Here is a 144,179-nt window from a genome sequence, read left to right as displayed (position 1 = left end):
CATGTTTTTTTTATTATCTGATCTTGCATATTTAGAGACTTTTCAGGCATTTTTAAGCATTTGTCATGCATTTTGTTAAGTTTTTCATGATGCATATAATCCGGCCTCTAGAGATGATAAAACTCATGGGCTAGCGATATGCACATAGATAATACACATGGCGGTAGTATCACGTACACGAGGTACAAAAGAGAAGTGGTGTGGCGGAGTTGTCATTTGTACTTAGGTGATTGGTTCAATTGGCTCTGAGCACTATGGGACTTAAACTGCTGTGGTCATCAGTCCCCTAGAACTTACAGCTACTTAAGCCTAAATAACCTAAGGACATCACACACATCCATGCCCGAAACAGGATTCGAACCTGCGACCGTAGCGGTCGCGCGGTTCCAGACTGTAGCGCCTAGAACCGCTCGGCCACTCCAGCCGGCTTCTTATGTGATTCATGTGAAAAGGTTTACGACGTGATTATAGTCCTTCGACGGGAATTAAACAGGGTTTGACCGCCGAATGGTAGTTGGACCTATAATCCGCTCATCATAAGAACAAACCTGATGTAAATAAAAATAAATGCGAAGATTGGTCAGAAGCCGTAGCACACGTACACTGGTGTTGTTACGCTCTTGGAAGTAGGTCCTAGTTATGTATTAGATATCTTATTTCTAAGTTACGTTAAATGAAACTTAAAGATATTCAGATGTATTAACAGGCATCAAAGTTTTTCTTGATCACGTTTTAGTTACGTAGTTTTTATTTTAAAAATCGTGTACAGTCACAACCTCGGCAGCGTTGTGCTCTGATTGCCGCGCTGTTAAAACGCAGTACAAAAATGGCTGAGGCTACTTTTGTTCCGTACTGAAACACGCGTGCGTAACACGGTTAAAAAGTGCGGAGAAATATGCTGTTCTTAATGTTTTTCCTAAATTTATGGAAATAATCGGCTTTTATGTTTTCCCATCGGCGTATATGATGCAGCTGATAAAGTATTCGTCATTGAACGTGCGGCGCAGTCGGTAGCGAAAAGGAATGTGATCCAAATTCGATTGTACGTGCGTGGGATCAGTTTTTTTTCTTTTCTCGTTCAGTTTGAAATACCTACATCTCGTAATTATAAAAACTCATCATCATTTTTTATTAATAATGCACGTCTTCTTGTTTCTGATTACATATTGGATACGAAATTCCTGTTTCCATTTCTAATACAAATTCTTAATTATGGAAGACAGTCCATAAAAGTTGTTTAAGTTAAGAAACCAAACAGTTTATTTTTAAGGTAAAAATTAAAAACCAAATCCTCTTTATTTGGACTATATCCATCGCTTTATACCACAGAGGTAGATAAGTATCGCAGAAACATGAAAAACAATCGTTTTCACAGCATCGAGTACATCATACAAATGCTGCATTTTTACGTTTGCTACTGTACCTCTACAATGTGAACCCAATATAACTGATGTGACGCCAAGCTGCAGAATTTGGCCTGAGAAGTAACAAGACTGTTAAGCTGCCAGACGTACTGGAACTAACGCAAGCAATTTTTTCACACGTCACTGCCGAACGCTGGCGGGATATAGAACGGCTCGTCATAAAAGAAGAGAATATGCTGCGCCTGGTTGGCTGTACTGTATTAGGTGACACTTCCAGAACTGAATCATATTTTTGGATTGGGATAAGGAAGGAGCCAAGAGATTACCAGACGACTGATTGTGATACCTTCAGTGGCTTCAACATTTAAGTGTACGGTGAAATCCTTCAATACTCTCTTACGTTAGACACAGCTTATGCAGAAACATTACTCTGTGGGTGAGTCAGGAATTTTCATCATTCTTGTTTTTAATGACAATAGTACGTTAGCAAAAACGACAATGTGCTGCGGTTTTGGTGTAGTCGTCGAAGGACCGTATTGTGGGAGATTTGCAGTGTATTATTTCATTCTGCTTAAAAATTAAATGACATTCGAAGCTTTATTGCTCCTCTGCTCGTCTCTTTGTACGTGTGAACTGCAGCTGGCCACGTCACAGCAGGCTAGCTATACCAGCTGACCGGCCAGTACTGTCGAAGTTAAATGCGCCGGTAAAAACTGTTGTAGCATGTTATGGCTAAGTCTATGTGCGCGTAACGCACAGCGCAGAACGTACACTCATTGCCATATTTGACAGTAGAGTTGGGCAACACAATTCTTTTTCACGATTCGATTCCTACGATTCAATATCACATTGCGAATCGATTCGTTCACGATTCTTTCACGATTCATTCTTGTCTGCGATGACACGATTCTTACTGAATGCAAAAAGTTCTACATCTTACTCACAGATGGCAGGACATGTCTGAAATTGTCAATGGGGGTTAAAATCGAACTGTGTCATGATAAGATAGGCCAGAAATAGTTTATTTATGAGTAAACATGCATATGACGTTACAAGTGTGATTCTCGATTTATAAGTGTAATGCCTTAACTGATGAAAGGTCACGTTTGATTTCAATGCATCTATTGTTTTATTTCAGTATGCCAGGAAAGAGGAGTCGATTAGTGCGAAAGGTGGTGCAAAATTACGTGGTATGCCGGTTTGGTTGTGTGGCTTGAACGTATCTAACTGCAGACGTCTGTTTTATAGTAACAAAATCTAGCAGTGAGGCAGACGTGGTTTGGCTCATATCATCCTATGTTTTTTTGTGCTAAGGTGTCTTTCCAAGTCCACTCACCCTTGTAATTCATAACGCAGCTGACAGCCCTTCCACAAGGCAAATTTAGCTTAACTTTCATTTCTTCTAAATACAAAGCATAGGTATTTTGCTTTTAATTTGTCTGAGAACATGCAGCTGTCACAACTATGTGAGAAGACGACACCGCTAAGTGTCAGCTTGGTTTTCACGAGTAATATTACGGCCCACGAACTTCGTTTCTTCGTTCCGAGCTTCCCTTGTTCACAAGCATCCTCCACTTGACTGCCATCTGGCGGTCGTAATCATTCGGCACGACTCGGCATGATTCGGAAGTTTCCTTCGAAGCATAGCGTACTAAGATTTGCTGAATCGTTGGAACTTGGAATCGTCCGTATCACGATTCGATTCCTACGATTCTTTATTTAGAGTCGTTCAAATGAACGACTCATTCACGAATTGAAACAACTCTACTTGACAGTACTCCAGACAGCTTGGCTGTAGTCCCACGTGAAACGGAAATCCAATGAGGTTCCAGCAAACGCGGAAGAATACATAGTGCAATGTTTACCTCAGGTTTATTTTTATGATGAACGGATTATAGACGCAATGAACATTCCATTTCTGAAATCGCTAGGCAATTCAATATTCCCCAATCCACAGTGTCAGGAGTGTATCGAGAATACCAAATTTCAGGCGGTACCTCTCACTACGGACAACGCAGTGACCGACGACCAGGTAACGACCGAAGCAGGGCGCTTGCGTAGATTAGTCAGTGCTAACAGACAAGCAACACTGCGTGAAATAACTTCAGAAATCAATGTGGTACGTACGCCAAGGGAATCAGTTAGGAAAGTGCTGCGAAATTTGGCGTAAATTTGCTACAGCAGCAGACGACCGACGCGAGTGCCTTCGCTAAACCACAAAATCACCTGCAGTGCCTCTGCTGGTCTAGTGACCATACGGGTTGGACACAAGAAGACTGGAAAACCGTGGCCTGGTCGCATGGGTCCCAATTTCTGTTGGTAAGAGCTGATGACACGTTTCGAGTGTGACGCAGAGGCACAGAGCTGTACAAGTTGGCGGTGGCTCCTCTGTGGTGTAGGCTGGTTTACATGGAATTGACTGGGTTCTCCGTTCCAACTGAACCGATCATTGACTTGAGATGGTTATGTTCCGCTACTTGGAGATCATTTGCAACAAACAACAATGGAATTTTTATGGATAACAATTTGCCATATCACCGGGCTACAATTGTTCGCGATTGGTTTGAAGAACATTCCGGACAGTTCGAGCAACATGGATTCTATCGAACGTTTATGGGACACAATCGAGATGTTAGATGCGCAAAATCCTGCACACACACTTTCCCATTTGCACACAGGTCTAGAGGGCATGGCTCAGTATTTCTACATGGGACTTGCAAGGACTTGTTGAGTCAGTGGCATATCGAGTTGTTGCACTTCACCGGGAAAAAGGAGGTCGCTGCGGTATTAGAAGGTATCCCATGACTTCTGTCAGTTGAATGTAAATACACTCCTGGAAATTGAAATAAGAACACCGTGAATTCATTGTCCCAGGAAGGGAAAACTTTATTGACACATTCCTGGGGTCAGATACATCACATGATCACACTGACAGAACCACAGGCACATAGACACAGGCAACAGAGCATGCACAATGTCGGCACTAGTACAGTGTATATCCACCTTTCGCAGCAATGCAGGCTGCTATTCTCCTATGGAGACGATCGTAGAGATGCTGGATGTATTTCTGTGGAACGGCTTGCCATGCCATTTCCACTTGACGCCTCAGTTGGACCAGCGTTCGTGCTGGACGTGCAGACCGCGTGAGACGACGCTTCATCCAGTCCCAAACATGCTCAATGGGGGACAGATCCGGAGATCTTGCTGGCCATGGTAGTTGACTTACACCTTCTAGAGCACGTTGGGTGGCACGGGATACATGCGGACGTGCATTGTCCTGTTGGAACAGCAAGTTCCCTTGCCGGTCTAGGAATGGTAGAACGATGGGTTCGATGACGGTTTGGATGTACCGTGCACTATTCAGTGTCCCCTCGACGATCACCAGAGGTGTACGGCCAGTGTAGGAGATCGCTCCCCACACCATGATGTCAGGTGTTGGCCCTGTGTGAGTCGGTCGTATGCAGTCCTGATTGTGGCGCTCACCTGCACGGCGCCAAACACGCATACGACCATCATTGGCACCAAGGCAGAAGCGAATCTCATCGCTGAAGACGACACGTCTCCATTCGTCCCTCCATTCACGCCTGTCGCGACACCACTGGAGGCGGGCTGCACGATGTTGGGGCGTGAGCGGAAGACGGCCTAACGGTGTGCGGGACCGTAGCCCAGCTTATGGAGACGGTTGCGAATGGTCCTCGCCGATACCCCAGGAGCAACAGTGTCCCTAATTTGCTGGGAAGTGGCGGTGCGGTCCCCTACGGCACTGCGTAGGATCCTACGGTCTTGGCATGCATCCGTGTGTCGCTGCGGTCCGGTCCCAGGTCGACGGGCACGTGCACCTTCCGCCGACCACTGGCGACAACATCGATGTACTGTGGAGACCTCACGCCCCACGTGTTGAGGAATTCGGCGGTACGTCCACCCGGCCTCCCGCATGCCCACTATACGCCCTCGCTCAAAGTCCGTCAACTGCATATACGGTTCACGTCCACGCTGTCGCGGCATGCTACCAGTGTTAAAGACTGCAATGGAGCTCCGTATGCCACGGCAAACTGGCTGACACTGACGGCGGCGGTGCACAAATGCTGCGCAGCTAGCGCCATTCGACGGCCAACACCACGGTTCCTGGTGTGTCCGCTGTGCCGTGCGTGTGATCATTGCTTGTACAGCCCTCTCGCAGTGTCCGGAGCAAGTATGGTGGGTCTGACACACCGGTGTCAATGTGTTCTTTTTTCCATTTCCAGGAGTGTATGTCCGCGGCTTGTGGTCTTGCGGTAGCGTTCTCGCTTCCCGCGCGCGGGATCCCGAGTCCGATTCCCGGTGGGGTCAGGGATTTTCTCTGCCTCGAGATGACTGGGTGTTGTGTGTCTTTCATCATCATTTGATCCTCATTCACTCGCAAGTCGCCGTAGTGGCGTTAAAAAACTTGTGGATCGGCGACCGAACCGCCCCGCGAGGGGTCTCCCGCCCACCAATGCCATACGCTCATTTGTGTAAATATGCCTGCAAAACTGTGGGGTGCTTGGTTGGCTGGATGGTTGATTTACGGGAAAGGACGAAACAGCGAGGTCATCGGCCCCATAGGATTAGCGAAGAATGGCAAAGGAAGTCGGCCGTGGCCTTTTAAAGGAACTACCCCGGCATTTCCCTGAAGCGATTTAGGAAAATCACGGAGAACCTAAATGTGGATGGCCGGTCGCGAGTTTGAACCGTCATCCTCTAGCATGCGAGTCCTGTGTGCCAACGATGCGTCGGGTGCGATCGACGATGATGTCATGAATACTGCATTTGCTAAAGCACACTAAATTCACATAGTAATGTCGTTTAGGTGGGAGGTGGCATACAGCCGAAGTTCGCCTTGTGAAGATATCATCTTTAACCGTTTTCCTGTGTCTGTAACCAAAAGCGGGCCGCTCTGGCCGAGCGGTTCTAGGCGCTTCAGTCTGGAACCGCGCAACCCCTAAGGTGGCACTTTCGAATCCTGCCTCGGGCATGGATATGTGTGTGATGTCCTTACGTTAGTTAGGTTTAAGTAGTTCTAAGTTCTAAGGAACTGCTCCCTGAAAACGAAATTTGGACTATCCGACAGACCTGTCTGGAAGAAGTAAGGGAGGTTAGAGTTACCGTCCCGTTGACAGCTAGATCATTAGAGACGGAGCACTAGCTCGGATTACGAAAGGATGGGTAAGGAAATCGGCCGAGGACTTTTCAAAGGAACCACCCTGTCATTTACGTAGAGCGATTTAGGGGAATCATGGAAACCTTAAACATTGTGACCAGAAGTTGATCTGAACCGTCGTCCTCCCAAATGCAAGTCAAATGTGTTAACCGGCGCGCTGCCTCGCTCGGTCTGTCTGGAAGCGGTATTTTTTGTGGCAACCATGACTGTACAAAATTGCTGTTGAGAACTTTCTAGAACAGTTTGAACAGTGTATGACTGCTCATCAGACATATATTGACAAGTAAATTTGTAGCGTGTTTCTTCGCAAATAGCTAATTTTTCTGTTGATCGACCATATTGGCTTTACTTTCTTTTTTTTCATGGTACTTAAAATCAGTAGCCAATATTTCGAGTGTGCAAGCAAAGCTGCTTGCTTGCCTAACTTGTCCACCTTTTTGTTGTATAGAATGTCATAAAGACTCTTTCTCCCTTATCATGTACATTGAACGATTCTTTGGAGCGTCAACGCAGAGCTTGACATCTGACGCCCCTTCCTGTAGTTAAACTACTGCTTGCTTGCAAGCTAGGTGTGCAACTAAACGCTTAGTCGATTTTTAAAAGTCTTTGGTGCATCTGTCTGTTAGTCTACACACGACTGAATATTGCTCGAAGTAGTCACAATAAATATATAGTACACATGTTTGCAAAACTTAAGACGAAAGTAAATTTAGCATGATTTGACGCTGCCAAGCAACATAGCTTAGTGAAGATTGGACTACACATTAAAAGAACTACTGCAGTATAGTACGCAAGAAACACGAAGTGAGACGAACATAAATTACACTTTTATTCAAAAACAATAATTACACTGAAGTCATCGCGATTTATGATGGTCCCCTTATGACATCTCCCTTACTTTATGAATGCATATGATTTATTTACCGGTGCGTTAATATAATTACTTATATATTTGCACCTGGAGTTTTCGTAAGTAAGGACGATGCATAACAAAGCATTTTTCCAAAGTCATTGCAGAATACATCAAACTCCACATATAGTCTCTTTGACAATACAACAGCTGACAGACTGACTAACTGACCGAAAAGGCTTGACTACAAAGTGAACCTCTCGGCGAAATGAAGCACATCATCGTGAAATTAATAGTTACAATTAAAAGTTACAAATATACAAAAGGTTGACAATCAAATTACTTACAGCATAAAATATTAGTTCATTACAGATGAGTTTTAGGTTAGAAATTGTACAATTTAAGATTGAAAATTAAATATGACTTTTTTATCATAATGTGTGTCATTAATTTAATAAATACAAATCAATTATCGATCGGAAAATATTGCTAACCTTTACGTAATATATACACAAGTAGTTTAACCTCTTTAATGGCTCATAACTGTGAAATATGCATCCAGAGGTAAGTAAGGGAGTTAATTACATGTGCTAACAATGATCAGTTAATTATTTTAGTAATAGTATTAATTCTGGTTTGGAAATTTGGGTTGGAAATTACATATCACTTGAAATTACGTGAATTTAAATTTGCTTCTTAGTTTTTGATCGATTTACAATAACATTTTCCAAACTGAACTTTCGAGATCTAATTGCAGTTAATTAACGAAAGTAATAACGATGCCAACATTTATAACTAACTACTTCTAATCAAATGAATTACATACTGATTATTAAAGTTCTGAGTAAATGTTGATGGTTCATACTGATTATTATGTTATATAGTTACATATTATTTAATTATTCCTAAATTTTGTTTAAGTATTATTCATAGTATTATATAGTACATAACAGGAAAAGGTGCCATAGTGGCATGATTTTTATTCTTTGTGTAACAGAAAGTACCGATACCCGGCTACAAATTCCGGGTATCGAATATTATAGTAATGCGGGGGGGGGGGGGGGGGGTTATGTTACACCCTAGAGATTACAAAAGGTGTGACATAATACGTAACAGGGTGTGTGATAACCACAGACAGCAGTGCATACCCCGTAACGTGCTCTCAGGCTGGCTACAGCGTTGCTAAGCAGTTCTCGTCGTAGGGTGTTCTACTTCTCTAAAAGCGCCCGTGACTAGTGCCGCATGTTTAAAATAATTCTCGTTTATCTTAAATATCAGCACAGTTCCTGATTCTCACAAGACGAATACGTCGGCTAAAGTGAAACTCCGGGAGTGGGTTTGATACATGTGGCCGTGTACAGGAAGGCCACTCATTCGCCGAATGTCCTCTGATTCGAAGAGTTGCTCCACCTGCGCAGTTCGATGCGTTCACGCACTCATACATAAAAATTCACGGACGAATACATCCTGTAAGGTGTCAGGCAAATCCAGCATCTTCCATGAAAACCCTGACATGATAAGCAAGTACAGTAGTATGTCACATAGCTCCGAATAAATCGTGACATTAAATTAACCAAAGTAATACGAGTAATGAGTGAGCAAATGGAATACCACAGACTAACACAAGAATGCCTAAATGCATGTCATACCTTCCCACTGTGAGACAGACGCAGTTCCGAGGGAAGAAATGAGACCCTCCAGAAGAACAGTATACATCTTACGATAACGCTAAAAGGACCACACCAGCTGCAAGTTATAGCGTGAGACTTTTTCGCGTCTCTGTTACGTTGCAAACTTTAAAAGCATTGCCCCACCACGAAAAGTATGACGTTTCTCATTGGATAGACAGAATTTTTGTAGGCGGAGCTTAAGGTTAACATTGAGACCCTGATTGGTCAGATGAAAACACAGCCAGATAGTTTTTTTAAAACCAACTTCGGTAAATTGTAGTAAGGAGAAGTTCGGCGAGAGTTGCTTCCGAGATGGCGAGGTGAGCGGAGCTGTGCTGCGCCGGCCGCGCCCTGACGCTGCCTAAACACCGAGAAGGTAATGAACGCACGCGATGCCGCATTTTTGAGCGCATAAGGCTTCACTCAGAACTGCAGAAGTCTCACCTGTTACACCCCTTTTCGCGTAATACTAGTGTCGATCGTCAATTAAAGCTCATGGTGTTCACTTTTGCCACTTGAAGTAAAAATCTGAAACGCGATGATTTTTCTGTTATATAGTTATTGAGAAGCCACATCAGCCATTGTAATTTCAGACACGTTAGATAAGTAATTAAAGATAATTGAGGGTCACTGTAGACCATTTTGATAGTTTTCTCTTTTGTGAAACTTAATTTAAACCTAGATTATAGATGTGATATGGCATAGGTCATCCTTCGATCCATTGTAGAACTTGGAAACCCACTCAGGGAATATTCGTTCACATTTTTGTTGAACGCAGTTGGTTCTTACCATCCTGTATTAAAACATTTCCTTTTATCAATAGTGCAACTTATAAACGATGTTTTGTGAGCAGAATAAAATTTCCAATGGTAAACTTAATTGCTTTTTCGACGTTATTTACTAACTAAAGCCTTGAACCCCTTCCACTAAATTTAGTTAGTATTAAGATTCTTTTACAGGGGGTGCAGTGGAGCTGACGCTGAAATCATTAAGTATTTGGTTATATCATCGTTAGTCTCACTGAACTCTTCTGAATTCTACATGTCATGTGTGGTCTGGCGTCTCCTTACCAGCAACAGGTCCCAGGTTTAAACTAGTCAATTCCCTAAAAAACACGCTCAGAGCGTCATTGGGCGAAAGTGGTAGGGAGACACGATATAGAACAAACAGTCACCACCATGAATGTTAGAATCCCTGAATAGATGTACATTGGGAAGAAGTACGGTATTATAATAACCTTGCCCGTTGAGTCTACCGAGTTCGAAGACTTGGAGGTTAGTACACACACGCAACATTACGCCTCTCCACACCAGGACCATCAAAACGATCACGCTTGACAAGGCAGGACGTATCCTCATATGGCACCCAGGAACATTGTCGAGCGTACATTGAAGATAGTCTTTGAACACAATATTGAGAACTGAGTTTAATAGCGATCACAAACAAGTACCACGTCACAGACGTTCTCTGGGGTTCCATCCAAACAGCTTCTTCCGTCGCTCACTCCTGTGTCATATCAGGTTGTAGACGCGGCGTAAGTCATGTACAAGTAATACTTAGTTACACATTAGATATCACCGAAGTGAAACACAGCATTAAACAGTGACAACTATAGTATCAGACATACAGCGATCGTTGTCACTCGACTGCCAAAGTTGGCAACGAGAAAAATCAATAAATTAGCAGCTCTCATTCCAGCTATCTCTGACGGTTCAGTACTATGGAGACGAAAAGCCAAGGAAATATGCGGTATTCTCGCATTCGTGACACGAAATACACTGGCACAAAGACGTAAGCAGAAATAACAATTTCAAGCCGGCCGCGGTGGTCTCGCGGTTCTAGGCGCGCAGTCCGGAACCGTGCGACTGCTACGTCGCAGGTTCGAATCCTGCCTCCGGCATGGATGTGTGTGATGTCCTTAGGTTAGTTAGGTTTAAGTAGTTCTAAGTTCTAGGGGACTGATGACCACAGCAGTTGAGTCCCATAGTGCTCAGAGCCATTTGAACAATTTCAAATCCCATTTCGTTCCATTTATAATATATCCATGGCTTAAAAAGTAATTTAGCTTTCAAACAAAAATACAGCTTAATATTTGTAAAGCCTCTACAGTCGTTAGAAATTCTTGCAAAATGTCTTATTGCTTATGACATATGAATGGAAAGCTTGTGTTTCAAACCAGTACGGTGACACACGAGACCTTTCAATCAATACGAGTGAATACAGAGATCACTTGGCACGGAAACTTCGAAGGACGGTAAACAATTTCTAGTATTCCTATTTCCGTGCAATTATAAAATTTATGCAATTCATGTTTTCCCAAAGAGAAATCCTTGACAAGCGAATTGGATGACTGCTATGCAAAATCAAATTATGCTGAATATAGCTTTAGTGCCGAACATCTCGGGATTACCGAAGAATGATATACAACCAGTCAGCGACGTCAGATGTCACCAGAGGTGATGTATAGCAAAGTTGTAACAGAAAAGACGAATGTAGAGAAACAAGGGAATGCAGAACGGAGAAAACAGTTGATAGACATATATCACATCCATTCTTATTTCGAAAGTAATGTTAGGTATATTACTCCTTTGAGTCCTAGTATCCTGTTCTTCAGTTGACCTATATAGCTCAATTGAAGAATGGGATACTAGTGAACAAAGAAAAAAAAGGGACAGAAGTAACATAAGCATGGACATATGCAGGTCAACTGAAGTAGGGATACAAATTTTGCAGTTGTTGCTTTTTTTGCCTGCGCTACTAATAGCATCGTAATCTTCAATTGATACTAGTACTACCGAAGGCGAAAAGACCGTCATAGGTAAAACTTGTATCCCCATACTTAAGTTGACCTATAATAAGGTACTAATGCTCCGAAGACGAAAAAATTTACGTACTTAACATTGGCATCCTGTACTTCTGCCGGCCGTTCTGGCCGAGCGGTTCTAGGCGTTTCAGTCTGGAACCGCGCAACCGCTACGGTCGCAGGTTCGAATCCTGCCTCGGGCATGGATGTGTGTGATGTCCTTAGGTTAGTTAGGTTTAAGTAGTTCTAAGTTCTAGGAGACCGACGACCTGAGATGTTAAGTCCCATAGTGCCCAGAGCCATTTGAACCATTTGAACCTGTACTTCACTGAACTGCGCAAAGGCCAAAAAAAGCGACTTTGTACAACATTTTTATCCTGTACTTAAGTTTACCTATATAGATCGACTGAAGAATAGGATACATGTTTTTTTTTCACCTTAGTATCGACTGAAAAGTATCTTAGTAGACGGTTAAAAAGCCGACAGCAGCAAAATTTGTATCCCGTAGACTGCTAGCGAGGACGAAAAAAGGAACATACGCACATTGGCATCCCACACAACAGTTGAACTACGAAGGTTCCTGTTTTTCAGTTGAGCTAGAAAAGTCAATTGAAGAAGAAGATGCTGGTGCTAACGAAGTCTAAAAAGAGCGACATATGAAAAATTTGTATCCTATTCTTCAGTTGACCTATATATGAGGGTTGTCTGAAAAGTAATGCCTCCACCTTCGTAACTCTTCAACAGCTGGCAGCATTGGTATGCGGCAGGTACTGGTTTGTTCCGTAGCCTCCTCTTTACAGCTCCATTTGGCGGGAAGCCTTAGTAGCACTGAACGTTTGTGTTGTTACAGTGTAAAGTATGGAAACCTACGCATACGGTCGGTCAGAGCAATTTAAGAAACGTTTGGTCATTGAATTCTTGACATCAGAAGGTGTCACCCCAAAGGAGATTCATCAGAGAATGAAAGCAGTTTATGGTGATTGTGTTGATGTGAGTACTATGTGTCGTTGGGCGAGAAAGTTTAAATATGTTGAGGCGGGAACATCTGACCTGACAAACAAAGAGTTGTACAACCTGTGACAGCAACCACCGAGTTTCACAAGCAAACTGTTGAGAAATTGATTTAGGTCGATCATCGTACCACTCAGAGAGAAATTGCAAGCACAGTCGGCATTTCACAAGAATGAGTGGGTCACATTATTTCTTTGCTTGGCTGTCGGAAGATCTGTGCACGATGGGTACCCCGCAACTTCAGAGACTGAATCTCACGGCATCCTCCATTACGTCATGAGCCGGCCGCAGTGGTCTCGCGGTTCTAGGCGCTCAGCCCGGAACCGCACGACTGCTACGGTCGCAGGTTCGAATCCTGCCTCGGCCATGGATGTGTGTGATGTCTTTAGGTTAGTTAGGTTTAAGTAGTTCTAAGTTCTAGGGGACTGATGACCTAAGATGTTAAGTCCCATAGTGCTCAGAGCCATTTGAACCATACAGTCATGATATAGCACCGTCTGGCTTTCATCTGTTCCCGATAATGGAAGATGATCTGCAGGGACATCATTATGCTTCTGATGAAGACGATGAGAGATCTGTTGGACTGTGGTTGCGGAAACAGAGTGTCGACTTCTTCCGTGATCGCTTCAGAAAACGTGTTCATCGTTGGAAGAAATGTATCCAATTGGCTGCTGATTGTGTGGAAAACTGAATACTGATAATTAAAGATCACATTCTAAGTATTATTTCTGCGTTTGATTTGTTAAAGCATTCCAATCCACCTCCAATAAACGAAGGTGGAGGCATCACTTTTCACTTAACCCCCGTAAGTCAGCTGAGGTACGGGGTACAAGTGTTACCCGTGTCGCTATGTTTTTGCCTTCAGTAGTATTAGTACCGACTGAAAAATATCGTAGTAATACTAGTGCAAGCGAAGAAAAAGAAAGCGACAACTGTAATTCAAATGGTTCAAATGGCTCTGAGCACTATGGGACTTAGCATCTCTGGTCATCAGTCCCCTAGAACTTAGAACTACTTAAACCTAACTAACCTAAGGACATCACACACATCCATGCCCGAGGCAGGATTCGAACCTGCGACCGTAGCAGTCACGCGGTTCCGAACTGAGCGCCTAGAACCGCGAGACCACCGCGGCCGGCGCGACAACTGTAAAATTTGTATCCCGTACTGTAGATAAGGTAGATAAATACATACCTACAAACGAAAATCAAAAAATAAAAACTGTCCAGAATGAAAAACAATTCTTCCAAAATATCTCAAACCCACTAAAAACGAAAATAAGTACCGAATGAATTGGAACGAGCAAATCATTTAAATTAATACAAGTGACAAAAATCGCACACAATGTCCAGCCATATGTTTTAAAAACGCATTCATTTATTTCATTTTACAATGATGATGCCTCGCCACAGAAGATAACTGATTTAATATGTATGGCTAGAAAATAAAGATATTAATATCTATGCGTAAACTATTACGTCATAGGTCAAAGCCGATGGGTTGTATCCCATTCTTAAATTGACCCAAAATCTCTATACTCGTTAAACATGCAAGCCTCTGAGAATTTGTGTTACGCGTCCTCAGAAAGGTGCTACCGATTTGACGCCTGTGGTTTATGTGCCACAAACTGGCACTTTTTGGTGGCTTACCTTCTGTCTGCTATCTTTGCTCCATGCTCTTCCTCCGTTTCAAGGCCTTCTTAAGATTTTCCCTTCCCGAGATGGACACATTCATGTCGCTCGGCAGCCGTCTCGTCTCAGACTGTTGCTAAGTAACGGCGCGGGCCTCTGCAGAGATCCCTTTATTGTTGAGAACTGCGCCACGTCTCGTTTACTCTAAGAGAGTATAAGGAAAATAATAACTGCGCTGTTAAGGAAGTCATACAGCGATAATAGCTGGGATAACTGGGGCGAAGCTCCTAAAGATAAGGTGCTCCGGAAAGGAAATTTTAAAATGGTGAGGTAAAGTGGGAAAAAAAAATAAAATAGGGGAGTCTAGAGAAGTCTTTCGCTATGTCAAAATAATGAACCATTCTGACGTACAAATGTGAGAAATATCTACGCCCTTTATCTAGATCAAGGACCACTTCTCGTTAGATATGAACATCATTTAATGGAATGACTAGATCAAAAGAGAATGGCTATGAGTTAGTGTTCCCGCTAAGGCTTTGATGGAGAGTCCGCGAGGAGTGGCGCATAAAAAGTCGAGTAATAACTTAAATTTACTGCTTCAAGCTGGTGTGGGGAAAATAATAGACTAACCAAGAAAGGACCCAGCACTTCAAAAAAGTTGAGAACATCTACAAGTTGTTCGGTCACAGAATGTTACGGTGGTAGCGATGAACAACTTATTCGTGAACACTTTCCAAGGCTCAGAAAACTATAATTCTTAGAAGTAAGAAATATGACGAACGAAGTTTAGCAATATGTCTTAAAACCATAACCTTTCTCTTTTCTGCCTCAGTATAAACCGCGCGAAAGAATTAAAACAATCCCCTGAGGCTTGTGAGTGCAAAGGTCGCAGAGCATATGACTTGTCAGAAACATAGGTGGAAGACCAGAGGGTTCAACGTACCCTCAATATGAGGTCATTAGAGGCGGTGAACAAACTTGGGTGAAGGAATGACGAATAGAGAAATCGGCGGTCTCCTTTTCGAGGTAACTATCCCTACATTTTCTTCAGCCGATCTCGGGGAGGAGGAAGGGGAAAGGGAGGGGGGGAGGGAAGGTGAATAACGGAAAACGTCAATCTGGATGGTCGGGCGAGGATATGAAACTGCTGTCTTCCCGAAAGCAAGTCCCGTGTCTTACTGCTGCGACATATCTGTCGACTGCCCTCAAAACAAGCCGTCATCATCAAAGCATCATGTAACAAACTAGTTGGCGAAACTGTAAACATCTACAAAAGATGGGTCATTGCTGTAAATGGCCTAATAAATAAATTAAAGCAGCACAGAATCGCATCGAGGAGCTTGGCGAGGAGGGGAGCTGACAGAACCCCTAACTTAAAGTAACATTTTTAATGTAATGACTGACAGTTAAATACCTGGATTTAAGGAATTACATACGTTGAAGACCCATACGTATGAATACAACGCTTTCTCGTATCTACCACTCGTGATGAAGGCCTTAAAAATAAGGCACTGAAATTCTTCAGTGACATTTTCTCGTGGCATTACTTTTCTGTTTCTAACACAGCTAATGTTGACGTGACCTAAGCTGAAGTATTTGCAGCCACCCACACGTATGAAACAAAAGCTAAGGGTGCTGCAAACACTGAGCGGCCTTTTTCCAAGCAAAAAATATTTTTTTTTTAAATATTTACGTTCTGCAATGTGTTAGGCATGATTTTTCGGTTTGGCAGTGCTACCCGTAGGAGACGGTTTCCGCAAAAGGTCACGCGCTTGTTTGAGTGGTGAGAGAGCGCAATATATACGGTGAAAAATATTAACTGGCAGAACTCGAAGCAGGAAGGCGTATATCTCTCAAGGACGTGTTCGACAAACTCCTAGACCCATTTCCACTGCAGAAACCACGAATGTTCAGCCTCCTGCATAACAGTCCCGTAGAAATTATGCAGATACAATTAGATTCGCACAGAGACGTAGAACAGAGTTGCCTTAATTCTCTTCCACGAAAAATGAAAAATCTTTATTAGAAACTGAATATAGCACATTGTCGATGAAATAAGTTATAGAGATGCGTGGGGAAAGTTTTAATGTGAAATGCTTTATAATATATTAACAGTTTATCTTTTATTAAGCCGATTCCACTTTTATGATGACTATAAAAACTCAAGGTAGCTCAACATTTTGTCACTGGAGAGTATTGTACAGACTTCAGATAACATTTATAATATTACATTTGATGTCAGGAATGCTCCGCTCCCCCCCCCCCCCCACCCCCCCCCCCCTCTCCCCGCCCACGAGCGATCAAAAGAGAGCAACTGTAAAGAAAAATATTTCTAAAATTACTGTGATTTCGGGGAAAGGAAACGCTCTCTTATTTGTTATATTTCTTATTTTTAAAAAAATGAAAAGCAACTTACTTGCAGCGTTTACAGCCCGCTTCATGATCACTTCGACTTAGTTTCACTGAAGAAAATTCTCTGGTGTACTCATCTTCAAATGTTGTTTTCTGTTTTGTTGCCATGGCCTTCAAAATGTTAAGTACCTCACATTCGATAACAATGATCACTTGTCAGAACACTGGACTGAACTTAATGGATTCCAGCTGATTTTTCTTGTTAAAACAAGATTCTTTCCAGTATTCCAGTTGATAAGGACGCGGTGACACCGGAAGTGCGCAGAAAGGGGCGACAATTCGATAGTTTACTTACTTCATCGATGAGGTAAAATGCAGTCGATAATATCTGCTTTGAAAAAAAAACCATATTTGTACCATCACTTGTGCAATTGTATGTTTATATGAATAAATTAATAAGTTATCTATCAGCCGTAGACAGTCACCGACGAAAACATGTTTCAGGCTCGACCATTCATATTAATCAGTTTGAAGAGATTGGGCGTTGATATATACAGGTATGTAGGTGGATTATCTTTTAAAATTCCAGGACTTTCACTCAGTCGGACGGTACATTATTTGCACGACTCAAATATGGGACGATCCTGGTTTTCCGGGACGTATGGTAACCCTCAAAAATGCTGTCCGGAACCGCGGGACTGCTACGGTCGCAGGTTCCAATCCCGCCTCGGGCATGGATGTGTGTAGTGTCCTTAGGTTAGTTAGGTTTAAGTAGTTCTAAGTTCTAGGGGACTCATGACCTAAGATGTTAATTCCCATAGTGCTCAGAGCCATTTGAACCATTTTCTTATGCACTTTCGTGCTGATGCACCGACTTCTTAAGATCAAAACCTTGAACCTCTGGCGAAGAAATGCGGTCGTGTGTCTTTCATGGACGTCAAAAAATTCATTCACTTCGATTAAATGTGACAGATGTAGTAACTTCGCTTGTAAACAGCACACTAAGAAACAAACGCACTGTGAAAGCTGTTAGGCAAGTGAACGTATGTCAGAATAACTGGCTAAACTTTTACCTATGGAAATAAGATACCTAAAGTTTTGTTATAATATCTGATGATAGTGAATGTGAACTGTTTTCTTCGATATAATTAATAGTTTATTGAACAGAGGGTTGCTTTTCATTAAAATGTAACGCGGTAAATTTTACAACGCGCTTGCTCATGTGACAACATTAGGCGTGTCTGACGGAAGGTTTAGAAATGCCTGTTCATAAACATGGATCAAAAAATAGGCTCAAAGCTACATATTGGCATTAATTAAAAAACAAATATCGGGATGCCATTAACAGTGACGGTATGGTATAACAGTGTGCAGTCAACAATAATGAATTAAGAACGGGAAAAGGATCGAATGTTTCCGCTCAGAACTAAATGTATTATACTGCATCGACTGTTTCATTCGGTCGCTCCCACACGTAGGCGCCCGCTGTAGATAACGACAGGGAACAATAGTTTTATTTTATGGCCGTGTTCGGCTAATGATAGGTTTTTAACATTCAATAGGTACTAAAAGCACACTGTAGCAACTAATAGGAGAAAATGTTAAGCAAATGACAATTACCTTAAAATTTGTGAATCATGTGAGGGAAAATGATTGCCTTTACTAACACGAAGACTTTCGGGAGCCCCTGATCCCACAGACTGATTTCATTCGAAAGATATGAATTAATGTTATTCCTGGAGATATGTAAAACTACAACCGACAAAATCGACTGTTTTCATTCGGTTGCGCCCACAGACAAGTTTCACTCAGAAGAACGAATGAGTAACTGAAACGATACGCAAAACTACAATCAGTGATCCACTGTTTTCCAACCACTGGCTGAATCGATTCTTTTCATTCGGTTGGCCCCGCTCCTTACCAAAACGTTATGTTGACATTCCCTGTCTCCTGCATCAACGTATGGAGACATTACTGCACGAGTCTTGGAGAAAGGGACTGCATAGTTGGCAGAAGTGTTTCCTTGTCAAGCTCTTAACGAGCATTCTCTACCAGCCTTGGAATGTTTGAACGGCCGTTAGCAGGAATGATAACGTAGACCGTCAGCATAGCGGGACCGGTGCGTTTCGCTCTCAATATCCGCTCTACAGTCCCAAGCCTTCCTCCGCAACTGGCAGTGTGTAATACTCTGTCAAATAGCAGCAGCAGATCTAAGGATATCCAGGCCATGTGTGCGGTGCATTTTTATTAAACAAAGACTTGCATTTGTAGCCATATAAAATGTAAACCTCGTGGGTAGCTTCCGCAATGGGCTCGCTCGGAATTGCTTCATCGAACACTTTGAAATAAAAAAGCCCAACAGCGCAACATTGCATTCACAACCTAATGATTGGAGTTAACTTGATCGTTATTGCTTTTCGGCCTCTAGAGCCATTTTCCGCGTACACATTAAACAGAAAATATACATTGAGACTAAAAAGGTTTATTAAGGAAATTAAAAGGTCACGTAATAGCAATGGGCATTTATGCCCAAGCATTGTGATAACAAGAGAATAGTTATTACAAATATATAACACATCATAAACAATAATAATTTTTGATTAAGTTAGCTGCACTAAATGTACTCGTTGTACGACAAATTACAGCTAAAACAGACATGAGCTATGGTGTCCTGTAGTAGAAACAATTTTCTAGTAAGCTCGGGTCGCCAAATGAGCCATTTGCGAGGTAATCGCTAATGTGTGGTAGTACTTTTTTTGGAGCTATATGAAGTTCTGTCATCTCATTTGCTGTCTTCGTTTTTCGACCCTCTGGCGACCACGCGTCAATTTAAATTCTTCTTATCCTCTGGTTTTCCTTTTCCCCAGTATCCATATTTTCACTGCTTTTCTTTTCTCCCACCTCGGTCTACTTTGAAGCTATTTTTATTTCGTTCCTGTCTTGCAAATCATCCATCTGTGCCGGCCGCGGTGGCCGTGCGGTTCTAGCGCTGCAGTCCGGAACCGCGGGGCTGCTACGGTCGCAGGTTCGACTCATGCCTCGGGCATGGGTGTGTGTGATGTCCTTAGGTTAGTTAGGTTTAAGCAGTTCTAAGTTCTAGGGGACTTATGACCTAAGATGTTGAGTCCCATATGCTCAGAGCCATTTGAACCATCCATCTGTTTTATTCAAAAGCTTTCCTTGTTTTCTTTTGTTTCTTGTATTTCTATGACACAGTGCCGTAATCGGTTTCGATCAGCCAGAGGTTATTTTCAGACTAGGCACGTGCAGCAAGCAGTTTCTGTTTTTTTCCCTTGTTTTCTTTTTCTTCATTTTGGTCTGAAGGTGCCTTCGTTTTTCGCATTCCGGGCTGGATTTAGCGATGACTCAATACTTTCATAAATAGTGGAATTGTAGAGTTACCTCTCTTTGAACAGGCAGAAAACAGCGAGTGAGCTCCGGAAAGTTTTGGTAATAATTAATGTCCATGGTTCTTGTTAAATGGATGCGGTTTTAAAATGAGTAATTTCTATAAAACCGTGTCAGACTGGATACTTCTGGTGTTGTTTATAAAGTTTGACATGGAACGCCTAATGCATAATATACATTAAGGTATGTCCATCCATAAAATGTTCAGGAAAACGGTTTCAAATAGATTATAGCCGATTTCTTGAATAACTTTAAGAATAGGATGTCCTGTTTTGAGGCCTTCGTGGATTTGTTTTTATTTCGGTATTTCTGAATGAAAATGCTTCCCTTACAAAACCACATGCAGTTATGGAACGGTCAACGCTAATCGTTTTGATCTCTAGTGAGATAACAAACTATATGTGTCGTTAAATCATAAATATCATTGATAATCATGGAAGTCATTCCTGGAGAAATTGGTGTCGCATCGAACTTGTGACTCGCTGGACATAATCCTTCAGTTAACTAGCAAACGTATTTTACATTTCTGTAATGTATTGAAATAAACCGCCTCGAACACAACAGGTTACAAAAAATAAATAAAATAAAACGATAGAATCGCCTTGGGTGGAATGATCCACCCAAAGCTCACCTCTCCCCATCGAAACGCCCTTATGAGGCTTGTTTTAATGTTAGAGGGTTTTTAACGACTGTATAACTTCCTGGCAGTTGAATGAAACCGCTTTTTCTGTTATCTTCAGAGAGCGTTTTGGTAAATAATGTTTCCTTCACGTATCTGTAATGCCGTCCACGTATTTTCAGTTGGCCCATTTCATCTAGCGAAATGACTTTTGTTTTGCTCATCCCAATTTCTATATACAGGGTGCTTGTTTCATCTGGAAACAACTAAATATTTGGAAAAGACGCACTGTACGAAAAAAAATGTAGCTGAAAAGTTAATATTACTAACGGGGACATCTATCTGTCTGTGCTACAGCTGGCCATCTCCTAATAACCTCTTCTACGTAAGCGGTTTCAACAATATATTTCCGAATGGGAAACCTCCATTTCATTGCATATTCGGATTCGAAGCCAAAAAAATGTTCTGTTTACTCGAACCATTGTTTACCATTCGAGGCAGACGACGCAGTAATCGACAAATACCAAGTGTCTTTAGAATGAGATTTTAACTCTGCAGCGGAGTGTGCGCTGATATGAAACTTCCTGTCAGATTAAAACTGTGTGCCGGACCGAGTGTCGAACTCAGGACCTTTGCCTTTCACTGCCATGTGCTCTACCAACTGAGCTACCCAAGTACGATTCACACCCCGTCCTCACAGCATTACTTCTGCCAGTACCTCGTCTCCTACCTTCCAAACTTTACAGAAGCTCTCCTGCGAATCTTGCAGAAGTAGCACTCCTGGAAGAAAGGATATTGCGGAGACATGGCTTAGCCACAGCCTGGGGGATGTTTCCTGAATGAGATTTCCACTATGCAGCTGAGTGTGCGCTGATATGAAACTTCCTGGCAGATTAGAACTGTGTGCCAGACCGAGACTCGAACTCTGGACCTTTGCCTTTCGCGGGCAAGTGCTCTACCATCTGAGCTACCCAAGTACGACTCACGCACTCCGCTGCAGAGTGAAAATCTCATTCTGGAAACATCCCTCAGGCTGTGGCTAAGCCATGTCTCTGCAATATCCTTTCTTTCAAGAGTGCTATTACTGCAAGGTTCGCAGGAGAGCTTCTGTTAAGTTCGGGAGGTAGGAGACGAGGTACTGGCAGAAGTAAACCTTTGAGGACGGGGCGTGAGTCGTACTTGGTTAGCTCAAACGGCGGGGTCACAATGAAATTTTCATACCGGTGTTGTCACAAATTTGCCGGCACGGTAGCTCAGCGTGTTCTGTCAGAGGGCTGCGTGCTCTCTGTAATAAACAAAACGGAGTCAATTTGAACGGATGTCTTGTGACATTCGCCCAGACCAAACGCAGGTAGAGCACTTGCCTGCGAAAGGAAAAGGTCCCGAGTTCGAGTCTCGGTCTGGCACACAGTTTTAAACTGCCAGGCTGCATGGCAGGGTTCGATGGCAGCCACCAAAATCAGACATTCTGATTGTTTGAGGACTCATCACAAACCACCCAGTAATGAACAGACAACTGCGTTACCATATTAATGTCAGTGTCTAGTCATATTATTTGTACTTTACAATCGCATTTCAGACACTCAAGTATCACGTCAACATCAGTGTCAACCATGAGCTCACAAAGACATTTACGTACCAGATGTGTCGGTTCTCAATTGCAAAAACGGGCACACTTGATATTTGTCGACTAGAGCGCCATAAACCACGATTGGAAAACATTGATTTGCGTAAAACCTACGTATTTTTTAGCATAAAATCCGAATATGCAAAAAAATATATCCCGTTTGAAAATTCAAAGTTGACGCCACTCACGCGCGAGGGGTTGTTAAGAAGTGGCCAGCTGTAGCACAGGTGGATGTCCCTTTATTAATTATTAACTTTACATCTAGAACATATTTTTCGTACGATTAGTCGTTTTAGAGACGTTTAGTTCTCTCAAGTTAAAACACACACTCTGCATGTGTTTACTTTTGATTAACTGTGTTAGAGTCTTAGCAGTATTTTACAAATTGAAAAAACCATTTGTAAAATGATATTAAGAAAGGTAATCATCTTTCATATTGAATAATAGGAGGACAGAGTATGCAGGTCGAATGCAGTGTGATTAAACATGCATCACAGCAGAGTTTAAGCTCTTTTTGTACAGAAAATTAAAGTCAGCACCTAGTTTCAGGGCATGGCAGGGGCATGGCTGTAATTCTGTACCTTCACTTTTAAAGGTAAGACAGTTTTTGCGAAGTAACAATTTGCGGCGGAGAAAGGAGCTTTCTTTGGCAATACCAATATTGTGCACCTTTCTTCGTGCCATAAACAATATGATCTTATAAGAAAACCTATTTAAGATATTATCTTCCATTCATTTCATGCAGACGTATCAACAAGGTTATGAAACTGATATCACATTCGGAAAGAAGCCCATCTCTGCTACAGTAACTGTTTTGAAAATCTACATGATTAAATAACCCGCATCATCAGAATAGGTTTAACGTTATTAGATACTAACATTAAAAACTGCATCACATTTTTGTTCGTGCTTCCAATATAATGTTGTAATTTAATTTTCGTACTGTGGTCTTCAGATGTTCAACATCTGAAACGCATAGATAAACCTCAAGTGGTATTAGTTGTAGAATTTTGGAACACGTATTATGTTCGAGTATAATGTCTTTTCTGGAGACTAGAAATCTACTCTGTAGGAATCAGCATGGGTTTCGAAAAAGACGATCGTGTGAAACCCAGCTCGCGCTATTCGTCCACGAGACTCAGAGGGCCTTAGACACGGGTTCACAGGTGGATGCCGTGTTTCTTGACTTCCGCAAGGCGTTTGACACAGTTCCCCACAGTCGTTTAATGAACAAAGTAAGAGCATACGGACTATCAGATCAATTGTGTGATTGGATTGAGGAGTTCCTAGATAACAGAACGCAGCACGTCATTCTCAATGGAGAGAAGTCTTCCGAAGTAAGAGTGATTTCAGGTGTGCCGCAGGGGAGTGTCATAGGACCGTTGCTGTTCACAATATACATAAATGACCTGGTGGATGACATCGGAAGTTCACTGAGGCTTTTTGCAGATGATGCTGTGGTGTATCGAGAGGTTGCAACAATGGAAAATTGTACTGAAATGCAGGAGGATCTGCAGCGAATTGACGCATGGTGCACGGAATGGCAATTGAATCTCAATGTAGCGAAGTGTAATGTGATGCGAATACATAGAAAGATAGGTCCCTTATCATTTAGCTACAAAATAGCAGGTCAGCAACTGGAGTCAGTTAATTCCATAAATTATCTGGGAGTACGCATTAGGAGTGATTTAAAATGGAATGATCATATAAAGTTGATCGTCGGTAAAGCAGATGCCAGACTGAGATTCATTGGAAGAATCCTAAGGAAATGCAATCCGACAACAAAGGAAGTAGGTTACAGTACACTTGTTCGCCCAATGCTTGAATACTGCTCAGCAGTGTGTGATCCGCACCAGGTAGGGTTGATAGAAGAGATAGAGAAGATCCAACGGAGAGCAGCGCGCTTCGTTACAGGATCATTTAGTAATTGCGAAAGCGTTACGGAGATGATAGATAAACTCCAGTGGAAGACTCTGCAGGAGAGACGCTCAGTAGCTCGGTACGGGCTTTTGTTAAAGTTTCGAGAACATACCTTCACCGAATAGTCAAGCAGTATATTGCTCCCTCCTACGTATATCTCGCGAAGAGACCATGAGGATAAAATCAGAGAGATTAGAGCCCACACAGAAGCATACCGACAATCCTTCTTTCCACGTACAATACGAGACTGGAATAGAAGGGAGAACCGATAGAGGTACTCAGGGTACCCTCCGCCACACACCGTCAGGTGGCTTGCGGAGTACGGATGTAGATGTAGATGTAGATATTGAAAAAAATGAATTTTCTGGATTGACGTTTCATCTCATTCACCCCACTATGCAATAAAAACAATCCGAATACGATAATTAAAGCTCCAAGTGAGCATAATTGGCGTCAGAAAATGTAAGATTTTTTAGTACAACGTTGGTATGTGATGAATACAATAATTATCGGTGGACTAAACAGTCTCACGCTCACGCTCAGTGCGAAGATTAACTGTGAACTAGAAATTAATAAATCATTTTTCTTTATTTATTTTGACTGAATTACAAAAACGCGTAATACTCAACATCGTACAGGCGACTTCGTAGAAGCTGTTGCGTCATAATGGTATTAATTCCTAATAAGAACTAGGCAATAATAACGAGGTAATAAACGGGCAAAAGATATTAAAATATTCATCAGTATTTACAATACAAAGAAAACATTACTTTTTTGAGTTATTTCTTCGTCAACCAAAAGGACTGAAATATTTTTCTTACGTAATAATGAGTGTGCTTTTCATGGCTACCAACTTTAGAATTGAAGAATCAGTGGATGTGCCTTCGCGTGGCACGGTACTCGCCTGTGTGCGCTTTAGCGCGACGTAGTTGGTAGCCCTGCTAGCAGGTTGACTGCTGCACGAGGAACTGCCTTATCTGCGCGGAGTGAAGTGAGCAGTAGCCTGAAATTAGTTTGCATTGCTGTGTGATTATTTCGTATCTCCGTTTCACGATTGGTCGAGTTTATTGTGATGGTTTCACCTGTGTTAATGACGTGTTCAAGAGGAAGTGTGCAGAGTTGTGTATACGTTTAATGTTCGGACATTAGTTAATACAGCTGTTGTATATTTTGTGATTCATGACTTGACTTCGTACCGCTGTCTGCTTTGCTTTGAGATTACGCCGTGCTGCCAAGAATTGAGACCTAAAGAAGGTAAGCTGTAGAATCTGATTTCTGTAGCAATGTTTTGCACATCGGAGCAAATGATATAAACGTCGTAGCTGTTTGTATTTGGTTAAGAAAATGTGTCCGGAAAAGAAGATATGCGGATGCGATGTTTTTATATCTACTAAATTGTTTCCAAGATATTTGAAGAAGACTTTACTTTGGTATCTTTATTTGTGATGGAAGGACATGCTTAACTAAGCTTCCTTGATACGCGGATATCATCCAAGTTTGAAGGATTATTTACGACGTGATACCATCAGTTCTTCATACTTTTTGATGTGTTACGACTGTGCAAATCAAAGCACGACTGAAAACGTTTTCAGTATATTACTTCAGTACTTGATTTGTGCTTCATTAAGATGTATGTAGGCCTAGTAATATTTAGGAAAATGGGCAGTCGTTGAGTCACTTTCTAGCTTTAAATGTCCGTACTGCTAAAGAACAAATAAAACTACACAGGCCTACACAACACTGTAGGGAATGTCATATTTAATGTTCAAACAGTCTTTCGGATGTTTGTCTGCAGGTTTCTTGTAGTTATTGACATGTCGGATGGGGTCGGAGGCATATTTATTAACTGGTGAACTCTTTTTCTAACTGCTAGGAAAGTACACGTAAAATAAAGTAGTAATTAGCTACTTCTGATTCGTTTTAAATGTTAGAACAGGATGCTTTTGATATAATGCAACGTGTATAGCACTCAAAACAGGACGATTTTACTTTATTTCTGTAGAATTTCTTTTTAAAGACGGCTGACGATACAGTGATAGTGGGGCGTGTTAAAAGCAATGTGACATGCAGTAGACTTGTTATTAGCAGAATAATAGTTTCCCTTCTGAAACTCCCCAACGATGGTAGTTCCCCTTCTGAAACTCCCTAACGATTTTAACAGAACAGTCTTCAATGAAGGGAGTATTGTGAAGGCTACGTTATGCGTTCTATTGAAGCACGCAGCAGTAGAAACAAAAAACTGCGCTATAACTGGCGATATATTTCTACCTCGATTAAGTTAAGTTTTCATTTTAATCATTAACTAACATCTGGTACGATATGATGCCGAGGACTTTTTTCGGACATATGGTACGCTTACGATGTTTTGAGGCTGAAATTTAAAGAAATCCTATTAGGACAGTTCTCTACAACTACAAATTTTCATTTTTCCCAAACCTAAGATAGATTTATAGGCTAATGTTGTTTACCAGTTCCAACGTTAGAGCTAAATTTTAACAACTTCAGATAGTAATAACGAGTGAACTATTGTTTGGAAAAGAAAGGGCACGCCATTAATGCAAAGCAGCTAAGTAACATAATTTACGCAATTGTTACATTTTAATATTTTCAAATAAATATTTTGTCTAAAACAGTATTTTTCTAAGGCGGTTTGATTTTGTACGGAATACAGTGTATCCGAACGGTTACAGTGATAGAGTGAACGTTTCTTGTAATTTAAAAAATCGCGTCTTGCTTCTTACTGTAGTTTGCCATGTTAGTGGCATAGGCCATAGACCGTATGTCAAGTTACAGAAATTGTCGGGTGAGAAGTTGTTGTTATCTGCAGAATTTTTTAACCGCGATAATAGGAGGAGTTAATAAGTTCGAATGAAATAAAATTAGTTCTCTACAACAGTACTGAAGAGGAGCTTTAAGAGGTAATTCGTATGGAAAGTGATACAAAAATGGACCAGAAGATAGATACTTTAGCAACAACAGGATGGTTGTAATAGTGTTGCAGCTAGGTTTGACTCCAAGTATCAAAACTTAGTAGTTTTTTGGTATTTTGTGATACTACCGGCGCACAAGCGCAACCGAATGAAATGCCATGTAATGAATCGCAACTAATCATACTTGCCGTGATTGCTTAGACGAAATAACTTGCAAATCAGCGTTTTTGTCTTCGAAGTAAGATAACAGATGTTACACAAAACTAGGAGATATTTACTGGATCACTCAGTTTCTGGCTGCCGCTGTTTTTAGCTGAAGCAGTGACGTCTCAGACAAGAGAAAAGCTGGGACGGGCACTGCTTGCGAAGCCGGCTGTCTTTGGTTTGGGATGGGGAGAGGGGAGGTCTGCACTGATGACGCTGTCGCCTGTAGACGGAAGTGGGAGGCCTGACCTTCAATGCAGCTGCTACGTCGAGGGTCTAGGACCACAGCTTGCTGTATCTTCTTCGTGCATTAATACTCGCTGGTACTGTGTCGCTGTAAGAGCTGGTGTCCACCACACCTGGCAACAGTATTTAGTCAACCACAATGTCATTGCACCTGGGAGAGAATGCGCTAATTTTGAGTCAGCGCGTAATCTATGTTGATAGTATGTGCATAGCTGACTTGAAAGCATTGACAGTACAATGTGTTTTCCTTGGTCACCGCTATACTTGTTGACCGTAACGTCACCGTGTGTTTTCTATAGCGGCCAAGTGCAATAATACCGTGGCGGAGCGGTGTTACAGTATGAATAACCCTCGTCTCTAGAACTGCAGAAGCTATTACTAAACGGCTTACCCGAGTTACGGTCTCCCAGTCCCAATTGCAGGTTGCCTATTTACGGCTTCCAGGGGTAACAGTTGATTTTCAGTACTTGGTATAATTTTTAACTGAAATTATGAATCTTATGTTTAAGGTGTAACAGCAAGAGCAATATTACCGTTAGAAATTTTGTATGTGGGGCGTTTCACAGTTTAACACACTTCTCGATGTTGTAAAGGAGACTTAATAGATAAAATTTTACAAGGGAACCTATGTCCAAAAATATCATTCAAAGACGCTACAGAGCGCCAAAATTACAGGCGCCTGTAAATGACTACACAATTTGATTTCGTGATGATAAAATCTTTCTAGGATGACGGAGAAGGTTAAATGTATCAATTTCAGGGAAGAGTCCCTGTAAAGGCAACAGGTCGAAAGTTAAAAGCTAAAACCGTTGTGACTCCTTTGGCAGAGGAATAAATGCACGGGTACTGTTGTTGCTAAGATTATAGGGAGACAACTTTCAGGGGTGATAATATGAACCAAAACAAGGAGGAAATGTCTGGTAAACATGGGCTCTAAAATGCGTACCTGAGGAGCTGTGAGCACGTGTACATCCTCGCTTCTGTGAAACACATTTGCTCTATTGAACAGGTATTCACCGCTCTTAAGGCATGCATTTTAGAGCCTTTATTTACCAGACATTTTTTCTTGTTTTGGTCTGTATTGTCACTTCTGAAAATGATCTAACCTACAGTCTTAGCAACACCAGTACCAGCACATGTGTGTGTTGTGAGAGGTATCAGAATGGTTTTTGCCCATAACTTTCGACAGGTCTGTTTCAAGTACAAGAACCCTTGCCACAAATTTATACATTTATTCTTCTCCTTCATCTTTTAAAGGCTGTAACATCACGGAGTCAACGTGTACATACACAGACATTTACATAGGCCGGCGCCTACAGCCATAACGCTCTGTAGCATCGTTGGACGTTTCCAGACTTGAGTTTTTATGTGTGTTGTGAAACACCATGCATATTTGAGTCGGCGTAATTCAGTGTGCGCGCAAATACCCAGATTACAGTCACCCAGTATCTCAGTATGAGAGCATTTAGCGACTTCCAACAAACTTTGCATAAATAGTGTAAAACTTCTACGAAACGGTTTTTCGCAACCGGTTTCCCCCCCACCCCCCGTCAACACACACACACAGAATTAAGGAAGTTCATCGCATAATAAATTTACGCAGTTCTTGCAGTAAAACTTATCAGGCATGACGTTTTAATTTATTACATCTTTATTAACAACTCAATTCGAATCGTATTTTGCAGGCAGTGTCCACATAGACCATTCACTGTATCTGAAAAATTATAACATTGAACGTCAAGTAAGTCAGGAGATGCGACGCCATTGTCATTGAGATGAGTGAAGAGCAAGCTTTTGCTTAAAACGGAGCGCGAGTGGCCCAGACTATCCCCACCCAGTATTTGAGAAACGAGAGCACTTAGGATCTTCCAATGAGCTGTGAACCTAATTACAAACCTTTTGTTAAGTTGTAAGCTTACATGTTTAACGTCCAATACTTAACATGAACTCACGCGCAGAGTAGTATTCAAACCTTAAAAACTGTTTTCTACAGAGGAGTGAGATTCTGTAAAGAACGTTATATGACGAATGTAATCACCTGGAATCGTTGTCAGTTTTTACTAACTGAATAACATTTCAAATACAGCAGCAGAACACAGCGTTAGGTGCAGTTTGTTATACTTTGGATCAGTTTCCTGCAAGTTGTCCTATTGTTGCTGTGGTCTTCAGTCCTGAGACTGGTTGATGCAGCTCCCCATGCTAATCTATCCTGTGCAAGCTCCTTCATCTCCCAGTACCTACTGTAACCTACATCCTTCTGAATCTGCTTAGTGTATTCATCTCTTGGTCTTCATCTACGATTTTTACCTTCCACACTGCCCTCCAATGCTAAATTTGTGATCCCTTGGTGCCTGAGGACCTGTCCTACCAACCGTTCCCTTCTTGTAGTCAAGTTGTGCCACAAACTTTTCTTCTCCCCAATTCCATTCAATATCTCCTCATTAGTTACGTGATCTACCCACCTAATCTTCAACATTCTTCTGTAGCACCACATTTCGAAAGCTTCTATTCTCTTCTTGTCCAAGCTATTTATTGTCCATGTTTCACTTCCATACATGGCTACACTCCATACAAATACTTTCAGAAACAATTTCCTGACACTTAAATTTATACTCGATGTTAACAAATTTCTCTTCTTCAGAAAAGCTTTCCTTGCCATTGCCAGTCTACATTTTATATCCTCTCTACTTCGACCATCATCAGTTATTTTGCTCCCCAAATAGCAAAACTCCTTTACTACTTTGTGTCTCATTTCCTAATCTAATTCCCTCAGCAACGCCCGACTTAATTCGACTACATTCCATTATTCTCGTTTTGCTTTTGTTGATGTTCACCTTATACCCTCCTTTCAAGACACTGTCCATTCCGTTCAACTGCTCTTCCAAGTCCTTTGCTGTCTGTGACAGAATTACAAAGTCATCGGCAAACCTCAAAGTTTTTATTTCTTCTCCCTGGATTTTAATGCTTACTCCAAATTTTTCTTTTGTTTCCTTTACTGCTTGCTCAATATACAGATTGAATAACATCGGGGAGAGGCTACAACCCTGTCTCACTCCCTTCCCAACCCCTGATTCCCTTTCATGTCCCTCGACTCTTATAACTGCCATCTGGTTTCTGTACAAATTGTAAATAGCCTTTCGCTCCCTGTATTTTACCCCTGCCACCTTTAGAATTTGAAAGAGAGTATTCCAGTCCCAAGGTGTTAGATATTCGTGGGGTGTCATTTGCTTACAGATGCCTTCGACGTATACAGATACAATTCTTGGTAAGGATACTAGGAGCACTTGTATACGTAACACGAATAATGCGATATGAATTTATCTACATGGACATGGTGGATGAAAATTTCTTTCTAAAGGCAAAGAAAAATATATGATTTGTGCAGATTTTCTCTGATTTTGCTCTTGATACAGACCAGTGTCAAAGATTGCGTTTAAAAGCATGATTATGTCTACAAAATGCTTCTGATATACAGTTGTGGCCTTTGTGCATATTTCTATGAACTGTAAAATACATATGTGGCGATTAATAGACATCACTAAGGACCGTGATTGACGTATTCAAGCCGAAACTACTTCTACAAATCATTTAATAATACAATAAACTCGTTTCAGACAGTGAAAACTGTAATTACAAATTAAATTTGACGGAAGTTTACCGGCGTGTCTCTTGTCAATAAGTGTTTCTTTACTTGTTAACTGACGCTGTAATTATTATTACACGAAAGTTTTAAGAATGGCAGCATCCCCCAGATCATTTTGTATTTCGGTAAACCCGCTTGCATCTTTATCTCTCATACATGGAATGTTGGGTCATTTATTAGTCTGCAACGAAAGCTTTCATGGCGGTATTGGCGACACACAGTTTGAGCAGAATTCCTTAGCGATCGACTATCACTGAGGAAGATTCAGACAAAAGTCCTTTCACTATAAGTAATGGAAATTCATGAGTGAATCCCACAATAATGCAGAGGACCATAGGTGCATAATTAGGCTTTTATTTAATTACTGAATGACGTACGGCTTTCAGCATTGTTATGAATATTAATGCATATGTTTAAGAACTATCGTTGGCTAGGCTAGATTACTAATTTAGTGTCTTCGACATTTTATTCAAGTACGTGACACTAATTTCATGTCAGGTAATGTAAAAAATTCCTGGTTGTGTAGAGGCATCAACATATTTTTCACCAGCCACCCGAATTTGCGCCAGAAAATCTGAACCGGTCGGGGCTCAAACATTTTGAAAAGGGTCGAAGTTTTCGCACTGTGGCACTTCCCATTTATCCGATTTGGAAATCACGTCTGATACCAATTTAAGTCAAATGTACGTCGATCAACGTATTATTTTTTATTCAAGTGACGTAGATTACGATAGTGATTGTATAGGTCAAGCCCTAGTTATTCATTCTATTTTCAATTTTTTATGGTAACTGCGAATCGATGCACGAATGTTGTATTCTCGGTTACAAACTGATGCCGATAACAGCCAGAGATGACAGGAAGCGAGTAACAGTGATCGGCTCTTTAACGTATTGCACCCTCAGTCCCCTTGGGGCAGCTTAAAAGCCGAGACACCGACCGGACGCTGCTGGGCGGCCAATGCAGGTACGTATTCGGACGAGCATTGCCCCTCTGGCGCTGCATTGGCGGACGCAGCAGTCTTCTTCGGAGAAATTTGGAAGGCCAAGAACAACGCGTGGACAGAAGTGAATACGCCAAAAAGGTAGCAGTGGGGACACTCCTTCCGCTATAATGGACGTTTTGCAATGTGTCCATTCCGGCACTGCACTTTCTGCAAAAGGCGTTGTGCGTTGACCGGAAAGTTCGCGGAAGGAACGAGGGCAGTGCCTGCTTATATAGATAACACAGCGGATTGACAGGTAAGACATGATGCTCTGACGTGGGCCCGCTATCTCGGAATGGTGCGAGCGGGAGAATGAATGGCCACAGGACAATTTTTACGCATTCCATAGTGGGAGAGTTTGACAGTGTAAAAACCAGGCGATCTTTGTGCTCATTCGTGGGCGAGACTGAGCAAAGGAAGCACATGCGATGCGTGTTTTTCTAACTCGCTTATCAGCATTCTGGTGGTGGTAGTAGTTGTAGTAGACTTCAGTATGGTAGGAGAATTCTTTGAAGGCACTCTAGTTGCAGACGGCTTTCTGTAGACATCTCTAGTTGTAGAACTAGGACTAGGACAGATGGCGTTCACCTGCAGGGCAGGATGGGTTGGCCCATCACCTTGCCAGTCTACTTGTCCAAATGCACATAGTGATGATATTAATACTAGTGGCAACGGCTGGCTGGGACGGAACAGTTAAGTGTATGTTACTAATTCAGTAAAATTCACATTGGTTTTTCGCGATAAGGCGGACAGGCAGTTGCATGTAATCTCATTTCCTCTTTCCGGCACGGTGATTCCTCACATACGTACAAGTAATACAAAAATATCTTACAAAATTTCGCCCTGTGTATGTTTCAGTTAGTAAATGAATGTTAAAGGTGCAGTCTTCCTCAGATTTCCACTCGACTATCCCTCAGCTTCACTTTAGAAGCAGTTACCATTTTTGCGCACATACACTACATAACTATATCCTCGGCGAGATCTGTCAGCGTCCTGTTTCATAATGGGCACTTGTTGAGAAACCTCGCCACCGCGTGTTTTGTTGATTGTATTAAATCATGGCTGCCATGACCGTTGAAGGTGGTGCAGGCACTTCATTACTGCTGCGAGGTAGTTCTCACAGGGAACTTATCCACGATGTGTAGGTTTGTTTCTGTTTGATTCAACGAACTGATGACGTGGGGAAAGTAAAATTCATTGTAAGCTGTGCGAGAGGTTGTTAATTTACTTTTATCATTACAGTGGCCACTAGATAAGATACGTTGGAAACTTATGTTCTGCAGTCCTGCTGTTTCAATTTTACACGGAGGGTTTTGGAATATAAACAGTATCCGTTGTTTATTAACCCATTTACTGCAGTGATACCCATTTTGAGGACGTGTCTTTACATCGAAAATTTTGTGTTTGTAATTGTGTTGGCAGCGGTTATTACTATATTGCGTCGTTGTCTAGACCTTTGTCAACCTTTCTGCTTCGCCTTCTACATGTTCGTGTTGAGTATTTGCACGCTGCTCTTTCACTGCACTTACCACATTTAAACTTCAGTGCACTGACCTTTCGTCACCTTGCGTGTTTTGTCTTGCGATTGCGGGATACGTTCGTTTTCTGTTTATTTCGATAGTGGCGCACGCGTCTGCTATCGCTATGCTAGTGTTTATATTTTCCGGTGAGGAAGAGAGAGTGAGAGTGTTTTTCCCGTAGGGCGGTTTTTTGCTTATGTAAAGTATTTTGCTATTTTTATTCATATATTTTCCCTTCCGTAAAGTACTTCTTGCTATTTTCTTTGCTTATCTCTTTATTTCTTTTTTGTTATAATTCTAGTTACTGAGTGTGTCGTGTGTCGTGTGTCGTGTGTCGTGTGTGTGTGTGTGTGTGTGTGTGTGTGTGTGTGTGTGTGTGTGTCAGGAGCTAACGTGTGCTAGCTAATGTGTGTGTAAATTATTGATTTGTTATGTTAAGAATGGTGGGTGACCTGGAGTTGGGAAAATTGCCTAGTTTGATATTATTTTGTGTTGCCTGGTTCCATAATTTCCATGCTCCTTCGTATTCCTTCTGTCTGCACTAGGTATAGAGCACCGCAGCTGTTACACTGTACTTGGTAAATGACAGATTTTTGGTACATGTCCATGTGATCTTTCTTTTTTTGGTCAGTTCTGTATAGAGTTGTTGCTTTGCTGTGCTATTTTTATTCTTGTTTCTTGAGGATTTTCCCATTTCTGTGTGTTGCTTTATATCTGTGTAACTGTGTAGCAGCTTTGCTGCTGAGTTTCTATGGTGTTCTCTTGTTGTGTAGTGGTGGTGGTAATAATGGTTTGTGTGTGTGTGTGTGTGTGTGTGTGTTTTATATGTTGGGTGACGTGGGTATGTGGATTTGTATGGTGTTTTTTTTATTTATGTGTTTCTTTTCTGGATTTCTTGTTCAGTTTTGTTACTAGGGATTCTTGGTATCAATTATTTTTTGCAATCTTAATAATTATGTCCAGCTCAAGGAATTGCATAAGTGCTGTGAACATAGGCCTAACAAGAGTACTGAAGGCAAATAAATTAAAAACATCACAGATACAAGACATGAACACAATAAGATAAGGGAAATAACCACAGAAGCCAAAACTCGGAAAACTCTTAGAGAAAAGCTACACAGAGACATCATCATCATCCTAGCAGACAGACAAGGAATACAGTTGTCCTTATGGATAAACAAGAATACAAGACCCAAAAATTCATTTCACAAAACCAAAGACAGACCCAACAAACAGGTTCCACAAAAAATTAAAAATTATGGTAGACAACTGAATGCACTACATGAAAAGTCAAAAGGTCATATGACACATATGAAACCTAATTCCCCAAAACCCAAAGCAAACCAAAACTTAACAAGGAAAATACCGCTGTGAGGCCCATAGTAAACTACAGAGAAGCACCTTATCACCCTCACCAGGCATATGCTAAACATACAAAACAGTATAAAATACAAAATGACAGAAGTAAAAATCACAGAAGAAATAACAAATCAAATAAGACACATCCCAGACACAGCTATGTTGATCTCATTTACAATCAGTTACCACAAGAACGTGTAACAGAGATACCTCATTACTGCCCAAAGTTACTTTGAATTGAACAAAGAATTCTACCTAAAAGGAGCAGGGTTGCCAATGGGGTCCTCAATTTCAGGAAAGTTTGCAAATATGTTCATGAACAAAATAAGAGAGATAGTTTTGAGCATGTAGTTCCAGGAAAATACAATATATTGTATTGGCGGAGGTACATGGCTGACATACTCTGCTTGGTAGATGAAGCAGAGATACATTATAGAAAAACACAGTGAGCCATAGAGACAGAACAAAGAATCCAGAAAATTGTGATCACTGCCCACTGCGATGCTGGATGTTGCCTGGTGGCGTTGCAGGCACATGATGTGGTAACAGTGTGTGTAAGCAGTGCAGACACGGGCGGGGGATCACCCTAGCAAAAATATGGACTTAAGTGCGAATGTCTATTGAGACAAGTGACTTTCACAAAAGACAGGATATTATTATGCAGAGCTAATGAAGGAATATCTTGAAAATGGCGATGCTGGTTGAATGTTCACGTGCTGCTGTCATGAGCATCTATGGAAAGAGGTAGGTGTTATTCCATGTTAAATCATCCAGGCCATGTCACCCATTATCTAGTTGTGAACTGAGATTTTGTGTACTGCTTTTGTATCTGATGTCATGAACTGTTGCCAATTTTTATTGCTTTCTGTACATTCTGTTGGTAGCAATTGCTGAGAGTTTGTTGGAATGAGTTACTTCAAAGCAAACTAAAAATTTAAAAATTGGCTGCAGTTCTTAAACAAAAAATGGCAGGTTTTTCCTGAATATCATTTCGGATATGTAGTTCTGAAAACATGTTAAAATTGTCCAATTTTTTGTAATTCAATTTTATTGTTAAATTAGAAGAATACTTTGCACATTTTCCCCCTCTGGAAAACACTGAAATAATTAGAAAGTGATGTACAGATAATAAAGTTTCATCACAAAAAAATCAGTTTTGAGAAAATAATGGCACTGGGGAAAAATTATATATATGTGTGTCCTGGGGAAAAATACAATTACTACCCTATAGACATTAACAACATAGGTACACAACAGTATCCAAATTGAGCAAAAATTGCAATACAGTATATGAAACAAAATTACACGTTATAAAATATAGGGCAAATTGTACATTACATGACATTTGAACACTTTCTTACCTGTGCCATAACCAAATTTACTCAATGTAAAAATACATAGCATTTTGTTTATAATATCTTAAGCATTTTGTCAAAAGCCAATATTGTCAACACTACACAAAGTGCTGGTGCTGCAATCTGCATTGAAGTTGATTCGGAACTACACACGTGACATGACACTTCGATGCTTTGATAATATTTTTTTGAATGAGAACCACTTATCTTCCACCAACTTTGAGGACTCTTAGCTCAGAGAATAAGTATGGTCTGTTGCTGTGGTGATATAAACTTCAGACAGAAAATGAGAAAACAACTATCACAAACATTATTATCAGGGCAACAGGAGGATAGGGATGGTCCATGAGGATGCATGAACCTTACTATAACATCTTCACAATTCACCTTCTCAACAATTCCCAAATACCAAGAAGAGTCATATGCACGTGCAACATAGCATTTGGATTGCACAGTGCATTCTGGCAGAATTGCATCTGAGAAATCATGCACAATACTAAAATATGTATTACAGTTCAGCCTTTTTGCCCCAATCTTGTTTGGTGATATTGGTACAATGTGAAGCATAGATCATTTTCCAGGAATTGTTTTTGTATTTGTGAAGTGCTGAGAAAGATAATCTCTGACTTAAACCATTTCAGCTTTTGAAGCAGAGGGAACTGAAATGCCTTACAGGTTCTTGTGACAGAATTCAAATATCTGTGAAGCTGTTAGTATTTGATCTTTATAAACTCTTTGCAAACGTGTTTTTCTGACAAATCTTTTAACAGTGCCACCAAAGCCATCGTAGGAAGGTTTGCCATGGCTGGTAGCAAAAAAGGACCAGCTGCACTTTATGTTGAAGTAATGTGCATGGTGGCAGATATTTCTGAAATTCTTAAAATTTTTTATTGTTCAGCACAGTGAAATATTCAACATAGAAATATTCAACATATGCAAGATGAATTCTGGAAATTCACATAAAAAAACAGTACAGTCTTCTGAATTTGGTACACCATGGCAACATGTTCTAGATCATCAGAAACAATACATATATATTTGCATGCAACTGTTTGTCCATTTTGTAATATATAGGGACAGAGCAAAAAGTGCAGCTGCCATTGTTCCAATGGTACACCTGTACTTCATCTTCAACAACAAAATTGAGATTTTCACTGAAATACATTATAATTAACACTGATTCTTCATCAAGTGTTTCCTTCTTCAGTTTCAGGTAATCAGATTGTGATTGAGAAATAAGAGTGTGGAGTAAGTTTTTAATTAGTGTGCCACAGAATTCTGATAGAGAAGTGATTTGAACACGTAGCTATTCTATCAGTTGATACCCATTGACTGTACTGAACCATTCATCAGGATCATAGTCTTCTATTTCATTTTCTAAGTGGGTTTGAAGCTATGAACTGGTGGGGCATTTTTCATACAGACGAAGCATACGGCTCAGTTATTTGTATCACAAGTTATTATTTTAATTAGATCTTGGTATGTTTCTGTAATAGAAATGGAATTTAGAAGCAGTTTATCATTTTGGTGGTAAATGAACACACATGCAATATGTGTTCCTGATGATCCTGCAAGTATACGCTGTTTTGGTCGGAGAGAAGCAAATTTTGAGAATCCTACTTCTTCAGGATACTAATTTTTTTGTCATCCAAATGAAAACTCTTTACTTTTTGCACTATATCATGTGGAATGTCTTTCCTCTTCTCTGCTCAGCCGTTGTTAAATACCCTTCTCCATTAAAAGAGCTCTGATTTTGTCCACGAGTTCATCATGATGTTTTGCCTTTCCTTCTAATTTTGTTGAACGGCAGTCGGGGATAGTGCTTGTATCAGAAGCCAGCTCAACTTGATATGTATGTGAAATTTTAGTTTTCAGAGCCCCATCTACTGATTTCAGTTTCCGTTGGCTGCTGCATACAGACTATGCTGAACAACTGAATGCAGCTTTGCAGGAGATACTCCTAAGCTAGTTAAGCTACTATTGAGCACAGATTTTTCAAGAGTCTGCACCTTCACATTACTGTCATTTATATAGTCTGGTGATGAGTTGTCACTTGTTTGTTTTTTATTAATAAGTTGATTAAGGTGGGGAACATTTTTTTTCTTATGTAAAGAGAATCTGCACAAGTACCTGTCTTTGTGTTTAACACATACACACGAAACACTTAAATCACAGTATGAATGAGTGTTGCTTCGCAATAATAAAAATTCTTGTTCTTCACTGGTCAGTTCATTCACACAAGTCAGGCATTATCACATATATCTTGCAGATACTGTCCAAGAAAATACTGTCTACTTGTATGTTCCATACTGCTTCAGTCATAAAACCACTATTTGTCATAAATAATTCAAAAGATGATTCCTAAAAAGTAATTAAATAATGAAAAATCATTCTTTTCCATTGTTTCATTACAAAAGTATTTCACATTAATATTGTAACATTAGGGGACTTACTTTTATTATGGAATGAATAGTTAAAACTGCAACAATTGAATTGTTAACCAGTAATTGACTCTGGGTACATCTTAGTACAAGAGCTCAGAACTGCATCCTCAGTGAACATATGACTCAAAACAAAGGAACAGGATGATGAAATACATGTAATGGCAATAAAACAGTGTTCTCAGTTCCTCTTAGTGAAATCCAATGTAGCCAACTTCAGCAATTTAGTGGTGACATAGTACTCATGAATTAGCAACTTTAGTGTTTCTTTCACAATGATGTTGTTTTTCACACTTCCCATTATGTCTACAAACTGATTCTTTTTGTGTGACATAATGGAATATTTATAATAATATTGTAAATTTTTCAAAGGTATCTATGAGGGGGCAATACCTTTAAAGACTTATGATGTCCATGCATGGATTTTGTTTAGTAGAAATTATATACAATTTTTTCTGAGATGTAGATGATGGATATTCACTGCAAGAAACCTGACTAAAAAAATAAACCTTCTGCTTTAACTAAAAAACAAATTCAAGTTTCCACTACAAAAACTGTAGGAACTGTTGCATTTTTAAATTATAAACGACCTTGTCTATGAAAGCTTGCATTCCTGAATCTATACAACTTCTTTTTATCATAAGTGAAAAAGTAATTGACCTGCAACATTTACATTTTGGAAATGTGAATATATCTAGGTAAACTTCCACACCCCCCGCAAAATTTCAAAGATTCGTATGATGATGGGTGTTATTTCCTAAAATTTCTGGATGATTTGATGTGGAATGACCTGTACGACGGTGAAACTATCACAGGACACTAAATGGTTGGATGTCACGACACTTCCGTACCTGTGGTTCTGAGGCTTGTCTACTCTGTAAAGTAGGATAGATGGTGATCTTTGACATCTCTGCTGAAAGAGTGCAATTCTGGTGCACGCATAAGTGTTTTAAAGCACACTGTTCATTGTACATTATTGAACATGGAGCTCCTCAGCAGACCACTCCTAAGTGTTCACATGTTAACCCAACGACATTGTCAACGGTTATTGCAGTGGGCACAGGACCTTCGGAATTCCACTGTTGGTCAATGAAAATGTGTCGACTCTTCGTGTGAATGATATTTTTGCTACACTAGGTCACTGGTCATTACCACAAACGACAGTATCGAGGTGAACAGTGGCTCAAAACGTGCACTGCACCATGGTCACAGGCTAGAGGAACAGCATTATGTTACGGGAGACATTCTCCTGTGGTTGCATGGGACCTAGTAGTAATCGAAGACATGCTGACAGCTGCGAACCACCTGCATCCCTTCATGCTTGATGCCTTCCCCGACGGTGATGTCATCTTTCAGCATTATAATTGTCCATGTCTCGAAGCCTTAACTGTGCTACAGTGGTGTGAAGAACATTATCGTGGACTAACATTAACGTCTCGGCGAGCAAATTAGCCTGATGTAAATTCTATGGAATCCATGTAGGTTGCTATTGGGTGCCATAACCACCGCGTACACAAGTCAGCAACCATTATTTATGTGAATACCAGGCCTGTGCATAGTCTCCTAATGCCACAAACCTAACAAGTAACTGTCGGGTTGCTGATCAGCAGACTGAGTGATGTATTTCATTCCAAATATGGACGTTGAAGCTATTAAGCAAGTGTTCATAATGTTTTAGCTATCAGTGTATACACCAAGATAACTTTAAAGGATCCTTTTTCTCTAATTGGCCAACATTTTGACAGAAAGATCACACCCTTACTTTTACATGTACTCTTGTCATTTAATTTTCAAATTAATGTTGAATTTTAAGAGCAGATCGATGGAGTCACTATTGGAAGCCCCCTCCACCCTCTGGTATCTAAGTAATGTATGTAAGGCTTCTCGAGGGCAAGGCACTAGACTCTGCAAGCTTTAAACTAACAGTCTTTTGGAGGTACATGGACGACACATTCGTATTATGGCGTTACAGGAAGGATAAATTAGATTTTGTGAGCATCTGAATTCTATCCACGATAGTATTAAATTTAGAATAGAAAGAAAGGTGTAAAACAAGATGACTGCCTCATAAAGATAGTGGCATATTGGGATATGCTGTACGTTGATGAGCCAGATTACTATGCCCACCGACCTCCTATCGATATAAACCCTCCGGGCAATAAAAGCGTCACCTGGCTAGTAATGACTGCTAGACACACACACACACAAACACACACACACACACACACACACACACACACACACACACACACACACTCACTCACTGTGTATGTAGTATCAGGGCTCGGAGGCCTGAATGAGTGTTTCGGAAACAGCACGACTTGTCGGGTTTTGGAGTGCTGTGGTGACTGTCTGCGACGTGACTGACTGTTGGACGTCGTAGTAGGCTGGGCAGATTGATAAATTAAGACAGGCAGCGAACTGGGGTGGAGCTAACGTCAGACTTCAATGCTGGGCAAAGTACGAGTACTGAACACACAGTGCACCGAATACACCTATCGATGGGCCTCCGCAGCTCAGCTGATGACACATGCATATGCTCATGTTAATGCCACAACTTCAGCACGTACAACTGAAATGGGCATGTGAGCATTGGTCGTGCACATTGGCACAGTGTTGCATGGTCTGATGAAACCTGATACTTTCTTCGTCATGGTGATCGAAGGGGCAGCGGATCCGCTGTACTGTGGGGAACATTCACATAGGCATCCTTGGGTCCAGAGGAGCTCATGCAAGGCCGCATTTACTTAATTAGGTCTTTAATTAGGTCTTTATTCATATTGTCACTAGAGTAAGCTAACATTCTCATTTAAACTATTGTCATGATGTAACTCTGATGTGTGAAATGCTGCATGTGTGGAACACTGGTCCGATGTAAGAGAGGGCCTGATGGCCCTAATCTGATCAGGTTAAATAAATAAATAAATAAATAAATAAATGATGGCCAAGGAGTATCGTGCACTGGTTGGAGACCTCATTCATTCTTTCCTGACTATTACATTTCCCGACAGTAGTGGCATTTATCAACAAGATAATGGGCAATGTCACAAGGCAAGGAGTGTAATGGAGTTGTTCGAGGAACAGAGTTGTTGGAGGAACATTGTGGCAAGTTCCCTTCGATGTGCCGGCTTCCCAACTCGCTAGATCAGAAACTGATCAAACACCTCTGGGATGTGAATGAACGTGGTGCACCTCAAGAGTTTTTTTATGTGGATGGATATTCCCAGCAACAATTTCGCAGAGGATTCAATGTGAACCCTAGAATGCACGTACGTGATCTGGAAGAAGAAAGTAATACCTACAGATCAAGACCACTGTTCTTTCTTTTTACATGGTACTCTTACCTCGAAGACAAGTCATATTGTGTAGAAACACTGTGTTAAGATCTTCTGGTATGAAGATTGCAGACTTACTTGGTTCTGTGACGGATGATCTGTTGCTTTTTCCTTGTGGAAATTGTGATAAGTCATGTGTAGATCAGGCAGCAGGCACTGTTCATAAGAGGTGTGTGGAACACTGAAGGTATGCTTATTGCAGCCAAAGAAGACAGCTGTGGCAGAACATCGTATAGATATGGGTCATTCGATGAACTACTGTGACATGAAGATTACAGCATGTACCTCTTCCTTTTGGGATTCTATTTTCAAAGAAACCATAGGAAATAGAGTGGCTGATAACGTAATGAATAGAGATAATGGTTATAAGTGGGATAAGGCAAGGAATCCTACTCTTGGTGTATTAAATTGAAGAGAAGTCGTCTAGGTGTTAAGGATGCTGAATATTTATAAACGAATCGGTTTCACCACAGGTGGCATGTGTGTAAGTGTGTGTCTTTGCCACAGACCAGCATCTGTGGCCCAATGTGCAGTACTACTGCGGTGGAGCATATAAGGCCGCACTTGGCACCTCGTTATGTTTGTGACTTTGAGGATGGCCAGACAATATGCAGCTGAAACATCCGTTGAAGTAGTAGTATTTGTGCGGCTGCATGCACAAAATTTAATGGAAGTTATGTTAACATCGTCCCATATAAAATGGTAGTCAGCAATTGAAAACGTACGAAACACCGAGGTCTTAATAGAGTAATTGTCTGTTCCCTTGTTACCCATGTCATTTCAACGTGGAAAAACAAGTCACCTGCGTCAGACACCAGACCACAGCGCACCATGTATTTAATGCTGAGTAGAAGTCAGGAACACTGTCTTCATGTTTTAGCACATACTTCACAACTTAGAGAGCAGTTGAGGTAGTCCACCATGAGTAGTCTCTTCATAGTGATTCATATTCCATAGTAAGAACTGCACAGATTCACCTCATTCGAACGCTTATTTACTTCAGACACACATTTACTTTCTCGCATTACTCTATCTGCTGGTGGAATAGCGAAATAGCAATTACATCTTGATAACCTCCACACTATCTACCTCTAATTCCCGATGAATTGTAAGGCAGATTGTACAGGGTAACGGACTGTAATGGTTCATAGAGACCTGTGGGTCACTTTGGCTCAGTTGATATAGTACCACACTAGCATTTGTAGCAGCAGTAGTAGTAGATGATGACGATTCAATAGATTCAAAGACCAGGCTTCGTGGCGAATTCAGATTGCAATAGGTTCCCAGCGAACTGAAAGTTTCTTAACCAGTTGTTCCACAGCGACCCAGACATTCTTTTGATGGGTGTCAGTATAACATTTTAACTGACGCCGATCGATCTTCGTTATAGGCACGCTTTGGTGTAACGGAAAATTGACGCCAATGTAGACAAAACGTTGAACGCCAACCATCCTTCCTACAAACAGAATTTGATCAAATGTAATAGTCACTTTCTTATGTCTGGAGCCTGTAGCTTTCTGGTGGTGGTGGACAACCTCTCATTACGGAGAATGGAACACAACTGCTGGGTTCACTTCTTGGACAGTTGGCCTGCGTTGAGGATGAGCGGGGGGATGTCAGATTATGACTTCATCGAAGCTGTCATGGTTAGTACTTGTACGGCGATGGGATGTTAAAAACCAATCTCCTCCTCCTCCTCCTCAAGCACCACTCTGGCATTAGATGAGAAGTAATACTGCCACCCATCAAGAGAATGTGTGCGTTGGTTTGGTATAGCTGACTGAGAATCCTACAGTTAGTTGGGAATGTATTGTTATCTGAGTTTGCCATGGGGCCTACTGTTAAAATCTACCGAATAATAATAATCTTCTACTACTATTACTGCTGCTGCTGCAGATGCTAGAGTGGTGCTACACCAACTAAACCAAAGTGACTCACATATGTGTAAGAATTATCAGAAGTGAGAGACGTGTGTTATGTGTGATTCTAAATACTTTGCTGCTGCCTTGCTCCTGTACATTCTAGATGGGCACTAAGGCTGCATACAAAGTATTGTGGAGGTTAACTTACATAACTGTTGGTAGTTTTACATCGCTATTCCACAGTCAGATGGAGCAGTGGGTGAAAGATGTGTGTATCTGAGAAGTAACTTCAAGTGTTCGAGTTTTGTAAACCTGTACGATCTATGCTCTGCAATATGCGTCACTATGCAGAGACTACCTATGGTAGACATATCTTAACTGCTCTTTAATTTAATTTTGAAGTATTTGTTGGAACACAGACGTCATGTTCCTGACTTAAGGTTGGTGTTAAATACATAGTGTACTGTGGTCTGGTGTCTGACACTGGTGACTATTTTTCATGTTGAAGTGGCATGGATAAGAAGGAAACAAACAATTACTCTCATTCGATACTCCGTCACTTACGTTGACCATCGCTGACAATGATTTTTTAGGGGATGGTCTGAACATACGTTAATTTCCGAACCATTATTGGACGTGAATTTCGTTACAGTTGACGTTACGTGCTTACGGGAACCTATAAATGGTTTGTGACAGACAAAATCGATATTGTATTTGATGTACAAAGTGGTCGGTTCACCTTTTTATAGTTTGCCACCATTGTTTGGAGCTCCGTACTCACATTGTCAACTCCACAAAGTAGAAAGTAAAAATGGTTTGCAACCTTGACACCGTCTCTCTCACTCCCAAATTCATGCGTTGACAGTAAACCTCACATGTCTTCAGTTCGACTTAGGAGTCCAAGAGACGTCAGATATCAATGTATTTTGCGTAAAATATACCAAATCAATTGCCTTCGTAACACACAAGAGATGATGGAAGACTTCGATTTCTTGGGAACGTTAACAAGGCACTATATTTATAGCACCAGTATTCGTCAAAATGTCTGTGGAACTGTTTCATAGTTCAAGCAATCTTGTTGGAGGAACATTCGCAACTGATAATTTTACCAGAGGTGAAAAATATTGCTAAAGTTGTAAAGCTCTTTTTATTATAACACGACCTGTTTCGGGCTCTTATAAGTCCATCTTCGGGTGTCTTGGAGCTGTGACACCCAAGCGCCACAGTGGACGTGCACAAGGCGCGGTGTGCTACCTACGAGCGCTCGTAGAGATCTTTAAAACTGTAGCGGTATTTTCAACCTCTGTTGCATAGTTGTTGTGGTTTTGGATATGTAGCGGAAATGGAATCACTGTAACGTGATAATTCAGTGAATAGCGTTGCCCTATGTCAACGAGACACCTGTTTAACGAGTTCGAAGTTAGTGTGGAAATGTTGGAAAACTTTCTGGAGGAACAATAACAACAACATGTATTCCTTCCCTTTCAGCCCATCAAGAGCTTGTTCAATCCCCAAAGAATCAAGACACTGAAGGGAAGTAAACCACCACAGCGAAATTTTGTGTTGTCGTTACACTATTAATTTTAAAAGCAGAAGTGAAATCTGGAGAGGGAAGATACGGAATGTTTATGAATGAATTATTGATTTTCTAGCAAATAGTATGTTGTTCACAGGGGGGGGGGATTTTACTATCACTACGTTCATTCACGACCCTGGATAGCATAACGTTTCATCCATATAGATACAGAATAGTCCACCACACCGAGGCATATCTACGGCGAAAATCATTGTGTCTAAGGAACATGTGAAATTACCGTATTATTCAAAGTGGTCTCGGTAATGACAGCTGTCCGCCTGGGGAGATGGTATGCTGACAGCGGTGCTCGCATGGATGAATGCCGTGGCTGTAGCTTTCACAGGTCGTTCCCGTTAGCCTCTGCCGCTCTCTTCTTAAATAGTTGAGAAATAGCGCTCATATTCCTTAGCAGATGGATGTAGCGATCTCTGCTGTGTCGCCAGATGATGGTACAGTCACCTGAAAAAGTATATGTTCTAATCATAGCGTGTAGTCTAGTGTAGTCTCAATTTATTTATTTTGCCGACTTGCTTCAGTACCCAGTACCATCTTCAGGCCATTCAGCGATCAAAAAAATTCGGTTACATACTCTAAACAGTAGTGTAAGACCACTTTACAAAAATGTTACACAGCAAATGTGTGGTATATAGTGAAGCTTAAAATATGCAGAAAGCCTCTTATTACTCATGGCACGCAATCATCACGCTGGCGCCTCAGGGAGGTGTCAGGCGTTAAAAGATGTGAGCATTGAGCTTCAAATAAATGTAGATTGTGGCCGCAGATAAGTGTTCTCTATGAACAGAGTTTATTTCATTTACTTTCTCCCCTTTTTACCTTAAAAAAAAAGTCACATTGTTAAAGATATTGAAAAAAAGCATAGAATTTGAAATTAAGAAATTACGTAACGAGTTAAATCCCACTGTAATGAAACATTAGAAACAAAATCGCAAACGTGTTCAGTCAAGAGTGCAGTTTGCCGTTATATAACTGCAGGTTTCGTACATGGGGTATTGCGCGATATATAAATGTGCCAGGAAATTTAATTGGTTGACAAGAAGTTGCGTGAATTTTTAATCTCGATGCGTCAGTGTTTGTTTATTGCTGATGTGATGTTAGGATCTGATTTGATGTATATTGACTACACAATCAGGATTGAAGTGCGGAATTACAGCAGATGTTTGATGTTGAAATGTCTCTGCTGTTTGCAGTAATTCTTGGACATGTCGCTACCGAGTCCTGTGCTTTCCCTTGAAGATGTCACACCAGGTCTGCGAAGCTGTAAAGTCAGTATCTTCAGATTGCAATGAAACCGCTGCTGCCATCGCCCATTGGTTTTAACTTCTCGGATATAACTAGCCAGATGTGTGCTATTTCTGGACTCTCCGAAACGATTCAACCCACAAATCGACATGGTGATATCGAATGCATTCCCGTACCCCACCTGACGGGTTCTGGAGGCTTGGCAGCAGCTCACGCCTTCTGCCAGAAATGTCCATTCATTTCAGCTACCCCCGCCACCCACCCGCAAGGCAGGCAGAATCGTTCTAGGAAACCAACCATATACTTATCAGTGTAATTATAATTAAATATTATGATCGTAATGCCAATCTGGTGACCTTCGCCAGTGAGCGAAGTATCTGAAATACTTTTTTCTGATGACTTTGGCTCTGGAAATATCAGTTTTCCACGTAAATCTGTATAATTCTTATGACTGCACATAATTTTCCAGATAAAATCTTTCGTTCTCCTTACCAGCTATGGATATGTTGAAGTTCCAGTTTCCCACGCCAGATCCATACCTCCCTTACGACTGGACATAGTCATTTTCTTTGCGCATGTCGGAATGCTGACATTCCTTTGCACATGTCGGAACTCTGTCACACACTCCAACACTTACACATTTCCGATTGTCGTTTATATGTTTATAGCGTCCGAAGAAATTATGGGAACACACACGCACACGCGCACACGTATCTGGGATTCTCCTCACTTCTAGGAAATTACTTGACATTTAATTCCTCCAGCTAATCAGATTTCAGAATAGTCTTGCAGGTATTTTCAAGCATTTCCGGAAGCTGCATCCCTCCAAGACACTCTCAGGTAAAGCACAGGCATCCGGCGATGATCAACAGCGCTCCAACGGATGAAAAGCTTAGAAAGACATTACTGATGTGGATTGGTGTTCTGTAATAAACATTTCTGTCGTTAGTGCGACAAATAACATGTGTGAGGACCTGCTTACAGGAGCTGATAAGAGGACATTCTTGGTATCCTTTTGGATACAGCCGTATTGCCCACACCGTGTGTAAACCAGAGCGATCCAATTGAACCCTTGCATTGGTATAGTGTGCAGGTGTTTATGAATGAATCTAACGCCTCTTACGGTCGGATATATTCTTCAATGTGTTGAAATCACTAACCCCCACATCAAATATATGCAATCCTGATGACTAAACATACGCAATTTTTTACATGGCTACTAGTCTCATCTCTTCCTACACACGTCTGGTGAGACGTCAGAGCAGTAACCACAGTAACTTTGCATTCCAACAGCATAACATTCCCGACAAGTAGTGTGATTATCATTTATAGATGTATAGTACCTGAAAAATTGTGCTATGTCTACACTCACACCAGATGGGTATTGTTTCACACGACCGATCATAGCTTCCCAGCAGCAAAATTCTCCCACCACATCGTTGTTATCACATATTTGTCAAGAAATAAAGGGCGTAATTATAATTAAAAAACCCTTGCGTCTGTTATTTATATAACGTGTGATCTTGCATGATAGCCAGCGTTTGCTAGAGTAGGAAGAACTGATATCCCAGCTAAGTTCCAAGTCACATACACATACACCTGCTAATTCCCATGAAATCCCTTCACATTCTAACAGCATTGTTCCAAAGTTAGAAGGCTATCTAGTTGTCCATTCATCACTGACCAGGAAGAGGTATATAACAACGAGAAAATGTCGGCAGCTCGTGGTCGTGCGGTAGCGTTCTCGCTTCCCACGCCCGGTTCCCTGGTTCGATTCCCGGCGAGGTCAGGTATTTTCTCTGCCTCGTGATGACTGGGTGTTGTGTGCTGTCCTTAGGTTAGTTATGTTTAAGTAGTTCTAAGTTCTAGGGGACTGATGACCATAGATGTTAAGTCTCATAGTGCTCAGAGCCATTTGAACCATTTTTGAACAACGAGAAAAAAGCACATAAACTTACAGTGCACAACGAAATTCAGAAGCATAACACTACAGTGCATTGATACCGAATGACAGTTTATAAATATCTCCTTATCGTATGCCTATAATTAGCAGGCTAGAAATAAGACAGTGCAATGGAGTAAGAGGCTTCATTGACTGCAATCTCTCTCTCTCTCTCTCTCTCTCTCTCTCTCTCTCTCTCTCTCTCTCTCTCTCTCTCTCTGCCCCCCCATTATTTTTGTAACATCAAAGGGAGTAAAACGATGACCAATAAAAACTTTGCTAATGTCACCTTGGGAAAGAAAAGGGTTTAGAAACCAGGCAGTTGCGGGATAGAATCTCGCAATTCGCCGCCACATATGCCAGTCCTAGTATCCACCAATAGTATGCTAGGAAAAACTGTCTCAAACAGATGGTATCGAATTAATTAGCCAATCTGATAGAGTGGGGTCGTATTTCCAATAGGGGTGGGGGTTTTCCAAGTATTTGCTATTTTGTTCAGAACAAGGGAGTTTTCAAGGTGGTTTCTGGAATGCTTTTCTTCCTTCTGCCATTGGTTTCCAAAGCAATCAAAGTGTGAGAACAAAGGGATATGTCTACTACCAGCACCTGGTCTGCATGATGGGTTGTGATTGTAGGAGTCACATCGTGGTCTGTGTGTTGTACACATTAATTCAATCACAGATATAAAGTAGCCACTTGAGAGAGAGAGAGAGAGAGAGAGAGAGAGAGAGAGAGAGAGAGAGAGCGGTGGTGGTTTCATAGTCTCCAAGATCAAATGGTTGCCAACACCTGTTGCTTTGACAGGAAGTAGCCACTTGAGAGTGGTTCATGCATGTGATGACTTACAGTCCTGTCCCAGCTAGAGGTGATAGCGCATGGTACAGTCACAGTGAAGCAAAGTGTTGTGTGGACGTGCAAAGATGGGATCTCGTGGCCCTTGTGGCCCCCGTCACATTTGCTCTGCGGTAGGTGCGAAGATGCGATCGGAAAGGTTTTAACAATGTAATTATGTACCGTGAGTTAAGCTGACGTCGATTTCATAGTGGTATTTCTTTCATGATCGAAAAAAAGATCTATTTACGTATTTAATTAGTTATTTTCGATTTTTTTACAATACCTGCATTTTAGAAAATTAAAGAAACTGCAGAGATCGATGAGCTTTTCCCATCAGATCCAACCCTACAACTTGAATTTTAGAAATAAACTGTGTATCTTTTGCTATGTCATTGGCATTGATTTCAATTTCATGTTGTGAGATCCTTCCTCTCTGCGCAGACAGTCTTTTTCCTGCCAATTTCCAAGTGGGGGAGACGACGCCCCTAGGGGATTTCCCAGAAGGGGAGGGGTTAGTTAATCTACTGATTTAATTAATTACTCAATTTGATATTAATTTTTTTTCTTACATTGGTGTAGGGGATAGGGAAAGGTTGGAGATTTCGCAGAGGGGTGGGGGATTGGTGACAGGTTTCTCAGAATAGCGGATTATCTCCAGGGGGGTCACAAATAAATCGTGTTTGCTAAAGATGGGCAAACTCGTTCATCCTTGGGAACTAGTTCACTGCTGATCGTTCTTTTATGGGAACGTTCATTTTTACTCGTTCACCGTTCATTTGTGCTTGTTATATGGTTCTTATGAAAAACTGAAAACTAGTAGTGTAGGTGACTGAAGGATGGAGGGCACCAAGAGGGGCACTTGCTTCCCCCCTGGAGTATAGAGTTTTTACTCATTACAGAATTCTTACACACTTTTAGAAGTAATTTCTGTGATTCTGCAGAACCTCTCGTTTAGCCAACCGTAGCCTTGTTTGGCTGATCGCAGGGAAATAATATAGGGTGGCGCACGGAAAACCGGCCCCGAGTACAGACTGTCCGCCAATTACGGACGATGTGTTGCCCGTTACGAGCAGATACAATAAACAGACAAACATGTAATAATTAGGCAGTGAAGAAATAACAAGCCAATGCAAGCAACAATTGCGAAACAATCGATGACGATGTGTAGAGAGCTGGAGAAGAGAACATGAAAATCTCACTCGACGCGCATGAGCTATAGCTCATGTAGTCTTGTAAACCTGTTGGTGGCTGTTTCCCAACTTAACAGACCACAAGTGTCTTGTATAAAATTCTTCGTTTCGACTTCCACTACATAGCTATGCTACGTTGTAAACAATCGTTTACACCCTATATGTACTTCACGTTGTCTCTCAGTTCGTAGGCGAAGTAGAGACTTTATGGAAGCATAAAATAAATTGTGGTTTTCTCATACTTGCGTAAGACGCTTAGTAAAAATTAGATTTTTATGTTGCATTATTAAGGTCAATGCAGCAATACTAATAATAATGAAGTTCGCAGTAATGAAGTTTTGCTTTGAAAGCTCCTTCTGAACAAATGTTTTTGAGATAATAAGTAAATACGATTTTTGGCAGTCTGTCTTTACAAATGGAGACGCACCGCTTTTCCTACTGAGCCAAAATGACCCACAACCCACTTTTTTTTTCTCAAAGAAACCAAACTAGCAGGTAATGCAAATAGGAAATAACCCAACTTAAAAATAATTAGAGCCTTCCTAAATGTGATGTTTTGTATGTGAAAGATACACGAAAATCGTTTTATATGAATTTTTGTTTCACTGAAAATTAGCTGCTAAATCAAGTGGATGAAACCAAAAAATATATGAATAACAAAAAAAAACTTGCCTTGTTATGTCTTCTCCTGTTCATCGATATAATGAAGTGAGCTGATATGCCCTTTTGTTACCTGAAAAGACGTACCCATTACATACAACGTAATTTTTATGTAGTTTACGTAACTATAAAATACTTTCTGATTATGGTCGTGGACGCTGAATAGTCAGGCCCAAGTGCAAGAACAGTCTGGAACACATGTAAAACAGGCGAGCGCAATGAACGAAACGAACAACTGGATGCTGAACTAACTAGGAGCAGTCGGCAGTGGAACTGAGACAGGTGGTCATGCAAAGAACGAGTGCGGCCGAGGGAGACAGAGACTGAGACGAGCAGGCGACCGAGGCTGGAACGAGAACTGCCGCAGTGACCGCCGCGACCGAAGTGAACTAGTGAACTATGAACCGATCGTTTCTCGTTCCCGGGAACTATAAGTAGACGGCCGCGACCGAAGTGCACTATGAACCGATCGTTCCTTGGAATTCGTTCCTCGGTCCTTTCGTTCATCTTAGTGAACCGTTCCTGTGCACCCGTTCGGTCGCGAACTACCCATTTCTAGTGTTTGCCCCTTAATGTATGCAACGCGCACAAACAAGGTGGCGATGAACATACTTCGCCCTACTGTTCATGGGGCATGAGCCATTCACACTGATTAGTCTACTCTGAAAATGAAAATTACCCTTAATGCAATATTAACTTGGGTGTGATTGTAACTGACTTCACAAACCACATACTAAACAGAAACACCAGCTACAGCCATGCACAGTGCGCGGCTATAACGTATACTGTTCATGCGCCATACCTCGTCGCAGGCAAACACCAAAGTACTCACTTACTAACTGGGGACAGGAAACAGGTATTGGTCTTCTTCCACCGTTAGAAATAATTTTGGTGTGTCAGCTATACTTCGTACACAGCAAATTATTTCTTAAAACCTATCAAATGTAAACTGGTCACCGATTATATACTTAACTGCAAGTTTTTCAGAATGTGCCTGGTGGTTTACTTATATGGGAAGCATCACAATAACTGTGGGGAACAACGAAAATAAAACCAGTTTATCATAAAGCTGTGATGTCGGTCTATACGATAACGGATCATCATCATCATTTAAGACTGATTATGCCTTTATGCGTTCAGTCTGGAGCATAGCCCCCTCATAAAATTCCACCATGATCCCCTATTCAGTGCTAACATTGGTGCCTCTTCTGATGTTAAACCTATTACTTCAAAATCATTCTTAACCTAATCCAGGTACTTTCTCCTTGGTCTGCCCCTACTACTCCTACCCTCTACTGCTGAACCCATGAGTCTCTTGGGTAACCTTGCTTTCCCATGCGTGTAACATGACCCCACCATCTAAGCCTGTTTGCCCTGACTGCTACATCTATAGAGTTCATTCCCAGTTTTTCTTTGATTTCCTCATTGTGGACACCCTCCTGCCATTGTTCCCATCTGCTAGTACCTGCAATCATCCTAGCTTCTTTCATATCGGTAACCTCAACCTTGTTGATAAGGTAACCTGAATCCACCCAGCTTTCACTCCCATACAACAAAGTTGGTCGAAAGATTGAACGGTGCACATATAACTTAGTCTTGGTACTGACTTCCTTCTTGCAGAAGAGAGTAGATCGTAGCTGAGCGCTCACTACATTAGCTTTGCTACACCTCGCTTCCAGTTCTTCACTATGTTGCCATCCTGTGAGAATATGCATCCTAAGTACTTGAAACTGTCCACCTGTTCTTTGTTCCTCCTATTTGGCACTCAATCCGTTTATATTTCTTTCCCACTGACATTACTTTCGTTTTGGAGATGCTAATCTTCATACCATAGTCCTTACATTTCTGATCTAGCTCTGAAATATTACTTTGCAAACTTTCATGGTTCAGAGTAGTTTCAGGGGTAAGACAAGGCTGCAACCTGTCTCCACTGTTGTTCATATTATTTATGGATCATATGTTGAAAACAATAGACTGGCTGGGTGAGATTAAGATATGTGATGGATGAGACTCTACCTCTACCGTTGTCTAGGCAAGGATGGTTCAAAACATCTCCCACCTCAAAGTGACACATTATTTGTTTGCACATTAGCATTGGTGTCTGCAGAAATGTATCCCAGAGGGGCAAGACTCTAAAATTGCCATTTTCTTTTTTTAAATACGTATCAAAAATCGTGAAGTTTAATGTGTAGGAGACACGGAAAGTAGTGAGAGAGGTAAAACTCAACCCTTTGGGGGCACAGGTTTCGTTCTTTGGCGACAACGCTGCAGTAGCGCCCAACAAACAGCGCAAAAATGCTGTTCTTTGGGCTGTGCTGGCTTACATTATTTCTTCTCTGACATACTCTTCTCAAGTTGTTTGCGAGGCGTAGCCTGACTGTTTGGGTAATCAAATTCCTCATACTGTACATCACCAATTCATGTTATGGAATATGATGTATGACCTACTGTCTATTTGCTTTCCTGAAGTGTTGTTTCGTGTGCATGTAATATAGTGGCCCGATATAACAACTCACGGCAAGTTGGTTGGCAGAACTGTTTGAATCTGTGGGATCGATCGATACTTGGCGATTTATGCCTGCTGCTAACATGAACTAGTAGGCACTATCAAATTGAGCAGTAATTAGGTGCGGTGTTAACGTTTACTGAAGTATTATGAGTAACTTATTTTGGAACCAGTTGTAGACTTGTTAGTCCCACGAATCACAGTATTGTCCGCTGTCTCAAGTTGGTAGCAATATTGACAAATGTGGGGTGTTTACTGCGGAATTGATGGCCATCTATCGAGCCCTCTGCTTTATTAAAAGGTCCTCCTTCACCCAAATTTAGTTACTAACAACTCAATGAGTGGCCTTCAGGCTACCGCTCGGTGTTTACCCGCCACGCTTGATCTCAGCCCTCCACGACTTTCTAGCTGATGGCGCTCTGCTTATTTGGTAGATCCCATTCTCAGTGACCCCCCTCTGGGGCCATATTTGCAGCTTTACATCCGATCCCTTTTTGCTTATCCGTGGGCCGACTCTTTGAGGAGGCTACACTCATTTCTAATAAATATAGTGCAATCATGGAGACTCCCACCACACATTTTTCCCTCCGCCTCTCGCGGTGTGAATCTGAAGGTCATTCAATTAGTAATGTCCCACATTTTTTCTCAAAACATATTTATTCTTAGGAGTCGGAGTTTGGTGACAATACAGATCAACATGTCTTGTCCATGCCCTATTTTTCTACGTTCTATAGCCGTACGCCAACGTTGTGGAAGAGCATGTATTTCCTGATGGTAAAACCTCTTGTCCTGTAGACGTAGCCATGTTTTCACTGCGTGACTTGTGACCTCTTGCCATCTTCCAAATGTTTTGCCTGCTGAGAATCTCTAAGCGGCCCAAAGAGACGAAAGTCCGTGAGTGCCAGGTTTGGACTGTAGGGCGGATGAGGAACTGATACCCAACCCAATTGGGCGATGCATTCCCGGGTTCTCAGACTTGGGTATGGGTATGTATTATCGTGTTGGAGCAAGATTTCTGCTGGATTCTTGCCCGATGGAACACGTCGGAAACGGTTCTCTAGTTTATTCAGAGTCGTCTCGTGTGCCACTGAGTTGATGGTTGACCCTATTGGCATCACATCCTCGAGAATGACAATCCTAGAAGACTGTTGCCATGACTTTTTCAGCAGAAGGCGTTGTCTTGAATTTCTTCTTTGGTGATGGATGAGGATGATGTCTCTCGATGGACAGCCCTTTCGTTTCCGGCGCAGAGCGGTGCACCCAGTTTTCGTCCCCCGTAACGATCCGTGACAGATAGGCCTCTCCGTCGCTCTCAAAACGCTCGAACAACTCAGGTGAAATGACCTTTCTTTGAATCTTGTCATCCACTGTGAGCATTCTTGGAACCCATCGCGAGCATCTCTTTGAATATCCGAGAGTATCGATAATTGTAGAAGCACTGACATAACTGCAGCGACTTGTATTTGTATTGGAGTATATTCCTCTTGGGGTAACATTTCATAAGTGTGTTGAAAATTCCTGGATTGGACAATAATTGGGCTAGGTGCAACGCAGTACGTCTGTCAGCTCAAGCTGGAGGTGAAGTATCAACAGCCAAAAGCGAGAACGGTCTGACAAATGAATCCAAGTCATTCTTTAACGTGCAAAGTCTTAGAATCTATTTGAGAACTGTCCATGAAGTGTTTGAATAATTGAAACATATTCAGTCATGTATGGTCCACAAATGACTGCCTTGAGTCCCGGGAAATGTTTTGTATCATGAGCAACCAGTCCGTTTTTCCATAGGATTAATGTTTGTTTGATAGCATCAGTGGTGTCCGTCATATGTTACCAAATGATTCTCCCCTTGCACTGAAAAACTAATGGAATGAAATAATCTGCGAGTTTGCTCCAGTTGTCCTTACCTCAGTTTGTTGCCTAATGGACACGTTTATTTCAGCCACCATTCTCTCTCGTTCGTTAGAAGACAAGTGTATCATAACTTGTTTGTGGCTATTGCTGTAATAATAGTGCAGTCACGTATGACGTTCAAACTATATGAAAAGGAAAGCAATTTTAATTCAGTCTTTGATGATGTGGGTTCTACATTTCTGTCTAGTTTTGACCAAATGCGTAGACTGAATGGTATTCCAAGTGCAGAACGTAAATCTGATTTAATACAATTAGTCCTGTTAGGAAACTGACAAGTCGACTGCCTTGCTCTATCGGCGTCCGGCTGTAGTGTTTTTCTTTGCTTCCCAGCCCCTCAACTCTACTAGTCGCTGCTCTAGGCAAGAGCAAGGCCGGAGCGCTTGCACTCTGAGGAGTGCTATTTGGCCAGACCTGTGCATATAGTATTGTTAGGCCGGCCGCGGTGGGCTCGCGGTTAAGGCGCTCAGTCCGGAACCGCGTGACTGCTACGGTCGCAGGTTCGAATCCTGCCTCGGGCATGGATGTGTGTGATGTCCTGAGGTTAGTTAGGTTTAAGTAGTTCTAACTTCTAGGGGACTGATGACCACAGATATTAAGTCCCATAGTGCTCAGAGCCATTTGAACCATTTTTTAATAGTATTGTTATATTCAAATACCATGTAACTGAAAACAGAGCTTTTGCTGGAATTATTATTTCAAGCCCCCTAACAGGCTACTTGAAAAGACTAACGAAGGTGCGTACTTTTTGTAAACAGTCATAGGACATTATGGGACTTGACACAGAGCCTGTCTTGGCTCCCACTCAAACTTAGAAGTGACGGTATAAAGCGCAAAAACTGATTACGCTACACGTGAAAAAATCTTGATGATAATATAGTACACTATTTATAGCAAGTTGTAGACATGGGGTTTTTCTGACAGTGTAAAAAAAAATTAAAGCTTTCTTTAAAAAGAGCCAAATGACCCGTATACTGTGGACTAAGAAATACAACCAAAAACAGTTTTGAATCAGCCCGGTTCCCAGAACTCCTGAAGATAGACGTTGACTGTGGATTTTGTGTCACAGACACAGTCCCTTTGACTGTTCAGAGATGTCACTAAACCCACCCAAAGATGTAAACAACCATGAACGAGCATTGCCTATTAGACGGAGGGGCTCCGACAGTTACAGTCATTGCACCAGAAAAGAGGTACACGGCTCGTGTTGTCTTGTAGTTCAACCATGCCTAGACGGTCAATACCGCGGTTTGATCGCGTCCGCATTGTTACTTTGTGAGGGTAAGGGCTCTCAAGAAGAGAAGTGTCTAGGCGTGTCTAAATGAACCACAGCGATGTTGTTCGGACGTGGAGGAGGTACAGAGAGACAGGAACAGTCGATGACATGCCTCTCTCAGGCCCCCAAGGGTTACTACTGCAGTGGATGACCGCTACCTACGGATTGTGGCTCGGAGGAAGCCTGACGACAACTTCACCATGTTGAATAATGTCTTTCGTGCAGGCACAGGACGTCGTGTTACGACTCAAACTGCGCGCAGTACGCTGCATGATGCGCAACTTCACTCCTGACGTCCATGACGAGGTCCATCTTTGTAACTACGACACCATGCAGTGCGGTAGAGATGGGCCCAACAACATGCCGAATAGGCCTCTCAGGATTGGCATCACATTCTCTTCACTGAGTGTCGCAGTCCGCCCTCTGTAGCTGAGTGGTCAGCGCGATGAACTGTCAATCCTAAGGGCCCGGGTTCGATTCCCGGCTGGGTCGGAGATTTTCTCCACTCATGGACTAGGTGTTGTCCTAATCATCATTTCATCCCGATCGTCGCGCAAGTCGCCACAGTGGCGTCAAATCGAAAGACTTGCACCAGGCGAGCGGTCTAGCCGACGGGAGGCCCTCGTCACACGCCATTATTATTATTATTATTATTATTATTATTATTACTGAGTGTCGCATATGCCTTCAATCAGACAGTCGTCGGAGACGTGTTTGGAGGCAACCCGGTCGAGCTGAATGCCTTAGACACACTGTCCAACGAGTGCAGCAAGATGGAGGTTCCCTGATGTTTTGGGGTGGCATTATGAGGGGACGACGTACGCCGCTGGTGGTCACGGTGGGCGCCGTGACGGCTGCACGATATGCGAATTCCATCCTCTGACCGCTAGTGCAACCATATCGGCAGCATACTGGCGAGGTATTCGTCTTCATGAACGACAGTTCGCGCCCTCATCTTGCACATCTTGTCAATGACTTCCTTCAGGATAACGCCATCGCTCGGCTAGAGTGGCCAGCATGTTCTCCAGACATGAACCTTATACAACATGCCTGGGATAGACTGAAAAGGGCTGTTTATGGATGTCGTGAACCACCAACCACTCTGAGGGATCTACGCTGAATTGACGTTGAGACGTGGGACAATTTGGACAAACAGCGCCTTGATGAACTTGTGGATAGTATGCCACGACGAATACAGGCATGCATTAGTACAAGAGGATGTGCTACTGGGCATTAGAGGTACCGGTGTGCACAGCAACCTGGACCACCACCTCTGACGGTCTCGCTGCATGGTAGTACAACATGCAATGTGTGGTTTTCATGAGCAATAAAAAGGGCGAAAATTATGTTTATGTTGATCTCTATTTCAATTTTCTGTACAGATTCCGGAACTCTCGGAACCGAGGTGGTACAGAACTTTTTTGATGTGTGTTGATAAAATACACCTATTGTAAAGAGTATGTCAGAAATAACTGTACACAACTTTTGAATGATACAAAAAATGATGAAAATAACTTACACAATCGGTAGATGTCATTTTGTCGCGACAGTCTCAAAAACAAGTTTGATCCACGTAGTGCATCAGTACGCTATTCCGCCACGAACTTTGTAACAGCTGTTCGGCGACCAGCAAGACTATTCACTGCCTCACGGAAGTTCGAGCTTTCCTCGGCAATCGCTTCCGAGGTCGGCGGACTAGCCGTGAAGAGGCAGTCACATTGGCACCTCGTCTCTGGACTTGACACCAATGGACCACCTTCTCTGGGGTTTGATTAAAGACCGTGTGTATGTATCGCCTCTAAAAAACAGTTTAACCGACCTGAGAAATCGAATCTAAGTTGCTGTTGCAAAAGTTACGCCCAGTTGCTGTAATGGGTGTGGGAAGAAATTGACAACGGGTGGGATGTTTGACGCATCACAAATGGTAGTTACATCGAACCAAAATGACACTTGACACTTACTGTAATTTTAGGTTGTTTGCTACAAAATGAAACCTCTACCGATCCTGTTTTTCTTCATTAAACTTCTGTATGAAAGCAAAGCTGTAAAGTCCTTTTTGACTCAACCTGTAGTACACGACCGCATTTTTCGGATAACGATCTGACCTGAAAAACTGAATAGACTCTACGCGAAGTGTCTGTACTTAACAGTAGACAGTACGAGAGAATCGACATGAAAATATTCGCGGCTCTATTTTAGCACTTTCCTGTATACCTTTGCGTCTACCACGAGTTTTGCTGGGTGCAAAGAGGCAGCTGCGGCGAAGGAAACGGTGAAGTGTGACGCTCAAAGAAACATCGTTCATGAAGCGATTGCTGAAGACATACAGGGTGATTCAAAAAGAATACCACAACTTTAAAAATGTGTATTTAATGAAAGAAACATAATATAACCTTCTGTTATACATCATTACAAAGAGTATTTAAAAAGGTTTTTTTTCACTCAAAAACAAGTTCAGAGATGTTCAATATGGCCCCCTCCAGACACTCGAGCAATATCAACCCGATACTCCAACTCGTTCCACACTCTCTGTAGCATATCAGGCGTAACAGTTTGGATAGCTGCTGTTATTTCTCGTTCCAAATCATCAGTGGTGGCTGGGAGAGGTTGCCGAAACACCATATCCTTAACATACCCCCATAAGAAAAAATCGCAGGGGGTAAGATCAGGGCTTCTTGGAGGCCAGTGATGAAGTGCTCTGTCACCGGCTGCCTGGCGGCCGGTCCATCGCCTCGGGTAGTTGACGTTCAGGTAGTTACGGACAGATAAGTGCCAATGTGGTGGCGCTCCATCCTGCTGAAATATGAATTGTTGTGCTTCTTGTTCGAGCTGAGGGAACAGCCAATTCTCTAACATCTCCAGATACTGTAGTCCAGTTACAGTAGCACCTTAGAAGAAAAAGGGACCAATAACTTTATTGGCTGAAATGGCACAGTCAACAGCGCCTCAAGCGAACAAATGTACAACTAAATGAAACTTTATAGCTCCCTTAATTCGCCGACAGATAGTGCTTAGCTCTGCCTTTTATCGTTGCAGAGTTTTATATTCCTAAAGTTGAGGTATTTTTGAATCACCCTGTATTTCAAAAATCGTGGTCGTCCACACTATACTACAATTAACTAAGATGCGGCTTAGCGCCATAATCGACAGTAATTTCTTCACTTCTAGAAGTGTATTAGTTTTTCTGCAGTGATTAAGACGCCTGTTCTCGAGGCTCATGGAAATGGATGGAGGGGTGGGGGGGGGGGGGGGGGGAGAGGGTTGCAGCAGCGAGTAGCCCCTCATGCGGGCGCCCATAGTTATATAAGTAGTGTAAAGGATATCTTTCGGTCTTTTAAATTATCGTCGCAATCACATCTGGAGACATTGCCGCCGTAAAACATTTTAAGTGAAGGATATCCTGCCTGTGCTGTTGAAGTAGCAGTTTGGCAAGTTTCTTTTTAGCTAGTGATCGTGCTACCTGGAGAGCGGTGCTGAGATACTGGACTCGTATCAGGGAGGACGGTAGCTCATGTGGCCATTCAGATTGAGGTAGTCCATAGTGTCCTTAAAAGGATTAATGCAAATGCTGGGATAGTTCCTTTGGAAAGGATATAGCTGCTTTCCTTCATCTCCAATGACCACGTCGTCTCCGGGGCGTTAAATTCTCCTCTCTTTCGTAAACGGAAACGCGCGTCGCGGATCACGCCTTAAGCCAATACCGACTGACCGACAGCTGCTCGAAAGGCAGTGCGACGAGCGAACTGTTATCGTGGGACATTTCGATCAACATGTCGCCAGTCCTTCCAGTCTTTATTGCCAGTCGATGAATCCCCTTTATGTCGCTGTTGTTTTATTCAAGGTCCTCATTTGGCCTCACAAAGGATGAGTGGACCCCGCACCAAACCTCTCTGTCTCACAAAAAGTCCGAGGACATACTGGGAATACAACCCGGGTGATTCCACACCGAAGGTAGAGACGCTTTTTCGTGTGCCGTGCCTCGGGGATCGCTTAGTTGTTCGTCTGTCTCCCTGCCTGCTGTCCGACGATTAAAAATTCTTTTTCTCAGGATTAGATAGACGTGTAAGGTTCATGTTTCTCATGTACTAAGGTCTAAAGTCCCTTCGCGGTGTAATAAACATAAGCTTCGAAGCAAATGCAAACATAACGGCCATTTACAGGGTGTTTCAAAAATGACCGGTATATTTGAAACGGCAATACAAACTAAACGAGCAGCGATAGAAATACACCGTTTGTTGCAATATGCTTGGGACAACAGTACATTTTCAGGCAGACAAACTTTCGAAATTACAGTAGTTACAATTGTCAACAACAGATGGCGTGCTGGATCCCAACGGCCTCGTATCACTAGCACGAGATGACAGGCATCTTATCCGCGTAGCTGTAACGGATCGTGGAGTCACGTCTCGATCCCTGAGTCAACAGACGGGGACGTTTGCAAGACAACAACCATCTGCACGAACAGTTCGACGAAGCTTGCGGCACCACGGACTATCAGCTCGGAGACCGTGGCTGTGGTTACCCTTGACGCTTCATCACAGACAGGAGCGCCTGTGATGGTGTACTCAACGACGAACCTGGGTGCACGAATGGCAGAACGTCATTTTTTCTGCTGAATCCAGGTTCTGTATACAGCATCATGATGGTCACATCCGCGTTTGACGACATCGCGGAGAACTCACATTGGAAGCGTGTATTCGTCATCGCCATACTGGCGTATCGCCCGGCATGATGGTATGGAGCGCCATTGGTTACACGTCTCGATCACCTCTTGTTCACATTGACGGCACTTTGAACAGTGGACATTACATTTCAGACGTGTTACGAGCCATGGCTCTACCCTTTATTCGATCCCTGCGAAGCCCTACATTTGAGCAAGATAATGCACGACCGCATGTTGCAGGTCCTGTACGGGCCTTTCTGGATACAGAAAATGTGAGACTGCTGCCCTGGCCAGCACATTCTCCAGATCTCTCACCAATTGAAAACGTCTGGACAATGGTGGCCGAGCAACTGGCTCATCACAACTCTTGATGGACTGTGGTATTGTGTTGAAGCTGCAATGGCCTGTACACGCCATCCAAGCTCTGTTTGACTCAATGCCCTGGCGTATCAAGGCCGTTATTACGGCCAGAGGTACAGATTTCTCAGGACCTATACATCCAGATTGCGTGAAAATATAATCACATGTCAATTCTAGTATATTTGTCCAATGAATACCCGTTTATCATCTGCATTTCTTCTTGGTGTAGCAATTTTAATGACGAGTAGTGTTTATGTACTCCTTGTACTTTACGAGTGCTAAAAACTTGTAACAGGAATTTCAGAACACCCTGTATTTTGATACTTGCAAACTCACTCATCAAAACCAATAGCGCACTCTCCATTGACCTAGAATCATGAAACTTGGCAAGAAGTGAGGTTTTAATAGCACTAGTGAAAGGAAAAATCGGATAGTTGTTGATTTGTAGGTTTATGAAACGAAAAAAAATCTTTTTTGTCTTTCTCGACTGTTATGGAACTCTCGCTACCAATGTCTTGCCAATATCGATATAGATAAAAGGACGAAATCGTCGATATTCTTGATTCTCGAGACAGATGAACTATCTGTATATATAATTTAATTTGTTCGGGACCCACGGTGTGTGTGTCACACTCGCACTTCGATTTTTTTGTCATGTATCGTTTGATCTGTGTCTTCGTCGTTTTTCGTCAGTGCCTCTATACCAATGTCGAAGACATCTTAAATCCCATCCATGGGAACATCAGTCAATTTCTGTTTATTATTATAATAAAATTATTACATGGGGTGGTCACTCCTCTGACAGAACGCGCTGAGCTACCGTGCCGGCTGCCGTTAGGGTAAGGCTGCGGTCTCTTCTTTCTTTCCTTCCTTTTGTGACATTGCTACGCCAACGTTGAACAAAATAAGACAAGCGCTGACCTTATCTATTTTGTCGGTGCATTCTCATCGGCTGAACGGGAATATCTTGCAGCTATCTACGTATCACTCGTTTGGCTATCTCGAAGGTAAGATTAGATTGCATGATACTCACTGAAAATCGACCAATTCCGAATGGTGCTGGAAAGAAACTTAAATGTGCCGATACTACAAGACCTGTATAATTGCAGGGTTAGTGACAAGATCTGACAAGCGTCTGCGAACTCCTGCAGTGCGTCATGACCGTATTTGAACTGCAATCTCTCCGTCGTTGTTCCGTGTTGTACAGAAGTGACGTTATTTGTAGACAGTGGTAAAAAGCAGTTGTCACGTGTGAGACTCGCAACGAACAATTCGTAAAACGTTGATCCAGCAGGAGTTTTTCGAAATCAGATTTTAACGATAGAGCCAGTCGTTTGAAGAACCGTAGTAACTCTTGAAATCAAAGCTGGTTAGTATTAAAACTATTATCTATGTAGATTTCGCATTACCATGATTAAATTTTTTTTTCTTTACACATTTTAGTGTGTCTTTAGCATAGTTTAGTAATTTAAATGGCTTACGGTAAATCATACTTAGCAAGATTCAGAACTACTTACGTAGTTGTTGCTTCCACGAAATGCTTTCAATTAATTAACGAGAAAATTTAGGATACAAGAATACTTCGTTGCAATGAAAGTATTACGCATTTCATTCCAAGTGCCAGTGATTGGAAATCTATGTAGATACGTTTATTGTCGATTTCGGTGTTTACAGGGATGCAAATCAATTAGCATGACATACATTTCCAACTGTGTCCCCCCCCCCTCCCAATTCTAATAATGAATGCACCAATTTCGAAATGTTATTTGAAGTAAAACATACTAAACATGGCTACAGGTAACATTGTTTTCACTTTTCGTCCAAGAGAGCAGTAAAGCAAAACAAAGAATGCTCCAAAGGAAAGCGAGACTAGTGGCGGAAGACTATATGAAGAAAACGAGCAGATAAGTTACGTGAGATGAAGAAAGGTAGTATGAAAGGAGGAAGATCAAGCAGTTGGACGAAATGAATGATAATAATGACCGATATAGAAATGACAGATCTAGAGAAATTAGAGGATTCATACGGATAAATACGGAAACCTAAATGGAGATAAAAGCAAAGGTTTTGAGAGGATAGTAAGAGTATTTTGACAAGTTACTTGGTGGAAATTGGGGAGGGAATAGAGAGAAAACCTTCAATGAGGAAGAGAAGGAACCGAATTTGGAACTGGAGTGAGATAAAGAAGTGAACAAGCCGGAATTCGAACGATCAGACTTGGAGGATTGAAGAACTCAATTAAAAACATAGATAATGATGAAGCAGTAGGAGAGGGTGGCATAGAGGCCGTATTCCTGAAATTAGTGAATTACTAAAATTTGGGAGAAGAGGATGCAGATCGCTGTTAATGAATTAACAGAGGAAATATGGATAAAGAACAAACGCCTAAGCCATGGAACATAGAATAATCTGTCCATTCCTAAGAAAGGTGATAGGGCAGAGTGCAGAATTACTGCGGGATCGGTCTCTTAGAGGAAACTTACGTGTAAGGCGTTTAATAAGTCTTAGGCTCTCAGATAGAATACCGGTTGCAAACGATACTGAGATATTAACAGACTAGGTTTAGGAGAAATTGATCTACAGTGGACCAGATAGTTGTATTGTGGCAAGTGCTAGAGAAATTTTACGATTACGACAAGCAATTGTATCAGTTGTTAGTTGATTTTGTACAAGCATACGAATGTCGAGAGAAGAATAAGATTGTTAAAAGTATGAAAGACTTTAGATTTTCGCGAAAATTAGAGCGGTTGACCGAAATGACAATGAAAGCGCCTGTTTATCAGGTCAGAAGAGAGCAAGAGTTGTCAGGAGAATTCCGTGTGGGAAGGGGGCTGCGGCAGGATGGTGTGGTATCTGCACTTCTCGTGATGATAGAAGGGTGATATCAAAAATAAACGGGAAATAGTACCAAACAGTGGAAAAGCTTTAACTATCTAGGTTCGATAATAACAGAAGACAATAGTACAGCAGCAGAAATTCAGGAAAGGATGGCTAGTGGAAACCGAAGCTATTATTTCTTGCAGGTGTTTGTCTATATTAAGACCTTTAGTAATACATTGATCGGAAGGCCAGATGAAGATTACAAAGGTAGGGGGTTTCTTATTGAGATGGGAAAGGAAGATTTTGAGAAAGATATTTGGGACAGTGGGAGAGGAAGAAAGCTGGAGAATTAGGACAAACGCAGAACTGCAGACATTTTTTGTATAGACGAATATTTTGGTGAAAGTAAAACAAAAGAAGAATGTGGACTGGCCATGTACAGAGTATACCAGAAACTCCGAAGTGTTGAGAAGATGCTTATAGTGTGTACTTCAATGATACTTAGCTTTTTTTCGAAGATTTTTGTGAGACCAGTGATTACTAAAATAAAAGGACAGTGATATGTCTGTGCCATCATTATGGTCGTCTTAATGTCCGTCGTAAGGACTAATATATTCTTTAGCCAAATATATGATGGTATTTGATCTTCTTCTCCGACCGGCTGCAGTACAGATTTTTTTCGTTCTGTCGCTGAAGTTTTGTAACCTCACGCTTGTGGCATGGTTAGCGGCGATCTGCATGACGGAATTTCAGATGCAGTTTGTTGTGTAAGCTACCATCTTCTTTCTTTATAACTGACATAGCTAGCCAGAGAACAGTGTTCGTTCGCGGTGCGAGAGATGGGTGTCGCACGTATGCCGTCTTCCCTCACACCTCCCTCCCCCCCGCAAGCTACCTAACGGTGTGTGGACAGTACTTCCGATACCACTATCTGATCCCTTCAGCCCTCTTCCACTCGCGAATAGTGCGTAGGAAGAATGATTGTGGGTAAGCCTCTCCTCTCTATTGGCTCTAATTTCTCGAATTTTCTCCTCGTGGTCCATACGCGAGATGTATGTGGGGAAAGTAATACTCCTGAAAAGTTCTGCCCCGAAATTCCAATAGTAAATCTCTACGTGATGCACAACGTCTCTCTTGTAACGTCTGCCAGTGGAGTTTGTTTAGCATCTCCGTAACGCTCTCTCTCCAGCTGAACGATCCCGTGACGAAACGCGCCGCTCTTCGTTGGATCTTCTCTATCTCCTCTTATCAACCCTATCTGATAGAGATCCCAGATAGATGAACAATACTCAAGAATCGGGCGAACAAGCGCGTTATAAGCCACTTCCTTCGTGGGTGAGTTACATTTCCTTAAGATTCTTCCGATGAATCTGAGTCTGGTGTCTGCTTTTCCCTCTATCTGTTTTATGTGGTCATTCCATTTAAGGTCGCTCTGGGCAGTTACGCCTAGATATTTTACAGCAGACGCTGTCTCGAGCTGTTTGTCGTCAATAGCTGTACAGTAGTGGATTTCTTTTCCTATGTAGGCGCAGTATATTACATTTATTTACGTTCATTGACACCTGACAGAGCCTGCAGCATTCATCAAGTCTCTGCAGGTCGTTCTGCAAATTCTTACTATCTTCTGGCGTTTATACTTGGGTGTAGACAAATTCATCATCTGTGGATAGCCTTAAAGAGCATCCGGCGCTTTCTACTAGACATTTATATGTACTGTAAACAGCAACGGTCCTATCAAACTTCCCTGTGGTACTCCGGATGTTACCTTTACATCTGTCGATTTAGTTTCGTTAAGAGCGCCTGTTTAGTTCTATCTGCAAGAAAGTCTTAAATCCGATCGCAAGTCTCCTCCGGTATTTTTTTCATTAAAGAGCATTGCGGGACGGTGTCATATACCTTACTGAAACCAAGGAACACGGCATCAAACTGAACGCCGTTATCCACTGCACTGTGGATCTCATGGAGGAACAGATCGAGCTGAGTTTCGCAGGGTCTCTGTTTGCGGAATCCATGTTGATTTTTATAGAGGAGATGTTCATTTTTCAAAAATATCATATTCTTGAGCATGAAACATGTTCCATAATTCTACAACAGATTGACGTCAACGGTATAGGTCTATAATTGTGAGGATCTGTCTTATGGCCTTTCTTAAAAAACGGGTACTTTTCGTTGGTCAAGCGATTTACGATAAATTACTGCTAGAAGGGAAGCATGTTCTTTCGCATAATCTTTATAGAATCTTACAGGTATCTCATCTCGTCCTGACGTCTTTCCACTACTGAGAGATTATAGCAGCTTTTCAATTCCGCGTTCGGTTATGTCAATATCGACCACTTCGACGTTCGTACGATGATTGAAAGGAGGAACAGTGTTTACGATCTTCCGCGGTGAAACAACTTCGGAAGACCGAATTCAGTAATTTGACCTTCTGTTACCTTCCCTTTCGGTGCCGATGTGGTTGCTGAGAGAGTGAATGGATGATTTTGACCCACTTACTGATCCTACATACGACCAAAATCTCTTTAAGGTTTTTACTCAGGTTGATTGACAACGTCTTGCTTTCAAAATCATCGAACGCTTGTCTCATTGCTCACTATCAATATTTCAATTACCACTACGATTGTAAACACACATCTACCACGCTCTGTGCTAACGCATAAATAAGGAGGATTCTGCTTCTTTCAGTCACTCCCAACTATTCTGGTTGTGCTTCGCCAGTTCCGCCCTGTATTCTTGGATTGCGTCTGATGTGCGGGCGGCTGACCGGCTGGAACGCTGTTTACAGCCGATCAGTCAGTCCGCGCGTCCATCCATGAGCGCCAGCGTATATCAGGAAAGGAGTGAGCGTGAGTCCTGTGTTTGGATTACTACACACATCAAGGCGCCGCTTTTACATCAGTGCTAACGGGCTTCCTGTAGGAGTATGACGAGTCTGAGAACCTTGGCGCTGCGGTCGCTCCATACTCGTCGATGCGTACCCTCTTACTGAAGCAAGCAGGAGTGTGAGGCTAGTCGTGATTGATTATGTGTACGGAAGATGAGTACATGATGTTGCTGGCTGCAAAGTAGCACTGAAAAGGCGCAGTGGCCGATTTCAGGATCAGGTGACCTTTAGCGAAACTTTTCTTTTGAGATGTGGAGCCTGTAAGAAGAAAATTACTTCGATGCAAATTACGGAATATCAAATGTGTTCCATTTGTGGGGGAATGCTATCGTCCACGCTTTAGACCCAAACCATATCAATTTCGCCCAGTTCAAACAAAATGGTTGTATTCTTCTTTAGTCTGCCTCCACCATATCAAAACATGTGCGTCAAACGAAACCTGGGCACAGACAAATGTCACTTCTATAGCAATGTAACAGAAGAGGTCGGGGTCTCTGTATTCGTTTGGTGACCACAACTAGCGTTTGTGGACTTCCAGCGAGTTGTATAGCGTATCATTCATTATTGTAATTTACTTTGATAAGTAACGACCATTTAGAGATCGCTCTTCATCCTAGTCTCATGTTGTCCGTTATTGTCCTTACAGACTAGGTAACACTACAAAGTGTACACATGTCAGCGTAATATTTTTGGACAATCTCTGAGTAGATATTAAAGATTAAAATAAATTTATAGCATCTCCCAAAAAGCTTCATCTATATACATGTGTGCACAAACAGAACGATATTAACTGCTAACCAACCAGTCATTTTAGGGGTATATAATAATCGTCATGCCCAATGGCTTTTGTCATTTAGGCAGGTCGGACTTTTTGTGACATTTCAACTTAGTCTTGAGAGTGACTATAAAGCCGAAATCATGATTGTATGAAATAAATGAATAGTAATTTCCAGTTTTATGGAACTTTCCCTTAAAACTGTTGAGTCAACGTTATATTTGCGAACTCGTATACTCGCACTAGACTCTGGTGACGAGTAGATTGCAGCGAAGACTCGAAAGTGCCTCAAAGAGACGGCTGCTTCGGAGATACATCACAGGACTCGCTGGAAAGCTTAAAGCGAGTAGACGAAATTGCTTTCTGATATCAATGGACCAGTCATCATGGTGGTAACTGAAATGTGTCCGATGTCGAACATAGTTTGTAATGTTTTATAATTTCTTGCCATTTTAGACAGTTTACACGCTGCTTTGTTTCCCGAAAATTGAGATCCTTACTCAGATGTTAGTGAAACACCTGTAATTTACTTTTTTTCGTCGTGTCTTCGCAGTGCGAACGAATAGTCTAGATAAGGGAATTAGATACGTGGTGTTGCAGTGACTGTTACGAGCGTGTCCTCAAAGTTTTCTATAAAGAAGTTTGCAACCACGAGGTTTTCTGACATGCGCACTGCCAGCCATCCGTCTTTTTGTTAAACGCATCCTTCAGTTTTAAATGCGTTATCTTGACAGTATTTATCCAATTCTGCAATATAGGGAGGGATATTCCGAATCAATGTTCCACATAGGAGATAATAGTTAGAACATAAGAACATTCAGTAAACCAGAACGAATAATGTTTGATATTTTAGACTGTTAATACAACTCTCTTCCTAATAAAACGCTAGCGAAATTTTCCAGTGTTCATCCCACATACGTCTCTTACACTGAAGAGCCAAAAAAAACTGGTACACCTAATTCGTGTAGCACCCCCGAAAGCACGGAGAAGTGCAACAACACGATGTGGCATGGACTCGAGTAGTATCTGAAGAAGTGCTGGAGGGAATAGACACTATGAATCCTGCAGGGCTGGCCATAAATCCGTAATAGTAAGAGGGGGTGGAGATCTCTTCTGAAAAGCACGTTGCAAGGAATCCCAGATATGCTCAATAATACTGATGTTTGGGGAGTTTGGCGGCCAGCGGAAGTGTTTAAAGTCAGAAGAGTGTTCCTGGAGCCACTCTAGCGATTATGGACGTGTGGGACGTCGCATTGTTCTGCTGGAATTGCCCAACTCCGCCGTATTGCACAATGGACATGAATGGATGCAGGTGATCATACAGGATGCTTACTGACATATCACCTGTCAGAATCGTATCTACACCTATCGGGGTTCCCATATCACTCCAACTGCACACGCCCCACGCCATTAGAAAGCTTCCACCTACTTGAACAGTCCCCTGCTGACATGCAGGGGCCATGGATTTCTCCATACCCGTACATGTCCATCTGCTTACAATGTGAAACGAGGCTCGTCCGACCAGGCAAAATGTTTCCAACCAGCAGCAGTCGAATGTCGGTGTTAATGGGCCCAGGCGAGGCGTAAAGTTTTGTGTCGTGCAGTCATCAATATTACACGAGTGGGCCTTCGGCACCGAAAGCCCATATCGATGGTGTATCTGTGAATGGTCGCACGCCGACACTTGTTAATGGCCAGCATTGAAGTCTGCAGTAATTTGCTGAAGGGTTGAACTTGTGTCACGTTGAACAATTCTCTTCGCTAGTTGTTGGTCCCGTTCTTACATGATCTTTTTCTGGCATTAGCGATGTCGGTGATTTGAGGTTTTACTGGATTCCTGGTATTCGCGGTACACTCATGAAATTGTCGTACGGGAAAATCCCCACTTCATCGCTACTTCGGAAATGCTGTTTGCCATCGTTCGTGCCTCGACTACAACACCAGGATCAAACTCACTTAAATCTTGTGAACCTGCCATTGTAGCAGCAGTAACCGATGTAACAATTGCGCCAGACCGTTTCTGTCTTATACAGGCGTTGCAGATGGCAGCGCCGTATTCTGCGTGTTGAGATATTTCTGTACTTGAATACGCTTGCCTGTATAGTTTCTTTGGTGCTTCAATGTACTTTGGAACTGGGTCACGCCTGTATTAATGAGGTCGATTATTTGGTGCTGTTGTACTCTTTTCATTTATATTTTTTTTATCAAAAGATGTGAAATGTAAATCTAAATTACGGCGGCAGCAGCGGTAGTTCGAAGGAGAGATGAGAAAGGGAGAGAGTATAACTGGCTGTTCGCATGAAATTGAAGCAAACCTTTCACAGTAAGGCACCCGGTAAAGTTATTCTGCTTTCGAACGCCATTAAAATCTCAGAAGAGATAAAAATTCTCAGAAGCTGCAGCTGTTGTGATATTTCATGTGACTTCTCTAAATGTAGATGATATGTCCTTGTTCCAAATGGCTGAAGTCTTTTGACAGATCCGCAGCAGCGGTGTTCGTTAATTAATTGCTAACAGGGAATACACAGGCTACTCAGAGTATTATTCTTGGCAGCCAAAAAAGCTAGACGTCAATAGTTGCTACGTTGCCAGGCTGCGTGCGTGTCAGCGCACTCTCATGTTGCGCTGTTTGTCTACGCCTCATCGATACGCATCTCTTAACGATGGCAGGAAACGCGGCGTGATCGATTCGGATTGCCGAGTCGTTCACAAGCTGCGACACGTTTGCAGCTGCAGGAATGTTGTGTCTACCTGACTACAGTCCTGTACCCAAGTGTCGCGCAAATGTGATACTTTATTGGAAAGTGAAGTGTAGCAATTTCAAAAACGAAGTAAGTGTGGACGTTCTTCGCGGCAAGTGTATAAATATTCGTTTTATAAATTCAGTTACGGGTTTCTTTCTACAGTGTAACAGCTAAGTTCCAAGTGCGACGCGCCTATTAAGTTAAAGGCTCCTTCGATGAATTTTTTGTGGCTTTAATACACTTTCAGTTTTACATGTGAAAGCTAAGATTATACTTCCCACAATAATTTTTACATGAATAAAATTTTGACTAATAGTTACTTGTCTGTCTTGCCAAAATCTCCGTTTCCTCACATCTGCTCACAGGTTAGAAGATGAAATTTCACTTACGAAAAATTGTGCATATTCACATAGAGATGTTCTGGCTTTGTAGTCACATGCCCCTCAATGTACACATCTGGTGACCCGTCTGAGCTGAGGATGACAATGGTGCCGGTCAGTGACGTTGGGCCTTCATGGCTTGTTCGGGGGGAGTATAGTTAGTTTTCATTCTTCGTTTCTCGTTTGCAACGTGAGTTGAAAATACACTGATGCTGACCAGCAAGAACCTCGTTCATTATCTTTCGAGAACTCTGTGGAAGATCTTCGCTGTAACACTGTTGGCGTGTGTGTGTGTGTGTGTGTGTGTGTGTGTGTGTGTGTGTGAGAGAGAGAGAGAGAGAGAGAGAGAGAGAGAGAGTGAGTGAGTGAGTGAGTGAGTTTACACGCGCGGCGCGCCATACATATTTTACTTTCAAGTCTTTCTCGTCGGCCGTGGCGGCGAGTTGGTCTAAAATTGCAAGTGTTCGTCCAAAAATACAACCACCAGCCTACTATGATGGTATCAGTGTTTTATAAACTGAAGAGCGAGCAGCGTTTGTCGTGGGGCATAGAGGAAGTGGTCTTTCCCGGAAGAGCGGTACTGAAGCCGCACTGGATGGCTAAAAATGAATTTCCTGCAGTGCACAACAGCACGCGATATTTTTTGTGCGTTTTTTAATCAGTTAAGTTCATTAGGTACTGATGTATGTTCTCCGTACAGTGGTAACGTATTTAATGGAAAATGCACTCTCCGCGTCGTGCCTGCGAGGTACGTCCAGACGGATTCAAATGGCGTGCTGCTAAAGAATCGGTTTAAGTTTGTGGAATGCCTTGCAGGAGCTCCTCTGGCGACGCCGGGTAGATAGTGTGCAGTTAATTGGGCGCTTTATGTGCCCGATCCAATGGGGGTAGTGTGCGGCGGGTGGCCCAGTTCTCCTTGCTCAGCCTCGAAGATCTGCAAAAGAGGCTCACGATCTCTTCTGAACCCCTTGCCACGAACCACTCGCTGTATGTTTTTCTCGCGAACGCCAAGGGGCGCTCAGGCTAAAAAGGGAAACGTACAAACAGCGGGTAACGAATTTTCTCCCCTTTCGCATGGTTGTAGTAAATATGTAGACATAACGATTTTTGCACTAGTACAGTTCGTTGCTATAGCGTTTTCGAGAACTCTAGTTGCGAATTTTAGTAAAAATATTTTCTTCTTATAGCTTACTTCTCTTGGCATTCATTCTTAGTAAACGCTAACTTTCGGGGACGGTGAGCAAGGACGAAATGCACAAGTTGCAGGAACAGTCGTCGAATTAAGCTGATACAGTCTGAAGAGTTGAATAACACACATCTCGAACGCCAACTGCCGAGCAGTGTCGTCGACGTAACCGGCCATGGTGACAGGTTGTACTGCGTACGAGTCACGTTACTTTCTTCCTGATCTTACGCCAAAAACTTCTATTGTAGAAGTTACTATTCTCACCAGTGCGCTGCTGTGCGTTTCACATTGAACAACGTACGCTGCTTTTGCCCGAATGTCAATAGATAAATGATCATTACATCGCGATTCTTTGTTATACTTTGCCACCTATGAGTCACAACGATTATTATTATTATTATTATTATTATTATTATTATTATTATTCCAATTTGGCCAACTCATGACAAAGTAAAATAGCTGCAATTAGAAGGAAGGTCAGCGTTGGCCGTAATATTGATGGTTTATTGACAGCATTGAAGATGATCACTATGCAATGGAAAATCGATTTTGCTGTCAATAAACCATCAATATTACGGCCAACGCTGACCTTCCTTGTAATTTCATGTATATGGTCGTTGTGCACAGAACACTCTATGGAGTAGCCAATCAATAAAATAGCTGCTTTATTACATTATGTATTCCTTTTTCTAGGCTTCCGAATGCTCATTCATTTTTCTGTTTTCATCTTCTTTGTGTTGTCGTTTTGCCCTTCTCTCTTGTTTCCTTCTGGAAAATCTTTTTTTCCCTTGAATAATTCACGTCTGCTTTCCCGCGTCTTTATCTGTTATCCCAATTCCTGTAGATCTTTCTGAATTTTTTCAAACTCTGATTTTTTTTGTTAGAAGCTGAATATTTTTCCCCGCCTCTTGTTATACATTATGTTGAAGTGGCCATAAAATCTAATCCTGCTCCTTCTTATTAGCCAAGTAAATTAGGAGAGAAAATCATGTAGCGGCTAATTTCTCTACAGTGGTGGCAGGGAGTGTCATGAAAACGACAATAAAAATCCCATCAATTAATGTGTTTCTTGAATAACTGAAAAACCATGCTTTCTGACGAAAATGTTTCCTGGTGTAAAATTAAACTTCATTAAATTTCCTACAGAAGGGTCCTATTCATGTTTCTTTACAACTGATACTTCCCACGTTTTAGTGGATAAAATAACGTACTATAAAATGCTATTGATCGCTACCATTTTCTGAAAAAGTCTTAACCTTCTGTGTTGTGCCTCAGCTTGAGATTTATTAGATCAGTAGATATTTTTGTAGGGTCCTGCGCCCCGCGGTTTAAGCGTAGCATCTTTGCTTAGTGATAAACACACCATCAGTTCCGGCTCCGCCATGTCTTAAATTTTGAGTAACAATCAGCATTGGCAGCCGAAGATTTCCGGCATAAGAAGTCACCCGTCATTTTGCCAACGGCTTTGTCAAAGATGGCGGAGGAGCGGGCAGCGGTTCAGGGCACTCTCTTGTCCTTGGGGTGGGAAACTGCTCCTAAAGGCGGACGAAACAGCAATGACCAACGGCATGAGGATCGAGAAAGCAATGGAAACCTGTGCATTAAAGAGACGTAACGTGGATCCACAGGGCATGTGGCCTGTAACTGAAAAAGTGTCATGATGATCTCTCCATTGGTAAAAGATTCCGGAATAGTGCCCACTTCGGATCTCCGGAAGGGGACTGCTAAGGGGGAGGTGACGATTAGAAAAAGATTGAGTAACCAACGAGAGGACAGTGTTCTACTAGTCGGAGCTGGAATGTCTGAAGTTTCAACGTGGTAGAGGAGATAGAAAATCGGAAAATGGAAATGCAAATGCTGAACTAGACACAGTAGGGGCCAGTGAAGTAAAATGGAAAGAAGACAAGGATTTCTGGTTAGATGTGTGTAGGGTAATATCAGTAGCAGCAGAAAATGGTAGAACGGGAGTGGGGTTCGTTATGAATAGAAATAGAGCAGAGATTAGGTGACTGTGAACAGTTCAGTGATAGGGTTGTTCTTACCAGAATGGACGGAAAACCAACACTGACGACCATAGTCCAGATTTACATGCCGACGTCACAAGCTGAACATGAAGAGATAAAGAAAATAGATGATATTGGAAGGGTAATACAGTACGTAAAGGGAGATCAAAATCTAATAGGCATGCAGGATTGGAATGCATTTGTAGGGGAAGGAGCGGTAGAAAAGGTTACAGGAGAACAACGGCTTGAGACAGAGAATGAGAGAGCACAAAGACTAATTGAGTTCTGTAATAAATTTCAGCTAGTAATGGCGAATAATCCGATCAACCATAAGAGGAAGACGTTTTACTTGAAAAAAGGCGGGTGATGCTGGAAGATTCAGTTAGACTACATCGCTGTCACGCAGAGATTTCGAAATCATACACTGAACTGCGTTCCCAGGAACAGATACAGACTCAGGTCACAATGTATTAGTGATGAAGAATGGGCGGAAGTTTAAGAGATTGGGCAGGACGAATCAATACGCCAAGAAGTGGGATACGGAAGTATTGAGGAATGACTAGATACACTTGAAGTTCTCCAGGGCTACAAGTCGCCGAGGAATGAAGTAAATAGGAAGTGCAGGGAAATTAAAACGAATTGGCTGCATGAAAAATGTGAAGAAATCGAAAAAGAAAAGATTGTCGGAAGACCAACTCAGCATATAGGTAAGTCAAAACAACCTGCGGTGAAATTAAAAGCAAGGGTGGTAACAGTAAGACTGCAACGGGAATTCCACAATTAGGATAGGTGGAAAGAGTACATTGAAGGCCTTTATGAGGGGGAAGATTTGTTTGATGTGATAGAAGAAGAAACAGGAGTCGATTTAGAAGAGATAAGGGATCATGTATGAGAATCAGAATTTAAGAGAGCTTTGGGGGACGTAAGATCAAATAAGACAGAAGGGATAGACCACATTCCATGGGAATTCCTAAAATTATTGGGGAAGCGGCAACGAAACGCCTATTCACGTTGGTATGTAGAATGTATGAGTGGCGACATACAACCTGACTTTCTGAGAAATATCCCACGCAATTCCGAAGATTGCAAGAGCTGACAAGTGCGAGAATTATCGCACTATCAGCTTGACAGCTTATGCATGGAAGTTGCTTACAAGAATAATATACAGAAGAACGGAAAAGAAAAATGGAAATGTATTATACGACGATCAGTTTGGCCTCAGGAAAGGTAAAGGCACGAGAGAAACAATTCTGACTTTGCGGTTGACAATGGAAGCAAGACTGTTCGTCAGTGTAAAATGGTGCAAGATGTTCGAAATTCTGAGAAAAACAGGGGTAAGCTGTAGGGAGGGACGGGTAATATACAGTATGTACAAGAGCCAAGAGGGAATAATAAGAGTGGACGGCCAAGAACGAAGTGCTCGGATTAATAAGGGTGTCATACAGGGATGTAGTCGTTTCACTTCCTACCGTTCAACCTGTACATCGAAAAAGATATTCTGGAAATAAAAGAAAGGTTTCAGGAGTAGAATCAAAATTCATTGTGAAAGGATATAAATGATACGATTCGCTGACGACATTGCTATCCTAAGTGAAAGTGAAGAAGAATTACATGATCTGGTGTATGGAATGAACAATCTAATAAGTACAGATTATGGATTGAGAGTGCATCGAAGAAAGACCAAAGTAACGAGAAGTAGCAGAAATGAGTATGATTGTTCGCCTGCTTGGGTTACTTTCCTTCAAGTGGATTCTACCAACATCCCTTCAAGTGGGCTCTACCAACATACCACTGTTTCGTTTATCTCAGTACAAATCAGTATTCAATAAATTAATGACTTGTATTTCACTCAGTTTCATTTCGGTATATTCACTGCGGCCGTACGACACGCGCGGCTAACAATCATACGGCACTGCGGAGAGACTTTAAACACCCCGTATTATGAAGGAAATAGAAGAAAGGATGACTGATAAGAACATCTCCCAGGACATGTTACATGGTTTTGTTTCTGCCTCTGGCGGAGTGTCAATATATTAAAACCCTTGGAAAATCATGAAAAGCTTCCTTCTGCTGCTCATCATGTTAACAAAGCATTTCCACTCTTCCAATGAAAATAGCGCCTCGTTACATCATGCCCCGATCATAAAAAAAAGTTCAAATGGCTCTGAGTACTATGGCACTTAATTTCTGAGGTCATCAGTCCCCTAGAACTTAGAACTACTTAAACCTAAGTAACCTAAGGACATCACACACATCCATGCCCGAGGCAGGATTCGAACCTGCGACCGTAGCAGCAGCGAGGTTCCAGACTGTAGCGTCTAGAAACGCTCGGCCACACCGGCCGGCGCCCAATCATCTGAGCAACAATAAATACTGCAGAACGAAAAGTGTCCTCTGCTTATCTTTAAAATTGTCTTTGAAACAAGAAGTGAGCATACATTAGAACAGCTTGTACAGTATATGTTGTGGTTGGCAGGAGAGCCAACGCCGTGTTACTAGAGGAGGCCGAAAGTCACGCGGTTTAGCTCACGCAGGCTGGCGTGAGGTCTGGAACAGGACAAGGAAATTAGAATTTAGAAAAACGGACGTAGCTGGTGGAATACTTAACTTTAATCCATTAATGACGAACGTCGGTCTGGACGGTACAGGATTCACAGTATCAATAGTAACTGATAATGGCGCCTTGCTAGGTCGTAGCAAATGACGTAGCTGAAGGCTATGCTAACTATCGTCTCGGCAAATGAGAGCGTATTTTGTCTGTGAATCATCGCTAGCAAAGTCGGCTGTACAACTGGGACGAGTGCTAGGAAGTCTCTCTAGAGCTGCCCTGTTGCGGCGCTCGGTCTGCAATCACTGATAGTGGCGACACGCGGGTCCGTCGTATACTGCCGGACCGCGGCCGATTTAAAGGCTACCGCCTAGCAAGTGTGGTGTCTGGCGGTGGCACCACAGTATACTTATATCCTTAGCCACTTAGTATAGCGAAGTTGCTACTTTGCTGAAGAAAAATAAGTGTTTTTACAGATAACAGTGAAGAGTGATGAGCTAGCAGGAAGAATTGTGGATTTCGTGAAACCATTTAAATCGGCCACAGGTGAATTAGACGACGAAAACCAACGTACAGTCCAATTCGTTAGTTCATTGGTTTCAGGCACTTGAACATATCTGTAGTTTCAGTGAAAGCGATTGTGAGGCGAATTTAATTAGTGCAGTTAGTTGTTTCTTTATGATACGAGCAAAGAATTGATTTGTAATGAAACAATGTTACAGATGTATAGTAACATGTGTGTTTTTAACATGAGTTACAAGGAATTAAAGATAAAGTTCTGGCTCGCCTGCTTGAGAATATTGCAATTACTTCCAAGCGTTAAATTGCTATTTTCCATCGGCCATGTTTTTGTGATCTGAGTATGCTTAATATAAACGACATAAATTAAAAGAAGAAAATTCTTAAAAGTGTGCGGCAAATGTGAGAAAGTTACGGAGGTAGAACATGCAATCATTAATGTAATCGTTTTTGCATAGTTGATGTACTGTGTCTTATAGCGAAACGGAAGTATTATATTTCGTATAATATTTCATCAAAGTAAAACACGTATTTTTCAGGTATGACTTCATGAATTCCACATCAGTTATCAGTTTCTCTCTCTCTCTCTCTCTCTCTCTCTCTCTCTCTCTCTCTCTCTCTCTCTCACGCACACACACACACACACACACACACACACACACACACACACACACACACATTAACAGAGCCGAGAGCCTTCAGGTGGTGTTTTTATCGCCACCTAGAAAGAGAGATTATTTCAAGGACTCCAAGAATAAAAGATCCTCCGCAGCAGATAAAATAGACGAGTGCAGCCGCAAGACGCATTTTATGCATCCCAGAAAGAGAACATAAAGTGAACGATGCTTTAGTAACGCTGGCATATTATTAACAAACCTCCGCAGCGAATTAAATCCAGGACGCGTCAGTAACCTACTTGAAAAGTATGAAGCGTTACAACTGAAAATATATATGTCCTTCACATGGTGTTCTGTACAGAGACAGTCGTTGCCTAGATTTCAGGGAAAGTATTTATTTAATGCGTACAGAGTTTTTTATTAATGACAGAGAGAATAAAATCGTGTGTTTCGAAATGAGACGTATCATTTGTCTATGACCATCAGGAGGCTAGAAACTTGGGCCAAGACAACTGGTTTTCGGTTCTCACCAGAGAAGAATACATGTGTCAGTTTTAACCGCGCTCTTCGAAGTTTTAACCAACCAGTGCTCGCAGTGGGGAACAATATTTACGTTTTCAAGAATCTGTGTTCTTTTTGGATTCATTATTTGACTCGAAATTAACTTGGATCCCACACCTAAAGACCTATGAACAAAGGGCTTCCAGTCATTGAATATTTTGAAATGCCTCTTGCTGTTTTATAGGTCGTTTGTTTGATCACGTTTAGATTATAGGAACGTGGCCTATGGATCAGTCCGAATTTTCTACCTAAAGACGCTGTCTACCATGAGGGCGGCCAGATATCGACTGGAGCCTTTCGGACCAGTTCAGTTCAGTCTCTGTCTGCAGCAGCAGGCGAACCATCACTCTGGATTTGGCTTGACAGGCACTAAAAATCGCAGCGTCACCTCACTCACTGGCATTTAGTATAATGTTTCAACGTACCTTTGAGCAACTGTTGAGGAATCGGCCCCATGTGACCAAACCATTCGGGATACGTGCTGCTGACTATCTCAAAGACCTGGATCTATCAGAGCTTCGAATACACAGCCAGGGATGGAACGCGTTAGTATCTTCGTGTCTTCAGAGGTCTGAGGTGATTTTTAAGCTTGGAGCACAAGAAAACGTACTCCAGATTACGTTTTTACAACTTTGTTTTCTTCTATTTTAAGTACGTGCCACAGTTTTATCGCTATTTACACGGATGGGTGCCAGCAAGAGAAAGACCTCAATTGTTCCGCTGTTTCATATAATAGGGTTTTCTGTGTCTTCTGGAACAATTTACAAATTACCAGTATAATGCAGTTTTATCTGGCAATATGATGGCGCTCGAGGGGATTAAGGTTACTTGTCCCGACTCGTTTAGTGCACTACAAACACTTCATTAAATGTGTTAAGTAGACAAGTTGATTCAGGTCATCCATGACTCCTTATAGCGGCTCCAACATTATAGCAAGGTGGTGAACTTTTGCTGGGTACCTGGGCACGTCGAGACACAAGGAAACAATATGACAAAGTGGCCAAGGAAGCATGTCGGGATGGTGTTTGTCAATGTCCCATGCCGTCATCTCATTTTCTGACAGATGGATCACGCATCAGTGGAAGACTGAGCGGTTGAAAATGACAGAAAAGACTGCAGTCGCTGAAAGGAGGTTCTGCTTTCCAGGCTGCGCATAGGTCATAGTCGTTAAACACATGGCTTCTTTCTCTAGTGGGAGGATCCACGACTCTGTGAGGTTTGTGCCACTTTCAGTTCAGCATATTTTGCCAACGTGTGTTGTATATACTGGTATCAGGGCAGCTCTCTGTCTCGATGGAGATCTGCCCACCATGCTCGCTGATACTGAGTGAAATTTTTTGAACTGTGAAGCCTCATCCCTAAATCGATGGGGGAGGGAGGCAGACTTTAATTCATTATAAACTGCTTCAGTTGTGGGGGGGGGGGGGGGGGCGGCGGCAGCCTTTCTCCTCACTCAAGAGAATGTCATGCTGACTTTTCGTCAGAGTCCCTGATCACCATGATGTTGAGTGGCCCTCACCTAATATGGTGGTGGTGGTGGTGGTGGTGGTGGTGGTGACGATGATGATCATCATCAATGAACAGTACTCAAGAATAGGTCGAACAAGCGCCTTATAAACCACTTCCTTCGTGAATGAGTTAGATTTCCTTAAAGTTCTTCCCATGAACCTGTCTGTCACCTGCTTTTCCTACTGTTCGTTTTATATTGTCATTCCCCCTTAAGGTCGCTTTGGGTAGTACTAGATACTTTACGGTAGTTACTGTTTCCAGCAATTCGTAAATAATAGGGTAGTAGTATAGTAGTGGATTTCCTTTCCTGTGTATGGACATGTATATTACATTAATTTATCTCTAGGGTCAACTACCAGACCCTGTACCATTCATCCGTCCTCTGCAGATCGTTCTTCAAATCGATTTTGTCTTCTTGCGTCAGTGATCTCTTGTAGACAACCAAATCGTCTGCGAACAGTCTTTGGAGCTTCCGACTCTTTCTACTAGATCATTTGTAGACATTGTAAACAGTAGCGTAGCTATCACACTTTTATCCTAAGACCCCCCCTTTTTTCCTATTTTACGCTATTTAGCAAGTGCTTCATACGTAGTGTTGTGGGTGCGATTGCTGCTGCTTGCCCATTATTTTTCAATATTTTTGCTAGTAAATTGACTTTGTAATATTTTAATATTTGAGTTAGTAGTTCAAAATGGTTCAAATGTCTCTGAGCACTATGGGACTTAACATCTGAGGTCATCAGTCTCGCCGGCCGGTGTGGCCGAGCGGTTCTAGCCGCTTCAGTCTGGAACCGCTCGACCGCTGCGGTCGCAGGTTCGAATCCTGCCTCGGGCATGGATGTGTGTGATGTCCTTAGGTTAGTTAGGTTTAAGTAGTTCTGAGTTCTAGGGCACTGATGACCTTAGAAGTTAAGTCCCATAGTGCTCAGAGCCATTTCATCAGTCCCCTAGAACTTAGAACTACCTAAACCTAAGTAACCTAAGGACGTCGCACACATCCATGCCGGAGGCAGGATTCGAACCTGCGACCTAGCAGCCGCGTGGTTCCGGACTGAAGCGCTTAGAACCTCTCGACCACAGCGGCCGGCGCTGACCCTAGTTTCGCCCACTCTGTCCCAGTCTTCACAGTGCGGTATGCGGAAAGTTACACCGTCTACCAGACTTCTCACGGAGAAGTCTGAACACGGAGGAAGACATCGCCCCTGTGGGCGACGATGGCCGGTACTGAACGCTCGGCCAGATGGCGGAGCTTGAAGGCTGCACCGCCCTGGACATGAGTCGCTGCTCCCCAAGGCATAAATTAGGATGTTGCTGAGGATAGCCTGGTAGCAGCGCATCCGTTGCACTGCACTAAATTCACTGGTGGCGGCGGAGCGGGTCTGGCGGAGTTGGGAAGGGGAGGGGGTTGGTTTGGGGAAGGGGACCAAACAGCGAGGTCATCGGTCACATCGGATTAGCGAAGGATGGGGAAGGAAATCGGCTGGGCCCTTTGAAAGTGACAGTCCCGACTTCTGCCTGATTTAGAGAAATCACTGAAAACCTAAATCAATTTGGCCGGACACGGGCTTGAACCGTCGTCCCTCCGAATGCGGGTCCAGTGGCGGAGATGGGGCGCCGTCCGGCGTCGACTGCTTGAACCCTAACCTGGTGGTGACTGGCGGCGTGGTCTCGCATTGTGCTGGACGTTCTCACACTGCGCATACATCTGAGAAACTCAACGAATATTTACACTGATTAGTCACAAATTCTTTAAGCTGATGCTCGTTATCTATTCCTGTATGAATCAGAACCCCTGTGGCTCAACGATGTGGAAACCCCCCTGGCGCGTCCTATAGTCGCACTTCACTTACGCTACGTCGCCAGGATTGTGAGGAGCGGCTCGACTCGCCTCGTGGTGGGTAAAGGGATGATGAAATCTTCATGCCATTGCCACAGCGCCGGTAAACTGCCTGTGGTTGTCAACACAGCTCTGGTGGCACTAAAAGAGAGTATCATCACAGATACGGATTCACTCAAGGAATATGGGACTTAACATGGACTATAGGACTTCACAGTACCAGTCAGTGTTCCATATTAATGCTAGTAACATCGGGTGCGCCTCAAGGAAACGTAATGGTATATCTGACCTTCTCAGTATACAGAAACGATCTATCGGATAGAATCAGTAGCACTAGGAGATAATTTTTTAGTGATGGTGTTGTCTACAGGAACATATTGATGGACGAAATTTTGAATGATTTGGTCAAGATTTCTACTAAGGTGGTAAGAATGACAGCGTGCTATAAATTTCGATACATGTCAGCCAATGCCCTCTAAGAACCCATTATGGATAATACAAATCCAATTCCAAGGAATACAGGTGCTGACAGTTGTGAATATTGCGGAGCCTCCAGTTAATGACTCATGATGGCAACATACAGACACGAATTACTTACAGAAGAATGGAGAGTGTGGTAGAAGCCTTCCTCGAGAAGATCAGTTAGGCTTCCAGAGAAATGTATGAATACTGCGACATACCTTAGAAAACAGATTCAAAAAAAGCAAAACTGCTTTCATAGCATTTGAAAATATAGATAAAGCTTTCGGTAATGTTACTTGGAATACATCGTCTGAATTCTGAAGGTACAGGGCAAGAGTCGAAGGACATGAAATGGAAGCAGTAGTAGAGAAGGAAGCGAGGCGGGATTCTTGCGCGCCAATCCATGCTATTCAGTTTGTACATTAACCAGTAAAGGAAACCAACGAGGGATTTGCAAAAGGGATTATACTTCAGGGAGAAAGTACAAAAACTTCGCGGTTCGCAGAAAACATAGTTACTCTGTCAGATACAGTAAAGGATTCAGAATAGCACTTGAATAGAGAGGACATTGTCTTGATAGGATATAAGACAAACATGAGTTTTGGCATTTGGACAACCACTTTTCCCTCGCTTAATAGCCGAATATAATGGTAAAGAAAATCGATGATCTTGGTACGCTGTACCCTCCAGCATCCACTGTGCAGTGGCTTGTGGAGTATATATATCGATGTTAAAATAATGCCGATACATACAGCAGGACACACTTCACAGGTACACGTAACAGAAAAAAAAAAAAAAAAAAAAAAAACTGGCCGGCGGATATCACAAGTTGGCAGCATCCTTAACTGTTGAGTATGTTGTTGTGTGTAGACACTATATAATAACTGAATAGATGTAAGAGGGAATACAGTCGCTTGTTTTCTCGAAAATCTCATAGTCCGAGGTACGAGAGTTTCCACAACCTGCCGACACTGTAGGCCTTAGCAATTTGTAGGGGTCGTGAATGTCATATTATTCATATGTTCCTGCTTACTGCTACAGGGAGGATCGAAAGATACATCATTAATACGCTAAAAGGTCAAATGGAAAAATGAATGCACAAATAACCGTACTTACTCATTTACAAGCAGTGAAGCCTGTAGAAGATATCACACACGTGTGTGAGGTAATGCACATAGTTTGTGATAGTAGTCAGAAATATATACAGAGTACGAATGATTTTGTCAACTGAAGGACAGACGTTCAAGAGAATTTTAGGATAACGAAGCGACTGCTCAAAATGTTATCATTAGACTTGGATTGTTTCAACCATTTAATATGTAAGTTATTTTTAAAAGTTTACACAACACTGACTTCTTAATGACGTTAACTTAAATTAGTTGTTTAATGATATTTCGTGCGGGGGGGGGGGGGGGGGGGTCAGGGATCGGCATCGGCATTATTAAGGTTGTTTAAGTAACTTCGGGATGACTCTTACAATGAGAGCTAATACTAAAACACGTCTACTCACACGTGTTACGTTTTTCGTTATTAATAAATGACACTATTACGGTTTCGTAACCTGTCAGAAAATGTTGAGAAAGGAACTTCGTTCACAAAAATTGAACTTTTCGTCATTAACTTTCTCTTGTGATACAAACGTACATAAGAAAAGTTAGTGCTTGTCTTGTTTCTAAACTCCGTCTAGCGTTGCATATGAACAATTGAATGTTATTCGTTACTGCTATGGCCATGGCTTCACATGTCCAAAACAGTTCTTGCTTGCGTACAAGAGCACTGACCATGTCATTCTTCTCATTCTCTCTAAACCATCCATTCCTAAATGAAATTACACGAAACAATATGTGTGATACAGGATATAGACAAGTCGAAATCCCCAAAAAATTTCAGGGGGCGTATGTGAGTAAATTCCTTAAAGGTAAAATAATTTACCCTTCATCTCGAAACTCAAATAAATCATACTTCATTTCCATCATGGAGGAAAGGATTCCTTCACGTTCCTGACTGACAAGTGCCAGTAGCAATTTTTTTTCAGTTCATAAAAAAAAGCTGCAAGTTGTTACACTATACTGGCCTGTCTACAGGGGGTCACAGACAGTATCAACAGTGAATCCTGAATTCGATGCTCCCTACAAGTAAACTCGTAATTTTTCTTTTCTGCTGTGTTCTGGCTTTTCTCATCAACAATCCATGTCCCCGTTAAATACTTTTTTCCGTGGCCTCTGGCGAGGTGGTGACCATACCAATCTCATCCCAATAGATGGTTCTTTACCTACCGGTAGTACACTGAACGGAAGTTACGTTGAAAAAACGGAGTTTTGTAACAAAAAAAAGTGGGTCTTGTATGGTGCATTAGGATCCTGACTAAAACTAACCTGCTTTCTGAAAACAGAAAATGTTGCATTACTTGCTGAACGCCCTAACCCCTTAGAGGGAGGTCTAGAAATGTCGCGCTGTACCTGGTACTTACGACCCTGTTCCGCATATTTCTCTCGCTGTGTTTGTGTGTCTACATAGATGTCGTACATATTGCATTTTGAAGAGAAACTCTGAATTTTTTTTTTTATCCCAAGCATTCGTTTTGCGAACATTGAGTGACACGGCAGACGTCAATACAGTAATCGAATTCTTGCCATGTCCGTCCCAGCGTGGCATCGTAGACTTTGGCAGTCGCTTCCTGGACCCCCCCCCCCCCCCCCCCCCTCTCTCTCTCTCTCTCTCTCTCTCTCTCTCTCTCTCTCTCTCTCTCTGTGTGTGTGTGTGTGTGTGTGTGTGTGTGTGTGTGTGTGTGGGGGGGGGGGGGGGGGGGGGGCGCTGTCCCGGAGCTCCGATACATCACGTGGCTAAACAGGCCGACATTTACATATCTAAGGCTACGAGTCTTGCATCATGGCTGATCAAGTGACTGAAAATAGTGTGTATCCACTGCGATGAATATAGAACACAGTATTTCTTTAACACATTCGTCTGAGGGAGATAGTGCCCAACAACAGTAATTAATACATTTACAGGATAAACAATTACATTAGCTAGAGGTACTCAGAAAGTGAGCAAAATCAATAAACACTCACTGTTCCCTAAATGTACTAGACAATGTGTGAACCTGGCCCTGGTAATAACGGCTTACCTGTTGAAACGTAGGTTTACTATGCAATGCACATATAGTCATCTGAAAAAGATTAGCTAGATGAAATCACATTGCATTTGATATTACTTAAGCAAATTTTGTTAAATGCAGTGCTAGCAAGCCAAGCGCCAGCAAATCACGTGACAGTCTTAGGATCAAACGAGCTGTAATACTTGTCGGAGAATTTCACAGAATTTTTGAGTGGTCAAGTGGGATCTGAAGATTCAGCAGTAACGAATAACTAGGGAACTACTGTGGTTTAGTTTTGTATTAATTATCGAAATTGAAGAATATGCACCACATTCTTTTTCGCGAACAGTTGCATATTGAACACGATGAAACGTAAGCGTAAAAAAGAATGATTTTTCTTCTACACACCGTATTTTTCCACGCAATCTCATTCTCATTCTATGGCCAACGATACGCAAGGGCCTGTTTGTTCTGATCACGAATCACGTTTGACTGCATCCACACTTCTTTGCTGACTGACAGCTTTAGCGCCAACGCCAGAGTCGTTATGCACTGGTCCTCGCGAATGACGGCACCAGCAACCTCCATCTCGTCAGGTGAGACAATCTTGGATTGCCTCCCAAAACGCTGCAAATCTTCGATAGATCCCCTAACCTCTTCCACATAACGGCTTCACCCACTTTGTCCAGCGACTAATTCTGTCGACTGCAGATGCTCCATAAACTGCTCACAAACGTTTCGAGAGATTTATTAGGATGCGTTGCGTGTAACGTACGTGACTTGAGACGCCATGTTGAAATATTGCTGCAAGTACGCTATCTGTCGAAGGAAACGGAAAATTTGCGCTGACACTCACGGAAAATTCAAGTAATGCTTATCTAACGTTTTACGTTATATCGTTGCTCTCGGCCGAGGAAAAAAGTTGTAATTTATCCTTCTGTCAATGTAATTATGTGGTTCTCAATTCGTTCGAGCAATCAATCATTCATAATAGGAAACACAGTCGTAACTCAGTCACTCAAAATGATTCAGAAATTGTACTTGTTAGAATGAAATCAGGCGATGATTCTTCTTCTCTGCAGGCTCGTGCTTTGCGGCAGTCCGCTAATCTGTACAAATAAAATGCCTCGTAATTTTGGGAGCGTTGTATAATCAGTCGGGAAACCTCAGATAAAGCGGATATTTGGTTCCGATGAAGTTTCTACTTCCGAAGAAGTTATGGAGCTCTTGGATTATTAAATGCAGGTTCTTATCCAGTCTTTCAGAAGTTCCCTTCTGATTAACAACTACGCAATATATCGATGAATATCATTAATTCTCAAATAATATATATTTCCCTTTTAATCGTACAATTTCGTATCAGTTACCTTTTGTCATAAAGCTCAATATTCAGATTACAATTCTTCAAACAATGCTCAGGCTAATCGGCACGAAGACAACATCGGAAGCTATTTTTCATTAACAACTACCAGAGAGAGAGAGAGAGAGAGAGAGAGAGAGAGAGAGAGAGAGTACTACAACGAATAATTATGCGCTCATGGCATAGCTATTGTATGAAACTACTTTGCGCATGGATTCTGCGAGTATGAAGATAGAAAATTAGTAAACGTCATTCAAGGGTAGAATTGTATATGAATAATTTATCGAATATAAAGATGTTACAAAGTGTTGCATTGCTTTCTGTGCGATCCTCTTATACATTGCTGGTAGTAGTTGCTAACAATTACTGTAATTTCGCATATACAACAGAAAGCTCATGAAATGAGCTCTGTAGATATAACTTCGTTTTACTTCCTCCGTACTTTGAAAAGAAAAGGATAAAAAGTGATTTGATCCTTCCCTGTGTTCGTGCGAATTATGAAGTGCTTAAATTCAAAGCTGCAGCAACTGCATCCCGAAATCAAGCCGCCTCACCAACAAGGCCAAAGTGAAAGCATGCGATTCTACCTACGCTCGAGAAAGAAGAGGGCGCCAGTGCTTTCAGCTACTCAAAGACTATATAAACTTTGGAATCCAATGACACACTTTCTGTATATGCATTCAGGAAATAAACTTTCTGTGCCAAATGTTACAAACAAAAGGGCCGTCTCTCGCAATATACAAACTTTACATTTTAAGTAAGTGCAAGTAAAAGTAAAAAACAAGTGGTTCTGTCTTTCGACCTGCTTATTACAATGATTGTTAGTGTTAGAGTTGAAGTTTTAACAAAAAAAATTAAACGCACATTTATTTTCATTATAATTTCGAAATAGGTGTATCCAGCGGACCCACAGCTTAGGAAGCACTTTCGCTGTTCGCAATTGATAGTTTAAGTTGGCACCATAATTAATGCGCTGACGTCGCTTGTACGCCAGGAATAAAATCAGTCTCGTAACTGTCTGGATGTGTTATTGGACACATTTATTGTATTGTACGTGTATTTCCTGTGCAGCATATTCACGAAGGTATCGAACTTTATAATTTAATGAGTTAAGGACTTCTTTGAGACTATAGGTGGTTCAAATAAATCACTCACGAAATAGTTTCGATATACTTGTAAAGGGTGCTAACCCTATAAAAGTACTTAGCTTGAAAATATTCCTCTCATATTAATGATGTAAACAAACTAGACGGTAATTTGCAGAACGTTGTCCTTCTACCAAAACATACGTGAATGTTGACTTGCAAATTCTTGCCCTACAATCACACATTGGTGTGGTTACTGTTGATTCACTCAGTAGGTGGGACTATACTAGACATGGCCTACACCTCAACAAGAAGGGGAAGGGTAAACTGGCTGGGCTGATAGCAGGAAATTTAAAGGGCGGAGGAACTACATCTCATGGTGGAAACTCTTTTTTAGTGTAAGATCAGTGTCCAGTGGGAAAGTCAGCCAGGCAAGTACTAAAGATGTTAAAAAAGTTAGATACTCACAAAAGTAAAGTAAAAAATAATGTTAGTATATTTCATCAAAATATTGGGGGATTGAAGAATAAAATTGATGAGCTTCTGCTTTGTTTAGAAGATATAGAAACTGAGAATGGAATAGATGTAGTATGCCTGTCTGAGCATCACATTGTCACTGATATGCAAAAGGTTAGCATCAATGGGTACAAATTAGCTGCACATGTAAGTAGAGATAATACGATGAGAGGAGAAGTTGCCATATATGTCACAAGCTTCCACAGTGTAAAAAATTTAGAAACTAAAATTTTTTGTGTAGAGCAACATATGGAAGCATGTGCCACTTAACTAAAACTAAATGATAGCACTTTCATAATTGTAACAGTGTATAGGTCCCCCTCAGGGAATTTCCAGCTATTTCTAGAAAACTTGGATGCTTTGTTGTGCTATCTGTCTGACAGGGGGAAGCAAATTATCATTTGTGGGGATTTCAGTGTTGATTTCCTGAAAGAGAGTAATAGGAAGAATGACCTTGTAGTATTACTCAGTTCTTTCAATTTGAGCTCCGTCATTGATTTTCCTACTCGGATAACAAAGAACAGCAGGACACTGATAGATAACTTTTTTATAAATGCTTATCCTGTTGAGTATGGTCTTTCAGATCATGGTGCACAGTTAGTTACAGTACAAGACATAGCTCCATGCAGTATATCAAATCAGAATTTCAAAGCAATGCGTTGAATTAACAATATAAATATTGCAAACTTTAGGGAAAGCCTAAAGCAGCTAGACTGGGATGAAGTGTATAAGAAACCTGATGCAAACTTGAAATATAACTTATTTCACGATACATTTTTAAAGGTATTTGAAAATTGTTTTCCCAAGAAAATAGTTAAACATAATTCCAAGAAAACATTTAAAAAAACCTTGGCTAACTAAAGGAATAAGAATATCTTGCAACCGTAAAAGAGAACTGTATCTAACAGCAAGAGGGAGTACTGACCCCGAAATTGTTCAATATTATAAAAACTATTGTGCGGTACTAAGAAAAGTTATTAAAAAGTCCAGAAGCATGTGTATCATGTCTGAGATCAGTAACTCTGATAGTAAAATTAAAGCAATTTGGAATATTATTGAAAGGAAAACAGGGCAACCTAGAGCACAGGAAGACTTTAGTGCCATAAAACTGAATGACAAGTGTACTAACAAACAATCAGAAATTGAAAATATTTTCAATAATCATTTTTTAAATGTTGTGGAGAAAATAGGATCTAGATCTTCCTAGAAGAGGCAAGGCTTCTAATAGAAGAGGCCATACCTGTGCAGTTTGAAACAACTATATTTCCACCATACTCTCCCTCTGAAATCAGTAAAATAATAAACTCACTGAAAAGTAAATGCTCTTACGGAATTGATGGCATTTCCAGCAAGATACTGAAAGTTCGTTCCCCACAGATAAGTAGGATTCTCAGCCTTGTATGTAATTGCTCTTTGGAGCAGGGTGTTTTCCCCGATAGACTGAAATATGCCATTGTAAAACCATTGCATAAAAAGGGCGATGCGATGGATGTCAACAACTATCGCCCAATCTCTCTTCTGACAGCTCTATCAAAAATGTTTGAGAAAGTAATGTATTGAAGAGTAGCCTCCCATGATTGTAAAAATAAAGTACTAACAAAATGTCAGTTTGGTTTTCAGAAAGGCTTTTCAACAGAAAATGCTATATATGCTTTCACTGATCAAATATTAAATGCTCTGAATAACCGGACATCACCCATTGGTATTTGTTGTGATCTCTCAAAGGCCTTTGGTTGTGTAAATCATGGAATTCTTTTAAGTAAGCTAAATCATTATGGTTTGAAGGGGGGCAGTGCACAAATGGTTTAATTCATACCTAACTGGAAGAATGCAGAAAGTTGAAATAAGTGATTCATGTAATGTTAAAACAGCGGATTCCTCAAACTGGGGGGCTATCAAGTACGGGGTCCCACAGTGTTCGGTCTTAGGTCCTTTACTCTTATTGATATATGTCAATGACCTACCATTCCACATTGATGAAGATGCAAAGTTAGTTCTTTTTGCTGATGATACAAGTATAGTGATAACATCCAAAAACCAAGAACTAAGTGATGTAATTGTAAATGATGTCTTTCACAAAATTATTAAGTGGTTCTCAGCAAACGAATTCTCTTTAAATTTTGATAAAACACAGTATATACAGTTCCGTACAGTAAATGGCACAACTCCAGTAATAAATATGGACTTTGAACGGAAGTCTGTAGCTAAGGTAGAATTTTCAAAATTTTTAGGTGTGGCCATTGATGAGAGGTTAAACTGGAAGCAACACATTGATGGTCTGCTGAAACGTCTGAGTTCAGCTATGTATGCTATTAGCGTTATTGCAAATTTTGGTGACAAGAATCTCAGTAAATTAGCTTACTATGCCTACTTTCATTCACTGCTTTCGTATGGCATCATATTCTGGGGTAATTCATTGTTGAGTAGAAAAGTATTCATTGCTCGAAAATGTTTAATCAGAATAATTGCTGGAGCCCACCCTCGGTCATCCTGCAGACATCTATTTAAGGATCTACGGATCCTCACAGTATATATATTCACTTATGAAATTTTTTTGTTAATAATCCTATCCAGTTCAAAAGTAATAGCAGTGTGCATAGCTATAACACCAGGAGAAAGGATGATCTTCACTATGCAGGGTTAAATCTGACTTTGGCACAGAAAGGGGTAAATTATGCTGCTACAAAAGTCTTTGGTCACCTACCAGACAGCATCAAAAGCCTGACCGATAGCCAACTAACATTTAAAAATAAATTAAAAGATTTTCTAGATGACAACTCTTTCTACTCATTGGCTGAATTTTTAGATATAAATTAAGGGAGGAGAAGGAAAAAAAAACTAGCTTAAACATTAGTGTCATGCAATATTTTGTGTAATGCAACATCTTGTACAGACATCTTTTTTAACCTGACGCGTTCCACATCATTACAAAGTGTCGTATTCATGATCTATGGAACAAGTACTAATCTAATCTAATCTCAATTCATTCGAATTCCGATTTATATTGTTACAGGTTTCCCTGTTTAAAAATGGCACCATCGAAGAACGCAGAATATAAGGCACAAGTGATATTAAGCTGGACGACTCTACACTTTGCCGAGGAAACAGAGTCGTGGGAAAGTGTAGAGATATTGCTCAATGGAGGATCTTCAACTCGTGACCTGTTCACAACGAAAAGGAAGCTCAAAGATCCACTACGGGCACCTTCTGTTGTGAAAGAGATATGTCGCCGCGGGTGTTTGCAACTGCTCAGGTAAGCGCTTTTTTTTTCGTTTATTTCTTACAATAAGCCAATTACTTGACACACTTTAAGCCGCATGACAGTCATGTAAAGTATATATCATTATCGGCTATTTAGCATACAGTGCTCCCTTGAGACTTCATTATGCATTATGATTTTCAGCCACATGCATCCATTTTGCTACAGCTGCATATTTGTGATAACTAACCACCTCCAAGTAGGTCGCTGTTCCGATCTCTCTGTAATTCATTTTCCTGCTTGTATGCCCCAGATGTCTCAATTTTATTGTAGCTATAGTCATAATTACGTCATCCAATCCAGTTTTGTTCCCCATTTAATTTGTTTGGTTTCTGATGTCTCATGGCAGATTCTGGTATGTATTGCTTCACTACCTGCAGAACTACTACTACTTCTTCTTCTTCTTCTTCTTCTTCTTCTTCTTCTTCTTCTCAGTGATCACAGGCCCTGCAGACCACGCGCTGCATCAATGATCTGTTTCCATCGCCTTCTATCTCTCACAGTCTCTCTCTGCCCTCTGGACATTCCTGATGTTGACATGTCTTTCTCCATGTCATCATTCCACCTTGTATGAGGTCGGCCCAATGGTCTTGTTGACTGGAGAGTTCCTTCAAATGCTTTCTTGGTGATTCTGTTGTTTCCCATTCTAGTCACATGTGCAACCCATTGCACACCCCTCCTTTGTAATTTCTGGATGATAGTGGGTTGCTTCTTTAACTGATGAATTTCATTGTTCTTTTGTTTCATTCTCCAACACAGGTCCCCAGGTTTTTCTCATACTTTTCTTTTGAAAACATTAGTTTTTCTCATTCATTCTTTGTAAGTGTCCAGTTTTCTGAACCGTACACTATTATGGGGCAGATGATAGTGTTGTATATTATCTTCATCTTCGTGGCTTAGTGAGTACAGACATTTTGACCCTGAGGCTATTCTTTCGTTTATGTACATTCTTATGAAATTTTTACTGTTGAAGTGTGATCGAAGGTATTTAAACTGAAGAGTGTTCTCTACATTTAGAATGTTGGTCAGTTTCAAAGTAAGGATTTGGGTTTATGACTCTCCCTATACCCATATATTCTGTTTTCTTTTGGTTAGTCAAAAGTCCCATTTTACTGGCACTGAACCTAAGAGATCTGTACATGTCTTCTAGTTCTTCTTCAGTTTCACTCAGCAACACTACAACATCTCTATAAGCTCGGATGTTTACTTCACTCTGTTCGAATCTGAGACCATTGTGTAGATGTAAATTACTCTCCTGAACGAGTTTCTCTGATGCAAGGTTGAAGAGGACGCATGGAAGAATGTCTCCTTGTAGTAAGTCTGTTTTAATTGGAAAGGTGGGGGATATGGACCCTCTAAACTTCACTGCTGCCTGGGAGCCATCCACATACAGTTGTATCATCCTAATGATTTTACTTGGTGTCCTAAATTCTTGTAATGTGCTGTAGAGGGTACTTCTGTGGATACAGTCATAGGCTCACTGGAAGTCAATGAAGAGACAGTGGACGTTTTTGTTAAATTTCCAGTATTTCTCGAAAATCTGTTGTATAGTGAACAAATTATCAGTTGTGGAATGGTTTGTTTGAAATCCAGCCTGGTAATCTTGAATAATGTTTTCTGTGTAAGGTTAAGTATTTCCAGAATGATCATGACAGGATTTTGCATATTATGTTCAGAAAACTAATTCCTGCATAATTTCCACATTCCATTCTGTTTCCTTTCTTGTGTACGGGACAAATTACTGCAATTTTATAATCTTCAGGCAGTGTTTTAGCTTTCCATATCATTGTGATAAGGTTTTAAATTTCTTTGTTTAGTTTGCATATGCTCTCTTTTAACATCTCTGCTGATATCTGGTCCTTACATGCTGCCTTTTGTGTTTTCAGCTTTTGAACCGTGTGGATAACTTCCTGTTCTGTGATTCTACATTCGTAATTATTAATGTTGTCACTCTCTGATGACATTGCATAATTGAAGGTTACGTGGAGATCGTTGCAATTTAACATTTCGGAGAAATCCTCTTTCCATCTTTCTAGGATATCTTCCAGCTGTGTTAGCATATTTGATTTTCACTTTGATAACCTCTCTTACTGTACTTTGTCTACTGAAACAATTCCTTTGAGTTTCCATTCCTGCTTTCCACCTCTATAGATTCTAGGACTCCTGTTACATATTTCCTTTTCTCTCTTTGTAGAACTCTTGCTGTTTCTCTTCTAACTGCCTTGAGGGGTCTCTCTCCACTCTCCTTATTATGCAGCCACAACATCCTGGCTTCTTTCCTCTTTTTCCACTGCTTTCTGACACTTTTCGTTGAACAATTTGTTTCATCATTTTCTTTTTCCTGCCCAGTCTTTTTTTCTGCTGCGTCTGTTACTACAGTCTTTTCTTCTTTCCCAAGCCTTTGCGACACTTATTTTCCTCTTCAGCTTCTTGCAATGCTGTAAATCGGTTATTTATTTCATCGCATAAGTTTCTTTAACAGAAAGTTCCTTCAGTTGTTAGATCTCTAAATTAGGTTTTGGTGTGGGTTTTGGCTGCTGTTTCCAAATCATCTTGATTTTCATCTTTCCTACCACTAGGAAATGATCTGAGCCAATTTCTGCTTCTCTATACGTTCTGATCTCTCTCATAAATGAAGTGCAACATTGATCTGTTATAACATTATGAATCTGATTTTCTGTTTTGCTATCTGGAGAGTACCATATACCTTTATGTATTTCTTTGTGAGGGAACATCGTTGAGCAAATTCTCATATTGTTTGGCAGCCCAAAGTTTATCATTTTTGATCCATTTTCATTTGTGGTCGAGTGATTGCTATATTTTCCTATTGTGGGGATGAGCATACCTTTTTCAGCTTTTTTTCCATTAAAGTCCCCTAGGATAAATCTCATATTTCTTGTTGGAATACGTTCGGCTTCTCTCTCTTATTCTTCATAGCACTCATCTTTCTCATCCTCAGTTAAATCTTCAGTTGCTGTGTGGACATTTATGAATGTTATCATACCACTGGTGTTTATTGTTATGTAAGACATCCTTTGTTAGCAGGATGGAATTCCTTAACCCTATTAACAATCCTGTTCATAACAGCAAAACCAGTACTAAATCCATGGTGTTTTTCATCTCCCCCATAAAAAAATGACACAATTATCCTCCGTGTGTATCCCTTCGATAAGCCACCTAACTTCCTGTAGAGCTACAATGTGTGTCTCATAAGTTTTTAATTCAGATATCAAAGTCGCTGCCACAACTGGTTTATTAAGACTACTATTGTTTACTGTCCCAAATGTGAAGCACTGTTTCTTGTTTCCATATTGCAAATTCCTATTTCATAGCCCATGTCCGTTTCCTTTGAATCTATTATCAAAGGCAAATTGTTGATGTGAGCCAGTAGATATAGAATCCCCTGGTCATGTTTAGAGTGCTGCGCAGGTTAAGCTTGGTGATGGGACTGCCTCCTCATATCTTTCAAGCTTGTTGAGTAATATTTTGGATTACTATTTCCTAGGCAGATTGCCTTTCCCTGGCTCTGAGCTCTGTTTGCCCCGTAGAGGTACCTTCCGCCTTCAGAACACTCTTAGTTTTTAAATTGTTTTTGCATTAAAAGTCCAATCCTCACTGGTGCAAATTGTAATGCCTTTCTACCCCTTTTAAACAGAAAGTGTGCTCGGCTGATCGTGGTGGTAGTAGTAGTAGTAGTAGTAGTAGTAGTAGTAGTAGTAAAAAGTTCAACAAATAACAACTGTCTCTTAGTGATCACCTAAGTGTTATTTGTTTTGGAACTTTAGCCTTTCTTTTAATACTCAAAATGCAAGAAAAGTTATTATTAACTTAGAAATACTTGAGTGTTACCAGTACCAGTGGCAGTGATTGACAATATGCAACACAATGGGTATTCGAAAGTATTGGATTTGGTTGCATTACTGAGATGCATACTGACCAGTTGACACTCTTATAGAAATTGCTTGTTAATGGTCAACATTGACAAAACAAGTACACAATGCTCCTTTCAGAAAAATACCTGCAAGGGCTTTAATATGATCAACAAACGTGCAAGTACCCAGTTTTTATACTGGCTTGTCATAGGTCACCTACATTTTGCTGTTAACAAGCTCCAGTCAGTCATGAAAGCTGAAAATATGGTTCACAACTCTGCCTAATCCTCGGCACACACAAATGTCGTATCACACTTACTGTAGCAAAACAACTGTGTCACAATCTGTAAAATGAATATTTGTAGTGTAACTATTATTCAGCAGTGCTATTGGTAAAATTGAAGTTAGCGAGAAGCTTTAAAAGTGTTTAACTATCAATAGGTTTGCATCCTCATTTACTCTTAACATTCTTCATACAGTAATTCAAAATGAGCGTCACAGTGCCTGTATTTGTGGTGAAGTGCATTATGGTCTCTTTTTTATCTCGTCAGTTGCCTCAAGATATCTTTCCTGAATTATGCATAAATGGTAGCTATGTAACATATACAGACAAGCTGAAGATGTCTCTAGTTATTTCATAGCAGATAAACTATTGGATTCTGGTCCTCGTTCTGACAGGTAATTACTACTTCTGAGTTTGACTAACACAAGAGAGATATCACAAATGTATATGCATATAAAGCACAGTAGAAGAAAAAAACATATTTAGCAACCCAGTGCACTATAAATTAATTTTGTTTGTATGAATTGATGTATCAAACATACCACTGTGTGAAACTACCTGGCAGATTAAAACTCTGTGCCCGACCGAGACTCGAACTCGGGACCTTTGCCTTACGCGGGCAAGTGCTCTACCATCTGAGCTACCGAAGCACGACTCACGCCTGGTACTCACAGCTTTACTTCTGCCAGTACCCGAGTTCGAGTCTTGGTCGGGCACACAGTTTTAATCTGTCAGGTAGTTTCATATCAGCGCACACTCCGCTGCAGAGTGAAAATCTTATTCTGGCATACCACTGTATTTTCAAAATCTGCAGTGATCTTCAAGTGGTTGTTTCATGGAGTATTGGTGCAATTCTTCTTGTTTTAAATTATGTCTGTTTCTTTTCACCAAGACATCGACTTTGTTACCTTTTAGCCACTTATTTACTTCTCAGGATAACTGGTAAATCCATATGATGATCTGATTTTCTGTGTATCTTTCGTCTGTTTGTAGATTGCACGCACATCATGGAATCTCCGTGTTCTTTCATAGATATTCATGTTACCAACATTCACTAGTAGAATCACGCGTTGGGCAATTTCCCTATCCAGTTCTACAGGATGGTGAGATAGTCGAAAAGCTTGTAAGGGTATTGTAAGGTAACTTGTGCTGAGAAATAATTGTTAAGAAAAAATTGACATGTTCCGCTGTTTCAGAGTTAATTAGTATTGAAGTTAGTCAATCAGGACATTGTGCACCCAAATTCAAGTGACCTGTCAGAATTAATTTCAGTTTTTCTCATAGTGTAGATGATAGCACATGAGAATGCTCATGTAGCTTGGGTTCAATTCTGACTACTGCCCCAGGGCCAATTTTTCTATCACTCTGTGTTTGGTTTTAGGAAACCACATGAAGAGCACAATTGGTGACACTGTCTCTTGTGGGCTGCTTGAATTTACACTCATAATGGTTTGATTGGATAACTTAAGTGGTAATTAACTTGGCAAAGGTGTAGTATACTGAAATTTTTTCTTCAGTTACTTGTCAGTAAAGCATATCCTACAACACCCTTAGTAGCTTTTAAGATTTTTCCTGATTATCCTGTATAAACAAGAACTGTTTAAAAAAAAAATTCTTTCACTCAATACATGAACAGTTTACAAAACAGAATTACGATGTTAACATTTGGAGAGTGACGTACACAATTTACTATCAAAATTATTTTGACACATGGTTATATAGAAATCATCTCTGGAAGCCGATAACTTACTATTGGTGACGACTACCCCCTGGTTCTGCCTGGCGGATGGAGGAGTTACTTCGCTATGTGTTGCTGTAAACTAGGGTGACAAAATCATTTTCAGGGAAAACTAGGACACAACCAGCCAAGCTCCAATGGATTCCCCCTCCCCCCAATCAAAGTACCCAGATTTTTTGGGTTTACATTGTAAGGTCTTTATTGCATATATTCAGTACCTCCCACTCACGTGAGAGTTCTCATCCCTCTGTTTTGTCGTTCCCATTTATTTTTAAGTGTTTGTGAGGATAGATCAGTAGAGTGCCTCTTCTTGTGCAAATGTCCTGCATACCACGAACAAATAATGAAGAGTAAAAAGCACTGACACAACTATTCTGCCAAACAGAAGAAAATGCCCCACTGTTGTATTCAATGAAGTGTCACTTTGTACTAGTACTCCAGAGTGGAACGTCGCAAAGCCAAGTTAAAACCTGGGTCTTTGGTCTGCCTGTGGCCCGCACATCCTGCACGAGTGTACTTTGTCATTCTGTGGCCAGCTCTACATGAGGAAAAGGGATAGGATTGAAATATAGAAACCATTAATTAATTTCCAGCATGTGGACTGAATGATTTGTGTAATGATTTGGTTGATTGCGGATCAAGTGCAGGCAAAACAATCATATTCACAAAATAATAGATTGCTGTAATGCTGTACTTAATACGAAGGTTCTATCAAATTCAAGAGCGCACCAAATTGGAACAATGATATGATGGTTGGGATAAGCATTCAGAGTAAATATCAGTAGCTGATGATGAATTGTTTGCAGTTTTTATAACTTCTGTTATGTGATCATAATTCTGTGTCACTGAAGATTCTAATGCCTTCTCCAAAGATTAACTTGGTAGAAAAAGCAAAGAAAATTACCATAATGGTAAAACCTTGATACGAGTTTCCATTCCTCACAAAAAAGTATTTGAGAACTGAAGAAAAAACAGGAAATAGAAAGAGGAAAAGAAAAAATTAAAATGAATACTTTTTACGTGGAAAAACAAAAAGGGCCAAGACACACAAAATGCGAAGATCTGAAAAATGACATTTTGGAAAACTAGACCCATTTAAAAAATTAAAGAAAGTGGAGAAAAACAAGGGTCTTAGACTTGATCAGGCAAAGGGGATGAAGCATGCAAGTTGTGCAATAGGCTACATTCAGACACAGTGTCTATCTTGTCGTGGCTGTGTCATGAAGAACATTCCAGTGCTCAGGAAGAAGGCAAATACTTAACGTGCAATATTGATTCTTAATAACATGTTTTTGTATTTTGTTACAACCATTTATTGAGAACTTTGCCTATATTCATGTAGTATTTTGAAAATTTAAAATGATTTGTCAAAATCAGTTTGGTACTTAAAATAATTTATGGTATCTATTGGTAGTACTTTCAAGAATTTCTCAATGTTTTCATATAGCAGTTGCACTAGAATAAAACTAATATCTCGTTATTGGGGTTTATTCCATTCATTTAAATGAGTACCCAATTTTGTGGGGATTGGGCAAAAATGAGTATCTTGCACCAAACACGTGGTGTGTTTTTTTTTTTTTTTTTTTTTTTTTTTTTGCGGTGGTGGTTTATTTTAAGCTGAAACTGGAATAGCTTCATCTTGTGGAATATTTGAGGCACCTGAATAACCTTAATTTACTAATCTACTGATCATGAAATTGATTTTTAATTCACATAAATTAATGTACCTAGTTTTGTCCTAATTTCCCCTATACTATACAGCTCTGCAGTTCATAAGCATATGGTAATTTTTTTCTTATTTTACTTACTGTGTGTTTACACTGCAGCCTCACTGATAGCACCTCATTGCTTGCTGATGGCATATCACATCTTGCTGCTTGCTGGAAGCCTATTACATTATTTACTCTGCAGGTGTACCTTGATCATCTATCCTCGTGCCAGAAACCTTTACCTTGCAGCTGTTATATAGCTAATTAAGTGCATTATTTGCAGCTGTGTGAAGCAAAAATGATACTCTCTGCATCAAAAGTAATAAGAGTTTGTTCATGCCACAAATGTGGATAAAGAAAGAGATATGGATACAGCCTTTGAATGTGGACTGTACATACTCTGATAATTTCACCAGTTCTATCAACAGTTCAGAAATTATCCAGAACATTTCCTCCTTTACCAATGTCACACCAGATTTTCCAATCAGTTGTAAGTATTATTTAGCTGGAAGTACTTCAAGAAGTGAAGTATTGTTCTACAATAGTATTAATGGAAGAGAGGAGTGATTAATAGAACTACTAATTCTACTTCGTGTACTACATCCGGATCGTAGTGAGCAGCTTGACATGCAGCGATGATGCAGATTAACCCTAGAACACTCATCCTATTTTATCACAGTAGACACATGACCTGACTCAGTGAGACTTGTATTTCTTTCTTCATAATGTTGTATTTCCACTGAGATAAAAATGAAATTTTTAGTTAACACTACTTTAGCAAGATTTTATTTACATGAATTTAAATATTCAGTACAGTTAAGCAACCATATTTTTATTTATTTTTTCTAAAATTTGCTGATTAATAAATCCTGGGAAAACAGTGTATATCTGTTGTGTTTTTGTATTATGTTGATTGTATTCCTGAAAAAGTTTTGTTTTTGTGTGGTGTTTTCACAGCCAGCCATCATTGCACTTCGTTGCAGAGCTTAAATTCTCACCACATATGTTTCTTCTGTTGTTGATACAAACAATTTTCTGCAGTCTTTGTTTTAAAGATTGCACTTATAACAATACTACTTCTTTGCTGGAATTTTTTTCTTATACAGTTTGGTGTCTTGATGTTCATGCACAACACTTTCCATACAGCGAAGAAGAGGTTTCTGAAGCTCTGGTTCTAGCGTTATTTTTATATGTGTTTGAACTATATCTTCAGTGAGTTAATCAAAAAAATTTGAAGCTTAGATTTAATTTCCTTTACATCATGTGTCAATTTTTTATTCAAAAATACCACATACACTGCAACCTAACAAACGGCTGAATTTATGAACAATGAACCATCAGATCCAGTGAATACACCTCCCTTTTCATCTCATTACTGTACTTTTTTCCATCATACGTAGAAGCATCTCGATATATTGAATGTGTGGTGTATTGTGAAAAGTAGCACTACACTTTCCCCCACTGTTTTAGTGAGTGGCAGTAGAGTGTGATGGTGAGTAGAAACAAATTCTGTAGTTCATTCCTCCCAGATTTTCTTTGGCAAACATTCTCTAGGCACAAATGGTTTTATTTTGTTGAGAAGCTCCTACAAGTGTCAGCCCGTGTTCTAGTAGGAAATCTGACAGACCCATGTATGTGAAGAAATACCTGTTGTCATATTTCAGCAACTAGTGAAACAGTTTCTTGTAAGATAGGTGATAACATTGAAACCAACATCTTCACTGCTTTCATTTCCTTCTTTTCAAAGGCATGCAAAGTGTGTAAAGAAAATTTTTAGAGTCACAAATGTACAAAGTTTTGAACTCATATACTGCCTAAATGCACACAGAATGGAACTAACTTTTCATGTATCATAAAATTTTTGTTTGGTATGTAATATTTCCCAAGACTATGATTTATGGTTTGCCGAAAGTTTCTGATTGCAGCAAATTCATCTTGCTCTCTTTGAACGCTTATTGTAGCTTTATCATCAAGCTACAAAAACAGTAAAAATGCTTCAAATCTCTGGTGTCCATAGTAGCTCTAAATATTGATGGACCATACTTCTTGCTCATGGTTCTCTTAAATTGAGAAATTGCTTTTTAGATGATCAGCCGTTAACAAAGGACCGAACAGAGCTATTATTTCTGTACTAGTAAATTTTCAGTTGGCAGTTGGCAGCCGTGGCAGATGAATGCAATGAAGTGTTTGGATGTAAACAACAGCAGTGGTGGAGTGTTGAAGAGTTGTTTTGAATTCAGTACAGTGTTCTCTATAATTTCCAGGTTGTACCTGTGTAATACTGTTGTAATAAATATCGTGTGTTAGGGTTTTCATCCAGTTTGTGTCCTCTGTGATTTAAAATCAATGTTAAGGGAAAATCGGTGGTGTATTTACAAACTAGCATTAACTTCTGTTCACGGTATAATCGTTAAGAGTTGGTTTTGATCCATTAAACGGTACTACATACTTTCCTGATAGTGAGGATAGCTTAAGGTGGTGATTTTGAAAGAGATTAAATTTTCCCATGTGAGAAACAGCTGCTAATGATTTCCCTGAAACTTTTCTTTTTCTTCTTCTTGGTCTTCTTCTCACCTCACTAATTAGTTAAATCTGGGCAGCTGGGCAGCTATCATCCGAAACTGTGTATCACATTGTGTCTGAGATATTAAGCAACGGAAAAGATGTTTTTAATTTTGTCAGTATGGGGTAATGCTGCACCCGGCATCTGTGGTATTTTCTGTAAAGTCACACATCCTTCCCCCATCTCCCTCCCCCGTGTTGTTCTAAATGGCAAGCATTTTGGGTATCTGAGTGTTTGTTTGGTGTGTACCGCCCTTGCGAACCTCCATTTCCTGAGCTGAGAAATGGCCTCTGTAAAGCAGTCCACAGGTTGATAGCATCAGGAATTGTGCTGCAGCCGGGGCACCATGCCTGCCCCCCCCCCCCCCCCCCCCTTCTCCTCCATACATATGACTTGTACTGGTGCTGCCCACCACACTGAGGCAGCTGAATACCTCACAATGCCATTGCAGTTTCACAACAGTGCTTGTGTTCTTGATGCACACAAAAGAACTACATATTTTAGAAATGATTTGGCAGTAACTTCAATTAAAAAATTTGATAATATCACATGTTGGTCTGACTCGCTACATAACTGCCAACTAGCACCATTTTCATTATTGGTCATAATTATTATAATGATTCAAATTTAACTAACCGATTTGTCAAACCTGATCTGAAAAATGTAGTCACTAGCTACTACACTTCTGGTGCACTTCAGGTTATATATTGTTGCATAGGATATGTAGCTAACATTCAGAAGTAACTTTTGAATCTGAAAGCAGTGACATAACTATTTCCAGTCTAAACTAAATACATTTTAAATAAGAGAGGCATGATGACCTGCACTGTAGTTGTGGTGTAGACACACACATTGTGTGGCATATTTGTCTGTATGACAAGCATTCCAGTTTGTTGCCTGCAATGTGATAGCTTTATTCACAAAAAAAAGTGTGTTAATGGCTACTGCCAACAAAGTATTAACAGCAGTTTAAAGTTTAATAGTATTGAGAACGTGCACTGTCTTAAAGGGTGAAGCAGCATTACAACATAAGAACATGTAGGGTCATTTCTTCCTTTTATCGATTCATTTACAAAGGATCAATGCACCTTTCGACTAAGGAATTGAATAGAAAGTTTAGATGATGTAATGTAAATGGCTGTCTTTAGAGGCTATTGATCCACACTAATTCGTGTTCTGTTTACAATTTTTCTCTGTGATGATGCTGCCCATTAGCTGCAATCTGCGTTTACTGGCGCACCACCTTAGAATCACACTAGGGAAAGTGCTTGTTCTGACAGTCTCACGATATATACAGAGAAATGTATTGAATCATTGAATTGTTATCATGTTCTGGCTCATACCTCACACAGTAACTACACTGATGGAAAGAAAGTTTGCAAAGTAATATTTCAGAGCTAGATCAGAAATGTAAGGACTATGGTATGAAGATTAGCATCTCCAAAACGAAAGTAATGTCAATGGGAAAGAAATATAAAGGGATTGAGTGCCAAATAGGAGGAACAAAGAACAGGTGGACAGTTTCAAGTACTTAGGATGCATATTCTCACAGGATGGCAACATAGTGAAGAACTGGAAGCGAGGTGTAGCAAAGCTAATGCAGTGAGTGCTGAGCTACGATCTACTCTCTTCTGCAAGAAGGAAGTCAGTACCAAGACTAAGTTATCTGTGCACTGTTCAATCTTTCGACCAATTTTGTTGTATGGTAGCGAAAGCTGGGTGGATTCAGGTTACCTTATCAACAAGGTTGAGGTTATGGATATGAAAGTAGCTTGGATGATTGCAGGTACTAGTAGATGGGAACAATGGCAGGAGGGTGTCCACAATGAGGAAATCAAAGAAAAACTGGGAATGAACTCTATAGATGTAGCAGTGAGGGCGATCAGGCTTAGATGGTGGGGTCATGTTACACACATGGGAGAAGCAAGGTTACCTAAGAGACTCATGGGTGCAGCAGTAGAGGGTAGGAGTAGTGGGGGCAGACCAAGGAGAAGGTACCTGGATTCGGTTAAGAATGATTTTGAAGTAATAGGTTTAACATCAGAAGAGGCACCAATGTTAGCACTGAATAGGGGATCATGGAGGAATTTTATAAGGGGGCTATGCTTCAGACTGAACGCTGAAAGGCATAATCAGTCTTAAATGATGATGATGATGATGATGATGATGATGATGATGATGATGAGCTTTACGTTCATTGATTGTAACAAAGTCAACTTCCACGACCACCTAACACCGATGACATGAGTTAGTACTTTTATGTCTGTTTATAACACAGCACAGAATAATGTGGAACTACAACCGTCCATATTTCGCATTGACTCAAAATATTCAACATGTTTGTAACAGGTGGAAATAAGAGATCAGTTGTATCTGTCATATGAGATATTGCTGCAATGCCTACAGCAAGAGTGTTTATTAGGTTCTGGAATGTACCGACACTTACTTGGAGTCGTACCGATTCCACTGCCGTGGCCAGCTGGGCTATACTTTCTGATGTATTAACAGCTGTCGGCGTTCTTCCTAATCATACTTTAGCCACGTAAGTTTTATTTCAAAAGTGGTGTACAGTCACAGTCTCTGTAAATGCCACTTTTGCTCTTTTTGCCTCGCTGTTAATACATTTGTGAAAATGGACTGTTACGTAGTGAAACACGCTCGTGGAACACCGTTAATGACGAGAAACAAGTTTTCTTAACGTTTTTCACAAAATTACAGAGAAAAACCAACTTTGACGTTTCTGAGTGAAGCTAGATAATATAAGGCTGAATTATAATTGTATGCGTGACGTAATCAACAGCGTCGTTCAATGACAACAGTGTATACTCCGGGGCGGCGGTTCGAATCTCGCTCTAGTCTATAATTTTTTTTGTTCGGTTTGAATACATAAATAATTTAAATATGAAATTCATCACCTATGTTAATTAACTCATTGTTAACCATTATTTCCAACAAAAATGCACGTCTTTAGTTTCTGATCACATATTGCGAGCAAAATTCTGGTTGTATATCAAATATAAGTTCTTAATTATCGATATTTTATTAAAATAGTTAAAGTTAAAACATTACACAGTTAAATTTTTTGCAGAAAAATGAAAAAAAGTACTCCTTACTTGAATATTGCCATTGTTTTGTAGGACAGATACGGTCTCATACTAACCAGAGTGATAAGCTTCATAAAAAGATGGAAATCAATAATTTTCACGGCGTCGAGCACACTGTTCAAATGCTACTGTTCAAGTTAAGGGACTTGTCACGAGAAATGGCAAGACATTTAAGCTTCTAATCGTACTGCAAGTAATGCACGAAGCTTTGTGACACGTCACTGCCAGATGATGAGAAAATACAGACCAGCACGTCTTACAGGAGGAGGAGGAGGAGGAAATGTGGATTTTTTGGCGGCTTGGGTTTCTGTTATTGATCACCTCGTTATCCACGTAGCAGCTCTGAAATTTATTCCTCGGAGTCCGATTGTAATATCGTCAGTGGCTCTAGTATTTAACTACATGGGAAATTAGGATTGTGCTTTTACGCCACACATAGCTCGTGAAGAAAAATTACTGTTAAAGTCAGAAATTTTCATCACTCTTGTTTTTAATTACAATACTATGTTAGCTAAGATGGAGAGCATTTTATGTTTTCTGTCCAGGCACCTAAGAAACGTAACGCCTGAGTTTTGCCATAAATTATTTTTTTCTGTTTAAAAATTGACATCCAAAGGTATATTGTTCTCTATTAGCCTCTTTTACGTCTTTACTGCCACTGTTAACATCAATGCAAGTTAGCTGGATCACTTGCCTGGCCAATGTTGTCAAAGTTAAATGCGCCGGTAAAGCTGTTGCCCCGTATCATCACTGAGTCGATGTACGTGTAAAGCACAGCATGAAACGTATCCTTATTATCGTACTCGACTGTACTCCAGACAGCTTGGCTTCAGCTCTACGTGAAACGAAATCCAATGGGGTTCCAGCAAACATGGAAGAATATATAGTGTCGTGTTTACTTCGGATTTACTCTTTTGGTGAGCGGAGTTTGTCGCGAACAACCCAATGGAGGTGGTTCCACAGATTCTCGATTGGATTTAAATCTGGAGAGTTTGTTGATCAGGGGAGTACAGTAAACTCATCGTGGTGTCATCGGAGCTGTGTGACACGTTGTATTGTCCTGCTAGTAGGTGCTATCATGCTGAGGAAAAACGAAAGTGCATGTGAGAGTGGGCAAGGTCCTCAAGGATACACACATACTTGAGTTGATCCTCTCCACTGCGCCTTCCAGAATGACGAGATCACGCAGGGAATGTTACAAAAACTTCCCCTAGGCCATAACGCTTCTTCCTTCGGCTCGGACCCTTCTGACGATTGTTTGCTTTCACTTCAGCGCAGCATAAAACGTATTAAACTCAAAAGGCCATCTGTTGCCATTCAGTGGACGTCCAGCCGCGTTATTGGCATGCAAATTCGCCAGTATTCAACAGTCAGCATTGGCTAACTAGGTGTCTGTTGGGAGGGACATACTTAGTGTTCTGCGAACGGTTTTTGAGGAGGCGCTGTTAGTAGTCCCTTGGTGGATGTGGACAGTCAGTTCCTCAAGAGCTTTCTACACATCTCCACAGCCATTTTTCACTCATGTCATCTATGGGTGGTGGTGCTTCACAGTTGCTCGGCCCAAGCTATGAATAGTGCCAACAACTGCGCTGTTTTCCCGTATCCCGTCGACTTGCTTTATATACCCTCCACTAATGGTGATGTCACTCGTGTGTGTGTGTGTGGGGGGGGGGGGGGGGGGGTGGACGAGTCCGTCAAATGAGGATGTATGTGAAATACAACATTTCCCAGTTCACATATAGTTCATAAATGGTTCTAAGCACTATGGGACTTAACATATGACGTCATCAATCCTACACTTAAAACTTTAAACCACACTTAGAACTGCTTAAACCTAACTAACCTAAGGACATCATACACATCCATGCCGGAGGCAGGATTCGAAACCGCGACCGTAGCAGCCGCGTTTCCGGACAGAAGCGCCTAGAACCGCTCGGCCACATCGGCCGGCTCACATAGGGGGGCTAGAATTCTATGGAAGACCTATATCGCACATAAATTTAAGTGTTATTAGTGTTGGTAGAGTATATACAGTTTAAAGTACACGTTCTCAAAACCACGTTCTCTATATTGTCAAATCACACAGAAATAAAATCATACATTTTCCTGTTGGCGTTCAATGGCTATCCTTGGTACGGCAGCTACCGTTAATTACACTTTTTTAAGAAGTGGTTGGGAAGGGAGTGAGACAAGGTTGTAGCCTATCCTCAATGTTATTCAATCTGTATATTGAGCAAGCAGTAAAGGAAACGAAAGAAAAATTTGGAGTAGGTATTAAAATCCACGGAGAAGAAATAAAAACGTTTTGGTTCGCCGATGACATTAATTCTATCAGAGACAGCAAAGAACCTGGAAGAGCAGCTGAACGGAATGGGCAGTGTCTTGAAATGAGGATATAAGATGAACATCAACAAAAGCAAAACGAGGATAATGGAATGTAGTCGAATTAAGTCGGGTGATGCTAAGGGAATTAGATTAGGAAATGAGACACTTAAAGTAGTAAATGAGTTTTGTCATTTGGGGAGCAAAATAGCTGATGATGGTCGAAGTAGAGAGGATATAAAATGTAGACTGGCAATGACAAGGAAAGCGTTTCTGAAGAAGAGAAATTTGTTAACATCGAGTATAGATTTAAGTGTCCGGAAGTCGTTTCTGAAAGTATTTGTGTGAAGTGTAGCCATGTAAGGAAGTGAAACGTGGACAATAACTAGTTTAGACAAGAAGAGAATAGAAGCTTTCGAAATGGGGTGCTACACAAGAATGCTGAACATTAGATGGGTAGATCAGATAACTAATGAGGAGGTATTGAATAGGACTGGAGAGAAGAGAAATTTGTGACGCAACTGGGCTAGAAGAAGGGATCGGTTGGTACGGAATATTCTGAGACACCAATGGGCAGCCAGTTTAGTATTGGAGGGCAACGTGGAGGGTAAAAATAGTAGAGGGAGACAAAGAGATGAATACACTAAACAGATTCAGAAGGATGTAGGTTGCAGTAGGTACTGAGAGATGAAGAAGCTTGCACAGGATAGAGTAGCATGGAGAGCTGCATCAAATCAGTCTCTGGACTGTAAACCACAAAAACATAAGAGGGATCGCTTGAGAATGTAATGCTGACCTGAACAACTGTTCGCTTTGTGCTTGTAAGTTGGTCACGTGATCCTGAGTGCAGAACGATTCTGCAGACGCCAGCGTACATCTCACTTAGGGATTGAGAAGCTAAGAGAAATTATGGTCCAAATGGAGACACTAGAATGGGAATGACTATAATAGTGTCGTTGAAGGCTCTCTGCCATACACTGTATGGTGACTTAAGGAATATGCATGTAGATGTAGAACATGGGCCATTTAGATAAAATTGGTAAAGTCGGAAGCGCCGTGACTAATCACAGATGCTGAAAACACCTTTAGCTACTGATATTCCAAAAGTACTGTTATTCCTCAGGTTTTAATAAAATGATGCTGTGTACAGAATATACATCAGTAGGTCCGTATTAAACAATTAAATCTACATTCCTGGAACGGAAGGATGAGATATCTATCCTAGACAAGGATATTAGCTGGTGAATCATTGTCAGTGACGCTGTAGTGGTAGACAGACCGTTAACCTAAGATCTTTTTTGCGTTTCTAATCCCTCCGCTGAAATAGTGTCCAGTGTTTGCGGCCATACAATGAGCGATTGATTTCCTCGTCCCTCTTTAGAGTGTTACGATCGCTGTGAATTGGCATAGTTATGAATTTTTGTGTAATGGAGCGCCACTTCTGACATTTAATAGTACGCTGGAGTTTGGGTAATGTCATATAGTATCATTTGTCACTCTAAACATTATACAAATACGTAGCAACATTGAGTAAGAAGTCTTTTTCGTTGAAGTTTTTTGTCCACTATAGGAATTTTCGTTTGTGTAAAAAAATCTCAATCGAACTGAATAGAAGTGATACGAACCATGGCCGAATACAGTCAAGAAGGAAGCGCTCGGCCAAAAAAGTTGACAGAGCGTGAGGACCGAGCAATCATCAGATGGACACTCAGAGCTACTACGTTTTCATCTTCATCATCGACCTGGCATGCAACTGGTGCTTTCGTAACTACAAGGACCAATAATAGGCGGCTCACAGAAAGTAAGTTGTGCTAACATTGTGATTCATAGACCAACAATGTGGGAGTTCTTGACGTTATTCGTTAGAGAATGCTGTCGGTGACAGTGAGATAGAAATGGTCATTGTAATTGTAGGGGAACAAAAGTAATGCCAGTTAGCGCCTCTTGGTCGGCAAAACAATTTCAAACACCGCTCATCGTAATGTGACTTAGAAAATTAATTAATTTAGTTACATTAAAATACAGCATGTTACGAGAAATTGAGAAAGCAGGATCTCTCAAAATGATACGTAAGTATTACCATGCAGTTAGAGCTGTAAGCGTACCGTAACTTGCAAGGATATCTGTGCAGCAGGTTTCTTGTTTTCCTGCTCGCAGTTGAGAACCACATTTTCACAACTCACAGTGAATTGCTGAACGCAAGAATTTCACAACAGCCCACCCTGCCCACGTATACTGGAGATGTAATATGGCACAAAATGACACGCTACTATTTATTTCGGCTTCCATTTCTTTCTTCGTAGGGATTCAATTCTTGCAAAACCGAGGCTGGTCTGTTGTTTGCTGTAACGATTATGTGTGGAGTGAAACTTACGTTTAAAGATAAATTAATTTGCAAACTCATCTCTGCACAGAACAAAGTGGATAGTATGTAGAGTTTTATATTGTGTAGTTTAATGTAAATAAAAATGTTGACGGTGCAGGAGAACATTGATAGCATGTGCAATGTTAATGACAACACATTACTGGAAACATTCTCAGGGAACTAGATATGTAATAAAAAAAATAGAGCGACTAATACAGCTAGCATGTTGGCAAGTTTTAGCTTATTGAGGCTGGGAACATATTCTCTGGCGTCGGCTGCGACACAGTCAGTGTGATCCTTACAGCTTCTTCGTGCCTGATGCTATGTGTCATATGTGAGTGAAGTTCTGAAGGTTGGTGTCTGGGGCGACAGATATGGCAGCCATTCTCCTGCTCACTCGTTCCCTCTTCAATGTGTGCATGAGCTGCTTAATGGTCGTTAACTCATTTCACATACAAATGCTGGTGTGCAGGGAAGGTAAGAGGCAATTCTCTCTCTCAAACTGTGGACCCCCTACTAGAAGCTGAACACACGGACGCACGCATAGTACAGAAGTGTTTGTTGGACAATGAATGGCAGCAGCTGTATTTCCCCTCGCCTGTTAAGATACATGTGCAGTAGTTCAAATGGTTCAAATGTCTCTGAGCACTATGCGACTTAACTTATGAGGTCATCAGTGGCCTAGAACTTGGAACTACCTAAACCTAACTAACCTAAGGACATCACACACATCCATGCCCGAGGCAGGATTCGAACCTGCGACCTTTACGGTCGCTCGGTTCCAGACTGTAGCGCCTAGAACCGCACGGCCACTCCGGCCGGCCATGTGGAGTAATATTGGCAGCACTAGGCTCTGAGCAAACAATGTGTAGCGTCGTGCTAGACCACAGATACGATGACCTGTGGGGTCTCCACATCACAATTTCACAATTTTTAAAAAGATAATGTGTATCTTTTCTATATAATGCGACTGGTGACAGTTGTTTACAGTGTAAATTTAGCAGTATGTTGTGAGTGTATGCACTGGGATTTTTTCGGCGGTTTTTACAAGTCTACTAAAATCCTGTAGTGCCATACTCTTCTGAGGCAGCTTTATAGTGACGTTACTGTTTATAATACACCAAGGTCGTAGACATACGTTACTCCTACAATAGGTACGTATATGTTGCAATGTGATATTTGTTTAAACGTGGCATACGGGTTTATTTGTTATAAATATCACACGGTGGTAATTTCTTAAAGTGGGATAATTTATAAATATCGGCTGTGCTAATTATTTAACAGTCCGCAGCTCGTGGTCGTGCGGTAGCCTTCTCGCTTCCCGCGCCCGGGTTCCCGGGTTCGATTCCCGGCGGGGTCAGGGATTTTCTCTGCCTTGTGATGACTGGGTGACCACTACGGTCGCAGGTTCGAATCCTGCCTCGGGCATGGATGTGTGTGATGTCTTTAGGTTAGTTAGGTTTAAGTAGTTCTAAGTTCTAGGGGGCTGATGACGATAGATGTTAAGTCCCATAGTGCTCAGAGCCATTTGAACCAATTATTTAACATTTAAAGGCTCATATTAATGTGCGTCCTTTTGAAAAGTGGGTATTTGGAAAAATTGGCAGAAACAGAAAAAAATTATCGAGATATTGTAAATCGCAACGGGAGGTGCTCATTCATTAGAGTGCTAAGTGAAAATGCATCACAACATTGACCTATAGTAATTCAGCACCACCCCATTCAGACACTCAGTGTCTTACGTCGTAAAATACGTTAATAATCGAAGTATGATAATTCGGCTGGTGGTGATACTGTCACACAGTTCACTGAGCACAAATGCTCACACACACACCCAGTTGGAATAATAATTGGAGGAGCGGGGATGGTAAGATTCACATAGATAGTTATCTGAGCCAGAAACAGCACAGTGGATTGGTAACCCCGCGTTTGGTCTCTGTATACTTACGCTGGTGACCTTCATTTTCTGTCACTTTTAAGTCACATTGTGGCCTGAGAGACATGAGCAGGTACATTATTGGTAGCAGGTTACGTGCTTGCTTTGAATGTACCTGAGGCGTTTGCCTAAGAAGTTTGGGCGCGACCTTGAAATAATGTTATGTGACTCAGAATGCTCACTGATGTACTACTAATAGTTCCGCCGGTTGGTCGGCAGAATGTTTGTGATAGTTATTTGAAAGTTTTGCCTCTGAAGTTAATTGTGACAACCTGACGATTTATAGATTAATATTCGCACAACTCTGTGCACCCTGTTGCTGCTATAAATAATGTTACCATTTGTGACACAATAAATATCCACCAATACAGCTGTGTCGCTTTTCGTTAATCATTACTGTTGTTGTTGTGGTCTTCAGTCCTGAGACTGATTTGATGCAGCTCTCCATGCTATTCTATCCTGTGCAAGCTTCATCATCTCCTAGTACCTACTGCAACCTACGTCCTTCTGAATCTGCTTAGTATATTCGTCTCTTGGTCTCCCTCTACGATTTTTACCCTCCACAGTGCCCCCAATACTAAACTGGTGATCCCTTGATGCCTCAGAACATGTCCTACCAACCGATCCCTTCTTCTAGGCAAGTTGTGCCACAAACTCCTCTTCTCCCCACTTCTATTCAATACCTCCTCATTAGTTATGTGATTTACCCATCTAGTCTCCAGCATTCTTCTGTAGCACCACAAGTCGAAAGCTTCTATTCTCTTCTTGTCTAAACTACTTTTCGTCGATGTTTCACTTCCATACAGGGCTACACTGAACACAAATACTTCCAGAAACGACTTCCTGACACTTAAATCAGTACTCGATGTTAACAAATTTCTCTTCTTCATAAACGCATTCCTTGCCATTGCTAGTCTACATTTTTATCCTCTCTAGTTCGACCATCATCAGTTATATTGCAGCCGAAATAGCAAAACTCATCTACTAATTTAAGTGCCTCATTTCCTAATCTAATTCCCTCAGCATCACCCAACTTAATTCGAGTCCATTCCATTATCCTCGTTTTGCTTTTGTTGATGTTCATCTTATATGCTCCTTTCAAGACACTGTCCATTCCATTCAGCTGCTCTTCTAGGTTCTTTGCTGTCTGTGACAGAATTACAATATCATCTGCGAACCTCAAAGTTTTTATGTCTTCTCCATGAATTCTAATACCTACTACGAATTTTTCTTTATTTCCTTCACTGCTTGCTCAATATACAGATGGAATAATGTCGGGGAGAGGCTACAACCCTGTCTCACTCCCATCCCAACCACTGATTCCCTTTGATGTCCCTCGACTCTTATAACTGCCATCTGGTTTCTGTACAAATTGTAAATAGCTTTTCGCTCCCTGTATTTTACCCGTGCCAGCTTCAGAATTTGAAAGAGAGTATTCCAGTCAACATTGTCAAAAGCTTTTTCCTAGTCTACAAATACTAGTAACCTAGGTTTGCCTTTCCTTAATGTAGCTTCTAAGTTAAGTCGTAGGGTCAGTATTGCCTCACGTGTTCCATATTTCTACGGAATACAAAATGATCTTCCGCGAGGTCAGCTTCTATTAGTTTTTCCATTCGTCTGTAAAGAATTCGCGTTAGTATTTTGCAGCTGTGACTTATTAAACTGGTAGTTCGGTAATTTTCACATCTGTCAACACCTGCTTTCTTTGGGATTGAAATTATTATATTCTTATTGAAGTCTGGGAGTATTTCGCCTGTCTCGTACATCTTGCTCACCAGATGGTAGACTTTTGTCAGGATTGGCTCTCCCAAGGCCGTCAGTAGTTCCAATGGAATGTTGTCTACTCCGGGGGCCTTGTTTCGACCCAGGTCTTTCAGTGCTCTGTCAGACTCTTCACGCAGTATCATATCTCCCATTTGATCTTCATCTACATCGTCTTCCATTTCCAAAATATTGTCCTCAAGCACTTCGCCCTTATATAGACCTTCAATATACTCCTTCCACCTTTCTGCTTTCCCTTCTTAGCTTAGAACTTGGTTTCCATCTGTGCTCTTGATATTCATACAAGTGGCTCTCTTTTCTCCAAAGGTCTCTTTAATTTTACTGCAGGCAGTATCTATCTGACCCCTAGTGAGATAAGCCTCTACATCCTTCAATATGTCCTCTAGCCAGCCCTGAAATTATTACTGTTGATCCAAAATAGGCAACGTTTTATGAAAATAATGAATGACGATAACACAATAGCACGTTAAAAATTAATGCTATAATCTCTAATAAAAATTACAGTTACTAAACCTTCTCATAGCAGCTTGCGTGGAAATACACCATAGAAAAGCGCCACCAACTTATCCGCAAGCGTAGTTCTTTTAGGTAAAATTGGTTGGCCTTGGTACATTAAGTACTACAAGTTCCTCTCACTATACGCTGCATGAATGGTGGTAACCATGCTGTTGTTTTTGCACGGTTTTCATTCGGATTATGGTTCAAATGGCTCTGAGCACAATGCGACTTAACTTCTGAGGTCATCAGTCGCCTAGAACTTAGAACTAATTAAACCTAAATAAGGACATCACACACTTCCATGCCCGAGGCAGGATTCGAACCTGCGACCGTGGCGGTCGCTCGGCTCCAGACTGTAGCGCCTAGAACCGCACGGCCAATCCGGCCGGCCATTCGGATTACAAAAGATATTTAGCGCAGAAAACGAAACTACAATAATAAATAATTTTGTTCTTTCCAGTGCGAATGCTGTAACCTGCACTGTAGATCATAGGCGCAAAGTTGAAGCGTCGTGATAACCTGGGTGGGCGTCAGCTTGTGTCAGGCAGCTGGTGGTTTGATCAGGAGAGGCAGCCGCGAGCTCTGTGGAAACGTTTTCCGAAGACCTTGCTATTACTTGCATTTAGAAAGTGAAGTTAAGTCTGTGTGTTTCCATCACACTGATGCAGTTGGGAGACGAAATGCGGTTTATAAAGTGAAGTACACTCTCTTTGCCAACTTCAGTGAAAGTCCGTGTTTCTCCGCATTAGGGTTCGGGTCGTTTGATAGACAACGTTTCATGCACAGTATTCCGAAGTCCTCGTGTTCTACTCTGATCTGAATCAAAAATTTTAGCAATAACCAAAAGACACTCTTCAACTCCAGCGAAGCCTAGTGACGAAAACCAAGCTCCAGGGTTGTTAGGAATCCCATTTAAACATGATGTGTCTCCCAGCGTCTCGCTACGAATTGGTGTGAAGTCAGTTTGGCCAGACGGATGTGGCAGCAAATGAAAACTCTTGAAGTATAGATACGCACTAGAAGGCGTTTGGTGTCATTGTTGAAAAATAAGAAATGAAAGAACGGCTCCGAGAAATACGTTTGATCGTACACAGTTCTGTTCTGTGCCCCCCCCCCCCCCCTCTCCCGCTACTATCCAGATTGTTTCGTAGGTAGTAAAGAAGACAGTGAATGAGAACGATGACTTATTTGTTGGGATGGTGCTCCCTCAGCATTATTAGAATGATACACGCGTTTTGTTTTGTGATGGCGAAAGCATAATTATAATTAGCATTATATAAAAATCCTAGAAAAACGTGTGAAGGGCAGTTCACCAGCCACCGAAGCTTGTATTTGTTGACCAGTGATGTTAACTGGTCAAATGTAATAAGTAAGCTTAACTTTTTAGCAAAACTCGGCACTTAGAAATGCCAGTATAAATAATCGTATGTGTTAGTAGACATTAGGTATGATCGTCATTATTATCATAAAATGCCGATTTTTTTATCAGTTAGCTGCGTTTGTAACGACTCGCATTCGATTGTCAGCATATTTAGCTGTCGGTCTATTCTATGGGAATGGCAGTTGGGTAACGAGCTTAAGATTGCCACTCTCATTTCAGAACTTAGAAAATTTGTTTCCCTTTACATCCAGTGACTAGACGCGCTGTTAATACATCTAATAAGCACTGTACAGTGGTGTAAAATTGCAACACTAAAAAATAATTAATGTAGATTAATGAAATTTGTGCAGTCATTTTTATAGTTACCATATCGAAGTGATTAACATCGCAAAATCGTGTGTTAATGTAAGCGTGAGATAACCCATTGCAAATGTGAAATGCTAGTATGTTAATAACCGGTGAAACCGGTAGAATGTCGAATCCAAGCATACACACGTGAATGCACTTTGTTGTCCAGGTGGTGGATGTCAGGTTGTGGGATGAAGTTCCATGCCTGTTGCACATTGTCGGTAAGCACAGGGTCTGTCAATGCTGTTTGTGGATGACGCTGAAGTTGCCCGTGGATGCTCCATCAAAGCTTGATTGGAGACAGATGTGGTGATAAAGCAGACCAAAGCAGCAACATTTGGACCGTGTGTAAGAGTATGTAGGCTTAAGAGAGCAGTATATGGGCAAGCGTTATCCTGTTGGAAAACAGCTCCTGGAATGCTGTTCATGACTGGCAGCATAACAGGTCGAATCACGAGATTGACGTACAAATTTTCAATTAGAGTGAGTGGGATAACCACTAAAGCTCGTGCTGTCTTACGAGCACCTTAGACCATAACTGCAGGTGTAGCTCAAAGACAGGGTAGTTCTAGACTGTCAGCTGGCCACCTCCTAACACACAGGCATCACTGCCATCGAGGCAGAATCAGCTTTTATTGGAGAACACAATAGACCTCCACTCTGCCCTGCCAATGAGCTCTTGCATGCATCACTGAAGTTGCAAATGGCAGTGGTTTGGTGTCAGTGGACTGCACGCTACAAGGCGTCTGGCTTGGAGCTGCCCTTGAAGTAACCTATTTTTAACAGTTCATTGTGTCACTGTTGCGCCAGCTACTGCTCAGATTACTGCTGCAGATGCCGTATGCACCGAAGTCATACGCCAAACACGATCGTCTTCCCTCTCGGTCATGGCCGCATGGAGCCCGGTCGTCTTGCGACCGTACATTCTCGTGAACTCTGCAGCCAGCAGTCATGTACAGTGGTTACATTCCTGCCAAGCCTTTCCGCACTATCGGAGAAGGATCATCCAGCTTCTGGTAGCCCTATTACACGACCTTGTTCAAATTCAGTGAGGTGTTGATAATGGCGTGTTCGTCACTGTAAAGGAGTTCTTGACTAACATTAACTCACCAGTTTCATCTCAAACGTAACTAACGCTCATGCCCGTTACGGCGTGTATTTAAAGCAAACATGATGTGCATCCTCACAGTGGCACTGCTAGTGCTACGCTTCCGTGACTGGCGCGAAATTTGAGAAGACAACACCTTTCAGAGAAATTTTCCATGATTTTCTTATCTTAAAACGTTTAAGAAAGACTGAAAGCACATACTCGTTGGCGGGAGCCTGCTTTACTCTTTTGCTGCATGTCGCTAGAGGCCACACTGCCCCCATTTTCGGACTGGCCGTGAGACAGTTTATCCGTCAGCTTCGCGATGTGCTAGGAAAGCAACAACCGCAGCAGGCCGCTGTTGCTTTCATTTACGGCAGCCATAGCAGTTAAAATCTTATTTAAATTTTGAGATAGTTATAAGCTACGTGTGTGATTAGTAAGCCCATATGTTCATTCAGGAAGCATTTGTTTTACTTAAACGATTTACTATCAAGAAAATCATGGAAAAACTGCTTTGGATCTTGGTACAAGTAAGTGGATGACACATAGAAATCAGCGTAAATCGATAAAGAAACATGCTTAAAAGTTTCCACTAATAATTCTCTGACGTCGTTATTATAGGCCCCTTAACGGCACACCTGAAGCCCACATCTCCGATGTAGTGGGATCAAAGTGACAGATGATGCCCTTATCTAATTCGCCGAATTCCATATAATATAAGCACCTATTCGTTCTAATGTGTCAGAAATGTTCGACTAATATACCTAAACTGCAGCATTTCTTGCCTCGTTGCTGTCTCCTGTCTGAAACTACAAAGCCAGGAATGCAGGAAAACCACGTGTCGGTGGTGAAGAACTTACAATGCTGTGGGGAAAAATGAAACTGCAAAACAATTAGTTCCAGTAGAATGAAATTTTCTCTCTACAGCGGAGTGTGCGCTGATATGAAACTTCCTGGCAGATTAAAACCATGTACCGGACCGAGACTCGAAATCGGGACCTTTGCCTTTCGCGGGCAGGTGCTCTACCAACTGAGCTACCTAAGCACGACTCACGCCCCGTCCTCACAGCTTTATTACCGCCAGTACCTTGTCTAAGAGTTTAATTAGTTCCTCTGTTTACAAGTTCTACAACATGTCATACAAAAAAGCGCATACCATGAAGCATATTGTCATGGCCTGTGAAGCTCGTAGATGTTTGCTTTCTTTCTCTTCCCTGTTCAATAGTACAAGAAAGTGGACGTGTTTGCTAAACCGCTTTTGCATAGCATTTGTCATTTGTTGACTCCTAATTTCAGTCCAGTTCGTATCTCATCTTTCGTTTCCTGTACAGTACGGGCACATGTTAGTTGTTGGTCCGTTTCCTTGCCGGTTATGCTGTGTAAAGCTTTGCATTTCAATATAAGGAACAGGTGAATGGTCTCACGAATTTGTCCCGAACTGTGTACTGATCGTTCGGTATAATCTTCTTTGTTGCGGTGATACACCACAAGTTACCATACTGTCCCGCTGCGGTAGAGGAAGATTGGAAAGTAATGCACAGTAATCTTATTACCAAAAAGATTAATAGGTTATATAACAAAAAAATCGCAATGAATATTTTTTCCTATTTTTCTACATAGTAACCAACGTTCTCAACACATTTCTCGCATCGTGGCACCAGTTTCAATATGTCCAGTTCGCAGGAGACCATTTGGTTGGACTATAGCTATCAGTGGACCACTGATGTCGCAAAGCATTGGCCAGCCAGGAATTTCTACACGAGACCAAAGAGATGAAAGTCCGACGGTGTAAGGTCCGGACTGTGTGGTGGATGTTGGAGCATCTCCCATCCAAATTTAGTGATTTTACTGCGAACAGGAGGAGCAACGGGGAGGGGGCATTTTCATGAAGACCTTCGACGCCGTCAGCATTAATGTTGTGGTATTTGTCATGAAGGGCACGACATAGCTTAACCAAAGTATTAATGTAGGGTGCAACATTCATAGTGATCCAGTGTTCAGAGAAGTCCACCAGTAACACACCATGCTTATCCCAGAACACCGTCGCAAGCATTTTCCTAACAGATTGAGTCACTTTGATTTTTTTCGTACTGCGGAACCAGCATGTTTCTACTCAATAGAGACCTGGTTTGTTTCGGGCATGTGGTACTCCCACGACTCACCACCAGTGACGATTACTTTCCGAAAGTCATGTCCTCCTGTGGCGTAACGCGTTTAAGTGATCCAAGGTTGTCATTCGCTGGCCCATGTAGTTGCCTGTCAGGTTCAGAGGCATCCATTGAGCACTAACTTAACGAAACACCAACATGTCATGAACAGTATTGTGCATTGCACCATAAGGCATGTTGAACTGCTGCAATAACTTTCACAGTTGCACAGAGGCCGGGCGTTCAAAATCTCTACCTCAGTGGCTCTGACATCCTTCGGAGTTAGAGCTGTTTCCTGCCTCACGGTTCGCGGCGAATCACTAAGGTTGACACGACACTCTTGGTAGTATGCACGCCACCTAGAGACATTGCTACGGTCCATGCAGTCGTCTCCTTACACGCCACATCTGCCTCTATGCGTTTCACTTGGTTTATGCCGTTTAGCCCACTGCTCTTTCGAAGTTGACAACAGTAACATACGCTTCATGTTTGTTTCGTAGTTCAGGCGTTTCTCACTAGAGCTGCACATGAATACAAAATATCCTCTTTAGCTCAAAATCCAACCTAGATCGTCGTGAAATTCAACATTCCTGCTGCAATGCCAGGAGTGAAAAAAATTGCTGTGCGTTACTTTCCGATCCTGCTCCGTAACTGTAAATGATTTCGATTCTCAGTGATGTAGGCTGCACAACTTTGATAGAAACTTGCACCTAATTGTTGCTTCTATCAGTTGTAAACACTAGGACGCTCTACAAGACAGCAGCAGAACAAGAGAGAGCATATTGACTTCTTATTTATTATTTTTTGAATGACAGATGAATCGTTAGCAAGAGATGTATTTTATTCAAGTGAACGCCTGATCTACTAAAAAACATACGAATCGAAGAAACTAAACCTGTGGCGCCACTTTTAACGACGAAACTAAGCTGGCTGCTTTGTCGTAGCTGGGGGAGGTATGTGATGTGACAGCACTGCCTTGTTGTCCATTGGGGATTAAGTTTTCTCAAACAAGAGCTGGTGGTGCCTCTCTGCTGCTTTCACCTGTTAGTTCGATGTATGAAGAAAGATCGAAGGGAAAAAAATTCTTGCTTTTGCTTTCTAATAGTATTCCAGTTTCAAGCCATTTGCAAATAGCTTTCTCAAAAACACAGAGCAGATGAAAGCCCTCCCGCCTTGTCACTTCTCTTTCCTAATTTGAAAGGAGTGTGAAATGTGTCTTCTAAATTTCAGTTTTCGAGTTGTTCAGCATGGTCTGATGAACTATTGTCTTGTTTTATGCTTCAGGTTCGCGCTATCAGAGAACCCAGATTTGGTTCACACAAAGCTGGAGATGAGCCGCACCCTCCTTCATGTGGCAGCACAGTCTGGATCGTCAGTGGCTGTACGGTGCCTCCTGGACTACCCAGTCGATGTGAATGCCAGTGATGGTCGGGGTGTGACCCCCTTGCATGAAGCAGCTGCCCACTGCGATGCCCACGTGCTGATGCTGCTGCTCAAGGCGGGGGCCCACGCCCAGGCCAGGGATATTGACGGCAGAACCGCTCTTCACTATGCAGCCAGTGGTGGCTCAGCCTCCGGTATCCGCATCCTCTTGGCGGAGGGCCTGACTCCAGACGTTGAGAGCGCCAACGGTTGCTCGCCACTGCACGAGGCTGCCTCTAGCTCTAACCACCACTGTGTCCAGCTGCTACTGAATGCTGGCGCCGACTTGCACATGACGACAAATGCAGGCTGGACAGCGCTGCACTGGGCTGCCAACAAAGGAACCGTCCGCTCTCTAAGGATGCTACTCGAAGCTGGTATCCAACCAGGAGTCAGAACACATCAGGATGAAACTCCGCTGCATCTAGCAGCAGAGCGCGGGCTCTCAGATATGGTGACACATCTGGTGAATTACGGAGCTGATGTAGAAGCTTTGGACAGCGCTGGTAGGACACCAGCTAAACGAGCCTCAGACTACGTTGAGAAGCAGCAGCAAGAGGAGGCTGCGGCTGCTGCGTCCGTTAAAGCTGCAGCAGCTAAAAAGGTGGAAGAAACTAAGCAACGCAGACGTCAGAGGGAAACTGGACAGAATTTGGCCGCACCAGCTGCTGAGGAAACCAACACTGAGCTGCATTTTAATGTGCCTCACTCTGGTGATGTACAAGCAGATGATTCCCAGTTATATTATGACGAAGTGGAGGGCAGTGAATACAGTTTCCAATCTGAATCGGAAATAAGTGGGCAGATATACTCTGATAATGGCAGTGACTTCGAGGAGGAAAATTATTCATCAGAAACTGCTTCAGTAGGAGCCCCTGCTTCCAGTAAACCACCACCTTTGCTTTCTGTAGAAACAAACATTGGGCAGCATGGTAATAAAAACCGTGGACGTTACCAGAGAGGAAAATATCGTGGAAGAGGGCGTGGCAATTTCAGAGGTCACAAATCAGGTTCGAGGGGTGGTGGACATGTACAGTCACGGGAAGGAAAACCTGAGCACACTCGAGAATATAAGCCGTCCTCAGGTAAAGCACAAAATGATGGGTATGTACAGCAGGGGGAACATCGCCACCGTCCGCCCCATCGTCACTACCATGCAAAGGAAGGGGAGGCTAAAAGGGAATATAATAACCAAAGTAGCTCCAGTGATAATAGGACAAAGGAACACTTCACTGACACAGCAGGTGAGGACACCAAAATGAAGCATCCTTTCAGCAAAGATAGACAGAAACACCCAAGTGACGAAAGATATGTGCCCCAGAATACTGTTCCAAATACTGGAACAAGAAACTCACAAAGGCGTGAGGCTTTTGGTTCCACCGACCAGACAAATCGCCAGGGAAATAGAAGTGGCGGCACTTTCTTGGATGAATTAAGGTATTTGCAAGAAAAACTCGCTTCTATCGACGCTGGAACTACCCAGTCGCCGAAGCCTGTACTTCCTCCAAAACCTAAACCACCTCCAAGGCCACAACTATAAATACTACTAGCACAGTGGCCTTATTTGTTAAATGTTACGACCTTCTTGTCGATCATTTTTTCATCGAAAAGCTGCAGAGTTTATCAGATTCTGTTTTTGGCTGAGAATTATAACATAAAATAGTTTGTATTTAGTACAAACACTTGTCAGGTTGTACATGTCAGGTAACCTTTTAATGGCCCTCTCTTTACCTCCTGTTCAATTGCTCACCCAGTATTGTTGAATCTTGCTCTATTTCCTACTACCCTGTTGCACAGATTAGGTGGACGATGCCATCAAGATCGCAACATTATTGCTTCAATGTGTGCCTTCAGTAAGAGTTTGAACACTGTCGTTTTTTACTGCTGTAAATGTTAAATATATTTGTGTGATAATAAATTGTTTACCATTATCTCATTATTGCCTTAATAAAAGACTACCTGCTCTACCCTAACACTACAGATTCAGTGCCAATAACCATTAACAATAAAGCCAATAACGTAAGCTAGAAAACAGACATTTGGAGAACTCTATCTAATCAGTCTTTAGAATGAACACCACAGTAAACTTCCTATCATTCATTCACTTCATATTTCTTGTTTGGTCTGTCCCAGTAATGTACAAGTTTTCAAATCTATGTTTATCGATTTGTAAGTACCTGTCATCTCTGGAAGTAGTGAACAATATCTTTTGCAAGGATTTATGTATGAATTCTTTCAGTGGATTTTATCTTTGGTTTGGCATTTCGTGCTTGTATTAATATGAAATTATTTCTTAATGTCTGATTTCACTTCTTTTGGGAGTTGGTAACATTTTTTTCAGATTCTTGCTGTATTGTACTCATAGCTATGTCGTGTTGCAAATAAATTATTGGTGCAGATGTGTAAAATTAAAACATAATCCTTGGTTGATGCAAGAAGCCAAAGAAGCAGTTCAAGACAGATGGACAGAAGTTACACCAGAGATAACTGCTGATGTAGGAGTATGGCTGTCAAAGTGTTAGGATGGTAACGCCATGTTTGTCACCAAACAGAGGGGTGAGGAGTGTAAATAATATCGACACAGCAAAAATGCAAATACAACACAGTCTAAGCAGCTCGATTATTTCACATGCAGACTTGCTGCCTATTTGAGCAGACCCCAGTGCACTGAGCCATTATACAGGGTGTTACAAAAAGGTACGGCCAAACTTTCAGGAAACATTTCTCACACACAAATAAAGAAAACATGTTATGTGGACTTGTCTGGAAACGCATAATTTCCATGTTAGAGCTCATTTTAGTTTCGTCAGTATGTACTGTACTTCCTCGATTCACCGCCAGTTGGTCCAATTGAAGGAAGGTAATGCTGATTTCGGTGCTTGTGTTGACATGAGACTCATTGCTTTACAGTACTAGCATCAAGCACATCAGTACGTAGCATCAACAGGTTAGTGTTCATCACGAACGTGGTTTTGCAGTCAGTGCAATGTTTACAAATGCGGAGTTTGCAGATGCCCATTTGATGTTTGGATTAGCACGGGGCAATAGCCGTGACGCGGTACCTTTGTATCGAGACAGATTTCCAGAACGAAGCTGTCCCGACAGGAAGACGTTCGAAGTAATTGATCGGCGTCTTAGGGAGCACGGAACATTCCAGCCTAGGACTCGCGCCTGGGGAAGACCTAGAACGACGAGGACACCTGCAATGGACGAGGCAGTTCTTCGTGCAGTTGACGATAACTCTAATGTCAGCGTCAGAGAAGTTGCTGCTGTACAAGGTAACGTTGACGACGTCACTGTATGGAGAGTGCTACGGGAGAACCAGTTGTTTCCGTACCATGTACAGCGTGTGCAGGCACTATAAGCAGCTGATTGGTCTCCACGGGTACACTTCTGCGAATGGTTCATTCAACAATGTGTCAATCCTCATTTCAGTGCAAATGTTCTCTTTACGGATGAGCCACCATTCCAGCGTGATCAAATTGTAAATTTTCACAATCAACATGTATGGACTGACGAGAATCCTCACTCAATTGTGCAATCACGTCATCAACACAGATTTTCTGTAAACGTTTGAGAAGGCATTGTTGGTGATGTCTTGGGCCCCATGTTCTTCCACCTACTCTCAATGGAGCACGTTATCATGATTTCATACGGGATACTCTACCTGTGCTGCTAGAACATGTGTCTTTACAAGTACGACACAACATGTGGTTCATGCACGATGGAGCTCCTGCACATTTCAGTCGAAGTGTTCGTACGCCTCTCAACAACAGATTCGGTGACCGATGGACTGGTAGAGGCGGACCAATTCCATGGCCTCCACACTCTCCTGACCTTAGCCCTCTTGACTTTCCTTTATGGGGGCATTTGAAAGCTCTTGTCTACGCAACCCCGGTACCAAATGTAGACTCTCTTTGTGCTCGTATTGTGGACGGTTGTGATACAATACTCCATTCTCCAGGGCTGCATCAGCACATCAGGGATTCCATGCGACGGAGGGTGCATGCATGTATCCTCGCTAACGGAGGACATTTTGAACTTTTGTTGTAACAAAGTGCTGGAAGTCACTCTGGTACGTTCTGTTGCTGAGTGTTTCCATTCCATGATTAATGTGATTTGAAGAGAAGTAATAAAATGAGTTCTAACATGGAAAGTAACCGTTTCCGGACACCTGTCCAGGTAACATCTTTTCTTTATTTTTGTGTGAGGAATGTTCCCTGAAAGTTTGGCCGTACCTTTTTGTTACACACTGTATAACGTTCATTTTTCGTCAAAGGAATAGCAGTCGGGCAGCCACCACCTACAAGGAGAGCTCTACGTAAGTCCAAGTGGACACTTGATTCTACAAGCAGCCACTAAAAGACTTGGCTTTCACCAACTGCGAGCCTACCGCTGGCTCGTGATGTAATGCCTTCAAGCCAGCTATCCACCTAGGAGTCTGATTCCACTTGCTGCCAGGCTTTTGCTCTGGAGGGCAATTGTTGATGATGAGGGCGAACCCGCTGCGTGACCACATATTGTTGTTCTATGCTTCTACTCACAAAGTTGAACTCTGTTGCTGAGAACTGACTGCATGGCTCTTCCTGCAGAGCTGCTAGAATCACACCAGGTTGCAGGCCACTTGCTGCATTGGCACTTTACCACCCACAGCCTTTTGCACACGCCCAGGAGGATGCTTCCATGGCAGAGCAAAAATTTTAATTACCGAAGCTGGTAAACTTAAAAAAAGAAAGGATTAAGGTTATAAAGACCTTTAATCCTTAAAGTCGACAATGTTAAAGAAGGCAACAAACATTTTACACTTTTCTCTTTTTCGAGAAAATGATTTTGTCTAGGTTTGATACAATATTCCGGGAGACTGTTAACCTGAAAGAATCAGTCAAATTTTTATCGCTAAGCAATGACTGGTTCTTAGTTTTAGCAAGCTTCAAAAGGGAGAAAAAGCGCTCACATATATACGTGGAACCAAACATTGAGAGAACTCTGGTCACGTGCTTGTCCAAAAGAGGATACTTCTCTCGTGGGAAGTAGCAGTAAAAGCCAATAAGGCGGTCCTTCAGGCGGATATCGCATTGCAGATCAACAGACTTGAGAGAGGTCCTTGGCTCGTAGGGAAAACGGGCCAATAAATATATGTAGCACTGCTTGAAGCACACTTATCTCCAAAAATCTGCTTTCAAACAACTCTTCTCGTAATTCACAAATGATTTGAACATAATCTGAAAAATCCACATCTTCGTTAAAGCTGTCTAATGCAGGGAAGTGCCCACAATTATCCTCGCGCAACTGTTTTTCCACAAAACAAGTTGTTTTTTTTTGTAATGCTTCAATCGTCTGCAGTGGATCAACAACAGTGATTTTCGCCATGGAGTGAAATGTTAAAAGTATTTCAATAACCAGTTAGGTCATTCAAAAAAAGCCAAATTCACCGTCCACTTATGATCACGAAGTAATTGTTGTGGACGTCTTTTCATTTCCAAAAAGTATTGATTGAGCCACTGAAGGAGAAAAACCGGTGAAGCACCTTCCCTCTGTTCAAGCATCTTATTTCTGTGTGGTAGGGGATGTCAGGATATTCCGCTTCGATATCATCCAGAAATTCTTTAAATTGGCGATGTGTGAGTCCATGCGAACGAAGACAACCGTTCGAACAACTGCGTCCATAACATTTTTTATGTTGACAATTTGCACAAAGTGCCTCCTGGTGTATCAGATAATGGATTGCCGCGAATAGGGAACAGCTGACTTCAGCCATTTTTGACCTGACGTAACTCAGGAATCCACGCGTAACCCTCGTATAGCAGGGGTTCAAAAGGCTCTGAGCACTATGGGACTTAGCATCTGTGGTCATCAGTCCCCTAGAACGTAGAACTACTTAAACCTAACTAACCTAAGGGCATCACGCACATGCATGCCCGAGGCAGGATCAGTGATGGGGTGGCAAGGCGCGACGTCTCGAGCGCGCCGAGAACTTCTCGAGCCTCTAGTTCTTAAGCAAATCTCGAGAAGATCACGAGAAATGGCTCGGCGGCGTGTGCCGCTACGTGCCAGTTGGCTGCCACAACATACGCCGCGCCGCTGTTTAATGAATTGAATGCCGCCTCTAGATAAACACGCTCGCTGCTCGCAACTAGTATGTCTCAGGTTTCATTCGAGTAAAGTTGTTATTCAGATCAATATGGACACTCGAAAACGAACGTTACGGTGTTGGCAATACTTTACGGAGGATGGAGATAACGTTACTTGCAACATTTGTCGTAAAAATCTCCGTGATGTGTCAAAAAAATACAACGGGCATGATTAGACATCTTAAACTGCACAATTTATTGAGCAATAAAACAGCGACATCCGTGGATACAGAGGCTCATTCTTCCAATAGTGCGAGGCAGACAAAATGTCCAGGTACGTGTGGTACGATAGGTGAATTCCGTGCAAAAGTTCGGATAGTGTCCGAAGCGGTCCGCCACGCTTAAAAAAAAAACTAGTTGTCGAGCGTAATGTATCCCCTCGCAGGAGCACTGATCTAAATATTAACGTTTATCTTCATAGAGGGAAGTAATCGGCAACAACAGCTAGATGAAGAATTAGTGGCCATGATAACAGACGATTTTCAACCGCTTTCAATCGCCGAGGACACTGGTTTTCGACGTTTTATTTCACTATTGGACGCACAATACTCATACCAAATCAAAAAAAGTTGCGCCTCATGATAGAGGACCATTACCATAAACAGAAAGAGGCTGTAAACTTGGCCGTGGAAGACTCTACTTGTGTTTCTTTAACAACCGATATTTGGACCCCACTCAATAATGAGGCATATGTTGCTGTAACTGGTCATTTCGTTAATACTAATTGGTGCCTGAAGGCTTTAGCTCTCGAGACATTCCGTTTCCCGGAAAAGCATACAGCGCTAAATATTAGTGAGGCGTTAGATAACGTGATTTCAAAATGGAACATTGAAAACAAAGTTGTACGCATCACAACTGACAACGCCAGTAACATGACGGCGGCCGTTCAGCTTATTCACAGTGGCAACATAGATATGCAACATGTGCCTTGTTTAGCACACACTATCAATTTAGTTGTTTAGTTGTTTAGTAGTTCTTTGAACAGCAACAGTGAGCTCTGCATAATGCGGGAAAAGGCCAGAAAAATTGTTAGCTATTTTAAAACAGGTCGCAATGCTAATGGAAAACTCAATGAGATCCAGGATCTAATGAAAAAACCTGTTCATAAATTGATTCAGGAAACCGAAACCCGATGGAACAGTAAGTTTTGTATGCTACAACGTCTAGTGGAGCAAAAGGAATGCATTGCAGCCTGTTTATCAACTTTGTATTCAGGTGTAGAGAACCTCACAGCTGACGAGTGGCGAGTTTTGAGCGAATGTTTATGTGTACTGGAGCCATTTGAAGTGGTAACAAGTGAAATCTCAACTGAAAACTACAGCTCTCTTTCGAAAGCTATTCCAATAATCAGACAGCTAATCATAACCGTACGCAATGGAAAGTGGGCTACCACGACAGCACAAGAGCTACAGCAACATCTGCACAACTCACTAAAAGCCCGGCTAGGCTTAATAGAAACAAAGTACATGCCACAGTTCTCGACCCAAGATTCAAAACGTTACCGTTTACGAATCCCATTCATTCAAAACACGCCGTTGCAAGTCTAATTGCAGAGTGCACAAACGTGGTAGAGACCGTACGATCTACTCATTCGGCTGCTAACGACACTACCCACGAGTACCATGTCGTACAAAACGCCAGTAGTTCGTCATGGGCTTCTTTCGATGAAGAGGTTTCCAACAAAAATCTAATTAAAAGCGGTTGTGATAGCATAGACCTGGAGGTACAACGATATTTGGAAGAACCGTACCTACAACGCACGGATAATCCTTTACACTACTGAAAAAAAAAAATGAAAACAGTTACCCAGGTCTAGCTGTCGTGGCAAAACAATAGCTTGCAATACCTGCAACTTCTGTTCCCAGTGAAAGAATATTTTCGAAAACAGGACTACTTATAAACAAACAAAGAAGCAGACTAAAAGGCCTGTTGGTTAATAAAATCATATTTCTAAACAAAAATCGACGGCAGTGTAGCAATGCGATGTAAAAATGCCTTCTGTTTAACAACTTTTGTTTCCTTTCTTTCTTCAGTAAGTAAACTCATGTACGCAGTTTCTGTATATAAAAGGCTATAGCACTTCTCTTTTACGTTTAAGCATACATGCAGAATGTACAAGGTAATTTATTTTGTAAAAATAAAGCTTCTGTTTTATGCGAATTCTGTGCTTCGTTTTAAACAACAATTCTATGATTTTTGTCTCATGAGACATATATTAATACTTAAGTAAACATTAATAACGATAGTACAGTTGATATCAATCATAGAATTTCAAAGTTTTCCGAGCACGTACGTGCGACGAGTTCGACCGCTGCGGCTCAGTGCTTCGTGTACCGAAGATCTGCGCAATTTCTCAGAGAGCGCAGCACCGTCAACTTCTCGAGCGTACCCGAGAAATTCTCGAGAAATTGCCTTCGCGTCGCGCGCTTCTCGAGCGCGATCACAGCCCATCCCTAGGCCGGATTCGAACCTGCGACCGTAGCGGTCACGCGGTTCCATACTGAAGCGCTTAGAACGGCCGGCGTAGCGCAGGGGCTCCATCCGTTGTTACACTGCTCCGGCGTTCCCATTTTAAACGCATTGACTCGAACACGTTTTTCATACCTAGAAAATTCTTCGGTGACACGCAGCTTGTCGTCGACACGTCGAATGAATATGATTAGCTATGTCCGCAACGTCCGTGGACTCTTCAAGAGCGACAGAAAATGAAACGAAGTTTGCCGCTGTCTCCATCATTAATTGCTGCTTCATATCTGAGGCCATGTCTTCGACTCGGCGATAAATAGTCTAAACATTCATGGTGGTGTTTGTTTGTTCTATATCGTGTCTCCCTAGCACTTTCGTGCAACGACGCTCTGAGCGTGTTTTTTTAGGGAATTAACTAGTTTGAACCTGGGACCTGTTGCTGGTAAGGAGACGCCAGACCACACATGACATGTAGAATTCAGAAGAGTTCAGTGAGACTAGCGATGATATAACCAAATACTAAATGATCTCAGCGTCAGCTCCACTGCACTCCCTGTAAAAGAATCTTAATACTAACTAAATTTAGTGGAAAGGGTTCAAGGCTTTCCTATTTTTAGTTAGCTGGTAAAATAACGTCGAAAAAGCAGTTAAGTTTACCATTGGAAATTTTATTCTACTCACAAAACATCGTTTATAAATTGCACTATTGATAAAAGGAAATATTTTAATACAGGATGGTAAAAACCAACTGCGTTCGACAAAAATGTGAACGAATATTCCCTAAATGGGTTTCCAAGTTCTACAATCGATCGAAGGATGACCTATGCCAAATCACATCTATAATCTAGGTTTAATTTAAGTTTCACAAAAGAGAAAACTATCAAAATGGTCTACTGTGACCCTCAATTATCTTTAATTACTTATCTAACCTGTCGTAAATTACAGTGGCTGATGTGGCTTCTCAATAACTATAAAATAGAAAAATAGAAAAATCATCGCGTTTCAGATCTTTACTTCAAGTGGCAATTGTGAACACCATGAGTTTTGATTAATGATCGACACTAGTATTACGCAAAAAGGGGGTGTAACAGATGAGTCTTCCGCAGTTCTGAGTGACGCCTTATGCGCTCAAAAATGTGGCATCGCGTGCGTTCATTATCTTGTCGGTGTTTAGGCAGCGTCAGGGCGACAGCGGCCGGCGCACCAGCCATCCAGCTTGCCGTCTCGGAACTAACTCTCCTCTAACTTCTCCTTACTACAATTTACCGAAGTTAGTTTTTTTAAACTATCTGGCTGTGTTTTCATTTGACCAATCGGTGTCTCAATGTTAACCTTAAGCTCCGCCTACAAAAATTCTGTCTATCCAATGAGAAACGTTATACTTTGCGTGGTGGGGCAATGTTTTTAAAGTTATCAACGTAACAGAGACGCTAAAAAGTCTCACGCTAAAACTTGCAGCTGGTGTGGTCCTTTTAGCGTTATCGTAAGATCTATACTGTTCTTCTGAAGGGCTCTATCTTTTAACATGGGCTAGGGGGTGGTCCTTGACGTACCTGAGACACGAAAAAGTCTCACGATAAAACTTGCGGGTGGTAGTGGCCCTTTTTGTGTTATGGTAAGATCTATACTGTTTTTGTGGAGGGCTCTAGCTTTTAACATGGGCTGTGGGGTGGTCCTTGACGTACCTGAGACGCGAAAAAGCCTCACGCTAAAACGGGCGGGTTGTGTAGTCGTACAGGTAGGCTGGCCTGTCCCTCCCTTATCGTAGGGCCTTCCAGCTTAACACAGTTCTGCTCTCGGCTTCTGTCCTCGTTTCTCCCCTCGGATCCGAGTCTGCCTCACGGTGGGAAGGTACGACATGCATTTAGGCATTCTTGTGTTAGTCTGTGGTATTCCATTTGCTCACTCGTTACTGGTATTACTTTGGTTAATTTAATGTCACGATTTATTCGGAGCTATGTGACATACTAATGGATTTGCTTATCATGTCAGGGTTTTCATGTAAGGTGTTGGATTTGCCTGACACCTTAAAACAGTTTGAGGCGAAAGACTAATACAAGCCGCCGAGTCGATCAGGCAGTCCTTGATAAGATTCCCAGACGCAAGGGGTTTTCTTGCTTTTGGCAATTCTCAGCGAGCATTTGTAGCTTGCGGGAAAACTTTGCCCAACTGTTTCCTGCACCCATCACACCAAAAAACCTAACAATTAATTTTGCACAATCCTGTTTTTGAAACACGTTTATCATTTTAACGATTGTTTCATTCATTAAAACAGGAATAAAGAACTAACAAAAAACGATTAGTTTTAAGTGCGTTTCCCCCCCCCTCCTCCGTTTGGTCTGTTGTTTAAGTGCGTTTCGTCCCAGTTACTCTGAAAACCGGTCATAGACGCTAGCAGGGACAGCGAAATGTGGTAGCAAAATAAAATTTTATCTATTGGAATATTTGAGTTTTAATTAATTGAAAACATAGCTCAAACTACAACATATGTTTTCCAATCCATCGAAACACAAATACACGAAAACAAAGAATGACTCTCAATGACTCTTTGCTGTCAGAGAGAACGTTTATGGCGGCTTTTCAGAAAGTGGCAAAAAACAACGCAACTGAAACATCCCCTTACGTATGTGCAACGCGATTTAATGCAACCCAAATATAAACATTAACCGAAAAGAAATGTTCCTTGTTGCTGAAAGTCTGATATTCGATAACTGGCACAATGCTAAGTGATATACCCGATTATAAATTAGTTTTATTTATCATCTTTATAAATAATAAATAGTCATACGATAGGAAACACTTACTTCACTGTAATGCTGCTTGAAAGTGCCGTTAAGTCGAATACTTTTTTAAAATCATGAGGTTCCGACGACGTACTAAACATTTGGCATGATTTTCGACAGCAGTACAAAAGAAATAATTTCTCTCGGGTTTAAATAGCGCGGACGCGTCGCTCCTCCTTATTTGTGTCTGCCGCTGTTGACCATCCATCTCGATCCGCTGTGTAGCCTCAAGTCTGTTGAGTAATGGCTTTCTGTCGGATTAATGCTTTCGACCGCTGCTGGCGCGGTGGTCTGTCTTCCGTACGAAGTTCGTGAGGCGCGACGGGCGGAGCGCACGGTCAGCTGAGCGACTCGGCTCGGCCACTGCAGCAACATAGAGTTCACCTGGGGCGCTGGCCTCGGGCGATCTCGGCCTCTACCGTCCCAGGGGCACAGTTTGCACGAGCCTGGTCTATGGCATGGGTCACTGTTAATGGCGTTACTTGAGCAACTACCGGTCATCATCCAGACTACAACCAACTGCCTCAACTCAGTCCTGGCGCTGCAGAGGTGATGCACCCTGGACGTCTACATTATGATGCAGTGGCATCAACCGTCGCCACGACTGATTTGTGCAACTGGACCTAGCATCGTGTCGGAGCCTTAGCTCTTAGCATTGGGAGTCACACTGGGGTTTGTGGACTAATTTTTTTTGTTTCTGTTCTACTTTCATGTGCAATGCAGAGGGGTTCAGGGTGGAACTATCACGTGAACGCGGTCAGAGGAACCGGCTGATTCGTCAGAATTCTCCAGCATTACTAAAGAACTATCTGTGCAGCTAGTGAGGTGCACAAAGTGCGACCCATTAGGTCAAAATGCACCACGTACCAAGTCAATACTAGTGAAGTATTTTACATGCCATTGTAATGGCCATAATGCTGCGCCGTGAAAGAGAGATAGTCAAATGAAAATGGAACACACACCAGGAGGGGACGATGGGAGTCGTTCCATTCAAAAGTAATTACCACAAACTGTAAGACATGTGTGAAACTGAAATGGAAAATGAAAAAAAGTGCCAAAAAGTAAATTTTTAGGAGTTCAGAAAATGTAACTGGGACTTTGGAAATGCTTTATTTCTTCTAATGTTTGCTTACAATCAGTTTAGTTGTGTGTTTTGAATAGTAATTACCAAAGATATTAACAAAAGTTATTGAAAGCATGGTTATACACAACAGTAGAAAGTTGGGAAGAGAAGATGTCCTTGTAGAACTGATGATATTTTGAATGTAGGTAATCAAACATAGCCAATACATCTTTTTTCTTGGCGTCGCTGATGTGTACACTACTGGGCATTAAAATTGCTGCACCAAGAAGAAATGCAGATGATAAACGGGTATTCATTGGAAAAATATATTATACTAGAACTGACATGTGATTAAATTTTCACACAATTTGGGTACATAGATTCTGAGAAATCAGCACCCAGAACAACCATCTCTGGCCGTATTAACGGCCGTGATACGCCTGGACATTGAGTCAAACATAGCTTGAATGGCGTGTACAGGTACAGCTGCCCATGCAGCTTCAACACGATACCACAGTTCAAATGTAGTGACTGACGTATTGTGATGAGCCAGTTTCTCAGCCACCGTTGACCAGACGTTTTCAATTGGTGAGAGATCTGGAGAATATGCTGGCCAGGGCAGCAGTCTAACATTTTGTGTATCCAGAAAGGCCCATACAGGACCTGCAACATGCGGTCGTGCAGTATCCTGCTGAAATGTATGGTGTCGCAGGGATCGAAAGAAGGGTAGACCCACGGGTCATAACACATCTGAAATGTAACATCCATTGTTCAAAGTGCCGTCAATGCGAACAAGAGATGACCGAGACGTGCAACCAATGGCACCCCATACCATCACACCGGGTGATACGCCAGTATGGCGATGACGAATACACGCTTCCAATGTGCGTTCACCGCGATGTCGCCAAACACGGATACCACAGTAAACAGAACCTGGATTCATCCGAAAAAATGACGTTTTCCTATTCGTGCACCCACGTTCGTCATTGAGTACACCATCGCAGGCGCTCCTGTCTGTGACGCAGCGTCAGGGGTAACCGCAGCCATGGTCTCTGAGCTGATAGTCGATGCTCCTGCAAACGTCGTCGATCTGTTCGTGCAGATGGTTCTTGTCTTGCAAACGTACCAATCTGTTGTCTCAGGTATCGAGACGTGGCTACACGATCCGTTACAGCCATGCGGATAAGATGCCTGTCAACTCGACTGCTAGTGATACGAGACCGTTGTGATCCAGCACGGCGTTCCGAATTACCGTCCTGACCCCACCTATTCCATATTCTGCTAACAGTCATTGGATCTCGACCAATGCGAGCGGCAATGTCGCGATACCATAAACCGCAATCGCGATAGGCTACGATCCGACCTTTATCAAAGTCGGAAACGAGATGGTACGCATTTCTCCTCCTTACAAGAGGCATCACAACGTTTCACAAGGCAACGCTGGTCAACTGCTGTTTGTATATGAGAAATCGGTTGGAAACTTTCCTCATGTCAGCTCGTTGTAGCACCACCGGCGCCAACCTTGTGTGAATGCTCTGAAAAGCTAATCATTTACATATCACAGCATCTTCGTCCCGTCGGTTAAATTTCACGCCTGTAGCACGTGGTGGTGTAGCAGGTTTAATGGCCAGTAGTGTATTACGTGCGTCTCATTGTTGAGGGCATGCATGTTCTCGAATTCTTCATATTTTCCCTTCTTGAAAATAGTATGATGCTTCCATTTAATTGAAGGTCTTCTTTGTTTTAATTTGTGGTAAATCTGTCACACACACTTTAATTCGCGATTTCTTAGTAATCTGTAATGATGTTGTGTTCATAAACTCATCACAGGCACGGGATACATAAAAGAAATCAGATTTCGCCATTGCCACCACCTGAAATGGGTTGGGTAACTGCGAAGATCTCACTTTTCTGTGTTTTTCTGGCACCAAGGTGTTGCAAACGCATTTTAGTTTTTCAGCAACGCCAAAATTTGGTTCACAAGGTGTAGGAGGATGCCCAGAGACCAGAAACTTCAGTTCGATAGAATCATAGCAGCCTCTCACTACTAGATACATTAGAACCTGCAGCACCCTCTTGATCTTATTGTGACCAGCGCAGTTGTCACGTCATATTTCCAGGTGGCGCTTAGGTGTCAATAGATTGGACAGAACCTTTAAAAGACATGATGCAGTAGCGTTGCTTCCACGGCCTCCTTCGTCCTATATACATTTGACTGCAGAATTTCCCACATGAATACACAAGCTGTAATTCGACAGCTGTCGCATATAAAATATGTTACTACGTGTGAAAGAGGGCCTGAACATAGCCTGTTGCATATCGATAGCTACAGTCGCTATAGTGCTCGAAGGGTATTGACTAGATATAATGGAATCAGAAAGAATTCTTAGTGCTCTCTCAGCTTTCCTGACGTGAGGCTCTTTTGCAGCGAATCTGGACGCCCCGCCACTGGTGTTTATGTCGCAAGTGACCTATTCTTGGCCGTCTAAAATGCAGATTGGGAAATTCTGTCTTGAAGACTGCAATAAAATCGACCATCAATATGTGTCTCAGGAAAGTTTTCCTTGAATGCATGATAAAGCCGATTAATGCATAAGTCAGGACTGTGGTACTACTTTGCTGACTTCTGCCTCGAATAATAGCTTTCTTCTTTTGGGAATGATCTTTTATGTTATGTATGTCAGTGACATTATATTTTCGCTTGCGTGATGCGGCAGAAGTGACTCGGGCATCCCTGAACACTATATCTCCTTTCTTTAAACATTGCAAGAGAAGTTTGTTTTTATTTTTCGATATTCCGAATACTGCTAGGAAGGTATTATTACAGACCTGTACGGTACCTTGCCGTGTTGGAATAGTGTACACAGCTGACACTTGTTTTCTGCTATCTGCCGGTTCTTCATAGCTCCCATGGCGTCTTCTTGTAATGTTCGTCAAATGAATATGACTCATTAAATGCGTGCCTTGGGCATCTTTTGATAAATGTGAGAAATCCTCATACACCTTCTGGATGTCACTCTTCGTCAATGATTGGCATGCATATCGGCATTTGCAGGCAGCATGGATAGAATGGACAAAGCGGAATCAGCAATAATAATGAAGTGGTTTAGTGCAAACAATGAGTTGGTTACGTTGTTATATTTAACAAAGAACTGATTTAAACATACCTTGTCTTGAGGTTTATACACTTCCTTCACTTTTGGAATGTTCGTTGACATCTTAGCTCTGAACAGTTCATAAAACGTCAAAACACACTTAAATGAGTAGTGAATATTCTTGTAAGTTTTGACATTGTGTCCTTATTTACAATGATTCCTGTTAACGAAGTTATGATTTTCATAGCGGATATTTTTCCAGAAGATTTGACTGTTCTTTTTAGACATTGTCTCACATCAAGTCAGTTCCAGTGGGATAATGAATTTTATGAACAACTTGATGGAGTAGCAACGGGTAATCAATTAGGCCCTGCGATTGCCAATCTTTACATGGAGAGATTTGAACAATCAGCCCTAGACAAAGCTAATAACAAACCATCTCGTTGGTATCTATATGTAGATGACACATTTGTGGTTTGGTCCCATGGCAGAAAGGCCTTGGACGATTTCTTTGATTATTTAAATAAAATTCACCCAATAATACAGTTTACCATGGAAATAGAAAAGGATAACAGAATATCTTTCTTGGATGTCTTAGTTATGAGACGGTCTGATAGAAGCTTGGAATATAAAGTTTTTCGGAAGGCAACACATACGGACAGATATTTACATAAAAATTCTAATCATCATCCACAACAAAAAAGGGGTGTCATAAAAAGTCTTGTCGATCGAGCGCAACGGATATGTACACCTGAACATCTGGATGCTGAAGTGAAACATCTGAAGCAGGCTTTCGAAAAAAACGGCTACTCAAAAAAGAGATAAATAGAATTTTGCGTCCAAGGAACAGAAGACCAAAAGATAAGAATGAACCACAACGACAGAAAATTACAGTAGTTCTCCCTTTTATTAAAAAAGTAACAGATCGGATCGGTAAGACTTTACGAAAACATGACATAACACTGGTCTTTAAACCAACAAAGAAAATAAGTCAAGTACTACGATCTGTGAAGGATAAACGCCCTCCTCTGTCGACATGTGGTGTGTATAAAATTCCATGTACCTGTGGGAAAGTTTAGATTGGTACTACCAAAACAAGCGTAAATACGCGACTGAAAGAGCATAAAAGTCTTTGTCGACTTGGAAAAATAGAAAAATCAGCTGTAGCGGAACATGCCACCAAGTGAAGTTTTCGGATACCGAAGTTTTATCTACAACGTTAAATTACTATCCACGCCTATACAGAGAAGCTATTGAAATTTATAAACATCACGATAATTTTAATAGGAAAGAGGAGGCTATGAAACTCAGCGATATATGGACAGTGGCTCTACAAAATTGCTAACAATTTTTATCTTGCCGAGGTGGTAATCGATAGTCAACCTTATCTTTACTATGGATTATCACTGCTCATCACGTGTCACCTGAACCACGCCCCCCTTTCTCACAATATATAAGTCGCTCTGACACCCGACCAGTCAGTCGGCAAGACTCAGCGAAGCAGCGCCTCTGAGGAAGTCAGTGCAGTCCTGGACGAAACGTAAGGAGCAGAAAAAGTTCTTGAACCACGACCTCACATCCCGGAAAGTATATCAACAGCCATGTCACCCGGTCGTGAAAGCCTTCATTCCACAGTCCCCTAGAACTTAGAACTACTTAAACCTAACTAACCCAAGGACATCACACAACACCCAGTCATCACGAGGCAGAGTAAATCTCTGACCCCACCGGGAATCGAACCCGGGAACCCAGGCGCGGGAAGCGAGAACGCACGACCACGAGCTGCGGACTAGATGAGTACACGTATAAATTACCTACATCGCTTTAGCCCTGTGACATATTCCTCAGGTGACCTGACATTTGCTCATGGCGATGCATCTCTCTTTCCATCTCCTCCACCACTCATGCATCTCCAAAATCACCCACAATAGCAGTGTATCGATTTAATGTAAAAAACACAAAATGAAGAAAAACATTTGTTGAACGAATGTGCACTTACATGATAGCTGTGATGCAGATGGCATAACCTCTGTCCCTCCGTGCTCCTGCTCCTCGAAATACTATACAACAAAGAAATGCAACATATTTTATGTATACAATGAAACGTTTGTCTAACAGCAGCATATTATAATATGCTGCTGTTAGACAAAGAGTATATATATATATATATATATATATATATATATATATATATATGCAGTGAACTATGAAGAAGGAAATATATATTACTTACAATGCTGCTGCTGTTGATACTGGCTTTCAGCAGCCAGGTCATCAGTTGTCGTCTGGACATATACTGAAACAATTCAATATTACGAATTTCTTAGCGAAAAAGTTAACAGTTATCAATTTTGATCCTCAAAATCATGTACAATACCAAAGATTTACTAACCACTAAATAACAGCAGCATATTACGTATATGAAGCAGAATATATAAACTACTTATAATGCTCTTGCTGCATCCTTTCTGCCTCCAACTCATCCACAATTTGGTGGATGTGTGCTGAAACAACAAGAGAACAAATTATCGCCTAAATCTGAACCCATCTTACAATACTTTTTTGGTGTGGAAATCTGAACACACATGGATACTAGGAAACTCTTTTTACGAAAATATACGCAACAAAATCCGACCACATACTATGAAATTAAACACATGCTTACCTGGTAATTTCCATTTCACCAGCGCCCTTATGCATTTGCCACCACTGGCCCTGGTGCAGCACTTGTTTGAAAATCACTCTGTCTTACAAGCAAGTTAACTATTAGCACACATGCGAACAAGAATAAGACAGCCAAGCTGACACCACTGCAGACGATTGTAGAGTGAGGATAAGGATTTTTTTTTCCTTTGTTGAATTTAGATGGTAGTGTGTGGCCGAAGTACTGGAAGCTAGGAGCAAGGGGAGGAACAGAGGTATTCGTACGGTCCATGGCGTCAGGGTAGAGGGAATAATAAAATTGGGGATCATCTGGTATGGAAAAAACATTAGAGAGGTGAGAGGCGAAGTGGTTGGCCTTACTGAAGTTGTCAGGAAAGGGGAGGATAAGGTTGGAGGAGTAGGGTTTATAGACCTTCGCTGACTCACTATTAGCCAATAGGAACAAAGTATTCTGAAGAGGGATGGAAACCTCTGTCTGCTTATTTGGACATTTGGTTCACACACAGACAGAAGTAGCCATTTGCTAGGGAGCGGATGTGGTTTCCCAGGTATCAGATATCAAAATGACGCCGCCATCTGCTCTGGGGGCGCTGAACTATGCAAGTGGCAACACTAAAGACACCCTCTGGGTGGATGAATAGTGCTCAGTATGCATTTGGCTGCCTTCACTACCATACGGGTTATGGGCTATTGATGGAGTAGCGTGCTTGTGTTCTCAAGTGTCTTTACACACAAGTGTTCTTGAAATTGAATTTTACTTGTACATGATATTTAGAAAATATGTTAGGAATAGATTTTACTTAATTACTTCATTTATAAAAACAATATTTCTAAGAAAATCGATGTGAAAGACTCCTCACTTTCGATAACAAACTTCTTAAAAAACAAACTTCACACTTAAATAAAGAAAGAAAATAATTAAAAATTAATAATAGCATAAAAATATTCTTCTCTTGTCATTTTTAATTATAATGTTGAAGAATATAAAAATATAAATTAGTAATAAAAACCAGCATAGAACAGAATAACGTGGCTGAACAGTATGCAACAAAATTTAGATAAATTAGAAAATTTTTGACTGACTTAGACAACGATTCAATCATTGCCTAAATTCAGCGCAAAAATTAAGTTCGAAGGGTGGTGATATGTAAGGTGTCAGGCAAATCCAACACCTTCCATGAAAACCCTGACATAATAAGCAAATCCAGTAGTATGTCACATAGCTCCGAATAAATCGTGACATTAAATTAACCAAAGTAATATGAGTAACGAGTGAGCAAATGGAATACCACAGTCTAACACAAGAATGCCTAAATGCATGTCTTACCTTCCCACCGTGAGACAGACACAGTTCCAAAGGGAGAAACGAGAACAGAAGCCAAGAGCAGAATTGTGTTAAGCTAGAAGGCCCTACGATAAGGGACGGACTGGACACCCACGTCGCCAGCTAACCGCTAGGACGACACCACCCGCAAGTTTTAGCGTGTGACTTTTTCGTGTCTCAGGTACGTCAAGGACCACCCCCCAGCCCATGTTAAAAGCTAGAGCCCTCCAGAAAAACAGTATGGATCTTACGATAACGCTAAAAGGACCACACCAGCTGCAAGTTTTAGCGTGAGACTTTTTCGCGTCTCTGTTACGTTTAAAATTTAAAAACATTGCCCCACCACGAAAAGTATAACGTTGCTCATTGGATAGACAGAATTTTTGTAGGTGTAGCTTAAGGTTAACATTGAGACCCTGATTGGTCAGATGAAAACACAGCCAGATAGTTTTTTTAAACCAACTTCGGTAAATGGTAGTAAGGAGAAGTTAGGAGAAGAGAGTTGCTTCCGAGATGGCGAGGTGAGCGGAGCTGTGCTGCCCCCCGCCGCACTGATGCTGCCTAAACACCGACAAGGTAATGAACGCACGCGATGCCGCATTTTTGAGCGCATAAGGCCTCACTCAGAACTGCGGAAACTCATCTGTTACACCCCCTTTTTGCGTAATACTAGTGTCGCTCGTTAATTAAAACTCATGGTGTTCACATTTGCCACTTGAAGTAAACATCTGAAACGCGATGATTTTTCTATTTTATAGTTATTGAGAAGCCACATCAGCCACGGTAATTTACGACAAGTTAGATAAGTAATTAAAGATAATTGAGGGTCACTGTAGACCATTTTCATAGTTTTTCTCTTTTGTGAAACTTAATTTAAACCTAGATTATAGATGTGATATGGCATAGGTCATCCTTCGATCGATTGTAGAACTTGGAAACCCATTCAGGGAATATTCGTTCACATTTTTGTTTCACGCAGTAGGTTTTTACCATCCTGTATTGAAACACTTCCTTTTATCAATAGTGCAATTTATAAACAATGTTTTGTGAGTAGAATAAAATTTCCAATGGTAAACTTAACTGCTTTTTCGACGTTATTTTACCAGCTAACTAAAAACAGGAAAGCCTTGAACCCTTTCCACTAAATTTAGTTAGTATTAAGATTCTTTTACAGGGAGTGCAGTGGGGCTGACGCTGAAATCATTAAGTATTTGGTTATATCATCGCTAGTCTCATTGAACTCTTCTGAATTCTACATGTCATGTGTGGTCTGGCGTCTCCTTACCAGCAACAGGTCCCAGGTTCAAACTAGTCAATTCCGTAAAAGACTCGCTCAGAGCGTCGTTGCGCGAAAGTGGTAGGGAGACACGATATAGAACAAACAGACACTACCATGAATGTTAGAAGTTACTAACGTCCACTTTCAATTCGTTGCCATTTCTACACCACTTCTTGTTCAGTATTGGAAGAAGATACTCAGGACCGCGACCGGACTATAAGGCGTATGTTCATAACTTCTCTCTTAAACTGACGAAGCAAATCCTTCGTCAACGCAACAAAATGCGAGAAAGGAGCACTATGCTACTGCGCGACCAACCACGCCGTTTGTATCGAACGGCGCTGAGTTTTTAGTGAAGGATCTGACAGCAGTCCGCTGCAGTTATGATCTGTCCTCTAGGGATAAAGTCGTTGAATGAAATGCTTTTTCGATCCCAAAACACTGTGGCAGTGAACTATTATGTACTCAGGATTCATTGGACGTTTTTTGGTTTTACTGGGAAGTCGCGAGTGATGCCATTCCGCTGATGGTGCTTGTTTACTGTAATCATGAATCGACAGTCGAGGAGCCCGCGTGGTATGCGTTTTCCTATAACCCAAATCAACACTAACATTTTAATAAGGAACTGCTCTTGAAATTTCATCAAAGCACAGGCTTCGTCCATCAATAACGAAACGTACACTCTGCTGATTTTTTTCCCTAAATTCTTGATTCGACTTCGTCAGTGACAAAAGGAGATCGGCCCAAACGTTCTTCATTGCGAATATTCGTTCATCTTTTTCGATCTCTAGGTTTATTTGTCACGTGACTGTAAAATTCAGTTATCTGTCTGTAAATTTCGGTAGGACAGACTTTTTTTGCGTTATACTACGAACGTCACACCCGAGGGGATCGTAAACTTTGTCACACATTTTAAAACAGCAAAGATAATCAGTAAACGGCTGTTCCTGCTCGCTAGTAGCGTCACAGTAGCGACAGCCATTAGAAATATATATGATAGGGCTGCAGGTATGGAGGAAAATTTGCGCAGCGCTTCAGAGCAAAACGTTCCTTACGTCTAGAAAGACCTTCGCATTTATCAACATTATGCGAAGAGCCAGTTGAAGAGTAATTGGTAGCACTTACGTTTAGCAAGACTGTGTCCGTAGTGACGCTTCGGTTAAACTAGTGGTCTCTAAAGCGCTGCTCGAGAGCCACGTACATCTCTTTTGCCCCTTGAATATGGCTCTTGCGTAAAATTCGACGCGCGGGGTTGTGCGTGGCTCTAGTGCAGAGTCCTTTTTTTCCGCCTGGGCGAGTCTACTTTAAAGAAGTGGCGTTAAACGTGAGTGTACCTGAGACAGCAATTTTTTTCTTGGAGCACGGACCACGTGCTCTTGCTGCCACACAGAACGCTTTTCCTGCATGTGACAATGTCTTAGAAAATGGGTATAGGTATGGGATGATGCTCCAGATTTTAATGGGCTGAAGTTCATGCAAAATGAAGGACTGGAAGCAACAGCCACTGAAGAGTAAACTGTGAAAAAAGCTTGCAGCTGGGAAAAAGAAGATAATTTCATTAATAATGAACTAACTAGTGATCATTTGGAAAGTGTTTTTATTATAAATTTGAGTTCTGAGTCGGCGATAAGTAAAGCAGGCGATGATAATGAACAAGACTTGTAAGCCTCCATAATGGGAGCCAAGACTTGCAAATTCGGCTGGTTTTCTTATTTATGTTTTTACATTCTTATCTGGTGTTTATTTTACTATATTTAGACGAGTGCTCTGAAGTGCCTCGTTGACAAAACTTTTCCAAAATGGTAAATTGTTAACTCTCTAAACATTCATGGTGGTGTCATTTTGTTCTATGTCGTGTCTCCCTACCACTTTCCCGCAACGACGCTCTGAGCGTGTTTTTTAGGGAATTGACTAGTTTGAACCTGGGACCTGTTGCTGGTAAGGAGGCGCCAGACCACACATGACATGTAGAATTCAGAAGACTTCAGTGAGACTAGCGATAATTTAACCAAATACTTAATGATTTCAGCGTCAGCTCAGCTGCACTCCGTGTAAAAGAATCTTAATACTAACTAAACTTAGTGGAAGGGGTTCATGGCTTTCCTATTTTTAGTTAGCTGGTAAAATAACGTCGAAAAGCAGTTAAGTTTACCATTGGAAATTTT

General features: G+C 41.5%; 1 protein-coding gene across 1 annotated transcript; it reads left to right on the top strand.

The window, feature by feature from the left end:
- Positions 1 to 25,332: 25,332 nt before the first annotated feature.
- Positions 25,333 to 123,140, top strand: LOC126336997 (inversin-like). Its single transcript, XM_050001242.1, has 3 exons — positions 25,333 to 25,688; positions 92,404 to 92,643; positions 121,072 to 123,140. Exons 2-3 carry the CDS (start codon positions 92,420 to 92,422, stop codon positions 122,747 to 122,749), a joined length of 1,902 nt encoding a protein of 633 aa, XP_049857199.1. The 5' UTR covers positions 25,333 to 25,688; positions 92,404 to 92,419; the 3' UTR covers positions 122,750 to 123,140.
- The last annotated feature ends 21,039 nt before the right edge of the window (positions 123,141 to 144,179 follow it).

The sequence above is a fragment of the Schistocerca gregaria genome, chromosome 1 (assembly GCF_023897955.1).
Source record: "Schistocerca gregaria isolate iqSchGreg1 chromosome 1, iqSchGreg1.2, whole genome shotgun sequence".
NCBI lineage: Eukaryota > Metazoa > Arthropoda > Insecta > Orthoptera > Acrididae > Schistocerca > Schistocerca gregaria.
This window is presented reverse-complemented; position numbering and strand designations above follow the sequence as displayed.

Coding starts and splice junctions, on each gene's coding strand:
- LOC126336997 (XM_050001242.1), top strand. CDS start 92,420: ATGGCACCATCGAAGAACGCAGAATATAAGGCACAAGTGATATTAAGC. Junction 92,644..121,071: donor GGGTGTTTGCAACTGCTCAG/GTAAGCGCTTTT, acceptor TTTATGCTTCAG/GTTCGCGCTATCAGAGAACC.